Below are 133,583 nucleotides of genomic sequence, written 5' to 3'. Positions count from 1 at the left end.
TTATAAAATGGTGGTGCTAATAAAATCCATGCGTCTTATTGCTTGCTGGGGATGTTGGATGCGGTGAAGCGGGGTCCTGGACTTTCACAAAATGTCGGCGAGCCCTTGCACCACCAAACACCCGCAGTGTCGCACCTGTCACACCCCCTCTTCCCAGCCTGCAGCAATTCGACACTCGTGCCTCCTCCAGCAGCATCCCTGGGACCCTTCTCCACCGGGGCCGGTAAGGAATATTCAAATTATAAGACGCACCCCTATTTTCCCCCCAGATTTTGGGGAAAAAAACGCGTCTTATGAGGAGTATATTATACTATATGGGGGAGTGTATTGTAGTATATGAAGGACTATGAGGAGTATATTATACTATATGGAGGACTATAGGGAGTGTATTGTACTATATGGAGGACTATGGAGAGGGAATTATACTATATGGAGGACTATGGGGCACATACTATATGAAGGACTATGAGGAGTATATTATACTATATGGAGGACTATGGGGCACATACTATATGAAGGACTATGAGGAGTATATTATACTATATGGAGGACTATGGGGAGTGTATTGTACTATATGGAGGACTGGGGAGGGCATTATACTACATGGAGGACTATGGGGTGCATTATGCTGTATGGAGGACTATGGGGTGTATTATACTATATGAAGGACTATGTGGCACATTATACTATATTGAGGACTATGGGGCGCCTTATACTGAACGAGTGAACTGCTGCCTATTCATTGGGTGATAGGATTGTTTATGCAGGAACAGAAATCCTTGTTCTCAGCAGCACATCGCCCGGTGCAAACTGCAGGTATGGTGCTGATAACATGATACTGTATGGGGACAGATTGATCTATTAGTGATTGTTCTGTTCCCATCAAGTGTCGAATGACTTCACTATTGTCGATGTCGCTCGCTTAGAGGCCTGAGATCAGCGCATGTAAGTACAATGGAATTGTTTCTGTATGATGGAGCAATATATCAGAATTTGGGGCCATAATTTAAACTTTTGCCCAGGGCCCCACGTTGTCTAAAACCGGCCCTGAGTACAGCGCAGCATAAACACATTATCACAATCAGTAGATGTGTGCAGATGGTAAATCCGGAGCTCACATCCCTGACGCACGTTTCACTGGGGCACAATAAATCCATAGGAGCCAAGAGTCTAGAATTCGGTGTAAACATGGCTCTACATGTAGTCTAGTGGCGGTTCACAGCTTGTACACTGTGCAGACCTGCAGCCATCAGACACGATACGGGAATACGGAGATATCCGGGTCCGTGCGTTTCATACGTGTGGCGACCGTGTACCGAATCAGTATCACATGTACCGGCGCCTGAGAGTTCGCGCTGTTCTCATACTCCCGCCGCTGAAGACCGCTCACCTCATTGTCTGCTGTCCCTGCGATCAGCGAGAGCAATGATGGGAGTTGTAGTCATCACCCACAGCGTACTTTGTAAGTAAAATCAAGAATTTATAAAAAAAAAATGGTGTGGTCTCCCAACAGTTATTCATAACCAGCGGAGGGAAATCCTGGGGGCTGATATTACTAGCCAGGGAAGGTGCCATGGATAGTGGCTCCTCCGAGGCTAATAAGATCAGCCCCAAGGGCCCCACAGATGGCGCATCAATTAGATGCACCAATTCTGCTGCTTAGCCTCGCTCATCCCATTTGCTCTGGTTTGGTGGCAAGTGGTATAATTGTAATGGGGTTGATTTTGGCTTTGTATTGCCATCTGACATCAAGCCCACGGGTTAGTAATGGAGAGGAGTCCATAAGACCCCCCATTGCTAACCCCATAGTCAAAAGGTAATAAAGACACAGTGTCACGATAATGTAGAATACCATGGTCTGAGGGATTTTTGCAGATGTGACCATGGTCCTAGACACACACTGCAGCTTCGACTCCCCCCTTCTCTCTCCCCCCTCTGCACTCGCACATACCACATAACAGCCCTATGGCAGATACACTGGGCAACTTGATACTAATGTGTGAGCAGGGTGTGGCTTTTAAACTGCAGATGACCAATCCCCTCTAGCCACTCATTCCCCCTCCCTTCTCACTCATGAATGCCTTTATTAGATGGACTCCAAAATGTAAATTCTGAGGACAGGGTGCATATCATTACTCAGCCCATGTCACGACCAGAGGGCATATCTTTTTCGCCTGCTGAGTAGTGGTTTAGTCTTGGCCCAGGAAGCGAGCTAACACCAGCTAGGCAAAGCTGTTCTATGCATCTGGATGTATTTATCCTCCTAAATCACAGACCAGCCGAGATGATCCATGACATAACGACCTGTAAGTGTTCTCTTTTCAACATTAATCCTATTTTATTTTGTAATCTGTAATGTATGTACAAATTGTCACCTTTATATTATACTTTGTAAACACTGCCTAACTGTTTATGGAGTAAAATATATAATTTACTAGCTGTCTCTTCCTGCTCTATGAATGGACTGTGCGTCCTCTGAAGTGAATTACGCTACTGATTTGGGTTGGCTCTGGACCTGTTAACTTTTGGTGGAATCGGAGCTGGTGGCAGCATACTTTGTTCTGTGAGATTGGGAAGCTTTGTAGTGACAGCGGCGTTAATTATTGTTCCCGCCTGAGTGAAAGTAGTTAATCGCCCTCGCTGCAGTGAGCCCAATAGCCAGTACATAGCAGGCAGCCTTTCTGGCGACTAATTACCCTAGGTGCAGTACCTAATCTGACCTGAGGGTAAGGGGGGCGCCAGAGAGCTGCAGGTTCCAAACTGGAACTGGGAAGTGGGATATAGATAATTCCCCTTCAGAAAGAACCAGGGGCAACCAAACCACCCCGGTTCGTGACACATTGGTATGAGTAGTGGGGACGATAAAGGTATCCTCCCCGGGATCCCTGACCTATACTCTGGGATCCAGGGCTTCCCCTCACACCCCGTTCTTATTGCATGCCTACTCTTCCAGGCATCCGCATGACTCCTCCAGCCTGGTAATCTTGCGGCTCCAGCCTGCTCCACTCTTGACTTGGTTTGGTATCGTCGGCTTCATGCCGTCCTCCTGCACATTTGGGAGCTTGGTGTAGCCATCCTTTGATTCTTCTTACCTAGGCGCCGTCCCCCCTCTCCCAATAGGTAGCAGAGGGATTTACTACACACTGCCTCACCATCTCTCTTCCAGCTTATGGTTTGGTTTACCTTACAGGTTTCTTAGAGTTTTGGTTTATACATAGGTGGTGCCGTGCACAATGGTTGGTCTGGTTGAGCATGCTTTCTGCAAATTATACCTTTATATATATGCATACATGGTGCAATTATATTTTGCATAGGGGTGTTGTGTTTACACTTGTATTTTAAGGGTATGTTCACACGATCCTGATTTCAATCCTTTTTTTTTCAGGACAAAAACCGCAGCTCTTGGCAGAAAACGCAGGTGCGTTTTTGATGCGGTTTTTAGTGCGGTTTTTTATGCAGTTTTCTCTGCAGATTGTCTGTGTTTGACACAAATAAAGCTTTAACTGCAGTGGGGGAAAAAAAAAAAAGAAATGATGTCATTTCCTTGTCCAACCCTTTTCTTCTTCCATCCTCCATTTTGGGACTAAACACCAAAATGAGTGGACGTGTTTTGAATGACAGCGCTCCGCAGAGTGCGGAGCGTAGGCCAGATCACAGCCCGCGGATCCAGCTCTATCCAGCTATGCGTCATGCGCCCCTATATTTAACATGGGGGCGCATGGACATGCGTCGCATTTGCGTTTTGCGCCGCATGCATCACTGCAGCGCACGCATCCGGGCGCAGAGGACGCAGCAAGTTGCATTTTTGCTGCGTCCAAAATCAATCAAAAAAAGGATGCATGCGGCTCAAAACGCAGCGTTGTGCATGCGTTTTGCTGCGTTTTTGTTTGCGTTGTGTGTTGCGGCGCCGACGCTGCGGTGCACAACGCAAATGTGAACATAGCCTAAGTGCCACGTATTTAAGTGCCACGTATCACGTATTTCAGTGCCACGTATTTCAGTGCCACGTATCACGTATTTCAGTGCCACGTATTTCAGTGCCACGTATTTCAGTGCCACGTATTTCAGTGCCATGTATTTCAGTGCCACGTATTTCAGTGCCACGTATTTAAGTGCCACGTGCCACGTATTTAAGTGCCACGTGCCACGTATCACGTATTTCAGTGCCACGTATCACGTATTTCAGTGCCACGTGCCACGTATTTAAGTGCCACGTGCCACGTATCACGTATTTCAGTGCCACGTATTTAAGTGCCACGTGCCACGTATTTAAGTGCCACGTATTTCAGTGCCACGTATCACGTATTTCAGTGCCACGTGCCACATATTTAAGTGCCATGTATTTAAGTGCCACGTATTTCAGTGCCACGTATCACGTATTTCAGTGCCACGTGCCACATATTTAAGTGACACGTATCACGTATTTAAGTGACACGTATCACGTATAAGTGCCACGTGTCACGTATTTAATTGCCACGTATTTAAGTGCCACGTATCCCACGAAGATTTTCCATGGAGAACAGACATCCAGAGACATGTCTGCTCTCCACGGCTGCAGCAACACACTGACAGGAGCCATAGTTCCTGTCGGTGTGTCACTGCGCATGCGCGAGCGAGTTTACCGGCGGTCATTGACCCCGGCACTCTCGCTTAACGGCAGTGCTGCGTGGGAAAGTTCAACGCAGCTGTACTGCTGTTAACCGAGACGCCGGCGCCATTGAACTCCGGAACAGTACGCGATACACTGCTAGGAGCTTCGCTCCTGGCAGTGTATCGCCGGAGAGCAGGGGATCGGCGTGGGACACTCGTTTTATGGATTCTGCGGACAGGGAGTATGAATTTGATTTTTTATTTTGTGATTTTTTTCTAGGGGATCGAGGGCTTCACCTACAAGTGTGCTGTTGGTGAGTATATACTCTGTGTTATGTGTTGTATGTACTGTGTGTCATGTATGTGTATTGTGTGTAGGTGTTTGGTGTAACTTTACAACTGTGCTAAGTCGCCGGACACAGGGACAACTCTCCCATCCTAATACCGGATGGGAGTAGTAGTCCCATACGGCGACTTAGCACAATGGTGGCACTAGCGTCGCATGGGGACACACACACACACACACACACACACACACAGACACACACACATACCAAATCAAACGGCCGACACGATCCCCATGCGACGGTATGCCTCCATGTCTCTCCGCCCACGCACTTCCGCCGACGCACTTCCGGCCGCTTCCCCGCACTTCCGGCTGCAGCGGTTCTGCACCACAAACCGCAATAAAACCCGCAGATATATTTTTGATCTGCGGGTTTTACTGCGGGTTTGACCTCACAATGGAGGTCTATGGGTGCAGAACCGCTGCAGTTTCGGGGAAAGAAGTGACATGCTCCTTCTTTTTTCCCGCACCGATTCATCGCGGCTTTTTAAGGGAAATTCAGGACCGTGTGCACAGTGGTTCCTGTTTTCCATAGGGGTACATTGTAATGTACCCTGCATGGAAAACAGCTGCGGAACCGCAGCGGCAAAACCGCTGCGGTTCTGCAGTAAAAAACGCACTGTGTGAACATGGCCTAAATGTTTTTATGCTTGTTGTGGTGTTGAATAAAACGTTTCTATTTCTCATACTACATGGTTGTGCGAGCCTGTTGTGGTCCAATACTTTCTTCTCCGGTTTGCTATACTCTGGGATCCGTGACATATTGTTGGCAGCACGGTGTGAACCGTGACAGAGGTGAATCGGGCAATGCGAGTATAGGTGCAGTATGTTTTGTAGAGCTTAGAAGCTACATGCAGTAAAGGGCTGTGTCGGCATATAAGCCCCTGTGAGGGCACGTCACTCTCCTCTTAGTTATATATGTATACCTGTGTTTGGCCTTCTATGCGCAGATAGATAAGTTCTGACTCCACAGCATTTCTTCTTGATTATGCCAGATATAAATTCAGTAGGCCCAGAGACATGAGCTATTGACTGAGATTATGTGTTTCTCTTTCCGGTTAGTCAAGAAACATGGACTAATGTCATATTGTCTGAATGTTGATGCTTGAGCGGATGTTTGCTGTAACTTATTGTCTGTTATTTCTGGAGAACAGAGAAGCAGGGTCATGGAACAATCAATGTTTACTAATATGTTGATTATCCATTATATAAGTCCATGTAGCTTGTTGACCTACAGTGGGCAAAAAAGTATTTATTCAGCCACCAATTGTGCAAGTTCTCCCACTTATAAAGATGAGAGCGGCCTGTAATTGACATCATAGGTAGACCAAAACTATGAGAGTCAAAATGAGAAAACAAATCCTGAAAATCACCTCGTTTGATTTGACAAGATTTATTTTGCAAATTATGGTGGAAAATAAGTATTTGGTCACCTAAAAACAAGTAAGATTTCTTGCTCTCACAGACCTGTAACTTCTTCTTTGAGAGGCTCCTCTGTCCTCCACTCATTACCTGTAGTAATGGCTCCTGTGAGACCTTGTTACCAGTATAAAAGACACCTGTCCACAACCTCAGTCACACTCCAAACTCCACTATGGTGAAGACCAAACAGCTGTCGAAGGACACCAGAAACAAAATTGTAGCCCTGCACCAGGCTGGGAAGACTGAATCTGCAATAGGCAAGCAGCTTGGAGTGATGAAATCAACTGTGGGAGCAATAATAAGAAAATGGAAGACATACAAGACCACTAATAATCTTCCTCAATCTGGGGCTCCACGCAAGATCTCACCCCGTGGGAGTCAAAATTATCACAAGAACGGTGAGCAAAAATCCCAGAACCACATGGGGGACCTAGTGAACGACCTGCATAGAGCTGGGACCACCGTAACAAAGGCTACCATAAGTAACACACTACGCCGCCAGGGACTCACATCCTACAGTGCCAGACGTGTCCCCCTGCTTAAGCCAGTACATGTCCGGGCCCGTCTGAAGTTTGCTAGAGAGCATTTGGATTATCCAGAAGAGTATTGGGAGAATGTCATATGGTCTGATGAAACCAAAGTAGAACTGTTTGGTAGAAACAAAACTCGTCGTGTTAGGAGACAGAATGCTGAGTTGCACCCGAAGAACACCATACCTACTGTGAAGCATGGGAGTAGCAACATCATGTTTTGGGGCTCTTTCTCTGCAAAGGGATGAGGACGACTGATCCATGTACATGAAAGAATGAATGGAGCCACGTATCCCGAGATTTTGAGTGCAAACCTCCTTCCATCAGCAAGGGCATTGAAGATGAAACGTAGATGGGTCTTTCAGCATGATAATGATCCCAAGCACACCGCCAGGGCAACGAAGGAGTGGCTTCGTATGAAGCATATGAAGGTCCTGGAGTGGCCTAGCCAGTCTCCAGATCTCAACCCCATAGAAAACCTTTGGAGGGAGTTGAAAGTCCATGTTGCCCAGCGACAGGCCCAAAACATCACTGCTCTAGAGGAGATCTGCATGGAGGAATGGGCCAACATACCAACAACAGTGTGTGGCAACCTTGTGAAGACTTACAGAAAACGTGTGACCTCTGTCATTGCCAACACAGGAGATATAACAAAATATTGAGATGAACTTTTGTAATGACCAAATACTTATTTTCCTCCATAATTTGCAAAATAAATCTTCCCAAATCGGACAAGGTGATTTTCTGGATTTGTTTTCTCATTGTGACTCTCCTAGTTGTGGTCACCTATGATGCCAGTTACAGGCCGCTCATCTTTATAAGGGGGAGAACTTGCACAATTGGGGGCTGAATAAATACTTTTTTCCCCACTGTACAAATCAGAGGAGTAAAAACTAGGCAGATTGATTAAATACTTAAGCATTGCAAGTTAATCTCATCACACCTTCCCCATGACCTGTGGATGATGGCTTGAAGGACAGTTGTGAACTATATAAAGAGGGATCTGCCTCTGGTCCAAGTGACTGTAATCCCGGCGAGTCAGCGGAAAGGTGAGACTCTGTAGTTTGCACCATCTTGGGTATTTGCTGGGACTGTTCTATGTGTTATTTGCCTGTTTTGTGGTTGAGTAAAGTATTGCCACTCTGTTTTACCCTCACCCTGTGTTGTCTGAGAAGTATTACGCCCATGGGAAGAGAGAGCGGGCATGCGGTGGGATGAACCTGGTCCATGCAGTCTTTCTAAAGAGAGTAAAGGAACAAAGTCCAGCTCACCATACCGACATTCCCCAGGTCTCGGAGCACGGAACCGCTGTGTCAGGGCGTGAACAAACAGGAAAAAAGGAGAAGATCCAGCTCAACGATATAGTGAAAAGTCCATAGTTTTATTTCACCTCGAAAATAGCATGGTGTAAGGACAAAACATCAGCATACAAAAGGGTTAAAAACCAAGATCAACGCGTTTCCGGTGACTAAGCACCCTTAATCATGATACCTGGCACATGTCATGTCTCGTACTTTTATACTGGTATCCGGTCGGCACACCGGCATGACAATTAATCAATCCAATAGAATGGACACACATGAAAAATAAGCACAAAACAAGCATGGTAATAGAACTAAGGCAAATGTTCTAGTTGGATGGAATTACGGAAAAAGGAATACAGAAAAAGCATAGAAAAACTACATACAAAATTTAACACTGAAATAATTAATTAAATAAATAGATCTATACAAAGTTTAATTATAATTGTAATTAAATAACCTAAAATATATAGAAAAAATTATTTATATGATATATAATAAAATATATTCTAATGACAATATGAAAAAAATACTATTTTTAAATATAAATTAAATTTGTGGAAGCAACCTAATCCACTTGAGTTGATGACAATTTTACATGGGAGGGAGAGAAATTTACAAGGGAAAACAAAATCGCCTGAAGTGGGACACGAACTCATATGAGTTCTTTATTCGGAGGTGAGACATGCATGTAAATCTCGTAATGAACGGAGCTACAAGCTTCTTTGACTCGAGAGTCGGCCTTGGAATGTTACGGACTTATAGATGGCCAAGGCTGAAAGAGCAAAGTAAACAAATTAGAGGCAATCAAAGTCGAAGTGAATTAGTGCACAGCAGGAGACGCCGTTACAATGTAGAAGCAGCCGACAGGAAGGAATCATTTTAAATGGATAGTAAATAATAGATAAATAAAAAAATATTATACATAACAGGAAAACAGGGAAACATACAGAAAATGTAACCTATACTATATATGATATTTTGTATGTAGTTTTTCTATGCTTTTTCTGTATTCCTTTTTCCGTAATTCCATCCAACTAGAACATTTGCCTTAGTTCTATTACCATGCTTGTTTTGTGCTTATTTTTCATGTGTGTCCATTCTATTGGATTGATTAATTGTCATGCCGGTGTGCCGACCAGATACCAGTATAAAAGTACGAGACATGACATGTGCCAGGTATCATGATTAAGGGTGCTTAGTCACCGGAAACGCGTTGATCTTGGTTTTTAACCCTTTTGTATGCTGATGTTTTGTCCTTACACCATGCTATTTTCGAGGTGAAATAAAACTATGGACTTTTCACTATATCGTTGAGCTGGATCTTCTCCTTTTTTCCAGTCTTTCTAAAGACATGAAGTGGTCAATGACAGGCCGAACTTTGAAAAGTCGGTCAAAGTTGGGGTCATCTTGGGGAGAACATTGTGCATTATCATTGAAATGCAAAAATTTGTGGATGGCCTCAAAGCGTGTCCAGGTCATAGCCAGGCGGAACAGTGGAGTGCTATACGATTCGTCAACACTTCAATATTGCCGAATTTCTGGCTTCTTCACTATCACCATGTGAAGGACCAGGCCCCAAAACTTCATCATTTCAATGGCGCCTACAGGAAATCCGATTTTTGGATTAAAAAAATGCTGGGTGTACAAATTTGGCTGATTTACAAAACCCTCAGAGAAAAATACTTTGAAAGAGTCGATTTCTGTGAGGCCGATGATGTCAAATTGGATTCTTGGTTGGCCACAAAATCAGAAATCTGCGGCTCATAATTTTCGGGAGGCGAGTTCCATACGGGTTCCGTAACGGTAGGTGCTGGTTCAGTTTGTGTCCTGGGGCGTCTGCGTGGCGGTTCGGTATCACTGAGGAGTCAGAAAAATAAAGGAAAGTTGGATCTTCTCCCTCACTGTCAGTGTCGGAGGCAAGGAAAGCGTATGCCCCTTCTGCTGAATATTGGGCTTGGGACGAGCGGGACAACATTTTTCCATGTATTTTCATGTTTTTCCATGTATTCCATGTTTGTGCGAGTACCACATTTTATTCAGGTGTGTTTGTCAGTGCTTGGTGTATACTTTTTTTTTTATTTAGAAGAGAAAAAAAGAAAAGAATATTGTAAGAAAAATATAAAAATTTGGTAAAAAAAAAATTTTACTAAACAGCCGTCAGTAAAACAAATTACTGAGCTCCTGCAACCAACACTAAACCTGACTCAATTCAGTAAAAAATACTGTAGAAGACGCCGATTACTTTGGTATATTTTTACTGTCCCTAATCTAAATTTTGTTTTCTTTTTTTTACTCAAAAAAGCAACAACCGTAGGCTGATCAATGATGTGCGTCACTGACCATCGCTGGACGGCTGTAGGACGCATGAATGGATGTCCTTTTCTTCTGTGCTGACACTAACTCAATTCAGTACAAAATACTGTAGAAGACGCCGATTACTATGGAATATTTCTACTGTCCCTAATTCAGGGACAACTAATCTAAATTACTTTTTTTGCTTACGTTTTTTGTTTTCACAACGGACACCGGTCAGTGATGCGAGTCAATGATCAGCGCTCAATGTCTGTAGGACGCACACATGTATGTGGTGCAAAGGAGAGGAGAGAAAAAAAAAGACAGGAAAAAAGTCCTGGAAAACAGCGAGCACGAGTGTGGATCAGTGATTTGCACCACGACTGTAGGATGCACTCATGGATGTGGTGCAAAAAGGAGATAAAAAAAGAAAATATAAAGAGTCCTTGCCAAAAACGATAGGGATCAGGTGCTAATCAGTGATGTGAGTCTAATCAGCAGCTCGGCAGCTGTAGGATGCACACACACAGTGGTGCAAAGGGTGAGGGTGAGAACATTTTATTTAAAAAAATAGACGGGAAAAAAAAGCCCCGAAAAACAGCGAGCATGAGTTTGGATCAGTGATTTGTGTCACTGATCAACGCTTGACGGCTGTAGGACGCACGCACGGAGGTGGTGCAAAAGGATGGGGGGGGAATAGACAGGGACAAAAATAGTAGAAAACAGTAAGAACGGGCGTTGAACAGTGATCTGCGTCACGGATCAGCACTAGGCGGCTGCAGGATGAACAAAAAATAAAAACTGCCTCCCCCCAAAAAAAAAATAAAAAAAATTGAGTAATGAAGTACTGATCAGCGCTCGGCGGCAGAACTGGGAGAGGAGGATTGGGAAAGATCAGGAACTCTCCATTCTTTGAGCAGCAGCAATAACAGTGATGGTACAGGATTTTGTGGCACCACAAGGCCCAGCATGGTGCACAGAATGACACAGTGACTGCCCTGTACAAATCTGCAGCTAGACTGAGGAAGTGCAGGGCGATCATCAACGTGGGGTGAGAGCGCATGTGTGCGGTCTGATTGGGGCGACTTACGTCCATACTGTTATATGGAAGCCAAGGCTGTGGGTAATCGGGGATATTCACACAAAGCCTCAGCCGTTCAATAACATTCTCGTATTAGACAAAATCCAGTCTTGTAGAGATCAGAGAATAAAGAGGCACCAGCTGTAGTAACTATTGATGCAGAAAAAGCCTTTGACAATATTGTGATGGGCCATACACGGCACTATGTACACGGTACTATCTAACATGACTTTGGTAGGACCCTTCCTCAATTATTTACGCAACTTATATTCTTCCCCAAAGGCGGAAAGTTTACACCCCAGGCTTCTTGTCAAAGGAACGAGACGAGGCTGTCCGTTACCTCCCCATAGAACCACCACTAGATACACGTTTCAGGTACCAAGACAAGTAAGAAGACGACACAAGCATCTTTCTTTGGAGATGAGACTACTCTGTTCCTAGCGAACCCTAAACCCATCTACCAGTAGTGATCACCCTTCTCAAGGACTTCGGCTCATAGTCGGGATTTTAAATCATTAAGTGTAAAGGTAAGGCGATAAGTGTGAACTACTCCCCTTACCGAAAGAGGGAAAACTTGTCCTCCAAAATACTCCTCTCGGGGGCGCAGCCCTTGCCCCGTCACAACCTAGCCGGGGCTGTAGAAATGGACGACTGCCATCATCGTTATATTCTCCCAATTACCCTCCCCTACTAAAGAAAATTATTGCTCAACTAAAATCCGGGCAAGACCTTCCGCTGTCATCCATCCCATTACTGTCTGTAAGGACAAGCTAGAGGTTCAATTATGCCCAATGTTCGCGATGCTAAACAAAACGCCCCTGATAACATCCTTCTTTACCCAATGGGTGCCCCATCACTATCACTACTCCATTCCATGATGAAACCTAATCTACTGGGCGTTCATCCCGACACCCACTATAAATACTGGAGGCTACAACAGAGCCATGTGGCTATCCCACCTAAAGTTAGAACGGGGTGGTCTACATTCTGAAGGAACGTCAATGAAGCTTGAACGGTGTCAGGAGGAGCAAATTATCGCAGCTACTATAGAACGGTATCAGAAGCAGCAGAGCATCGCAGCTACTATAGTAGGGGGTCGGGGCGTGCAGAGCATCACAGCTACTATAGCGAGGGGTCAGGGTGCGCAGAGCATCACAGCTACTATAGCGAGGGGTCTGGGCGTGCAGAGCATCACAGCTACTATAGCGAGGGGTCTGGGCGTGCAGAGCATCACAGCTACTATAGAACGGTGTCAGAAGCAGCAGAGCATCACAGCTACTATAGCGAGGGGTCAGGGTGCGCAGAGCATCACAGCTACTATAGAACGGTGTCAGAAGCAGCAGAGCATCGCAGCTACTATAGCGAGGGGTCGGGGCGTGCAGAGCATCGCAGCTACTATAGCGAGGGGTCTGGGCGTGCAGAGCATCACAGCTACTATAGCGAGGGGTCGGGGTGCACGGAGCATCACAGCTACTATAGTGAGGGGTCGGGGCGTGCAGAGCATCGCAGCTACTATAGAGAGGGGTCGGGGCATGCAGAGCATCACAGCTACTATAGAACGGTGTCAGAAGCAGCAGAGCATCGCAGCTACTATAGCGAGGGGTCGGGGCGTGCAGAGCATCACAGCTACTATAGAGAGGGGTCGGGGTGCACGGAGCATCACAGCTACTATAGTGAGGGGTCGGGGCGTGCAGAGCATCGCAGCTACTATAGAGAGGGGTCAGGGCATGCAGAGCATCACAGCTACTACAGCGAGGGGTCGGGGCCTGCAGAGCATCGCAGCTACTACAGCGAGGGGTCGGGGTGTGTAGAGTATCACAGCTACTATAGCGAGTGGCCAGGGCGAGCAGAGCATCACAGCTACTATAGCGAGTGGCCAGGGCGAGCAGAGCATCACAGCTACTATAGTGAGGGGTCGGGGCGAGCAGAGCATCACAGCTACTATAGCGAGGGGTCTGGGCGTGCAGAGCATCACAGCTACTATAGAACGGTGTCAGAAGCAGCAGAGCATCGCAGCTACTATAGCGAGGGGTCGGGGCCTGCAGAGCATCGCAGCTACTACAGCGAGGGGTCGGGGTGTGTAGAGTATCACAGCTACTATAGCGAGTGGCCAGGGCGAGCAGAGCATCACAGCTACTATAGTGAGGGGTCGGGGCGAGCAGAGCATCACAGCTACTATAGCGAGGGGTCAGGGTGCGCAGAGCATCACAGCTACTATAGAACGGTGTCAGAAGCAGCAGAGCATCGCAGCTACTATAGCGAGGGGTCGGGGCATGCAGAGCATCACAGCTACTACAGCGAGGGGTCGGGGCCTGTAGAGCATCGCAGCTACTACAGCGAGGGGTCGGGGTGTGTAGAGTATCACAGCTACTATAGCGAGTGGCCAGGGCGAGCAGAGCATCACAGCTACTATAGCGAGTGGCCAGGGCGAGCAGAGCATCACAGCTACTATAGTGAGGGGTCGGGGCGAGCAGAGCATCACAGCTACTATAGCGAGGGGTCGGGGCGTGCAGAGCATCACAGCTACTATAGCGAGGGGTCGGGGCGTGCAGAGCATCACAGCTACTATAGCGAGGGGTCGGGGTGCACGGAGCATCACAGCTACTATAGTGAGGGGTCAGGGCGTGCAGAGCATCGCAGCTACTACAGCGAGGGGTCGGGGCCTGCAGAGCATCGCAGCTACTACAGCGAGGGGTCGAGGTGTGTAGAGTATCACAGCTACTATAGCGAGGGGTCGGGGCGTGCAGAGCATTGCAGCTACTATAGCGAGGGGTCAGGGCATGCAGAGCATTGCCACTTGCTGTGCAGTTGCGCTGTACATTCATTATGGCAGCTACTTTTAACCCTTCGGCTGATCTCATTTCAGAGTAAATCTGCCTGTGGCTGCTGGGGCATGCTGGGAGTTGTAGTTCCACAGCACAGCTCTGCAGGTTAATCAGGCAGAGGGGTTGTGTCGGTGCTGCATGAGGAGGACTCTGAATCCGACCCTATGACAACTCTGCAGGTTCACACACCACACGGATGATTTCACATCATTTTAATAAGAATCAAAAATAAACTTTGTGACAATTTTCGATTTGCAGGAAGATCAGAGAACGTCACCGTCACCTCCATCCTCCGGCTCCAGCGACTCTCACACTCAGAAATAAGTTACCCCAAGCAGCAGCACACAGGACACCCCCTGAAAGAAGAAGGCACGTCATCAGCGGGGTCCAGGAGCGATGCCTCCGCTGGTCACTGACTAGTGACGATTCCTCACCTCCCCGCCATGGTCAGACTTTGAAGCCGAGGGCCCTCATACACTCCTTGTGCGCCTCGATCAGGTCCCGGCAGTGCTCCTCGCCCTTCTCGATGATACTGGAGGGAAAATGGAGAAATCATTGGTCCCAGGGACAACTCCTCATAGAACAGACAAGGGGGAGGGGCGATGGCTTGCTGTGGGCGGGGCAGTGGATGACGGACAGGCCGTTCACTGCAGCCGTTAGCGGGGGACGTATGATAATAATGGCGGCAGATGCGGAGCTCCATGCTCGTGTTTGGCAGTGGAGGGACTTGTGAGCGTCTGTTAATCAGGGGGCGACTGCCCAAGAACTATTTTTGTAGCCCCCTACACAAACACTGCCCCCAGAACATAACTGAAGCTTCCATTTAATGGGGTCACCTCTACTAACAATTCTGACATATGAAGGGTCGGGGTCCGACTGCTGGGACCCCACTGATGCCAGAGCCAAGTAGCAGCCTGGCCACTCGTTGCCCACAGAATAGGAGACCACCAAGGGAGACTGTAGCAGTCGGACCACCACTGACATGTGGGGTGGGACCCTGGGGGTCTGCGGGGGGCTCTCTGCACTCACCAGGCATCCCGCACTTTCTTGGTCTCTGGGCAGGCACAGCACGGCTTCAGGGGCTTCTTCTCCGGGGTCTCTGCGCTCGCAGGGCTCGTCTCACAGCTCGCAGCCGCAAGAGTGGACATGATGGGGCTCGAAGGTGGACTGCGGAAAACGACACAAAGTCAGCGCCGGCCATGAGCGCCCCCCGCAGGGCGGTAAACACCCCTTAGATATGATACAGCAGACCTGGTGGTGTGAGGGGGGTAACTGCACCAACATCAGCGACGCAGGATCTACGGATTACACAGGACGCCCCTCAGCGAGAGCGAGGACCGCCGGATACGACGTCCCCACAGACCGCTCCCTGTGCCCCCTCCGCTCCCTGTGCCGGTGTCCCCTCGCCTCCTCCGCTCCCTGTGCCGGTGTCCCCGAGCCTCCTCCGCTCCCTGTGCCGGTGTCCCCGAGCCTCCTCCGCTCCCTGTGCCGGTGTCCCCGAGCCTCCTCCGCTCCCCGTGTCCCCGAGCCTCCTCCGCTCCCTGTGCCGGTGTCCCCGAGCCTCCTCCGCTCCCTGTGCCGGTGTCCCCGAGCCTCCTCCGCTCCCCGTGTCCCCGAGCCTCCTCCTCTCCCAGTGTCTCCGAGCCTCCTCCGCTCCCCATATCCCCGAGCCTCCTCCGCTCCCCGTGCCTCCTCCGCTCCCCGTGTCCCCGAGCCTCCTCCGCTCCCCGTGTCCCCGAGCCTCCTCCGCTCCCCGTGTCCCCGAGCCTCCTCCGCTCCCCGTGTCCCCTCGCCTCCTCCGCTCCCCGTGTCCCCTCGCCTCCTCCGCTCCCCGTGTCCCCTCGCCTGCTCCGCTCCCCGTGTCCCCTCGCCTCCTCCGCTCCCCGTGTCCCCTCGCCTCCTCCGCTCCCCGTGTCCCCGAGCCTCCTCCGCTCCCCGTGTCCCCGAGCCTCCTCCGCTCCCCGTGTCCCCGAGCCTCCTCCGCTCCCCGTGCCTCCTCCGCTCCCCGTGTCCCCGAGCCTCCTCCGCTCCCCGAGCCTCCTCCGCTCCCCGTGTCCCCTCGCCTCCTCCGCTCCCCGTGTCCCCTCGCCTCCTCCGCTCCCCGTGTCCCCTCGCCTCCTCCGCTCCCCGTGTCCCCTCGCCTCCTCCGCTCCCCGTGTCCCCTCGCCTCCTCCGCTCCCCGAGCCTCCTCCGCTCCCCGTGTCCCCGAGCCTCCTCCGCTCCCCGTGTCCCCGAGCCTCCTCCGCTCCCCCGAGCCTCCTCCGCTCCCCGTGTCCCCTCGCCTCCTCCGCTCCCCGTGTCCCCTCGCCTCCTCCGCTCCCCGTGTCCCCTCGCCTCCTCCGCTCCCCGTGTCCCCTCGCCTCCTCCGCTCCCCGTGTCCCCTCGCCTCCTCCGCTCCCCGTGTCCCCTCGCCTCCTCCGCTCCCCGTGTCCCCTCGCCTCCTCCGCTCCCCGTGTCCCCTCGCCTCCTCCGCTCCCCGTGTCCCCTCGCCTCCTCCGCTCCCCGTGTCCCCTCGCCTCCTCCGCTCCCCGTGTCCCCTCGCCTCCTCCGCTCCCCGTGTCCCCTCGCCTCCTCCGCTCCCCGTGTCCCCTCGCCTCCTCCGCTCCCCGTGTCCCCTCGCCTCCTCCGCTCCCCATGTCCCCTCGCCTCCTCCGCTCCCCGTGTCCCCTCGCCTCCTCCGCTCCCCGTGTCCCCTCGCCTCCTCCGCTCCCCATGTCCCCTCGCCTACTCCGCTCCCCATGTCCCCTCGCCTCCTCCGCTCCCCATGTCCCCTCGCCTCCTCCGCTCCCCATGTCCCCTCGCCTCCTCCGCTCCCCGTGTCCCCTCGCCTCCTCCGCTCCCCATGTCCCCTCGCCTCCTCCGCTCCCCGTGTCCCCTCGCCTCCTCCGCTCCCCATGTCCCCTCGCCTACTCCGCTCCCCATGTCCCCTCGCCTCCTCCGCTCCCTGTGCCCATGTCCCCTCGCCTCCTCCGCTCCCAGTGCCCCCGAGCCTCCTCCGCTCCCCGTGTCCCCTCGCCTCCTCCGCTCCCCGTGTCCCCTCGCCTCCTCCGCTCCCCGTGTCCCCTCGCCTCCTCCGCTCCCCGTGTCCCCTCGCCTCCTCCGCTCCCCGTGTCCCCTCGCCTCCTCCGCTCCCCGTGTCCCCTCGCCTCCTCCGCTCCCCGTGTCCCCTCGCCTCCTCCGCTCCCCGTGTCCCCTCGCCTCCTCCGCTCCCCATGTCCCCTCGCCTCCTCCGCTCCCCGTGTCCCCTCGCCTCCTCCGCTCCCCATGTCCCCTCGCCTCCTCCGCTCCCTGTGCCCATGTCCCCTCGCCTCCTCCGCTCCCAGTGCCCCCTCGCCTCCTCCGCTCCCCGTGTCCCCTCGCCTCCTCCGCTCCCCATGTCCCCTCGCCTCCTCCGCTCCCCGTGTCCCCTCGCCTCCTCCGCTCCCCGTGTCCCCTCGCCTCCTCCGCTCCCCGTGTCCCCTCGCCTCCTCCGCTCCCCGTGTCCCCTCGCCTCCTCCGCTCCCCGTGTCCCCTCGCCTCCTCCGCTCCCCATGTCCCCTCGCCTCCTCCGCTCCCCGTGTCCCCTCGCCTCCTCCGCTCCCCGTGTCCCCTCGCCTCCTCCGCTCCCCATGTCCCCTCGCCTCCTCCGCTCCCCGTGTCCCCTCGCCTCCTCCGCTCCCCATGTCCCCTCGCCTCCTCCGCTCCCCGTGCCTCCTCCGCTCCCCGTGTCCCCTCGCCTCCTCCGCTCCCCATGTCCCCTCGCCTACTCCGCTCCCCATGTCCCCTCGCCTCCTCCGCTCCCTGTGCCCATGTCCCCTCGCCTCCTCCGCTCCCAGTGCCCCCGAGCCTCCTCCGCTCCCCGTGTCCCCTCGCCTCCTCCGCTCCCCGTGTCCCCTCGCCTCCTCCGCTCCCCGTGTCCCCTCGCCTCCTCCGCTCCCTGTGCCCATGTCCCCTCGCCTCCTCCGCTCCCAGTGCCCCCGAGCCTCCTCCGCTCCCCGTGTCCCCTCGCCTCCTCCGCTCCCCGTGTCCCCTCGCCTCCTCCGCTCCCCGTGTCCCCTCGCCTCCTCCGCTCCCCGTGTCCCCTCGCCTCCTCCGCTCCCCGTGTCCCCTCGCCTCCTCCGCTCCCCGTGTCCCCTCGCCTCCTCCGCTCCCCGTGTCCCCTCGCCTCCTCCGCTCCCCGTGCCCCCTCGCCTCCTCCGCTCCCCGTGTCCCCTCGCCTCCTCCCCTCCCCGTGTCCCCGAGCCTCCTCCGCTCCCCATGTCCCCGAGCCTCCTCCGCTCCCCGTGTCCCCTCGCCTCCTCCGCTCCCCGTGTCCCCTCGCCTCCTCCGCTCCCCGTGTCCCCTCGCCTCCTCCGCTCCCCGTGTCCCCTCGCCTCCTCCGCTCCCCGTGTCCCCTCGCCTCCTCCGCTCCCCGTGTCCCCTCGCCTCCTCCGCTCCCCGTGTCCCCTCGCCTCCTCCGCTCCCCGTGTCCCCTCGCCTCCTCCGCTCCCCGTGTCCCCTCGCCTCCTCCGCTCCCCGTGTCCCCTCGCCTCCTCCGCTCCCCGTGTCCCCTCACCTCCTCCGCTCCCCGTGTCCCCTCGCCTCCTCCGCTCCCCGTGTCCCCTCGCCTCCTCCGCTCCCCGTGTCCCCTCGCCTCCTCCGCTCCCCGTGTCCCCTCACCTCCTCCGCTCCCCGTGTCCCCTCGCCTCCTCCGCTCCCTGTCAGTCACATCTCACACAGGACGTGCTGCCATACACAGGTGCTGAGCCGTCCGGCCCCGCGCGCCACGTGATCTCCTGTCACCACTGATCCGTCCCCATAAACCGGGACCGAAACAAGTGTCGTCCTCCTTCAAGGTCACTGCTGGGGGCGGCACAGAGCGGCGAGCACACGTCTCCCTGATGCCTCCCCACGCCGCACAGCCCCCCAGTGTCCCCCCATATCCCCCCCACAGCCTCTGACTACAGCCCACACTGCTCCACTATCTGACAGCACACGTGTAGAGGCAGTGGGGCGCAGACCTCCAGTACAGGGTCTCGGGTACGGACCGCACAGGCTGCTGACAACACGTCCGATCGCAATCTAGAAGGTCGGCCACGATAACTCGTTAGTACAGAGCCCCCCGGTGAGCACTCAGCCCCCCACGTCCCATGGGCCACAATCCACAACAGACCCCCGACCTCCGCCACTCACGTACTCCAGGAAACAACTAGGACAAGACTGGACTGCGCAGGCGCGCGCCGTGAGTGCTGGGAGGAGCGTGCGGGGCACTCGCTAAGAATGCCGGGAAGTGTAGTTTTTTTTTTTTTACCATCATGTCTGTGCATTGCTTCCATAGCGACATCTATACTTCGGTTCCGGCAAGTGCAATACTAACGCCAGAAGAAGTACCGCCCCCTGATTAATCACCCGTCCAATACTGGCGAGCGGAGGGCGTGGTTAAGTTATGTGTACCGCTCTGGTCACGTGATACCGTTGTCGTGGTGATTGCAAGACGCCGGGTACCTGGTTACCTAGCAACCGCAGGAACAAAGATGGCGGACATGAAGGAAGCCGAGGGGCCAGGTAAAGAGGGCGAGTACAGCTGCCTGTATATATGTATATATGTGTGTGTACAGCTGCCTGTATATATGTATATATGTGTGTGTACAGCTGCCTGTATATGTATATATGTGTGTGTACAGCTGCCTGTATATGTATATATGTGTGTGTACAGCTGCCTGTATATGTATATATGTGTGTGTACAGCTGCCTGTATATGTATATATGTGTGTGTACAGCTGCCTGTATATATGTATATATGTGTGTGTACAGCTGCCTGTATATATGTATATATATGTGTGTACAGCTGCCTGTATATGTATATATGTGTGTGTACAGCTGCCTGTATATGTATATATGTGTGTGTACAGCTGCCTGTATATGTGTATATATGTGTGTGTACAGCTGCCTGTATATATGTATATATATGTGTGTGTACAGCTGCCTGTATATATGTATATATGTGTGTGTACAGCTGCCTGTATATGTATATATATGTGTGTACAGCTGCCTGTATATATGTATATATGTGTGTGTACAGCTGCCTGTATATATGTATATATGTGTGTGTACAGCTGCCTGTATATATGTATATATATGTGTGTACAGCTGCCTGTATATGTATATATGTGTGTGTACAGCTGCCTGTATATGTGTATATATGTGTGTGTACAGCTGCCTGTATATATGTATATATATGTGTGTACAGCTGCCTGTATATATGTATATATGTGTGTGTACAGCTGCCTGTATATATGTATATATGTGTGTGTACAGCTGCCTGTATATATGTATATATGTGTGTGTACAGCTGCCTGTATATATGTATATATGTGTGTGTACAGCTGCCTGTATATATGTATATATGTGTGTGTACAGCTGCCTGTATATGTATATATGTGTGTGTACAGCTGCCTGTATATATGTATATATGTGTGTGTACAGCTGCCTGTATATGTATATATGTGTGTGTACAGCTGCCTGTATATATGTATATATGTGTGTGTACAGCTGCCTGTATATGTATATATGTGTGTGTACAGCTGCCTGTATATGTATATATGTGTGTGTACAGCTGCCTGTATATATGTATGTGTACAGCTGCCTGTATATATGTATATATGTGTGTGTACAGCTGCCTGTATATATGTATATATGTGTGTGTACAGCTGCCTGTATATGTATATATGTGTGTGTACGGGTCTGTATATATGTATATATGTGTGTGTACGGCTGCCTGTATATATGTATATATGTGTGTGTACAGCTGTCTGTATATGTATATATGTGTGTGTACGGCTGCCTGTATATGTATATATGTGTGTGTACAGCTGCCTGTATATATGTATATATGTGTGTGTACAGCTGCCTGTATATATATATATGTGTGTGTACAGCTGCCTGTATATGTATATATGTGTGTGTACGGGTCTGTATATATGTATATATGTGTGTGTACAGCTGCCTGTATATATGTATATATGTGTGTGTACGGCTGCCTGTATATGTATATATGTATGTGTACAGCTGCCTGTATATATGCATATATGTGTGTGTACAGCTGCCTGTATATATGTATATATGTGTGTGTACGGCTGCCTGTATATATGTATATATGTGTGTGTACAGCTGCCTGTATATGTATATATGTATGTGTACAGCTGCCTGTATATATGTATATATGTGTGTGTACAGCTGCCTGTATATATGTATATATGTGTGTGTACAGCTGCCTGTATATATGTATATATGTGTGTGTACAGCTGCCTGTATATATGTATATATGTGTGTGTACAGCTGCCTGTATATATGTATATATGTGTGTGTACAGCTGCCTGTATATGTATATATGTGTGTGTACAGCTGCCTGTATATATGTATATATGTGTGTGTACAGCTGCCTGTATATATGTATATATGTGTGTGTACAGCTGCCTGTATATATGTATATATGTGTGTGTACAGCTGCCTGTATATATGTATATATGTGTGTGTACAGCTGCCTGTATATGTATATATGTGTGTGTACAGCTGCCTGTATATATGTATATATGTGTGTGTACAGCTGCCTGTATATGTATATATATGTGTGTGTACAGCTGCCTGTATATATGTATATATGTGTGTGTACAGCGGCCTGTATATATGTATATATGTGTGTGTACAGCTGCCTGTATATATGTATATATGTGTGTGTACGGCTGCCTGTATATGTATATATGTGTGTGTACAGCGGCCTGTATATATGTATATATGTGTGTACAGCTGCCTGTATATATGTATATATGTGTGTGTACAGCTGCCTGTATATATGTATATATGTGTGTGTACAGCTGCCTGTATATATGTATATATGTGTGTGTACAGCTGCCTGTATATATGTATATATGTGTGTGTACAGCGGCCTGTATATATGTATATATGTGTGTGTACAGCTGCCTGTATATATGTATATATGTGTGTGTACAGCTGCCTGTATATATGTATATATGTGTGTGTACAGCTGCCTGTATATATGTATATATATGTGTGTACGGCTGCCTGTATATATGTATATATGTGTGTGTACAGCTGCCTGTATATATGTATATATGTGTGTGTACAGCTGCCTGTATATATGTATATATGTGTGTGTACAGCTGCCTGTATATATGTATATATGTGTGTGTACAGCTGCCTGTATATATGTATATATGTGTGTGTACAGCGGCCTGTATATATGTATATATGTGTGTGTACAGCGGCCTGTATATATGTATATATGTGTGTGTACAGCTGCCTGTATATATGTATATATGTGTGTGTACAGCTGCCTGTATATATGTATATATGTGTGTGTACAGCGGCCTGTATATATGTATATATGTGTGTGTACAGCTGCCTGTATATATGTATATATGTGTGTGTACGGCTGCCTGTATATGTATATATGTGTGTGTACAGCGGCCTGTATATATGTATATATGTGTGTACAGCTGCCTGTATATATGTATATATGTGTGTGTACAGCTGCCTGTATATATGTATATATGTGTGTGTACAGCTGCCTGTATATATGTATATATGTGTGTGTACAGCTGCCTGTATATATGTATATATGTGTGTGTACAGCGGCCTGTATATATGTATATATGTGTGTGTACAGCTGCCTGTATATATGTATATATGTGTGTGTACGGCTGCCTGTATATGTATATATGTGTGTGTACAGCTGCCTGTATATATGTATATATATGTGTGTACGGCTGCCTGTATATATGTATATATGTGTGTGTACAGCTGCCTGTATATATGTATATATGTGTGTGTACAGCTGCCTGTATATGTATATATGTGTGTGTACAGCTGCCTGTATATATGTATATATGTGTGTGTACAGCTGCCTGTATATATGTATATATGTGTGTGTACAGCTGCCTGTATATATGTATATATGTGTGTGTACAGCTGCCTGTATATATGTATATATATGTGTGTACGGCTGCCTGTATATATGTATATATGTGTGTGTACAGCTGCCTGTATATATGTATATATGTGTGTGTACAGCTGCCTGTATATGTATATATGTGTGTGTACAGCTGCCTGTATATATGTATATATGTGTGTGTACAGCTGCCTGTATATATGTATATATGTGTGTGTACAGCTGCCTGTATATATGTATATATGTGTGTGTACAGCTGCCTGTATATATGTATATATGTGTGTGTACAGCGGCCTGTATATATGTATATATGTGTGTGTACAGCGGCCTGTATATATGTATATATGTGTGTGTACAGCTGCCTGTATATATGTATATATGTGTGTGTACAGCTGCCTGTATATATGTATATATGTGTGTGTACAGCTGCCTGTATATATGTATATATGTGTGTGTACAGCTGCCTGTATATATGTATATATGTGTGTGTACAGCTGCCTGTATATATGTATATATGTGTGTGTACAGCTGCCTGTATATATGTATATATGTGTGTGTACAGCTGTCTGTATATATGTATATATGTGTGTGTACGGCTGCCTGTATATATGTATATATGTGTGTGTACAGCGGCCTGTATATATGTATATATGTGTGTGTACAGCGGCCTGTATATATGTATATATGTGTGTGTACAGCGGCCTGTATATATGTATATATGTGTGTGTACAGCGGCCTGTATATATGTATATATGTGTGTGTACAGCTGCCTGTATATATGTATATATGTGTGTGTACAGCTGCCTGTATATGTATATATGTGTGTGTACAGCTGCCTGTATATATGTATATATGTGTGTGTACGGCTGCCTGTATATATGTATATATGTGTGTGTACAGCTGCCTGTATATATGTATATATGTGTGTGTACAGCGGCCTGTATATATGTATATATGTGTGTGTACAGCTGCCTGTATATATGTGTGTGTACAGCTGCCTGTATATATGTATATATGTGTGTGTACGGCTGCCTGTATATGTATATATGTGTGTGTACAGCTGCCTGTATATATCTATATATGTGTGTGTACAGCTGCCTGTATATATGTATATATGTGTGTACAGCTGCCTGTATATGTATATATGTGTGTACAGCTGCCTGTATATATGTATATATGTGTGTGTACAGCTGCCTGTATATATGTATATATGTGTGTGTACAGCTGCCTGTATATATGTATATATGTGTGTGTACAGCTGCCTGTATATGTATATATGTGTGTGTACAGCTGCCTGTATATATGTATATATGTGTGTACAGCTGCCTGTATATATGTATATATGTGTGTGTACAGCTGCCTGTATATATGTATATATGTGTGTGCAGCTGCCTGTATATATGTATATATGTGTGTGTACGGCTGCCTGTATATGTATATATGTGTGTAAAGCGGCCTGTATATATGTATATATGTGTGTGTACGGCTGCCTGTATATGTATATATGTGTGTACAGCTGCCTGTATATATGTATATATGTGTGTGTACAGCTGCCTGTATATGTATATATGTGTGTGTACGGCTGCCTGTATATATGTATATATGTGTGTGTACAGCTGCCTGTATATATGTATATATGTGTGTGTACAGCTGCCTGTATATGTATATATGTGTGTGTACAGCTGCCTGTATATGTATATATGTGTGTGTACAGCTGCCTGTATATATGTATATATGTGTGTGTACAGCTGCCTGTATATATGTATATATGTGTGTGTACAGCTGCCTGTATATATGTATATATGTGTGTGTACAGCTGCCTGTATATGTATATATGTGTGTACAGCTGCCTGTATATGTATATATGTGTCTGTACAGCTGCCTGTATATATGTATATATGTGTGTGTACAGCTGCCTGTATATATGTATATATGTGTGTACAGCTGCCTGTATATATGTATATATGTGTGTGTACAGCTGCCTGTATATATGTATATATGTGTGTGTACAGCTGCCTGTATATGTATATATGTGTGTGTACAGCTGCCTGTATATGTATATATGTGTGTGTACAGCTGCCTGTATATATGTATATATGTGTGTGTACAGCTGCCTGTATATATGTGTGTGTACAGCTGCCTGTATATGTATATATGTGTGTGTACAGCTGCCTGTATATATGTATATATGTGTGTGTACAGCTGCCTGTATATATGTATATATATGTGTGTACAGCTGCCTGTATATGTATATATGTGTGTGTACAGCTGCCTGTATATATGTGTGTACAGCTGCCTGTATATATGTATATATGTGTGTGTACAGCTGCCTGTATATATGTATATATGTGTGTGTACAGCTGCCTGTATATATGTGTGTGTACAGCTGCCTGTATATATGTATATATGTGTGTGTACAGCTGCCTGTATATGTATATATGTGTGTGTACAGCTGCCTGTATATATGTATATATGTGTGTGTACAGCTGCCTGTATATATGTATATATGTGTGTGTACAGCTGCCTGTATATATGTATATATGTGTGTGTACAGCTGCCTGTATATATGTATATATGTGTGTGTACAGCTGCCTGTATATATGTATATATGTGTGTGTACAGCTGCCTGTATATGTATATATGTGTGTGTACAGCTGCCTGTATATATGTATATATGTGTGTGTACAGCTGCCTGTATATGTATATATATGTGTGTGTACAGCTGCCTGTATATATGTATATATGTGTGTACAGCTGCCTGTATATATGTATATATGTGTGTGTACAGCTGCCTGTATATGTATATATGTGTGTGTACAGCTGCCTGTATATATGTATATATGTGTGTGTACAGCTGCCTGTATATATGTGTGTACAGCTGCCTGTATATATGTATATATATGTGTGTACAGCTGCCTGTATATATGTGTGTACAGCTGCCTGTATATATGTATATATGTGTGTGTACAGCTGCCTGTATATATGTATATATGTGTGTGTACAGCTGCCTGTATATATGTATATATGTGTGTACAGCTGCCTGTATATATGTATATATGTGTGTGTACAGCTGCCTGTATATGTATATATATGTGTGTACAGCTGCCTGTATATATGTATATATGTGTGTGTACAGCTGCCTGTATATATGTATATATGTGTGTGTACAGCTGCCTGTATATATGTATATATATGTGTGTACAGCTGCCTGTATATGTATATATGTGTGTGTACAGCTGCCTGTATATGTATATATGTGTGTGTACAGCTGCCTGTATATGTGTATATATGTGTGTGTACAGCTGCCTGTATATATGTATATATATGTGTGTACAGCTGCCTGTATATATGTATATATGTGTGTGTACAGCTGCCTGTATATATGTATATATGTGTGTGTACAGCTGCCTGTATATATGTATATATGTGTGTGTACAGCTGCCTGTATATATGTATATATGTGTGTGTACAGCTGCCTGTATATATGTATATATGTGTGTGTACAGCTGCCTGTATATGTATATATGTGTGTGTACAGCTGCCTGTATATATGTATATATGTGTGTGTACAGCTGCCTGTATATGTATATATGTGTGTGTACAGCTGCCTGTATATATGTATATATGTGTGTGTACAGCTGCCTGTATATGTATATATGTGTGTGTACAGCTGCCTGTATATGTATATATGTGTGTGTACAGCTGCCTGTATATATGTATGTGTACAGCTGCCTGTATATATGTATATATGTGTGTGTACAGCTGCCTGTATATATGTATATATGTGTGTGTACAGCTGCCTGTATATGTATATATGTGTGTGTACGGGTCTGTATATATGTATATATGTGTGTGTACGGCTGCCTGTATATATGTATATATGTGTGTGTACAGCTGTCTGTATATGTATATATGTGTGTGTACGGCTGCCTGTATATGTATATATGTGTGTGTACAGCTGCCTGTATATATGTATATATGTGTGTGTACAGCTGCCTGTATATATATATATGTGTGTGTACAGCTGCCTGTATATGTATATATGTGTGTGTACGGGTCTGTATATATGTATATATGTGTGTGTACAGCTGCCTGTATATATGTATATATGTGTGTGTACGGCTGCCTGTATATGTATATATGTATGTGTACAGCTGCCTGTATATATGCATATATGTGTGTGTACAGCTGCCTGTATATATGTATATATGTGTGTGTACGGCTGCCTGTATATATGTATATATGTGTGTGTACAGCTGCCTGTATATGTATATATGTATGTGTACAGCTGCCTGTATATATGTATATATGTGTGTGTACAGCTGCCTGTATATATGTATATATGTGTGTGTACAGCTGCCTGTATATATGTATATATGTGTGTGTACAGCTGCCTGTATATATGTATATATGTGTGTGTACAGCTGCCTGTATATATGTATATATGTGTGTGTACAGCTGCCTGTATATGTATATATGTGTGTGTACAGCTGCCTGTATATATGTATATATGTGTGTGTACAGCTGCCTGTATATATGTATATATGTGTGTGTACAGCTGCCTGTATATATGTATATATGTGTGTGTACAGCTGCCTGTATATATGTATATATGTGTGTGTACAGCTGCCTGTATATGTATATATGTGTGTGTACAGCTGCCTGTATATATGTATATATGTGTGTGTACAGCTGCCTGTATATGTATATATATGTGTGTGTACAGCTGCCTGTATATATGTATATATGTGTGTGTACAGCGGCCTGTATATATGTATATATGTGTGTGTACAGCTGCCTGTATATATGTATATATGTGTGTGTACGGCTGCCTGTATATGTATATATGTGTGTGTACAGCGGCCTGTATATATGTATATATGTGTGTACAGCTGCCTGTATATATGTATATATGTGTGTGTACAGCTGCCTGTATATATGTATATATGTGTGTGTACAGCTGCCTGTATATATGTATATATGTGTGTGTACAGCTGCCTGTATATATGTATATATGTGTGTGTACAGCGGCCTGTATATATGTATATATGTGTGTGTACAGCTGCCTGTATATATGTATATATGTGTGTGTACAGCTGCCTGTATATATGTATATATGTGTGTGTACAGCTGCCTGTATATATGTATATATATATGTGTGTACGGCTGCCTGTATATATGTATATATGTGTGTGTACAGCTGCCTGTATATATGTATATATGTGTGTGTACAGCTGCCTGTATATATGTATATATGTGTGTGTACAGCTGCCTGTATATATGTATATATGTGTGTGTACAGCTGCCTGTATATATGTATATATGTGTGTGTACAGCGGCCTGTATATATGTATATATGTGTGTGTACAGCGGCCTGTATATATGTATATATGTGTGTGTACAGCTGCCTGTATATATGTATATATGTGTGTGTACAGCTGCCTGTATATATGTATATATGTGTGTGTACAGCGGCCTGTATATATGTATATATGTGTGTGTACAGCTGCCTGTATATATGTATATATGTGTGTGTACGGCTGCCTGTATATGTATATATGTGTGTGTACAGCGGCCTGTATATATGTATATATGTGTGTACAGCTGCCTGTATATATGTATATATGTGTGTGTACAGCTGCCTGTATATATGTATATATGTGTGTGTACAGCTGCCTGTATATATGTATATATGTGTGTGTACAGCTGCCTGTATATATGTATATATGTGTGTGTACAGCGGCCTGTATATATGTATATATGTGTGTGTACAGCTGCCTGTATATATGTATATATGTGTGTGTACGGCTGCCTGTATATGTATATATGTGTGTGTACAGCTGCCTGTATATATGTATATATATGTGTGTACGGCTGCCTGTATATATGTATATATGTGTGTGTACAGCTGCCTGTATATATGTATATATGTGTGTGTACAGCTGCCTGTATATGTATATATGTGTGTGTACAGCTGCCTGTATATATGTATATATGTGTGTGTACAGCTGCCTGTATATATGTATATATGTGTGTGTACAGCTGCCTGTATATATGTATATATGTGTGTGTACAGCTGCCTGTATATATGTATATATATGTGTGTACGGCTGCCTGTATATATGTATATATGTGTGTGTACAGCTGCCTGTATATATGTATATATGTGTGTGTACAGCTGCCTGTATATGTATATATGTGTGTGTACAGCTGCCTGTATATATGTATATATGTGTGTGTACAGCTGCCTGTATATATGTATATATGTGTGTGTACAGCTGCCTGTATATATGTATATATGTGTGTGTACAGCTGCCTGTATATATGTATATATGTGTGTGTACAGCGGCCTGTATATATGTATATATGTGTGTGTACAGCGGCCTGTATATATGTATATATGTGTGTGTACAGCTGTCTGTATATATGTATATATGTGTGTGTACAGCTGCCTGTATATATGTATATATGTGTGTGTACAGCTGCCTGTATATATGTATATATGTGTGTGTACAGCTGCCTGTATATATGTATATATGTGTGTGTACAGCTGCCTGTATATATGTATATATGTGTGTGTACAGCTGCCTGTATATATGTATATATGTGTGTGTACAGCTGTCTGTATATATGTATATATGTGTGTGTACGGCTGCCTGTATATATGTATATATGTGTGTGTACAGCGGCCTGTATATATGTATATATGTGTGTGTACAGCGGCCTGTATATATGTATATATGTGTGTGTACAGCGGCCTGTATATATGTATATATGTGTGTGTACAGCGGCCTGTATATATGTATATATGTGTGTGTACAGCTGCCTGTATATATGTATATATGTGTGTGTACAGCTGCCTGTATATGTATATATGTGTGTGTACAGCTGCCTGTATATATGTATATATGTGTGTGTACGGCTGCCTGTATATATGTATATATGTGTGTGTACAGCTGCCTGTATATATGTATATATGTGTGTGTACAGCGGCCTGTATATATGTATATATGTGTGTGTACAGCTGCCTGTATATATGTGTGTGTACAGCTGCCTGTATATATGTATATATGTGTGTGTACGGCTGCCTGTATATGTATATATGTGTGTGTACAGCTGCCTGTATATATCTATATATGTGTGTGTACAGCTGCCTGTATATATGTATATATGTGTGTACAGCTGCCTGTATATGTATATATGTGTGTACAGCTGCCTGTATATATGTATATATGTGTGTGTACAGCTGCCTGTATATATGTATATATGTGTGTGTACAGCTGCCTGTATATATGTATATATGTGTGTGTACAGCTGCCTGTATATGTATATATGTGTGTGTACAGCTGCCTGTATATATGTATATATGTGTGTACAGCTGCCTGTATATATGTATATATGTGTGTGTACAGCTGCCTGTATATATGTATATATGTGTGTGCAGCTGCCTGTATATATGTATATATGTGTGTGTACGGCTGCCTGTATATGTATATATGTGTGTAAAGCGGCCTGTATATATGTATATATGTGTGTGTACGGCTGCCTGTATATGTATATATGTGTGTACAGCTGCCTGTATATATGTATATATGTGTGTGTACAGCTGCCTGTATATGTATATATGTGTGTGTACGGCTGCCTGTATATATGTATATATGTGTGTGTACAGCTGCCTGTATATATGTATATATGTGTGTGTACAGCTGCCTGTATATGTATATATGTGTGTGTACAGCTGCCTGTATATGTATATATGTGTGTGTACAGCTGCCTGTATATATGTATATATGTGTGTGTACAGCTGCCTGTATATATGTATATATGTGTGTGTACAGCTGCCTGTATATATGTATATATGTGTGTGTACAGCTGCCTGTATATGTATATATGTGTGTACAGCTGCCTGTATATGTATATATGTGTCTGTACAGCTGCCTGTATATATGTATATATGTGTGTGTACAGCTGCCTGTATATATGTATATATGTGTGTACAGCTGCCTGTATATATGTATATATGTGTGTGTACAGCTGCCTGTATATATGTATATATGTGTGTGTACAGCTGCCTGTATATGTATATATGTGTGTGTACAGCTGCCTGTATATGTATATATGTGTGTGTACAGCTGCCTGTATATATGTATATATGTGTGTGTACAGCTGCCTGTATATATGTGTGTGTACAGCTGCCTGTATATGTATATATGTGTGTGTACAGCTGCCTGTATATATGTATATATGTGTGTGTACAGCTGCCTGTATATATGTATATATATGTGTGTACAGCTGCCTGTATATGTATATATGTGTGTGTACAGCTGCCTGTATATATGTGTGTACAGCTGCCTGTATATATGTATATATGTGTGTGTACAGCTGCCTGTATATATGTATATATGTGTGTGTACAGCTGCCTGTATATATGTGTGTGTACAGCTGCCTGTATATATGTATATATGTGTGTGTACAGCTGCCTGTATATGTATATATGTGTGTGTACAGCTGCCTGTATATATGTATATATGTGTGTGTACAGCTGCCTGTATATATGTATATATGTGTGTGTACAGCTGCCTGTATATATGTATATATGTGTGTGTACAGCTGCCTGTATATATGTATATATGTGTGTGTACAGCTGCCTGTATATATGTATATATGTGTGTGTACAGCTGCCTGTATATGTATATATGTGTGTGTACAGCTGCCTGTATATATGTATATATGTGTGTGTACAGCTGCCTGTATATGTATATATATGTGTGTGTACAGCTGCCTGTATATATGTATATATGTGTGTACAGCTGCCTGTATATATGTATATATGTGTGTGTACAGCTGCCTGTATATGTATATATGTGTGTGTACAGCTGCCTGTATATATGTATATATGTGTGTGTACAGCTGCCTGTATATATGTGTGTACAGCTGCCTGTATATATGTATATATATGTGTGTACAGCTGCCTGTATATATGTGTGTACAGCTGCCTGTATATATGTATATATGTGTGTGTACAGCTGCCTGTATATATGTATATATGTGTGTGTACAGCTGCCTGTATATATGTGTGTGTACAGCTGCCTGTATATATGTATATATGTGTGTGTACAGCTGCCTGTATATGTATATATGTGTGTGTACAGCTGCCTGTATATATGTATATATGTGTGTGTACAGCTGCCTGTATATATGTATATATGTGTGTGTACAGCTGCCTGTATATATGTATATATGTGTGTGTACAGCTGCCTGTATATATGTATATATGTGTGTGTACAGCTGCCTGTATATATGTATATATGTGTGTGTACAGCTGCCTGTATATATGTATATATGTGTGTGTACGGCTGCCTGTATATGCATATAATGTGTGTGTACGGCTGCCTGTATATATGTATATATGTGTGTGTACAGCGGCCTGTATATATGTATATATGTGTGTGTACGGCTGCCTGTATATGTATATATGTGTGTGTACGGCTGCCTGTATATATGTATATATGTGTGTGTACAGCTGCCTGTATATGTATATATGTGTGTGTACAGCTGCCTGTATATGTATATATGTGTGTGTACAGCTGCCTGTATATATGTATATATGTGTGTACAGCTGCCTGTATATATGTATATATGTGTGTGTACAGCTGCCTGTATATATGTATATATGTGTGTGTACAGCTGCCTGTATATATGTATATATGTGTGTACAGCTGCCTGTATATATGTATATATGTGTGTGTACAGCTGCCTGTATATATGTATATATGTGTGTGTACAGCTGCCTGTATATGTATATATGTGTGTGTACGGCTGCCTGTATATATTTATATATGTGTGTGTACAGCTGCCTGTATATGTATATATGTGTGTGTACGGCTGCCTGTATATATGTATATATGTGTGTGTACAGCTGCCTGTATATATGTATATATGTGTGTGTACGGCTGCCTGTATATATGTATATATGTGTGTGTACAGCTGCCTGTATATGTATATATGTGTGTGTACAGCTGCCTGTATATGTATATATGTGTGTGTACAGCTGCCTGTATATGTATATATGTGTGTGTACGGCTGCCTGTATATATGTATATATGTGTGTGTACAGCTGCCTGTATATATGTATATATGTGTGTGTACGGCTGCCTGTATATATGTATATATGTGTGTGTACAGCTGCCTGTATATGTATATATGTGTGTATACAGCTGCCTGTATATATGTATATATGTGTGTGTACAGCTGCCTGTATATGTATATATGTGTGTATACAGCTGCCTGTATATGTATATATGTGTGTGTACAGCTGCCTGTATATGTATATATGTGTGTGTACGGCTGCCTGTATATATGTATATATGTGTGTGTACAGCTGCCTGTATATATGTATATATGTGTGTGTACGGCTGCCTGTATATATGTATATATGTGTGTGTACAGCTGCCTGTATATGTATATATGTGTGTGTACAGCTGCCTGTATATATGTATATATGTGTGTGTACAGCTGTCTGTATATGTATATATGTGTGTGTACAGCTGCCTGTATATGTATATATGTGTGTGTACAGCTGCCTGTATATGTATATATGTGTGTGTACAGCTGCCTGTATATATGTATATATGTGTGTGTACAGCTGTCTGTATATGTATATATGTGTGTGTACAGCTGCCTGTATATGTATATATGTGTGTGTACGGCTGCCTGTATATGTATATATGTGTGTGTACAGCTGCCTGTATATGTATATATGTGTGTGTACGGCTGCCTGTATATATGTATATATGTGTGTGTACAGCTGCCTGTATATGTATATATGTGTGTGTACAGCTGCCTGTATATGTATATATGTGTGTGTACAGCTGCCTGTATATATGTATATATGTGTGTACAGCTGCCTGTATATGTATATATGTGTGTGTACAGCTGCCTGTATATGTATATATGTGTGTGTACAGCTGCCTGTATATATGTATATATGTGTGTGTACAGCTGCCTGTATATATGTATATATGTGTGTGTACAGCTGCCTGTATATGTATATATGTGTGTGTACAGCTGCCTGTATATATGTATATATGTGTGTGTGCGGCTGCCTGTATATGTATATATGTGTGTGTACAGCTGCCTGTATATGTATATATGTGTGTGTACAGCTGCCTGTATATATGTATATATGTGTGTGTACAGCTGCCTGTATATGTATATATGTGTGTGTACAGCTGCCTGTATATGTATATATGTGTGTGTACAGCTGCCTGTATATATGTATATATGTGTGTGTACAGCTGCCTGTATATGTATATATGTGTGTGTACGGGTCTGTATATATGTATATATGTGTGTGTACAGCTGCCTGTATATATGTATATATGTGTGTGTACAGCTGTCTGTATATGTATATATGTGTGTGTACGGCTGCCTGTATATGTATATATGTGTGTGTACAGCTGCCTGTATATATGTATATATGTGTGTGTACAGCTGCCTGTATATATGTATATATGTGTGTGTACAGCTGCCTGTATATATGTATATATGTGTGTGTACAGCTGCCTGTATATATGTATATATGTGTGTGTACAGCTGCCTGTATATATGTATATATGTGTGTGTACAGCTGCCTGTATATATGTATATATGTGTGTGTACAGCTGCCTGTATATATGTATATATGTGTGTGTACAGCTGCCTGTATATATGTATATATGTGTGTGTACAGCTGCCTGTATATGTATATATGTGTGTGTACAGCTGCCTGTATATGTATATATGTGTGTGTACAGCTGCCTGTATATGTATATATATGTGTGTACAGCTGCCTGTATATATGTATATATGTGTGTACAGCTGCCTGTATATATGTATATATGTGTGTGTACAGCTGCCTGTATATATGTATATATGTGTGTGTACAGCTGCCTGTATATATGTATATATGTGTGTGTACAGCTGCCTGTATATATGTATATATGTGTGTGTACAGCTGCCTGTATATGTATATATATGTGTGTACAGCTGCCTGTATATGTATATATTTAAACACAACCAGAGCACATGTTAAGAAGAACAAGGGACTTATAAACACTAAATAGTGAGAAAAGGCCCAGGGCCTACACAAAAGGCCACCCACTCCATACAGATAATAAAAATAAGGAGAACTACGGAGTATAAAGGGTATCAACATTTATTAAATATCCAAAAAAAGTGAATGCACATAAACTCTATAAATATAGAACATATATCAAATACATACAAAAATGCATAAGGACAGAGGATGGAAACAAAGTCCACCCCGGTGGACGGCGCCCAAATGGTGATTTAGTGAACAATCACTGACAGATTGTATAACATACAACCGCGGGACGCACTCTGAAACATGTAATGTGATGGAGCGACCTAAAGTCGCTAGTAATAAACCATACAGAGTGTGCTTACCGCGATATAGGGTGGGCGAACCAGGACACCGGGCTGGAACCAGGATAAAAAAGCCCCCGACGCGCGTTTTGCTTGGAAAGTAACCTGCTTTATCAAGGGGATGAGTGTGTAGGCCGAGAAGGACCTTAATATGGGCCGGACTCGGAGCACGTGACATCTCACATGCTGCGAGGCGGCGAATGAAAGGCGGCAATGCCGGCGCATGCGCAGATCAAACCGCAGGTCCTGAAGCCAAGAACGGCGTCCAGCGTCACAGCACGTGGGCGGGGGGGACCCCGATCACGTGTGGGAGGCCGGGCTGATGCCGTCCTGGAGCAGGAACCGGCAAGCCGGACCGGCGCACGCGCACTGCCACCAATGTAAAAGGAATGGTAAAAATAGATAAAGAGGGAAAGCAAACCGGGAGGACAAAAAATGTATATGGCCACTAATACATAGGACAGGCGATATATAAGATAACAGCTTGGCACCCCACATAAATAGACAATAGATAATAACATAATGTCAGATCATAAATCCGATGCAGTCATGTATGGCAAGTACAGCATGTCGATATGATGTCATAGGGTGCCTTCAGTATTTCCTTGAGGGCATTAGTGCCGGGTCCTCCACAGAAGAAGAAGAATGAAAACAATGTAAAATGTAGATCTCGGCACCAGAAATATATGAAAACTAAAGAACAAAAATAAAGAAAATACCAAATTAATAACATAAATAGAAACACAAACAAATTAAAAACAGAATAAAAATACGGCCCAGCAAGAGGACCCTGTTCCAATAGAATGGGGATGAGGACGGAGCAAAAAAATCAAAGCATAAGGGAGAGGAGGAACAGGAAAAATTCCAAACAGGAGTTGACCCTGACCTAAACAAAATAAGGAATAGTGAACTCCTAGGCGTACATCTAAGAAACTAAAGAAAAGAGGCAAAGCTTAGCGATTCATTTAGACCGCTAGGTGCGACCGTATTCAATCTAACAATCCAGGCCGCCTCACGTTGTGCCAATATCTTCTTATAGTTTCCCCCACGGGTGCCCAAGTGGACGCAGTCGATGCCCCTGACCCGAAGTGACCCCGCGTCACACCCATGGCACATCTTAAAGTGACGCGGTATCGTCTTCAGGAGAGAGGCATCGACCACGCCCCTGGCCGCTTGGATGTCACGTACGTGCTCTCTGGTGCGTATGCGAAGTTCCCTCGACGTTAAGCCCACATAAATTAAGGGGCAACTGCACGTTGCGTAATATACCACATTCTTCGTGCTACACGATATATGATGTCTGATGGAATATGTCCTAGTGCCGTCAGATGATGCAAAGGTAGTCGTCCGGACAATATTGGCACAGGCCATACAGTGACCGCACTGGAAGCAGCCCAGAGTGGGGCCCCTGGAGCCAAATAGATTGGTAGCAGGGGGAACGTAGTGGCTCCGCACAAGCATGTTGTTAAGATTCGGAGATCTCCTTGCTGTCATCGAGGGAAAGTCACCCAGGGCGGGGCCCAGGGATGGTTCGGTGCCTAAAATGGGCCAATGCCGGGTCAGGATCTCCCTTATATTGTGCCATTCGTGATTGAATGTCGTTATAAATCTTATTTTGGTGTCCCCTGGGCCGGCATTGGTTTTACGGCCTATGTTATAAAGAAGATCCCTACGTGGTGTCCTCCTAGCTCTGTCATAGCCACGCCTGACGCATCTGTGGCTGTAGCCGCGTGCCTCAAAGCGAGCTTTAAGAGCCACAGCCTGGGCCTGAAACTTGTCCTCTGTGGAACAAATCCGCCTCATCCTTAAGAACTGTCCGACCGGGACGGCCCTCACTGTTGCTGGATTATGTGCCGAATCGGCGTGCAACAGAGCATTGACGGCCGTCGGCTTTCTAAAGACGTCAGTCTGGACGCGACGGGTATGGTCAATCTCCAGGCTGACGTCAAGGAAGTCGACATGCTTAGCATCATATTGATAAGTTAATGTGATGTTATAAGGATTGTCATTAAGTTGACACATAAAATCCTCGAGCTGCTGCGCCGAGCCCCCCCACAGTATATGTATATATGTGTGTGTACAGCTGCCTGTATATATATATATGTGTGTGTACAGCTGCCTGTATATGTATATATGTGTGTGTACAGCGGCCTGTATATGTATATATGTGTGTGTACAGCTGCCTGTATATGTATATATGTGTGTGTACAGCTGCCTGTATATATGTATATATGTGTGTGTACAGCTGTCTGTATATGTATATATGTGTGTGTACAGCGGCCTGTATATGTATATATGTGTGTGTACGGGTCTGTATATATGTATATATGTGTGTGTACGGCTGCCTGTATATATGTATATATGTATATATATGTGTGTGTGCGGCTGCCTGTATATATATGTATATATGTGTGTGTACAGCTGCCTGTATATGTATATATGTGTGTGTACAGCGGCCTGTATATGTCTGGTGTGTACGGGTGCGTGTACAGTGGGGGAAGAAGTATTTGATCCCTCTGGCAAACCAGACTTAATACTTGGTGGTAAAACCCTTGTTGGCAAGCTCAGCAGTCAGACGGTTTTTGTAGTTGATGATGAGGTTTGGCACATGTCAGGAGGAAATTTGGTCCACTCCTCTTTGCAGATCATCTCTAAATCATGAAGATTTTGAGGCTGTCACTTGGCAACTCGGAGATTCAACTCCCTCCATAAGTTTTCTATGGGATGAAGGTCTGGAGACTGGCTAGGCCACTCCATGACCTTAATGTGCTCCTTTTTGAGCCAGTCCTTTGTTGTCTTGGCTGTATGTTTTGGTTTGTATTGTCTTATTGGAAGACCCAGCCACGACCCATTTTTAACCCCTTCCCGACCTGTGACGCCTATGTGGAATCATGGCAGGATCGCGTTCCTGCAGATCGGGTGAAAGGGTTAACTGAAATTTCACCCGACCTGCAGGGTAGCTACGATCGCTCTGATTGGCTGTTGAAAGTGAAACAGTCAATCAGAGCAATCGTAATATTTCACCAATATAAATTGGTGAAATATTACAATCCAGCCATGGCCAATGCTACAATATCATCGGCCACAGCTGCAGACCCCGATCTGACCCCTCCACCAACTGACAGCAGCGATTTGCAGCCGCTGCCAGTGTTTCCTACCCTCTGTTTTATCCTCTGCTGCCCTCCTCTCTCCTCTGCCCTTTCCAGCGCCCCCCTCCCACTGTCCGATCCCACCCCCCCATACCTCCGGAGGCCCAGGGTCCCTCCCGGTGTCCGTCCGTCTTCTAGGATGGGCGCCGCCATCTTCCAAAATGGCTGGCACATACTCAGTGCGCCCGCCAAATCTGCCGGCCGGCAGATTCCTTCATTCATTTTGATCACTGTGATGGATCATATCACAATGATCAAACTAAAAAAAATAGTTAATAACACCCCCCTCCTTTATCACCCCCATAGGTAGGGAACATAATAAAATAAAGAACATATATTTATTTTTATTTTTCCACTAGGGTTAGGGTTGCAATAAGGGTTACGGTTAGAATTAGGGTTAGAAGTAGGCTATGTGCACACAGTGCGGATATGGCTGCGGATTGTCCACTGCGGATTCGTACCAATTTTCCATCACGTTTACAGTACCATGTAAACCTATGGAAAACCAAACCCGCTGTGCCCATGGTGCGGAAAATACCGCTCTGTATTTTCTTTGTGCGGATTCCGCAGCGTTTTACACCTGTTCCTGTATAGGAATCCGCTGCTGAAATCCTCACAAAAAATATTGGAAATCCAGTGCATTTTACCTGCGGATTTTTCAAAAACGGTGCGGAAAAATCTGCACACAAATCCGCAATGTGGGCATATAGCCTTAGGGTTAGGGTTGGAATTAGGGTTAAGATTAGGGTTAGGGGTGTGTTGGGGTTAGGTTTGTGGTTAGGGTTATGGTTGGGATTAGGGTTAGGGGTGTGTTGGGGTTAGGAGTGTGGTTAGGGGTGTCTTGGGGTTAGGATTGTGATTAGGGTCATGGTTAGAGTTGGGATTAGGCTTAGGGGTGTGTTGGGGTTAGTGTTGGAGGTAGAATTGGGTTTTTTTGTAAATTTGCTGTAAAAATGAGAAATCGCTGGTCAAATTTTAACCCTTATAACTTCCTAGAAAAAAAAAATGTGTTTCTCAAATTGTGCTGATGTAAAGTAGACATGTGGGAAATGTTATTTATTTACTATTTTGTGTCACATAACTCTCTGGTTTAACAGAATAAAAATTCAAAATTTGAAAATTGCAAAATTTTCGCCAAATTTCCGTTTTTTTCACAAATAAATGCAAGAATTATCGACCTAAATTTACCACTAACATGATGCCCAATATGTCAAGAAAAAACAATCTCAGAATCGCTACAATACGTTGAGGCGTTCCTGAGTTATAACCTCATAAAAGGGACACTGGTCAGAATTGCAAAAAATGGCCAGGTCATTAAGGTCAAAATAGGCTGGGTCATGAAGGAGTTAATGTCCTGGCGGAGGGAAGGAGGTTGTCACTCAGGATTTTATGGTACATGGCTCCATCCATTCTCCCGTTGATGCGGTGAAGTAGTCCTGTGCCCTTAGCAGAGAAACACCCCCAAAACATAATGTTCCCACCTCCATGCTTGACAGTGGGGATGGTGTTCTTTGGGTCATAGGCAGCATTTCTCTTCCTCCAAACACGGCGAGTTCAGTTAATGCCAAAGAGCTCAATTTTTGTCTCATCTGACCACAGCACCTTCTCCCCATCACTCACAGAATCCTCCAATCCTCCAGTTCATTGGCAAACTCCAGACGGGCCCGCACATGTGCCTTCTTGAGCAGGAGAACCTTGCGGTCACTGCAGGATTTTACACCTTTACAGCGTAATGTGTTACCAATGGTTTTCTTGGTGTCTGTGGTCCCAGCTGCCTTGACATCATTAACAAGTTCCCCCCGTGTAGTTTTAGGCTGATCTCTCACCTTCCTCATGGTCAAGGAGACCCCACGAGGTGAGACTTTGCATGGTGCCCCAGATCGATGTCCATTGACAGTCATGTTGTATTTCTTCCATGTTCTTTCTATTGCACCAACAGTTGTCTCCTTCTCACCCAGCGTCTTACTTATGGTTTTGTAGCCCATTCCAGCTTTGTGCAGGTCTATGATCTTGTCCCTGACATCCTTATATAGCTCTTTGGTCTTGCCCATGTTGTAGAGGTTAGAGTCTGGCTGATTAATTGAGTCTGTGGACAGGAGTCTTTATAAAGGTGACTATGTAAGACAGCTGTCTATAATGCAGGTGACGAGGTGATTAGGAGTCTAACTGGTCTATAGGAGCCAGAACTCTTAATGGTTGGTAGGGGATCAAATACTTATTTCTCACTGCAAAATGCTCGGGATAATGACACTGACACTCGGGGTACAGGATGATGACACTGACACTCGGGGTACAGGATAATGATACTGACACTCGGGGTACAGGATAATGACACTGACACTGGGGGTACAGGATAATGACACTGACACTGGGGGTACAGGATGATGACACTGACACTGGGGGTACAGGATAATGACACTGACACTGGGGTACAGGATAATGACACTGACACTGGGGGTACAGGATAATGACACTGACACTGGGGTACAGGATAATGACACTGACACTGTGGGTACAGGATAATGACACTGACACTGGGGGTACAGGATAATGACACTGACACTGGGGGTACAGGATAATGACACTGACACTGGGGTACAGGATAATGACACTGACACTCGGGGTACAGGATAATGACACTGACACTCGGGTACAGGATAATGACACTGACACTGGGGGTACAGGATAATGACACTGACACTGGGGGTACAGGATAATGACACTGACACTCGGGTACAGGATAATGACACTGACACTGGGGGTACAGGATAATGACACTGACACTGGGGGTACAGGATAATGACACTGACACTGGGGGTACAGGATAATGACACTGACACTCGGGGTACAGGATAATGACACTGACACTGGGGGTACAGGATAATGACACTGACACTGGGGGTACAGGATAATGACACTGACACTGGGGGTACAGGATAATGACACTGACACTGGGGGTACAGGATAATGACACTGACACTGGGGGTACAGGATAATGACACTGACACTCGGGGTACAGGATAATGACACTGACACTGGGGGTACAGGATGATGACACTGACACTGGGGGTACAGGATAATGACACTGACACTGGGGGTACAGGATAATGACACTGACACTGGGGGTACAGGATAATGACACTGGGGGTACAGGATAATGACACTGACACTGGGGGTACAGGATAATGACACTGACACTGGGGGTACAGGATAATGACACTGACACTGGGGGTACAGAATAATGACGCTGACACTGGGGGTACAGGATAATGACACTGACACTGGGGGTACAGGATAATGACACTGACACTGGGGGTACAGGATAATGGCACTGACACTGGGGGTACAGGATAATGACACTGACACTGGGGGTACAGGATAATGGCACTGACACTGGGGGTACAGGATAATGACACTGACACTGGGGGTACAGGATAATGGCACTGACACTGGGGGTACAGGATAATGACACTGACACTCAGGGTACAGGATAATGACACTGAAACTGGGGGTACAGGATAATGACACTGACACTCGGGGTACAGGATAATGACACTGACACTGGGGGTACAGGATAATGACACTGACACTCGGGGTACAGGATAATGACACTGACACTGGGGGTACAGGATAATGACACTGACACTGGGGGTACAGGATAATGACACTGACACTGGGGGTACAGGATAATGACACTGACACTCGGGGTACAGGATAATGACACTGACACTGGGGGTACAGGATAATGACACTGACACTGGGGTACAGGATAATGACACTGACACTGGGGGTACAGGATAATGACACTGACACTGGGGGTACAGGATAATGACACTGACACTCGGGGTACAGGATAATGACACTGACACTGGGGGTACAGGATGATGACACTGACACTGGGGGTACAGGATAATGACACTGACACTGGGGGTACAGGATAATGACACTGACACTCGGGGTACAGGATAATGACACTGACACTGGGGGTACAGGATGATGACACTGACACTCGGGGTACAGGATAATGACACTGACACTCGGGGTACAGGATAATGACACTGACACTCGGGGTACAGGATAATGACACTGACACTGGGGGTACAGGATAATGGCACTGACACTGGGGGTACAGGATAATGGCACTGACACTGGGGGTACAGGATAATGACACTGACACTGGGGGTACAGGATAATGGCACTGACACTGGGGGTACAGGATAATGACACTGACACTCAGGGTACAGGATAATGACACTGACACTGGGGGTACAGGATAATGACACTGACACTGGGGGTACAGGATAATGACACTGACACTGGGGGTACAGGATAATGACACTGACACTGGGGGTACAGGATAATGACACTGACACTGGGGGTACAGGATAATGGCACTGACACTCGGGGTACAGGATAATGACACTGACACTCGGGGTACAGGATAATGACACTGACACTGGGGGTACAGGATAATGACACTGACACTGGGGGTACAGGATAATGACACTGGGGGTACAGGATAATGACACTGACACTGGGGGTACAGGATAATGACACTGACACTCGGGGTACAGGATAATGACACTGACACTGGGGGTACAGGATAATGACACTGACACTCGGGGTACAGGATAATGACACTGACACTGGGGGTACAGGATAATGGCACTGACACTGGGGGTACAGGATAATGGCACTGACACTGGGGGTACAGGATAATGACACTGACACTGGGGGTACAGGATAATGGCACTGACACTGGGGGTACAGGATAATGACACTGACACTCAGGGTACAGGATAATGACACTGACACTGGGGGTACAGGATAATGACACTGACACTGGGGGTACAGGATAATGACACTGACACTGGGGGTACAGGATAATGACACTGACACTGGGGGTACAGGATAATGACACTGACACTGGGGGTACAGGATAATGGCACTGACACTCGGGGTACAGGATAATGACACTGACACTCGGGGTACAGGATAATGACACTGACACTGGGGGTACAGGATAATGACACTGACACTGGGGGTACAGGATAATGACATTGACACTGGGGGTACAGGATAATGACACCGACACTCGGGGTACAGGATAATGACACTGACACTCGGGGTACAGGATAATGACACTGACACTGGGGGTACAGGATAATGACACTGACACTGGGGGTACAGGATAATGACACTGACACTGGGGTACAGGATAATGACACTGACACTGGGGGTACAGGATAATGACACTGACACTCGGGGTACAGGATAATGACACTGACACTCGGGGTACAGGATAATGACACTGACACTGGGGGTACAGGATAATGACACTGACACTGGGGGTACAGGATAATGACACTGACACTGGGGGTACAGGATAATGACACTGACACTGGGGGTACAGGATAATGACACTGACACTGGGGGTACAGGATAATGACACTGACACTGGGGGTACAGGATAATGGCACTGACACTCGGGGTACAGGATAATGACACTGACACTCGGGGTACAGGATAATGACACTGACACTGGGGGTACAGGATAATGACACTGACACTGGGGGTACAGGATAATGACATTGACACTGGGGGTACAGGATAATGACACCGACACTCGGGGTACAGGATAATGACACTGACACTCGGGGTACAGGATAATGACACTGACACTGGGGGTACAGGATAATGACGCTGACACTGGGGGTACAGGATAATGACACTGACACTGGGGGTACAGGATAATGACACTGACACTGGGGGTACAGGATAATGACACTGACACTGGGGTACAGGATAATGACACTGACACTGGGGGTACAGGATAATGACACTGACACTCGGGGTACAGGATAATGACACTGACACTGGGGGTACAGGATAATGACACTGACACTGGGGGTACAGGATAATGACACTGACACTGGGGGTACAGGATAATGACACTGACACTGGGGGTACAGGATAATGACACTGACACTGGGGGTACAGGATAATGACACTGACACTGGGGGTACAGGATAATGACGCTGACACTGGGGGTACAGGATAATGACACTGACACTGGGGGTACAGGATAATGACACTGACACTGGGGGTACAGGATAATGACACCGACACTGGGGGTACAGGATAATGACACTGACACTCGGGGTACAGGATAATGACACTGACACTGGGGGTACAGGATAATGACACCGACACTGGGGTACAGGATAATGACACTGACACTCGGGGTACAGGATAATGACACTTACACTGGGGGTACAGGATAATGACACTGACACTGGGGGTACAGGATAATGACACTGACACTGGGGGTACAGGATAATGACACTGACACTGGGGGTACAGGATAATGACACTGACACTCGGGGTACAGGATAATGACACTTACACTGGGGGTACAGGATAATGACACTGACACTGGGGGTACAGGATAATGACACTGACACTGGGGGTACAGGATAATGACACTGACACTGGGGGTACAGGATAATGACGCTGACACTGGGGGTACAGGATAATGACACTTACACTGGGGGTACAGGATAATGACACTGACACTGGGGTACAGGATAATGACACTGACACTCGGGGTACAGGATAATGACACTGACACTGGGGGTACAGGATAATGACACTGACACTCGGGGTACAGGATAATGACACTGACACTCGGGGGGGAAAGGATAATGACACTGACACTCGGGGTACAGGATAATGACACTGACACTTGGGGTACAGGATAATGACACTGACACTCGGGGTACAGGATAATGACACTGACACTCGGGGTACAGAATAATGACACTGACACTGGGGGTACAGGATAATGACACTGACACTGGGGGTACAGGATAATGACTCTGACACTGGGGGTACAGGATAATGACACTGACACTGGGGGTACAGGATAATGACACTGACACTGGGGGTACAGGATAATGGCACTGACACTCGGGGTACAGGATAATGACACTGACACTCGGGGTACAGGATAATGACACTGACACTGGGGGTACAGGATAATGACACTGACACTGGGGGTACAGGATAATGACACTGACACTCGGGGTACAGGATAATGACACTGACACTCGGGGTACAGGATAATGACACTGACACTGGGGGTACAGGATAATGACACTGACACTGGGGGTACAGGATAATGACACTGACACTGGGGGTACAGGATAATGACACTGACACTGGGGGTACAGGATAATGACACTGACACTGGGGGTACAGGATAATGACACTGACACTGGGGGTACAGGATAATGACGCTGACACTGGGGGTACAGGATAATGACACTGACACTGGGGGTACAGGATAATGACACTGACACTGGGGGTACAGGATAATGACACCGACACTGGGGGTACAGGATAATGACACTGACACTCGGGGTACAGGATAATGACACTGACACTGGGGGTACAGGATAATGACACTGACACTGGGGGTACAGGATAATGACACCGACACTGGGGTACAGGATAATGACACTGACACTCGGGGTACAGGATAATGACACTTACACTGGGGGTACAGGATAATGACACTGACACTGGGGGTACAGGATAATGACACTGACACTCGGGTACAGGATAATGACACTGACACTCGGGGTACAGGATAATGACACTGACACTGGGGGTACAGGATAATGACACTGACACTGGGGGTACAGGATAATGACACTGACACTGGGGGTACAGGATAATGACACTGACACTCGGGGTACAGGATAATGACACTGACACTCGGGTACAGGATAATGACACTGACACTCGGGGTACAGGATAATGACACTGACACTGGGGGTACAGGATAATGACACTGACACTGGGGGTACAGGATAATGACACTGACACTCGGGGTACAGGATAATGACACTGACACTGGGGGTACAGGGTAATGACACTGACACTCGGGGTACAGGATAATGACACTGACACTCGGGGGGGAAAGGATAATGACACTGACACTCGGGGTACAGGATAATGACACTGACACTTGGGGTACAGGATAATGACACTGACACTCGGGGTACAGGATAATGACACTGACACTCGGGGTACAGAATAATGACACTGACACTGGGGGTACAGGATAATGACACTGACACTCGGGGTACAGGATAATGACACTGACACTCGGGGTACAGAATAATGGCACTGACACTGGGGGTACAGGATAATGACACTTACACTGGGGGTACAGGATAATGACACTGACACTGGGGTACAGGATAATGACACTGACACTGGGGGTACAGGATAATGACACTGACACTCGGGGTACAGGATAATGACACTTACACTGGGGGTACAGGATAATGACACTGACACTGGGGTACAGGATAATGACACTGACACTCGGGGTACAGGATAATGACACTGACACTGGGGGTACAGGATAATGACACTGACACTCGGGGTACAGGATAATGACACTGACACTCGGGGGGGAAAGGATAATGACACTGACACTCGGGGTACAGGATAATGACACTGACACTTGGGGTACAGGATAATGACACTGACACTCGGGGTACAGGATAATGACACTGACACTCGGGGTACAGAATAATGACACTGACACTGGGGGTACAGGATAATGACACTGACACTCGGGGTACAGGATAATGACACTGACACTGGGGGTACAGGATAATGACACTGACACTCGGGGTACAGGATAATGACACTGACACTGGGGGTACAGGATAATGACTCTGACACTGGGGGTACAGGATAATGACACTGACACTGGGGGTACAGGATAATGACACTGACACTGGGGGTACAGGATAATGACTCTGACACTGGGGGTACAGGATAATGACACTGACACTGGGGGTACAGGATAATGACACTGACACTGGGGTACAGGATAATGACACTGACACTCGGGGTACAGGATAATGACCTCGGGGCGCCCCCTGTAGTACTGTAGGTGAGTCGGGGGATGTAGGACATTAATGGTGTCTGTACATTTCCTAGGTGGGGGTGGGTCGGACGCTTCAGTACCGGATTCTGTCCTGGAAGAAGATGCAGATGATGTCTCTGCCCCCGGATTACCTGAACCCCCCGGATTACCTGAGCCCCCCAGTGATCAGGTCTCCAGTCCAGGAGCTGATGGGACGATCCTTACCACACCCCGTCCTAATGGTGATGAAGAAGTTGGGGGCCCCGGTGATGGCACAGTGTCTGCACAGGACTGTCCTGGTGTCGGTGACGAGCCGTTGTCAGGAGCTGACACTGTGATGGGGGCGTCCGTGGAGGAGGATGGAGCCAGCGCTGCAGTGGAAACCTCACAAGAAGCCGACACCGTGGACACCTCCGATGGCCGCAGCCATCCTCCTCCAGAAGGTGAGAGTCTATGGCCGAGTCACAATATTCTCAGATTTCTGGATTGATATAATTTATATACAGTCATATAATCTGCAGGTGAGGAGGGAGCAGAAGCTGCACAACCTGGGAACACTGTGGACACTGGCCATAAGACAGAGGATGGAGGAGGGGAAGAGGAGACCACCGAGCCAACGGGTATGTAACCTCTATACCCTGTACTCATCCTTCTGACACAAAGCTCCAAATCCTCTGCGCAGACATGGAGGTAAGTAATAATGTTCTGTGCCCGCAGCCACCACTAGAGGGAGCCGACAACATGATAACCTTCAGAGCTCCACCTAGTGGTGGCTGGAGGTAAGCAATATTTTATCATATAATTCTATGTCTCTTTAGTAGTTTTGGAGCTTTGTATCACAGCTCTGGGTATTCTCCATGTAAGCAGTTGTCCAGACCTTTGATATCGAAAACCTTTCCTTATAAAAGGTCAGCAATATCCGATTGCTGGGGGCCCAACACTCAGCCAGCACCTCCTCCAATCAACGGTTGGCATTTCACACGGTGCCTAGATGTAAATAGTGAATGGAGCCAGAACAGCGCAGCTCCATACACTGCATAGTGGCCGCTCTCTGGTACTGCAGCTCAGCTCCTACTGAAGTGAATGCGATCTGAGCTGCAGTACCTTAGAATGGCCACTACACTTTGTAGGGCGCTGTGCTGGCCGCAGAGCAGACAATGCGGCTGCTGAAGTCCCGCATCTTAGGCTACGTTCACATTTGCGTTGTTGGGCGCAGCGTCATCGACACAACGCATGTCAAACGCAAACACAACGCAGCGTTTTTTGACGCATGCGTTGTCCTATACAATTGAAGATCCAAAACGCCCCCCAAAAAATACATTTAGTCAAAAGGCGCATGCGTCAAAAAACGCGGCTCAACGCAGGCAACTGCGCCCTATGCGTTTTTCATAGACACTAATGTGTTTTTTTGGCGCATTTACGACGCAGGTGCGTTGCATGCGTTTTTCTTCAGAAATGTGATGCATCAAAACTGCAACCTGTAGCGTCCTCCGCGCCCTGTCTGGTGCGCCAAAAAAACGCATGCGTCATACAAGTCATGACAACGCATACCGGTGCATGTCCATGCGCCCCCCATGTTAAAGATAGGGGCGCATGACGCATTCGTCGGTATGCGTCGACGACGCTGCGCCCAACAACGCAAATGTGAACGTAGCCTTACAGAGGAAGAGCAAATCAACTGCAGTAGAGTTGTCCAAACAATCAGCGGATTGCAATTATACCAATCTTTAATTTTACATCTGATTTTGGGGAGTGTTGAAGATTCCTTGCAAAAAGCCATTTTTAAACTCTCTTTATATCTACAAGTCATTAAGTTGAATCTTTTTTTGTAGAACATCAAACATATGAAGGTGATGAAGAAGAATTGGAAGAAACTGAGAAGATCCCTGATGACTTTTTCTATGACTATGACAGTATCTGTTCCCAGCCATACATCTCCCCAGACTCAGGGATCCCTGGAGGAGTCCTCCATCTTCTGTATCCTTCTCCCAGGAGCTAAAATCTTCCAAATATGCTTATAGATGACAATAGAGAGAATCGCTTTGTAGGTACCGCAATGGGTACATACACAACGCCAACAATGAAAGATGGTCTGATAACTAATATATTAAATGTAGAATTGAAAAATAATTTTAGTATTTCCATGTAGTATAGTAAAATGTTGGAAAATGTAGGAACCTCCCAACCCAACATCCAGTGCACTAGAGGAGACCCACCATGATAGAAATATAACACTTTAACCCATTCACGAGGATGTACTAGAGCAGTTAAATACACTTGGTTTTCAAATGTTGATGTTTTCTTAATTTGTCTCAGACATTCTTTTGGCTATGACTGTACAAAAAGGGCAAATTTGCACTTGCTGAATGACCAGACCTTGCTTTATGTAGCTGGCACAATGGCCATTATCCTAGGACTTAAAACTCATGAACAGCAATATCTGAGGAGCAGCAGCGGTCAGGGTATTGGAGCTGTTGCAGTGAGTTTATCAGTCCATTTTCTATAACTCACCCTTAGAATAGAAACTTACAAAATTTACCTGCAAAATAATTAACCCCTCTTCTTTTCCAGGTTCATCCCAGCAAGAGCTATTTTGCAGTAGCAGAAAAGGGACACAAACCCAATATTATCATGTATGAATTCCCATCTCTGAAACCATATCGGATCCTCAGAGGTGAGACCCGAGCTAAGGTTTAACTATAACAATGTAGAAATCAGACCCATTAGAGTCTGTCACGATCCCTTAGCCGCGGCCAGCAGTTTGTCACAAAATCCACAGGGATTCCTGACCACTGTCACCAATATGTCACGGATTGGGGTGACTTTAGACCAACAGACGGCTATCACATGTGCAGGGGGGCTTATCTTAGTTATCCCTCCACTGCCACAATGTGATAAAAAAAAAACCACACACAAGGCTATTGACCTCTTAGTTTACAGCAGGGGCTTATTCTGGGTATCCCACTGCTCTTCAATACACCATGAACTGCAGGGATTTATGTATCCCGCTTACAGTTCCACTTAACACTTGCAGCTCTCTGGCGCCCCCTTTACCCGCAGGTCAGATTAGGTTCTGCACCTAGGGTAATTAGTCGCCAGAAAGGCTGCCTGCTATGTACGGGCTATTGGGCACGCTGCAGCGACGCGATAAACTACTCCCACTCAGGCAGGAACAATAATTATCAACGCCGCAGTCGCTACAACATCACCCAAAGGCCTGCACAGTACACGGTAGTGCCGCCACCAGCTTCGATTAAACGGGTCCGAAGCTAACCCAACACAGTAGCGTAAATTCCCTTCAGAAGACTTAGGGTACGTTTTTAGAGCATGGAGAAAGAACTGGCATGAAATAATATACCCCACAAAATGTAGGCAGTGCTTTATCAAAATATTTTACAAAGATGTTACAAATGAGACAATTGCAGATATGTACAAGGTAATTATAACATAAAGGGGATTAAAGGAGAAAAGATAACACTCACATATTCTCAGTTCATTGCATTGCAGGCAACCATACGTCCCAGCTCATTGGACGTGCTCAGGGCTCTCCAGGAAAAAGACAAGAAGACTGAGCTGGGGATCTGGGCAGACAGTTATAGCTGGAGCCTGTAACATCCCAGAAAAGGGTTGGATCACCTCGTCCCTCCTCCCTCTTCATTTAACTAATTTTTCCCTAACCTATATCTAATTTCTATAACTCCACTACAAAACGTGTCGTCGTCATATCACACCCAGCATTCATCTTGGATTATCGTGGGCATTCCAATGAGATCAAATATGCCCTGTCTGGGATACATATTTACAGAGAAATCCCTACTTCTTCACCAGATGGAGTTAGACGCCCGTGTTTAGGGTGATGGGTAGGTCCACCGAGTGGAAGTAGGAATATGTATTTTCGTGCTCTTAACTTAGATGGTTTGCTTAATATCTTACAAAAACCAAACAAAGAACTTTCATGGATTCTAGAAGTTTCTCATCCAGTTAAAGCTGGTCACTTTCCACTACAGGAAATGCCGGTCGTAAATACCTTGGTGAGGGGGATGAAAGCTTGTGAGCTGAAAGTCAGGAATTTGCAGCTACAAGCTGTTGCAGAGACACCCCAAGAAGGGGGGCTTAGCCCACAGCATGCTAGCAAGAGAACTAAACTTATATGATATTTCATACCATATCGTGACAGAGTCACTTTTTTTCGCTCAGGGGGCACAGAAGAAGCCTATGCTTTCATAGACTTCAATACGTCAGGGTCACTTCTTGCCAGTGTGGGCAGCAGCCCTGATTATATGTTGACTATCTGGGACTGGAAGCAAGAAAAGATCATGCTGAGATCCAAGGCATTTTCCCAAGATGTGTTTCAAGTTACCTTCTCTCCAGAAAATGAAGAGCAGCTTACTACTTGTGGGACAGGGCACATTAGGTAAGTTTTTGCGTCTGTCTGTCACATAATATGACCTTGCTTCTCTCGCACCCCTACAAGTCATACAGAATGCATGTTATATTGACCAGTATATATCTTGTTCTTTGTGTAGGTTTTGGAAGATGGCACGCACATTCACTGGCTTAAAACTGCAAGGGGAACTTGGAAGGTTTGGAAAAACGGCCCTAACAGACATAGAAGGATATGTCGCATTACCGGATGGAAAGGTATGTAAACTTTTTATACAATGGAGATCACATTCTGAAATTTTATTGGCATTTTACTGTAATAGAAAACACTGAAAAAATATATAAATAATAGCACAATTAAATAATGGGCACCGCCATGGGCACGTGCTAAGAGGCCACATTTTCTCTGCAGGTGATATCTGGGTCAGAATGGGGCAACATGCTCCTCTGGGAAGGTGGTCTCATCAAGGTGGAGATATGTAGAAGAGGCCGAAGACCATGTCATAGCGGGCCTATTAACCAGTTTGTCTTAGATGAAGGAGAACTTATCACCATTGGCGCTGATGGCTCTGTCAGGGTAAGCTTCTTTTCATATATATATGTGACTGAAATGAGAAACATAAAGGTTTCTAATTATATTTTTGTTTTATGTCTGTTTCCTTCAGGTTTGGGATTTTGAGACAGTGGATACGGCAGACTCTGTGGATGACACCGGTCTCTTGGAGATGGAGCCCATGAATGAGCTTCTTGTTGGAAAAAACGTAAACCTGCAGTACATGGTGAAGTCTGTGGGTGGTGGCCCCCCGGTGTGGTTTGCGCAGGTAGGCTATGCTTTGTTTCTTTTTAGTATGAACAGGGATGCTGCCGTGGGGATAGGACATGAAGGATTTTGCTTGGGGCAGTGTTATACTGGTGTAACAGCCTGAGATCATGACCGCCCTGTGTTATAGAGGCAGCCATGGTTCTCTGCCTTCACTAGTCCTGTTAGCACATATCATATATGAGGACTGTGCAGCTGCGCAGAGGTCCTGCCGCCTTAACAACACGTCAGCACTATGCGAGGGACTGTGCTATAGACCCCCACGAGGGAGGCGCACTATGGAAATCTCCCCCTCGTGCAGTTGGGGAGCGAGGACCCCACATATCTTCAGACCGGTCTTCTCCTGTTAGTATTTGCTGCCTCATTTTCTGCTCTCGCCTTTGATTTGCAGGACGCCAGTGGGGGAATATGGAAGCTGGATCTCTCCTTTTCCAATATAGTAAGTTTCATACTTTTACTTCTTGACATTTGTAACGATAATTAGGTAAAACTACAGAAACCATCCGGGGTCCGGTCAATCACAAACCCTGTTGTTTATGGATGAAGACCGCAAGAATCTTCCGTGCCGGGGCTGGTGCCAGGACGGCGATGTGGTCACTTGTTGTATGCCTTGTGCGCCGGGTCATTTGCTTTATGATCTATTCACCTGTCGGTTGTGTAACCACAATGGCCGCCATGTTTGTCTCCGCAGACACAAGACCCAGAATGCCTCTTCTCTTTTCACGCCGGCAAAATAAATGCCATGGATGCATCTCCATCAACGTATCTCATGGCCACTACATCCACAGACCGTAAGTCCCTGGTAGCACAGACATCGGTCCCCATTCATCAACTTTTTTATGCCATAAAAATGACTTTAAATACTTTGAAAACTCGTCATTTTCGAGCAGTTCTGCCAAAATGGAGGCGGGGCAGGACGTGGCTTTGCTGCTCCAGCCCGTCAAGTCCATCAATAATGGTGGTGTTTCATGCGCCAGAGATGTAACTTCAGTCCCTGACTGGAGTAATATTTCTGGTGAGACGTAATCGCCAAATTCATAAAGCCCTGTCTGTAAATGGACGTGTTATTGGGGTCCTGGGAAGGGGTCCTCACGTGTGGATTGGGCTCAGGAGGTACTGTCTATATTAAATAGCACGCACCGATCTGTAGCAGAAGCGGCTGACGCCGAGTTACGCCCATAGCCATTAACCATTTAATTGCAGCTGTCAATCTGCGACTGCGGCATTTAAATAGAACACGCAGCGGCTCCCAGCAGCCCCCCACAATGTGATTGTGGGAGGCCGATGGGTTACAATGATAGCGGGGGGTCTGCTGAAGACCCCCAGTCACTGTCATCACTCTCACTCTCACCGCAATATTGTGGCTTGATCACAGGTTCAACTTCCATAAGGGGACTAAGAAATAATGTAAAAAATAATTTCTAAAATCTTTTTTCTTTATCACCGTATCCGGATACAGTGATAATTGTGTTTCTAGGGGATTTTTACTGCACAATGAACAAAAACAAAACCCCAAAACCTTTTTATTGATACCATCTTGGGTACATACAATGTTTTGAACGCTTCTTATTGAATTGTTTTGTGGAGTTGCAAAGACCAAACAAACAATTCTGGAGTTTCATTTTTTATTTTTATTTTTACAATTTTTGCCATAAAGGGGAATTATTATGCGGCGATGCCAAATGTGTTTATTTTTAATAAAGTGAGGGAGATTAGAACTTTGATGTATTTTTATTTTTTAAATTTATTATATACTTTAACCTGCAATGGTCTGACCGCTTGTTCCATCTACTGTAATACCGTAGTATTACCATCTGCAGGGTGGTCTTCACAGGAGCATTGTCGTGGCAGGCAGAGGGGCCTTCGGCAAGTCCCCCGCTGCTATGGGAACTCATCGGCTCTCCACGATCATGCGATGGGGTGGCGGATCGCCTCGCTCTCAGACCGTGCGCCATAAATACTGCCGTCAGAGATTTACAGTGGCGTTTAGGCTCGCTCAGAGATTTACAGTGGTGTTTAGGCTCGCTCAGAGACTTACAGTGGCGTTTACGCTCGCTCAGAGATTTACAGTGGCGTTTAGGCTCGCTCAGAGATTTACAGTGGCGTTTAGGCTCGCTCAGAGATTTACAGTGGCGTATAGGCTCGCTCAGAGATTTACAGTGGTGTTTAGGCTCGCTCAGAGATTTACAGTGGCGTATAGGCTTGCTCAGAGATTTACAGTGGTGTTTAGGCTCGCTCAGAGATTTACAGTGGCGTATAGGCTCGCTCAGAGATTTACAGTAGCGTTTAGGCTCGCTCAGAGATTTACAGTGGCGTTTAGGCTCGCTCAGAGATTTACAGTGGCGTTTAGGCTCGCTCAGAGATTTACAGTAGCGTTTAGGCTCGCTCAGAGATTTACAGTGGCGTTTAGGCTCGCTCAGAGATTTACAGTGGCGTTTAGGCTCGCTCAGAGATTTACAGTGGCGTTTAGGCTCGCTCAGAGATTTACAGTGGCGTTTAGGCTCGCTCAGAGATTTACAGTGGCGTTTAGGCTCGCTCAGAGATTTACAGTGGCGTTTAGGCTCGCTCAGAGATTTACAGTGGCGTTTAGGCTCGCTCAGAGATTTACAGTGGCGTTTAGGCTCGCTCAGAGATTTACAGTGGCGTTTAGGCTCGCTCAGAGATTTACAGTGGCGTTTAGGCTCGCTCAGAGATTTACAGTGGCGTTTAGGCTCGCTCAGAGATTTACAGTGGCGTTTAGGCTCGCTCAGAGATTTACAGTGGCGTTTAGGCTCGCTCAGAGATTTACAGTGGCGTTTAGGCTCGCTCAGAGATTTACAGTGGCGTTTAGGCTCGCTCAGAGATTTACAGTGGCGTTTAGGCTCGCTCAGAGATTTACAGTGGCGTTTAGGCTCGCTCAGAGATTTACAGTGGCGTTTAGGCTCGCTCAGAGATTTACAGTGGCGTTTAGGCTCGCTCAGAGATTTACAGTGGCGTTTAGGCTCGCTCAGAGATTTACAGTGGCGTTTAGGCTCGCTCAGAGATTTACAGTGGCGTTTAGGCTCGCTCAGAGATTTACAGTGGCGTTTACGCTCGCTCAGAGATTTACAGTGGCGTTTAGGCTCGCTCAGAGATTTACAGTGGCGTTTACGCTCGCTCAGAGATTTACAGTGGCGTTTAGGCTCGCTCAGAGATTTACAGTGGCGTTTAGGCTCGCTCAGAGATTTACAGTGGCGTATAGGCTCGCTCAGAGATTTACAGTGGTGTTTAGGCTCGCTCAGAGATTTACAGTGGCGTATAGGCTCGCTCAGAGATTTACAGTGGTGTTTAGGCTCGCTCAGAGATTTACAGTGGCGTATAGGCTCGCTCAGAGATTTACAGTAGCGTTTAGGCTCGCTCAGAGATTTACAGTGGCGTTTAGGCTCGCTCAGAGATTTACAGTGGCGTTTAGGCTCGCTCAGAGATTTACAGTAGCGTTTAGGCTCGCTCAGAGATTTACAGTGGCGTTTAGGCTCGCTCAGAGATTTACAGTGGCGTTTAGGCTCGCTCAGAGATTTACAGTAGCGTTTAGGCTCGCTCAGAGATTTACAGTGGCGTTTAGGCTCGCTCAGAGATTTACAGTGGCGTTTAGGCTCGCTCAGAGATTTACAGTGGCGTTTAGGCTCGCTCAGAGATTTACAGTGGCGTTTAGGCTCGCTCAGAGATTTACAGTGGCGTTTAGGCTCGCTCAGAGATTTACAGTGGCGTTTAGGCTCGCTCAGAGATTTACAGTGGCGTTTAGGCTCGCTCAGAGATTTACAGTGGCGTTTAGGCTCGCTCAGAGATTTACAGTGGCGTTTAGGCTCGCTCAGAGATTTACAGTGGCGTTTACGCTCGCTCAGAGATTTACAGTGGCGTTTAGGCTCGCTCAGAGATTTACAGTGGCGTTTAGGCTCGCTCAGAGATTTACAGTGGCGTTTAGGCTCGCTCAGAGATTTACAGTGGTGTTTAGGCTCGCTCAGAGATTTACAGTGGCGTATAGGCTCGCTCAGAGATTTACAGTGGTGTTTAGGCTCGCTCAGAGATTTACAGTGGCGTATAGGCTCGCTCAGAGATTTACAGTAGCGTTTAGGCTCGCTCAGAGATTTACAGTGGCGTTTAGGCTCGCTCAGAGATTTACAGTGGCGTTTAGGCTCGCTCAGAGATTTACAGTAGCGTTTAGGCTCGCTCAGAGATTTACAGTGGCGTTTAGGCTCGCTCAGAGATTTACAGTGGCGTTTAGGCTCGCTCAGAGATTTACAGTAGCGTTTGGGCTCGCTCAGAGATTTACAGTGGCGTTTAGGCTCGCTCAGAGATTTACAGTGGCGTTTAGGCTCGCTCAGAGATTTACAGTGGCGTTTAGGCTCGCTCAGAGATTTACAGTGGCGTTTAGGCTCGCTCAGAGATTTACAGTGGCGTTTAGGCTCGCTCAGAGATTTACAGTGGCGTTTAGGCTCGCTCAGAGATTTACAGTGGCGTTTAGGCTCGCTCAGAGATTTACAGTGGCGTTTAGGCTCGCTCAGAGATTTACAGTGGCGTTTAGGCTCGCTCAGAGATTTACAGTGGCGTTTACGCTCGCTCAGAGATTTACAGTGGCGTTTAAGCTCGCTCAGAGATTTACAGTGGCGTTTAGGCTCGCTCAGAGATTTACAGTGGCGTTTAGGCTCGCTCAGAGATTTACAGTGGCGTTTAGGCTCGGTCAGAGATTTACAGTGGCGTTTAGGCTCGCTCAGAGATTTACAGTGGCGTATAGGCTCATTCAGAGATTTACAGTAGCGTTTAGGCTCGCTCAGAGATTTACAGTAGCGTTTAGGCTCGCTCAGAGATTTACAGTAGCGTTTAGGCTCGCTCAGAGATTTACAGTGGCGTATAGGCTCATTCAGAGATTTACAGTAGCGTTTAGGCTCGCTCAGAGATTTACAGTAGCGTTTAGGCTCGCTCAGAGATTTACAGTGGCGTTTAGGCTCGCTCAGAGATTTACAGTGGCGTTTAGGCTCGGTCAGAGATTTACAGTGGCGTTTAGGCTCGCTCAGAGATTTACAGCGGCGTTTTGGCTCGCTCAGAGATTTACAGTGGCGTTTAGGCTCGCTCAGAGATTTACAGTGGCGTTTAGGCTCGCCCAGAGATTTACAGTGGCGTTTAGGGTCGCTCAGAGTTTTACAGTAGCGTTTAGGCTCGCTCAGAGATTTACAGTGGCGTTTAGGCTCGCTCAGAGATTTACAGTGGCGTTTAGGGTCGCTCAGAGTTTTACAGTGGCGTTTAGGCTCGCTCAGAGATTTACAGTGGAGTTTAGGGTCGCTCAGAGATTTACAGTAGCGTTTAGGCTCGCTTAGAGATTTACAGCGGCGTTTAGGCTCGCTCAGAGATTTACAGTGGCGTATAGGCTCATTCAGAGATTTACAGTGGCGTTTAGGCTCGCTCAGAGATTTACAGCGGCGTTTAGGCTCGCTCAGAGATTTACAGTGGCATATAGGCTCATTCAGAGATTTACAGTAGCGTTTAGGCTCGCTCAGAGATTTACAGTAGCGTTTAGGCTCGCTCAGAGATTTACAGTGGCGTTTAGGCTCGCTTAGAGATTTACAGTGGCGTTTAGGCTCGCTCAGAGATTTAGAGTGGCATTTAGGCTCGCTCAGAGATTTACAGTAGCGTTTAGGCTCGCTCAGAGATTTACAGTGGCGTTTAGGCTCGCTTAGAGATTTACAGTGGCGTTTAGGCTCGCTCAGAGATTTAGAGTGGCATTTAGGCTCGCTCAGAGATTTACAGTGGCGTTTAGGCTCGCTCAGAGATTTACAGTGGCGTTTAGGCTCGCTCAGAGTTTTACAGTAGCGTTTAGGCTCGCTCAGAGATTTACAGTGGCGTTTAGGCTCGCTCAGAGATTTACAGTGGCGTTTAGGCTCGCTCAGAGATTTACAGTGGCGTTTAGGCTCGCTCAGAGATTTACAGTGGCGTTTAGGCTCGCTCAGAGATTTACAGTGGCGTTTAGGCTCGCTCAGAGATTTACAGTGGCGTTTAGGCTCGCTCAGAGATTTACAGTAGCGTTTAGGCTCGCTCAGAGATTTACAGTGGCGTTTAGGCTCGCTCAGAGATTTACAGTGGCGTTTAGGCTCGCTCAGAGATTTACAGTGGCGTTTAGGCTCGCTCAGAGATTTACAGTGGCGTTTAGGCTCGCTCAGAGATTTACAGTAGCGTTTAGGCTCGCTCAGAGATTTACAGTGGCGTTTAGGCTCGCTCAGAGATTTACAGTGGCGTTTAGGCTCGCTCAGAGATTTACAGTAGCGTTTAGGCTCGCTCAGAGATTTACAGTGGCATTTAGGCTCGCTCAGAGATTTACAGTGGCGTTTAGGCTCGCTCAGAGATTTACAGTGGCGTTTAGGCTCGCTCAGAGATTTACAGTGGCATTTAGGCTCGCTCAGAGATTTACAGTGGCGTTTAGGCTCGCTCAGAGATTTACAGTAGCGTTTAGGCTCGCTCAGAGATTTACAGTGGCGTTTAGGCTCGCTCAGAGATTTACAGTGGCGTTTAGGCTCGCTCAGAGATTTACAGTGGTGTTTAGGCTCGCTCAGAGATTTACAGTGGCGTTTAGGCTCGCTCAGAGATTTACAGTGGCGTTTAGGCTCGCTCGCTGCTGTTAGAGGCAGACTTCGGCTCCTGAGCTCACATCTTACCAAGGGAGCCGACATGGGACATACCAGCACGCCCAATGTCCGGAAGGGGTAAAGGGGTTGACCAATACCTATACTCGCCTAGTGGGCCCGCACCGCTCCCCCATACTCCATTCTTCTCCTTCACCCTCCATGCTGACTTTTCCATGTGTCGCCCCCTGACACTTTGGTAGTGGAGGATAACCCCCTTCATCCGCTCGGCTCCTTATCTGCTGGCAGTTGTAGTGCGGGGCCCTGGAGACTTGTGTTGTAGACCGTAGGAGACTTTAATCTCTGCAGTCAGTTTATTGCATTCCCCGCATGTAAAGTTCATCCGTCTCTTTCTGTTTCAGGATCTCTGAGGATCTACGACTTTGCAGGGAAGGTTCCTCTCGTGGACATGAAGTTTAAGCAAGGCGGCACGGCCCTGACGTGGGCTCCTCGCATGGTCAGCTCTTCGAACATAGTCAGACGGCCATATACATCGGAGCGAGACCGGACTGGCCGGCGGCTCTCCTGACCCGAGCGTGACAGCTGCATGCACATATATGAAGCTTTTGGGCCGGTCCGAGCATTGCCTTCTGATTTATATGGCCGTCAGACTGCGCCTTTACATTCACTGCACCCCTAAACTGAAAATGTGGTTTTGGTGTTCCTTCAGTCACTCATGAAGCCCCCCTAGAATTACTGTGCGGGGTATGACGCCATGATTGCAGCAGTAATTCTCTGTGTCTTCCTGGCCTCCTTCTTCCATCCGTTCACCATCTTCTCTTCTGCAGGTTAATCCCAAAGGCGGCTTGTTTGCCATGGGGTTCGAAGACGGGGTGGTCCGTGTCCTGGAGGTTCACAATGCCTTCGGCAGGGGCGCCATGGCGGGACGGAGGGGCACCCAGGATGCAGCAGTAAACCTGAGACAAGCCTTCAAGCCGCACAACGCTCCAGTCACGGCCCTGGCCTATGAGCGCAACGGAGAGATCCTTTCCACGGGGGTAAAAGAGTTAGCGCCGATCGCTGCCGCTAACCAGCAGTTAAGGGGTTTGTGAAGGAGTCAGAGTCTGGTTTGTGCCCATCGTCCCCCTCTGCTGTAGTCACATGGTGTGATGGGATATCACAGCTGCCGGGGGCTACTGTAGACCCCTGCTGCCGCCATCTTGGTGCCCCATAAAGCCTGGGCAGGAGAACATTAGATGTACTATATGTTACAAGGCTAAAGTATCGCAGTATATAGCGCAAACATCACAGGATGAAGTCCACTTGGGGGACTAAAAAAATAAGGAAAATGTAGTTAAAATGTTTTTTTTTTTAATATTAAAAAATCAAAATGTTAAAGAACCCTTTCACCAATCCGAGACGACAAAAAATAGATCTGGGATCATTGCTTATAAACGCCTGATCTACTAAAGTATGAAATAAGTTATCCCATAGTGTAAAGAAAATCAGAAATGATCCCCTAAAATGTTACCAATAACACTACACAAAGGCTTGGTCCGCGCCATCAACGGGAAAAGGTCAAAGTTACGGGAAGAAGAAAACCGATTTTTATTTCTTTAACAGCAGTAATATATAATCTCTAAATGCCTCACTGTCATCAATGGGAGCAGACTCCCGGCACCAGCTCATTTGTACCAAATGGGTTTTTTTTTCTGCCATTTCCTTTTATTTTTTCCTTCCATTTTTCAGTAGACTGTTTGGTAAAATGAATGGCATCATACAGCAAACAAAAACAACCCATCATATGGCGATGTGTGTCTCCTGGAAAAAGGGGAGGAAAAACAGAAAAGAGCAAAAAATGGAAAGTGGCCACTTCCTCCAGTTGCTTTGTAGATGTCCTTTTTTTACTACAAGCGGCAACGGGAAGTTGTGCAACCTATAAAACTATGGATGCAGCTCCGTCTGTGACTAGAGGGTAAGACATGACGTATGTGGAATAAAAGTGCTGCTTCTTCATTATCTACACATCCTTTTCTATGCTCTAGTCACAGACGGAGCTGCACCCATATTGTATAGGTCGTACTGTATAACTGGAGCAGTGGTAATAATCCTCTCTCCTTCCCCGCGGCAGAGTGCGGACAGAACCGTCTTCTTCTTTGCTGTCGGCGATGTCTATGAACCTCTTGGATTCGTGCGTCTTCCAGGACCCGTGCGGGAGTTACACTGGTCTCCGTCCTCACACGTGAGTAGCCGCACAGTCGGTGGTGACCCCAGCAGGTGGGGAGGATGGCAGTGCTCTGGTCCGGCGGCCATGGACTGACGACGTGGGCCTACAAATCTGTTTTCTCACCTCTGCTGGTTCCTGTAGTAATATTGTCCTTAAATCCCTTTTAGGCCGGGGTCACATAACAGTATTTTCTCTCATCCAAGAGAATTGGGCCGATTTCTGCTGATCACTGTGAGCTCTGATTTTCTCTTATGAAGAGAAGATGGAGGAAAAAAAATGTCTCCATTCTGTCAGTCAGTGAATATCGGACTGCACTCAGATGTCATCCCAGCGCAGTCTGATTTTTCCCACGAACTCTTTGACTTGTATGGATGAGTGCGATACGAATATCCAATCCTTCTTGGACATTTTCAGACATGTGCACGGTCCCATAGAATAACAATGGTCGCACTCAGGCTGACGATCCCCTCGTCTGCACGGGGAAATTCACGCTGAATTCACGGTGGTGGACACCGGTCAGGCTGGGATTGTCACATCCAATCTCTGTGGGCCTCGGTGAACCTTTCTGCATTTTCTCCTCTCGGTTGCAGGAGTTGAGCGCGCTGCTGGTTCTCTGTGACAATGGATTCGCCGTTCAGATCCCGGCCCCGACAGCCGACAAGACGGACCCGGTTTCCACCTATGAAATCCTCAACCTTCCCATAAGTTACTTCAGATTCAGTAGCATCAAGTCAAAGATTGAGGTAAGAACTGGGCGCAGACCCTCCAGCCACGTAAGTGACATCCGGCCTGGGGGTTCCTTCCTGTGGCCACGACAGGGGGCAGTATGGCGGTATGGAGACATATAGGCGTCGTCTTTGGGGCCCTTTGGATTTTTGAATGTACCATGGATAGAAATGTAAAAAGAAGAAAGCTGGACTGTAGAAGGCACAACTGCGGTCATCTCCTGTGAGATCATCAGATCATGGCAACGGACGCGTCCTGAGAGCGCGGGGGTCTCGGTGCTGCTTTAGCTTTGCAGCCCCTTCCATGTTTTCCTGCACATCTAAAAACGTGCTGACTCAGTGCCGTGGCCCCCTCATAGTCAGAGTCTTTGGGGTCCCAGTGATGGGACCCCGCTATGGTTTATCACTTATATTTGTCCCCACTGTTCCTCCTGTCTGGTCTAAAGAGGGAGGAGCGGCTGGATCACATACGGAAGATCCGGGAGCAGAAGATAAAGGAGCGGGACGCCTGGATACAGGAACAGAAGGAGCGCGGAGCGGAGCTGTCAGAAGACGACCTGCCGCCAGTCACCGATGATGAAGAGGAGAAGCTGCCGGAGCTCTACGTCCCTGAAGAGCCCAGTCCCATCCTGTGTGGTTTCTACGCCAGTCCTGGGAAGTTCTGGTTATCCCTGGTAAGTGTCATGTGGCCCGGCACCACCACCACCATCATCATCATCATCCGTCTGCTGGTTCTGTTTTATGCCCTAACGTGTCATTCTTCTCCTCTTCATCAGGACGGGTACGACTCCGGGTTCCTCTACCTCTGCCAGTTTTCTGATGCCGGTGGACAAGTTGAGGATCCGACTATGAGAAGAGACGAACCGGTGCAAGCTCTGCCGATCGATAACACCAGCAGCAATCCCATCCACAAAATGCACTTCAGGTAGAGAACCTGTCAGGGACTAGGGTCGGGCAGGATCAGAAATATAGCCAGTCTGATTGGTCAGGCCACATGTAATCTGAGGCTGGCTATCCCCTGACCGTCACCCTTCACCCCCACAAGTGGGTACGGACTTTGCTGCCTGGAGATCCATCATTTGTGGTCGTGGATGTGCGGCAGAACCAGGAGCGGTCAGTGGATGAGACAGGAGTGTAGTTAGAAAACTAGCCAAACATCAGGGCCAAAAGAAGACTGACAGGTGCCAAGCAACAATATGAAGGGCAATAAAAAACTGTTTCCTCGGCTGTCCGGAATGAAGTTGCATATCCATACCTGTCACCGAGTCAGAATTGTCCCGTTCTTCCTTTTATTTTATTCTCGCTACTCCTCAGAGTATTTAGTGTTTTTTTTATTTCCCCCGTACAGTTCGAGATTTGGCCCTTTATATTTAATGCTTATTTTTAATGATCTGTACCGAGGGGGCGGTGCTTGCATGGCAGAGCAGCTTAAAGACACGCCCCTGAGGAATGCTGGGAGCCACAACCCCTAGGTAAAGGCCATAAAAATTTGCACTAAATGAAAATGCCCATATCTTTGGAACCGTATGGACAAATAAAAATAATAATAATAATAAAAAACTGAAAAAACTGAAAAGGAGCAGCAGGAATAAAATAAGAGCAAACACTGCCCACTTCTGACCTGGTGACAGGTCCTCTTTAAAGAGGCAGTTTTCCTTGAATACTAGGTGACCCTCTCCAGGACTCCGATCAATCAGATGCTTATACTTACGGAGCTTGACATTTTGTATTTTTTCTTTCCATCTCGTCCTTAGCTCCAACAAGCAGCTGCTGTTCTGTGGGATGCGGGACGGAGCGATCAGGGTCTACCCCCTGCAGCCCAACGACCCTGGGCTCCATTCCATGGTCAGTTACTGGTCTCTCGGGGTCCATGATAACCAGTACGGAGCCATCCAGGCCATCAGCTCCAGCTTCGATAACCAGTACCTCATCAGCTGCGGAGCCGACGGGAACATCTTCACCTTCAGCATCCTCTCCATGGAGGACATTGAGCGAGAGCTGAAAGTGAAGAAAGCTAAAGTGCCTTCTCCTAGGGTGGGCTCCATCGTCACAGCATCAGCAGATACTGTCCCACATCGGTGGGATCCCGCTGTGACTGATATCTTTGTATCTTGCAGCTCCGCCTTGATGAAGAGAGGCCTGCGGAGGATATCGATGATCCGGACGCTTACAGGTGAAGTCCCATGTATTGTATTGTTGTACCGCAGACTTGCTGTATGTCATCACACCATTGGATCGTTACTCCTTTACCATCTTGCTGCATCTAATCAATAGTCAGACCAGGTCGTGTGATGGTAGCATGATGTCTCATGGGTGGTCTGGAGACCCCTCCATTGTTGTCTCTGTCTTTTATGTGTGAATGGAGCAGTACTGAGCATGTGTGACCACCTCTTCTACAGACAGTGAATGTAGCAGTGGCCGCACATGCTCACTGCTGCTTCCTCTCAGGACCCTCATTGGGGGATACAGAAACTAGGGGTAATATGCTGCCACCTGGAGGCTGACAGTAAGAATACACCTTAGAAAAAAAATGGTCTCCTCTCCAACAGGCTACACTCGTCCTGCTGACACCCTGCTCTTCAGTTTAGGTTAGGTTGAGCCTCAGACCTGTTTTTTTTTTTTTCCAGCAGAAAATGACCTCTGTCTCTTGTCATCCCGGTATACCTGAGGTCTGACCACCTGTAGGGCTACCATTGTACAATGGCTTCCATCTACCATGGCCAAAAAATCAGGCTAAGCCCGGGCGCCCGCTGCCAGCGGTAGGAACCTCCTGGGTCCAGTTTCTTGGTCTTCAGTCCCCATCTTTGCAGAGATCCCACCTTCACGTCTGTCTTGGCTGAAGGGGTAGTGGAGGCGGCAGATGTTTGGTGGCATCCGGAGAGATTCTTCCTTCTGTAACACGGTTATTAGTTTTCCCACTCCAGTGTCTGCTTTAGGACCTCCCATGATTTCTCTATCCCCCCCCAATTAAGTGACCGAGAAAAAGAAGTTTTTTGGTACTCGCTGTAAAACCTCATTCTCGTAGACTTCATTGGGGGACACAGCACCCCTCTTCATTTGGGTGTTTTTTGTTTTGCTTCTCCTACTGTGTGATTATCTGAGTGTCGGCAGGCCAGCTGTAGTCTTTCAGGGACTCGATTACGGTACTTTTGTTCTAAGTTGTATTCTTAGTGTCAGACACCAGGTGGCAGCATATTACCCCAATAAAAGCTACGAGAGAGATTGTACGGCGATCAGGTCTCTTCGGCCCCCCATTCTTATGGTTAGTGGAGGTCCCAGCAATCACACATTTATCACCGATCCTGTGGAACATGTTGTTTTTGTTACAACCCTTTTAATGGAAATTGACCACTAGGTGTCCCAGTGTCATAGGAACCTGATTCAGTTCTCTTCTCGGCAGTGGCTGCATGGGTCGGGCCAAGGCAGTGATATTGTGGAGCTCATTAGTGGCATGTTTTATGCTCTCGGATGGGCCGGAATTGACCCCAATCTGATTCCTTTCAGCATAGAAAATGCCAAGCAGAAGCGACAGCACGACCGGCTGATGAAGGAGGCAGAAAGTAAGAAGGTCAGCAGGAGGCGAGCGCTTGAGACGCTGAGGACGGACTTCAGACAACTGCTGGAAAAGAATATGGCGCTACCGCATCACCTGCAGCTTGGCCGAGCGGTACGTACCGACCCCGGAGAGGAGCCCTCTGCTTGTCGGACAATCATAGGCTTCTTTTTAGTGATTCTCTTTTACGGAAAAAGCAAGCAGAGATTTCTAAATTAAGTGTTAATTTATACACAACGCACATCGGAAAGTGTATGATAAGTACAACTCATTCCCACAAAACCGGAAATGACTGTCTATGGGCCGATATCAACGGTGGTGAGAGATGGTCACACCAGATCTTAAAATGTCAGAGACAAACATGGCCTCCAAAGAGACTCCCGCAATCTGCGCTTCCTCCTTCTAGGAGTTCGAGATGGACCCTAGGATCCGCGAAGAGATGGAACGTCAGACGTCAGAGAGGGTCCGCACCCTGCTGAAGGAGCTGGCCTGGGAGCAGGAGAAGCACAGCCTAGGACTGAAGAAGCTGCAGGCCCGGTAGGTGGAGATAATCAAACCCTCACAGTACATGGTGGGTGTACACTGTATTATACTGCCGGCGTCGGGCTTTAGATGTTGCGGTCAGTCTCTGATCGGAGTATTTAAGTGTTAGTCTATAGTGGGGGTCTGTCCTGATGCGCATTGACCCCCAGAGCGATGTGATTGCGGCTGCTGATGGATTGGCAGTCTGAGCCCCTCTGATGACCCCATCGCTGTCCCCTTCACAATCCTCTATGTGCCCGGGCTTCTGGGCAGCTTGTTGATGCTGAAGTATTATAGTAGAAGTGATAGAGCGATTGCAGGGTCAATTCTCTACGGGGACTGGAAAAGACAAAAAAAGTAATAACAAAATGTTACAAAATAAATACAAAAACATTCAAAATCTCCCCCTTCTCCCAATAAAGAAATAAAGAAACTTAAAAAATTAAGAAAAGAATATTGAGAATCGCCTGATAAGACAAAAGATAAATTGTTTCACTGGTACAATAAACATCAGAAACAAAAAACAATCAAAACGCCAACATTTGCACTTTTTTGAGTGCCGCACCTCCCAAAAAATGCAATAAAAAGTAATGACTATGTTGTATGTACCGCAATGTGATACCAATGACAACTACAGGCTGACGGGAAAAGCCAAACACCTTCCTCCAGATCCATCGGCGTAAAAACAAGACAGTCCCGTCCGAGAGACACCAGGAAAGAGGTTCTTCTTTTGCAAAGTTCTGGACTTTGTTTCAAACTTTAAAATCTAAAAAAAAAAATGATGTCCCCAGCTGGGCACTGGTCAGCACTTCAGGTGTGACACCACAACTTCCAGCCTGCCCTGATGTTTCTGACCCCTGTCCCTTCTGCAGTGCCTGTTGCAGTGTATTGCTGCCCAGTTTATGGTCCCTGTAGAATCTATACAATGACTTGTAATGGGGCCGGTAGATTCCTCAGAGGGGTGATCCATAGTATAGCTCTAGGATGGAGACGTGGCAGCGGAGGTCTGCGTGGACGGGGACTACAGTCAGGTCACAGTGTCGGACCCCTGCAGATCTGACATACGACCATGGTATATACCGTATCCCCGATATTGGACTTTTACCCACCAGATTCCGGGATCAGGTGGAATGTGACACTGTGATCGTCCGCGCAATCAACACCGAGCACGAAGTGTCCACGTACCGGCTGCTGACGCTCTCCGAGAAGTACAGCAGGGTGAAGGGGCTGATCGGAAAGAGAAGGATGACCCGATACGACCTGTACCAGACCGATGCCCCCAAAGAAAGCCGCGACTCAGGTGAGACTCCACCGAACTATGCGAAATAAGGAGAAGATCTGACGTCAGACAGGGCGAGATCAAAGGCAGGGAGCAATGATGGGTGATCTGCAAGAAGAGCGACAGGTAAGTGACCATAGAGGAGATTACTGGGGTGATCTGATGTTGGGTAAGTGACCATAGAGGAGAATACTGGGGTGATCTGATGTTAGGTAAGTGACCATAGAGGAGAATACTGGGGTGATCTGATGTTGGGTAAGTGACCATAGAGGAGAATACTGGGGTTATCTGATGTTGGGTAAGTGATCATAGAGGAGATTACTGGGGTGATCTGCAAGAAGAGCGACAGGTAAGTGACCATAGAGGAGATTACTGGGGTGATCTGATGTTGAGTAAGTGACCATAGAGGAGAATACTGGGGTGATCTGATGTTGGGTAAGTGACCATAGAGGAGAATACTGGGGTTATCTGATGTTGGGTAAGTGACCATAGAGGAGAATACTGGGGTGATCTGATGTTGGGTAAGTGACCATAGAGGAGATTACTGGGGTGATCTGATGTTGGGTAAGTGACCATAGAGGAGAATACTGGGGTTATCTGATGTTGGGTAAGTGACCATAGAGGAGATTACTGGGGTTATCTGATGTTGGGTAAGTGACCATAGAGGAGAATACTGGGGTTATCTGATGTTGGGTAAGTGACCATAGAGGAGATTACTGGGGTTATCTGATGTTGGGTAAGTGACCATAGAGGAGAATACTGGGGTGATCTGATGTTGGGTAAGTGACCATAGAGGAGAATACTGGGGTTATCTGATGTTGGGTAAGTGATCATAGAGGAGATTACTGGGGTGATCTGCAAGAAGAGCGACAGGTAAGTGACCATAGAGGAGATTACTGGGGTGATCTGATGTTGAGTAAGTGACCATAGAGGAGAATACTGGGGTGATCTGATGTTGGGTAAGTGACCATAGAGGAGAATACTGGGGTTATCTGATGTTGGGTAAGTGACCATAGAGGAGAATACTGGGGTGATCTGATGTTGGGTAAGTGACCATAGAGGAGAATACTGGGGTTATCTGATGTTGGGTAAGTGATCATAGAGGAGATTACTGGGGTGATCTGCAAGAAGAGCGACAGGTAAGTGACCATAGAGGAGATTACTGGGGTGATCTGATGTTGAGTAAGTGACCATAGAGGAGAATACTGGGGTGATCTGATGTTAGGTATGTGATCATAGAGGAGATTACTGGGGTGATCTGCAAGAAGAGCGACAGGTATGTGATCATAGAGGAGATTACTGGGGTGATCTGATGTTGGGTAAGTGGCCATAGAGGAGAATACTGGGGTGATCTGATGTTAGGTATGTGATCATAGAGGAGATTACTGGGGTGATCTGCAAGAAGAGCGACAGGTAAGTGACCATAGAGGAGAATACTGGGGTGATCTGATGTTAGGTATGTGATCATAGAGGAGATTACTGGGGTGATCTGATGTTGGGTAAGTGACCATAGAGGAGAATACTGGGGTGATCTGATGTTGGGTAAGTGGCCATAGAGATTACTGGGGTGATCTGATGTTGGGTAAGTGGCCATAGAGGAGATTACTGGGGTGATCTGATGTTGGGTAAGTGACCATAGAGGAGAATACTGGGGTGATCTGATGTTGGGTAAGTGGCCATAGAGATTACTGGGGTGATCTGATGTTAGGTAAGTGATCATAGAGGAGATTACTGGGGTGATCTGCAAGAAGAGCGACAGGTAAGTGATCATAGCGGAGATTACTGGGGTGATCTGATGTTAGGTAAGTGGCCATAGAGGAGATTACTGGGGTGATCTGATGTTAGGTAAGTGGCCATAGAGGAGATTACTGGGGTGATCTGATGTTAGGTAAGTGATCATAGAGGAGATTACTGGGGTGATCTGCAAGAAGAGCGACAGGTAAGTGATCATAGCGGAGATTACTGGGGTGATCTGATGTTGGGTAAGTGACCATAGAGGAGAATACTGGGGTGATCTGATGTTAGGTATGTGATGATAGAGGAGATTACTGGGGTGATCTGATGTTAGATAAGTGACCATAGAGGAGATTACTGGGGTGATCTGATGTTGGGTAAGTGATCATAGAGGAGATTACTGGGGTGATCTGATGTTAGGTAAGTGATCATAGAGGAGATTACTGGGGTGATCTGATGTTGGGTAAGAGATCATAGAGGAGATTACTGGGGTGATTTGCAAGAAAAGCGACAGGTAAGTGATCATAGCGGAGATTACTGGGGTGATCTGATGTTAGGTAAGTGGCCATAGAGGAGATTACTGGGGTGATCTGATGTTGGGTAAGTGGCCATAGAGGAGATTACTGGGGTGATCTGATGTTAGGTAAGTGGCCATAGAGGAGATTACTGGGGTGACCGGATGTTAGGTAAGTGATCATAGAGGAGATTACTAGGGTGATCTGCAAGAAGAGCGACAGGTAAGTGACCATAGAGGAGATTACTGGGGTGGTCTGATGTTAGGTAAGTGACCATAGAGGAGATTACTGGGGTGATCTGCAAGAAGAGCGACAGGTAAGTGATCATAGCGGAGATTACTGGGGTGATCTGACGTTAGGTATGTGATCATAGCGGAGATTACTGGGGTAATCTGATGTTAGGTAAGTGACCATAGAGGAGATTACTGGGGTGGTCTGATGTTAGGTAAGTGATCATAGCAGAGATTATTGGGGTGATCTGATGTTAGGTAAGTGATCATAGCGGAGATAACTGGGGTGATCTGGTGTTAGGTAAGTGACCATAGAGGAGATTACTGGGGAGATCTGATGTTAGGTAACTGATCATAGAGGAGATTACTGGGGTGATCTGGTGTTAGGTAAGTGATCATAGAGGAGATTACTGGGGTGATCTGGTGTTAGGTAAGTGATCATAGCGGAGATTACCGGGGTGATCTGATGTTAGGTAAGTGATCATAGAGGAGATTACTGGGGTGATCTGGTGTTAGGTAAGTGATCATAGCGGAGATTACTGGGGTGATCTGGTGTTAGGTAAGTGATCATAGAGGAGATTACTGGGGTGATCTGGTGTTAGGTAAGTGATCATAGAGGAGATTACTGGGGTGATCTGGTGTTAGGTAAGTGATCATAGAGGAGATTACTGGGGAGATCTGGTGTTAGGTAAGTGATCATAGAGGAGATTACTGGGGTGATCTGGTGTTAGGTAAGTGATCATAGAGGAGATTACTGGGGTGATCTGGTGTTAGGTAAGTGATCATAGAGGAGAATACTGGGGTGATCTGATGTTAGGTATGTGATCATAGAGGAGATTACTGGGGTGATCTGGAGTTAGGTATGTGACCATAGAGGAGATTACTGGGGTGATCTGGTGTTAGGTAAGTGATCATAGAGGAGATTACTGGGGTGATCTGGAGTTAGGTAAGTGATCATAGAGGAGATTACTGGGGTGATCTGGAGTTAGGTAAGTGATCATAGAGGAGATTACTGGGGTGATCTGGAGTTAGGTAAGTGATCATAGAGTAGAATACTGGGGTGATCTGATGTTGGGTAAGTGACCATAGAGGAGATTACTGGGGAGATCTGATGTTAGGTAAGTGATCATAGAGGAGATTACTGGGGTGATCTGGTGTTAGGTAAGTGATCATAGAGGAGATTACTTGCAGTAATTGGACACTTTGATGATCTAGAGTAATCTGTGTCTTGTTTGGGACAGCAGCGCATTCTGCATCTTTCACTAGTGCTGCTCTCAGAAGGGACTTCTTGGCATCTTTCTATGGTGGTCCGTCTGATGAAGACCCCGCTGTGTGGGCCCAAACGTCTACGTAGATTGATTGCATCAGAATTTCCGTGCCGAGCCCATTCTTCTCGCGGTACATATGGTGTAGGACGCTCCTCGAGCACGGATCACATCTTTCCATGTGTTGCATCTTTTTGCAGCCACTACAGGAGGAGTTGACCTTAGTGCGGTGATTCAGAAGCAAACACAGCAATGGGTGGGAAGACGTCAGGAGCGAGACGTGGAAAGAGTCCGGAAAATCATCGAGAAAGCCGAGAAGGCCAAATCCAAAATCTCACAGAGAAAACAGGAATGGGATGACCTGTAAGTTATAAAGCTAAAATACAAGATCACCGCACACACTACTGAGTACAATGTATCCAGGATCACCGCACACACCGCTGAGTACAATGTATCCAGGATCACCGCACACACCGCTGAGTACAATGTATCCAGGATCACCGCACACACCGCTGAGTACAATGTATCCAGGATCACCGCACACACCGCTGAGTACAATGTATCCAGGATCACCACACACACCGCTGAGTACAATGTATCCAGGATCACCGCACACACCGCTGAGTACAATGTATCCAGGATCACCGCACACACCGCTGAGTACAATGTATGCGGGATCACCGCACACACCGCTGAGTACAATGTATCCGGGATCACCGCACACACCGCTGAGTACAATGTATCCAGGATCACCGCACACACCGCTGAGTACAATGTATCCGGGATCACCGCACACACCGCTGAGTACAATGTATCCAGGATCACCGCACACACCGCTGAGTACAATGTATCCGGGATCACCGCACATACCGCTGAGTACAGTATATCCAGGATCACCGCACACACCGCTGAGTACAATATATCCAGGATCACCGCACACACCGCTGAGTACAATATATCCAGGATCACCGCACACACCGCTGAGTACAATATATCCAGGATCACCGCACACACCGCTGAGTACAGTATATCCAGGATCACCGCACACACCGCTGAGTACAATGTATCCAGGATCACCGCACACACCGCTGAGTACAATGTATCCAGGATCACCTCACACACCGCTGAGTACAGTATATCCAGGATCACCGCACACACCGCTGAGTACAATGTATCCAGGATCACCGCACACACCGCTGAGTACAGTATATCCAGGATCACCGCACACACCGCTGAGTACAATATATCCAGGATCACCGCACACACCGCTGAGTACAGTATATCCAGGATCACCGCACACACCGCTGAGTACAATGTATCCAGGATCACCTCACACACCGCTGAGTACAATGTATCCAGGATCACCGCACACACCGCTGAGTACAATGTATCCAGGATCACCGCACACACCGCTGAGTACAGTATATCCAGGATCACCGCACACACCGCTGAGTACAATGTATCCAGGATCACCGCACACACCGCTGAGTACAATGTATCCAGGATCACCGCACACACCGCTGAGTACAATGTATCCAGGATCACCGCACACACCGCTGAGTACAATGTATCCAGGATCACCGCACACACCGCTGAGTACAATGTATCCAGGATCACCGCACACACCGCTGAGTACAATATATCCAGGATCACCGCACACACCGCTGAGTACAATGTATCCAGGATCACCGCACACACTGCTGAGTACAGTATATCCAGGATCACCGCACACACCGCTGAGTACAGTATATCCAGGATCACCGCACACACCGCTGAGTACAATGTATCCAGGATCACCTCACACACCGCTGAGTACAATATATCCAGGATCACCGCACACACCGCTGAGTACAATATATCCAGGATCACCGCACACACCGCTGAGTACAGTATATCCAGGATCACCGCACACACCGCTGAGTACAGTATGTCCAGGATCACCGCACACACCGCTGAGTACAATGTATCCAGGATCACCGCACACACCGCTGAGTACAATGTATCCAGGATCACCGCACACACCGCTGAGTACAGTATATCCAGGATCACCGCACACACCGCTGAGTACAGTATATCCAGGATCACCGCACACACCGCTGAGTACAATGTATCCAGGATCACCGCACACACCGCTGAGTACAATGTATCCAGGATCACCGCACACACCGCTGAGTACAATATATCCAGGATCACCGCACACACCGCTGAGTACAATGTATCCAGGATCACCGCACACACCGCTGAGTACAGTATATCCAGGATCACCGCACACACCGCTGAGTACAATATATCCAGGATCACCGCACACACCGCTGAGTACAATGTATCCAGGATCACCGCACACACCGCTGAGTACAATGTATCCAGGATCACCGCACACACCGCTGAGTACAATGTATGCGGGATCACCGCACACACCGCTGAGTACAATGTATCCGGGATCACCGCACACACCGCTGAGTACAATGTATCCAGGATCACCGCACACACCGCTGAGTACAATGTATCCAGGATCACCGCACACACCGCTGAGTACAATGTATCCAGGATCACCGCACACACCGCTGAGTACAATATATCCAGGATCACCGCACACACCGCTGAGTACAATGTATCCGGGATCACCGCACACACCGCTGAGTACAATGTATCCAGGATCACCGCACACACCGCTGAGTACAATGTATGCGGGATCACCGCACACCGCTGAGTACAATATATCCAGGATCACCGCACACACCGCTGAGTACAATGTATGCGGGATCACCGCACACACCGCTGAGTACAATGTATCCAGGATCACCGCACACACCGCTGAGTACAATGTATCCGGGATCACCGCACACACCGCTGAGTACAATGTATCCAGGATCACCGCACACACCGCTGAGTACAGTATATCCAGGATCACCGCACACACCGCTGAGTACAATGTATGCGGGATCACCGCACACACCGCTGAGTACAATGTATGCGGGATCACCGCACACACCGCTGAGTACAATGTATGCGGGATCACCGCACACACCGCTGAGTACAATGTATGCGGGATCACCGCACACACCGCTGATTTATTCCCAGGTACAAGACTAAGCCCAGCGAGGACTATGAGGACCCCGCTGATGTTGCGGCCATTAAATATGCCAAAGAGAACATGGGAGACTTCAAGCTGAAAACAGCGAAGGATTACAGTGTCCCTGAACACCTGCGAATAAATGCTGAGCGGAAGAGGAGCGAGCTGGCGCTGCTGGAGAGCATGGTACGCCGGATACTGCGCAGGCAGATAACGCGGGGTGGGTACAGTATAGAGGACGAGCGTCTCCTGATAACCATAGCCTGTAATGCAGGCCGAGGAGCGCTGTGGTATAGATTAATCACTGGTCAGTATGCGGTTATCGGTCCTTGTACAGGAGATGCTGGATCACTCTGTCGGCTCCATATAACACTGACTTGTGTCTCCTTATATAGATACATGAGCATAAATCATCCATGAACCGCTCCATCATGAAGCTCCGTGATCTCAAGGTAGAAACCATAGAGAACATGAGGAGCTTGGTCCAAGAAGTGAGATTCATCCAGCAATCACTGGACCCCTCCAAACACCTCCCCATCCCCCGGGTCCCAGCACTGCGACCCGATGAGACCCCCGAGAAGAGGTTCCAGTACGACGGTGAGACACTCCGCGGATTCCAGCTGGAGCAAGAGGCCCGGGTCCAGGCCCGGCCGGCACTGGAGGGAGGAGGCTTTGGCGGATTTGGCAGTTTTGGAGAAAAACCGCCAATGGCAGCGAAACAATCAGAGATACATTCCAGACCATCCACCACAAGCTCCGTGAGATCGCACCGCGCGGCATCTTCCCAGAGAGGCCACGGACCAAGTACGGAGCTGTCTGACCTGGAGAAAGAGGCCGCGCAGCGAGCGGAAATCAAGAATGTATACGTACAGGAAAACCTCATCAAACAGGTACGAGACCGGTGGGGGGATGCAGGAAACCTCAGGCATAGCACGGGCCAACTGTCGAAATATGGGGCCGCAGCAATCATCAAAACCACAAAAAGAAGACGCAAAAATCCTCCAAAAATCTATAAAAAACACCAAAAAAAGGCAGAGACGCTTACCTGCCCAGGCCTCAAACAAATGCACTAACGGCGCAGTGGCCTCTGTTCACACAGGATGCATTTCAGCACTGGGCAGCCCGCTGGATCTGAGAGTATGGGCGTCATTAATGGGCTGTGAGCCTGATCTGCATCTCCTGTGTGTGAACATTGCGACATACAGACTGGATCTTCTTTTGTGCACTGGTGTGCCTAGCGGCCAACCCCTGATTGTGGCTGTCTCATCAGTATTTCTGCACCTGTGTAGCCGCCATCTTTAAATGGGTCCACTGCGCCCTGTTAGTGCATTTGTTTTGAGGCCTGGGCAGGTAAGCGTCTCTGCCGCAGCAATCATCAGTATTTGGAGCAGCACATCTGTTCTAATGCACAGAAAATGGTGTAGGAAGCTGCATCGCTTACATTAAGAGCTGCTACATTTGTAGGATTTAGTACAACGGGTGCCATCTGCATAAAGGATTGAGTCGCTTGGGGTTTTACATTGTATATCTTACCTGTATTATACTCCAGAGCTGCAATCACAGTTGTTCTGCTTGTTACTTCTTAAATAGTTTGGACACTTTGTAAATATTTTACTCAGCAATATTATACTCCAGATCTGAAATCACAGTTCTGCCTATTGCTATATACAGTGGGGAAAAAAGTATTTAAGGTACCTTCACACGAAACGACTTTGTAACGATATCGCTAGCGATCCGTGACGTTGCAGCGTCCTCGCTAGCGATATCGTTTAGTTTGACACGCAGCAGCGATCAGGATCCTGCTGTGATGTCGCTGGTCGCTGAATAAAGTCCAGAACTTTATTTGGTCGTCCGATCGCCGTGTATCGTTGTGTTTGAAAGCAAAAGCAACGATACCAGCGATATATTACACTGGTAACCAGGGTAAACATCGGGTTACCAAGCGCAGGGCCGCGCTTAGTAACCCGATGTTTACCCGGGTTACCAGTGTAAAATGTAAAAAAAACAAACAGTACATACTCACCTTCGCGTCCCCCGGCGTCCGCTTCCCACACTGACTGAGCGCCGTAAAGTGAAAGTGAAAGTACAGCACAGCGGTGACGTCACCGCTGTGCCCTGCTACTGCCGGTGCTCAGTCAGTGCAGGAAGCGGACGCCGGGGGACGCGAATGTAAGTATGTAGTGTTTTTTTTTTTTACATTTTACGCTGGTAACCAGGGTAAACATCGGGTTACTAAGCGCGGCCCTGCGCTTAGTAACCCGATGTTTACCCTGGTTACCCAGGGACCTCGGCATCGTTGGTCGCTGGAGAGCGGTCTGTGTGACAGCTCTCCAGCGATCAAACAGCGACGCTGCAGCGATCGGCATCATTGTCGCTATCGCTGCAGCGTCGTTTCGTGTGAAGGTACCTTTAGTCGGCCACCAATTGTGCAAGTTCTCCCCCTTATAAAGATGAGCGGCCTGTAATTGACATCATAGGTGACCACAACTAGGAGAGTCACAATGAGAAAACAAATCCAGAAAATCACCTTGTCTGATTTGGGAAGATTTATTTTGCAAATTATGGTGGAAAATAAGTATTTGGTCATTAACAAAAGTTCATCTCAATACTTTGTTCTATATCCTTTGTTGGCAATGACAGAGGTCACACGTTTTCTGTAAGTCTTCACAAGGTTGCCACACACTGTTGTTGGTATGTTGGCCCATTCCTCCATGCAGATCTCCTCTAGAGCAGTGATGTTTTGGGCCTGTCACTGGAAAACACGGACTTTCAACTCCCACCAAAGGTTTTCTATGGGGTTGAGATCTGGAGACTGGCTAGGCCACTCCAGGACCTTCATATGCTTCATACGAAGCCACTCCTTCGTTGCCCTGGCGGTGTGCTTGGGATCATTATCATGCTGAAAGACCCAGCCACGTTTCATCTTCAATGCCCTTGCTGATGGAAGGAGGTTTGCACTCAAAATCTCACGATACATGGCCCCATTCATTCTACATGTACACGGATCAGTCGTCCTGGTCCTTTACAAAGAAACAGCCCCAAAGCATGATGTTGCCACCCCCATGCTTCACAGTAGGTATGGTGTCCAAACATGATGAGTTTTGTTTGTACCAAACAGTTCTACTTTGGTTTCATCAGACCATAGGACATTCTCCCAATACTCTTCTGGATAATCCAAATGCTCTCTAGCAAACGTCAGACGGGCCTGGACATGTACTGGCTTAAGCAGGGGGACACGTCTGGCACTGCAGGATCTGAGTCCCTGGTGGAGTAGTATGTTACTGATGGTGTAGTATGTTACTGATGGTAGCCTTTGTTATGGTGGTCCCAGCTCTATGCAGGGCATTCACTAGGTCCCCCGTGTGGTTCTGGGATTTTTGCTCACTGTTCTTGTGATCATTTTGACCCCACGGGGTGAGATCTTGCGTGGATCCCCAGATCGAGGGAGATTATCAGTGGTCTTGTATCTCTTCCATTTTCTTATTATTGCTCCCACAGTTGATTTCCAAGCTGGTTGGCTATTGCAGATTCAGTCTTCCCAGCCTGGTGCAGGGCTATAATTTTGTTTCTGGTGTCCTTCGACAGCTCTTTGGTCATCTCCATAGTGGAGTTTGGAGTGTGACTGTTTGAGGTTGTGGACAGGAGTCTTTTATACCGGTAACAAGTTCAAACAGGTGCCATTACTACAGGTAATGAGTGGAGGACAGAAGAGCCTCTTAAAGAAGAAGTTACAGGTCTGTGAGAACCAGAGATCTTGCATGTTTTTAGGTGACCAAATACTTATTTTCCACCATAATTTGCAAAATAAATCTTCCAAATCAGACAAGGTGATTTTCTGGATTTGTTTTCTACTTTTTGACTGTCATAGTCCTGGTCACCTATGATGTCAATTACAGGCCTCTCTCTTCGTTGTAAGTGGGAGAACTTGCACAATTGATGGCTGACTGAATACTTTTTTCCCCACTGTAAATAGTTGGTATTTTACTTAGCAATATTAAATCACAGTTCTGCTTATTACTATATAAGTAGTTGGTCACTTTCTAAACAATTTGCATTACTTTTCTTACTGGTATTATGCTCCAGAGCTGCAATCAGAGTTCTGCTGCTTGTTACTGGAAGCAGCAAGTTTGTCGACAACATCATTTTTCACCTTTCCTGGTCTCCAATAATAGAAGAAGTCATTTGTTTCCGTAAATCAGATGACTGTACCTGGTGTAAATATTAGAATTTCTGGCATAAAAATTGCAAGCGCAAGATCTGCGCAGACACTGAACAAGCAGGGATTGCTGGTAGGCTTTAGCAGTGAAGCTACAGAATTGTGATTGCAGCTCTGGAGTGCAAAAAGCAGGGTATATGTTTCTGTACTCTCACTGCACCTTTGTTCCAGGTGACCAAACTGGCCGTTGATTTTGACGCCGAGCTCCGCATTGTACGACACAAGAAGATGCAGCTGGACGTGCAGATGAAGATGGCCGACCTGCGGCACATCACACTTTTCGAAGAACTTCTCTTGCTGAAGGATTTTGAGAAGCGGGAGGACATCCTGCAGGAGAAAGTCAGTGACCGAATCGCTGAGCTGGATGAAATGAAGGTACATCGGTGGACGTCGGGCCCAGAGGGACGTCCATCCAGGGAGCATCTTAACATCGGATAATTATTTTATGTTTTTTCTTGCAGAGGAAGTCGGAGGATTTTATGCAGCAGTTAGAGGCCAAGAGGAAGGAAGTGGTGAAGCTCCAGGAGAAGGAGAAGGCTCTACACGCTGCCTTCCAGACCGCCCTGGGAGAGGGCAACAAATTTGCCACATTTCTCACCAAAGTCTTCAAGAAAAAGATCAAGCGGGTAAAGAAGAAGGAGGCGCGCGGAGATGAAGGTTGGTCGCCCGCTTGTGTCTCCTGCCCTTCTTACTAGTATCAGAACTAGTGGAAAGAATAATGGCTGAACATAGCTTTTATCAGATTTATAGATGAATGCACTAAATACACCCAGCTTCACTACACGGTAAAGAATGGCATCATACTGTCTACATACAGTATGCTGCACTCTGTGTACAACCTATACTAAGCAAACAGTACTGCTATCATAATGTACACTAATAATGCTGCTATACTCTACACATTACTAGTGCCACCATACAGTACTCATAAATAATGCTGTTATACTGTAGACATAACTAATGTCACTATAAGTTACTAATACATAATGCTGTTATACTGTATAAATAACTAATGCCACCATACAGTACTGATAAATAATACTGTTATACTGTATACATAACTAGTACCACCATACAGTACTCATAAATAATACTGTTATACTGTATACATAACTAGTGCCACCATACAGTACTCATAAATAATACTGTTATACTGTATACATAACTAGTGTCACCATACAGTACTCATAAATAATGCCATTATACTGTATACATAATTAGTGTCACCATACAGTACTCATAAATAATACTGTTATACTGTATACATAACTAGTGTCACCATACAGTACTCATAAATAATGCCATTATACTGTATACATAATTAGTGTCACCATACAGTACTCATAAATAATACTGTTATACTGTATACATAACTAGTGCCACCATACAGTACTCATAAATAATACTGTTATACTGTATACATAACTAGTGTCACCATACAGTACTCATAAATAATACTGTTATACTGTATACATAACTAGTGTCACCATACAGTACTCATAAATAATGCCATTATACTGTATACATAATTAGTGTCACCATACAGTACTCATAAATAATACTGTTATACTGTATACATAACTAGTGTCACCATACAGTACTCATAAATAATGCCATTATACTGTATACATAATTAGTGTCACCATACAGTACTCATAAATAATACTGTTATACTGTATACATAACTAGTGCCACCATACAGTACTCATAAATAATACTGTTATACTGTATACATAACTAGTGCCACCATACAGTACTCATAAATAATGCCATTATACTGTATACATAATTAGTGTCACCATACAGTACTCATAAATAATGCTGTTATACTGTACAAATAACTAATGGCACCATACAGTGCACAAATATTTCTGTAATAATATTTACACATTGAATGGCACTAGACAGTACTATCGTATGCATATATCAACTGATGATTCCTTTGTGCTTATAGAAGAGGAAGATGAGGGCAGCGATGAAGATTCGGACGAGGAGTCCATGTATGAAAGTGACGAGGACGCATCCCAGTCTGAAGAAGGCGTGTTCGATGATTCTGTGTGCCCGGACAGTGAGTGTGGTGTGGCGGGTTTTTACATGTATCTTGTGAAGGGGCTCATTACCTGGGAACGGTCTCCCATGTGGACTGTGTCCATCACCCGCCGGCCGACCACACTACCCTGGGTACAGGAGATCCGTGCTGCCGATGGGTGTATCTCACAGAGGATTGCCCAGACGGGTACATTGTAACAAAACCTCATCTGTGAGATGCCTTAGGCTCCTCTCACACATCAGTTTTTTGCCGTCAGTCACAATCCGTTGTCTCAACGGATCATCGCAGATTGTGAAAAACTGATGCTGCGGATCCATTTTTTGGACGGATCAGACTAGTGGATCTGGCTAATTGGATCGGAGAATGCTCAGTTAAAAAAAAAACTATCCTGCGCCATAGGCTTCCATTCTAGCAAACGACGGATGGCGTCGGATCCGTCGCTGTCCGTTTTTTCGACGTACACAAAAAACGTTACTATGTCCGTTGTCTCCGGCCGCCGGACAAACAATTTCCGACGGATCCGGTGAATGACGGATGAAACTTGAGGTCATCCGGCACAATCCGTCGCTAATACAAGTCTATGAGAAAAAAACGGATCCGGTGGCATCAGTTGCTGGATCCATTTTTTGTCAAAATTCGATGGAGTGCGACTGATGGCAAAAAACTGATGTGTGAAAGGGGCCTTAGGCCGGTGCCCACAATCCGGAAGTGGCAGCGCTGTGGACGCAGGGTATGTCCGCTGCCGTCTATTGATCGCAGGTGACTCCTCTGTGATCACTGAACCGCGCGGATTCACCTCCTCCAGTACATATTGTATTAATCTACATATAGACAATTGTGTATCAGCCACGCCCACTCCACATAGCCCCAACCAATTACTAAGCATGTGTGTGTGTGTGTGTATCAGCCACGCCCACTCCACATAGCCCCAACCAATCACTAAGCATGTGTGTTTCAGCCACACCCACTCCACATAGCCCCAACCAATCACTAAGCATGTGTGTGTGTGTGTATCAGCCACACCCACTCCACATAGCCCCAACCAATCACTAAGCATGCGTGTATCAGCCACGCCCACTCCACATAGCCCCAACCAATCACTAAGCATGTGTGTATCAGCCACGCCCACTCCACATAGCCCCAACCAATCACTAAGCATGTGTGTGTGTGTATCAGCCACGCCCACTCCACATAGCCCCAACCAATCACTAAGCATGTGTGTTTCAGCCACACACACTCCACATAGCCCCAACCAATCACTAAGCATGTGTGTGGGTATCAGCCACGCCCACGCCACATAGCCCCAACCAATCACTAAGCATGCGTGTATCAACCACGCCCACTCCACATAGCCCCAACCAATCACTAAGCATGTGTGTGTGTGTATCAGCCACGCCCACTCCACATAGCCCCAACCAATCACTAAGCATGTGTGTGTGTGTATCAGCCACGCCCACTCCACATAGCCCCAACCAATCACTAAGCATGTGTGTGTGTGTGTATCCGCCACGCCCACTCCACATAGCCCCAACCAATCACTAAGCATGTGTGTTTCAGCCACACACACTCCACATAGCCCCAACCAATCACTAAGCATGCGTGTATCAGCCACGCCCACACCACATAGCCCCAACCAATCACTAAGCATGTGTGTGTGTATCAGCCACGCCCACTCCACATAGCCCCAACCAATCACTAAGCATGCGTGTATCAGCCACGCCCACTCCACATAGCCCCAACCAATCACTAAGCATGCGTGTATCAACCACGCCCACTCCACATAGCCCCAACCAATCACTAAGCATGTGTGTGTGTATCAGCCACGCCCACTCCACATAGCCCCAACCAATCACTAAGCATGTGTGTGTGTATCAGCCACGCCCACTCCACATAGCCCCAACCAATCACTAAGCATGCGTGTATCAAATAAATTACAAAACCTCAGAGACATTTAAAATGTCAAAAAAATGGGGATAAGAAAAACCTCCCCACATGAAAGAGCAAATACCCACTCCAAAAATCATAAGAGAAGGAGACACCGGAGCAACTAGGTACTCGTATATAAAATGATTATTTTTATTAATAATATTACCTAATATATAAACCAAAAAGTGACACAAAAGTATTAGGTAAAATACAATTACAGGATAGAAGCAGAGATGCCCGGAAAGTCCATCACTGCACATGGCCACATAAATAAATACAGAAGTCAATAGGTAAAGTGTCAGTGCATAGAATTTCATTACCGTGGTAAGATCGCCATTGCAAGCAAGTCTTTATGTTAATAGTAGCAAAAGAGAGACATCAAAGAGGCAAAGCTTACCAAGGGCAGAGCTAGAGGACTCTGGCCAGGTGTAGGCAGACCCCGACGCGCGTTTCACGTGGCAGAAGCACCGCTTTATCAAGGGGAATAGGATTACTGGGAAGAGCAGGACCTTTCACCAGAGCTGTTTGTAAGAAGCTGAGCTGTGATTGGTTGCTATGAGCCACAGTTTTCCTTGTAGCCAGTTGTGGTACCTGAGGCCTACTATTATTCTTCTCATTTCTATGTTGTTATCGTCCTTCTGTAAAGCTGGAAATAACACAATGTATTACCGTGGCGACACCGACCCCCTCTGCCACAGACTGCAGGGGCCCAGAATCAGGAACGTCTCTTTGTCCGGCATGACGCATCTCATTAACTTAAAAATTAAAACACAGAATAAAAAAAGAAACGCAAGACGTATTTCTCCAACCCAAGTGTCATTGTAATCGGTGTAACAGCGCCAACCTGACAATGTTGGCTCTGACGGGATGATGTGGGATATTAGGGGTAGTAGTCTGGTGGCTCTGACGGGATGATGTGGGATATTAGGGGTAGTAGTCCGGTGGCTCTGACGGGATGATGTGGGATATTAGGGGTAGTAGTCTGGTGGCTCTGACGGGATGATGTGGGATATTAGGGGTAGTAGTCTGGTGGCTCTGACGGGATGATGTGGGATATTAGGGGTAGTAGTCCAATGGCTCTGACGGGATGATGTGGGATATTAGGGGTAGTAGTCTGGTGGCTCTGACGGGATGATGTGGGATATTAGGGGTAGTAGTCTGGTGGCTCTGACGGGATGATGTGGGATATTAGGGGTAGTAGTCTGGTGGCTCTGACGGGATGATGTGGGATATTAGGGGTAGTAGTCCAATGGCTCTGACGGGGTGATGTGGGATATTAGGGGTAGTAGTCTTGTGGCTCTGACGGGATGATGTGGGATATTAGGGGTAGTAGTCCGGTGGCTCTGACGGGATGATGTGGGATATTAGGGGTAGTAGTCCAATGGCTCTGACGGGGTGATGTGGGATATTAGGGGTAGTAGTCTGGTGGCTCTGACGGGATGATGTGGGATATTAGGGGTAGTAGTCTGGTGGCTCTGACGGGATGATGTGGGATATTAGGGGTAGTAGTCTGGTGGCTCTGACGGGATGATGTGGGATATTAGGGGTAGTAGTCCGGTGGCTCTGACGGGATGATGTGGGATATTAGGGGTAGTAGTCTGGTGGCTCTGACGGGATGATGTGGGATATTAGGGGTAGTAGTCTGGTGGCTCTGACGGGATGATGTGGGATATTAGGGGTAGTAGTCCAATGGCTCTGACGGGATGATGTGGGATATTAGGGGTAGTAGTCTGGTGGCTCTGACGGGATGATGTGGGATATTAGGGGTAGTAGTCTGGTGGCTCTGACGGGATGATGTGGGATATTAGGGGTAGTAGTCTGGTGGCTCTGACGGGATGATGTGGGATATTAGGGGTAGTAGTCTGGTGGCTCTGACGGGATGATGTGGGATATTAGGGGTAGTAGTCTGGTGGCTCTGACGGGATGATGTGGGATATTAGGGGTAGTAGTCTGGTGGCTCTGACGGGATGATGTGGGATATTAGGGGTAGTAGTCTGGTGGCTCTGACGGGATGATGTGGGATATTAGGGGTAGTAGTCCAATGGCTCTGACGGGATGATGTGGGATATTAGGGGTAGTAGTCTGGTGGCTCTGACGGGATGATGTGGGATATTAGGGGTAGTAGTCTGGTGGCTCTGACGGGATGATGTGGGATATTAGGGGTAGTAGTCTGGTGGCTCTGACGGGATGATGTGGGATATTAGGGGTAGTAGTCCAATGGCTCTGACGGGGTGATGTGGGATATTAGGGGTAGTAGTCTTGTGGCTCTGACGGGATGATGTGGGATATTAGGGGTAGTAGTCTGGTGGCTCTGACGGGATGATGTGGGATATTAGGGGTAGTAGTCCAATGGCTCTGACGGGGTGATGTGGGATATTAGGGGTAGTAGTCTGGTGGCTCTGACGGGATGATGTGGGATATTAGGGGTAGTAGTCTGGTGGCTCTGACGGGATGATGTGGGATATTAGGGGTAGTAGTCTGGTGGCTCTGACGGGATGATGTGGGATATTAGGGGTAGTAGTCTGGTGGCTCTGGCTGACAGGATGATGTGGGATATTAGGGGTAGTAGTCTGGTGGCTCTGACGGGATGATGTGGGATATTAGGGGTAGTAGTCTGGTGGCTCTGACGGGATGATGTGGGATATTAGGGGTAGTAGTCCAGTGGCTCTGGCTGATGGGATGATTAGGATATTAGGGGTAGAAGTCCTGTGGCTCTGGCTGATGGGATGAGGTGGGATATTAGGGGTAGTAGTCCGGTGGCTCTGGCTGATGGGATCATTGGGATATTAGGGGTAGTAGTCCGGTGGCTCTCGCTGATGGGATGATGTGGGATATTAGGGGTAGTAGTCCAGTGGCTCTGGCTGATGGGATGATTAGGATATTAGAGGTAGTAGTCCGGTGGCTCTGGCTGATGGGATGAGGTGGGATATTAGGGGTAGTAGTCCGGTGGCTCTGGCTGATGGGATCATTGGGATATTAGGGGTAGTAGTCCGGTGGCTCTCGCTGATGGGATGATGTGGGCTATTAGGGGTAGTAGTCCGGTGGCTCTGGCTAATGGGATGATGTGGGATATTAGGGGTAGTAGTCCGGTGGCTCTGGCTGATGGGATGATGTGGGATATTAGGGGTAGTAGTCCAGTGGCTCTGGCTGATGGGATGATGTGGGATATTAGGCGTAGTAGTCTGGTGGCTCTGACGGGATGATGTGGGATATTAGGGGTAGTAGTCCGGTGGCTCTGGCTGATGGGATGAGGTGGGATATTAGGGGTAGTAGTCCGGTGGCTCTGGCTGATGGGATCATTGGGATATTAGGGGTAGTAGTCCGGTGGCTCTCACTGATGGGATGATGTGGGCTATTAGGGGTAGTAGTCCGGTGGCTCTGGCTAATGGGATGATGTGGGATATTAGGGGTAGTAGTCTGGTGGCTCTGACGGGATGATGTGGGATATTAGGGGTAGTAGTCTGGTGGCTCTGACGGGATGATGTGGGATATTAGGGGTGGTAGTCCGGTGGCTCTGACGGGATGATGTGGGATATTAGGGGTAGTAGTCTGGTGGCTCTGACGGGATGATGTGGGATATTAGGGGTGGTAGTCCGGTGGCTCTGACGGGATGATGTGGGATATTAGGGGTAGTAGTCTGGTGGCTCTGACGGGATGATGTGGGATATTAGGGGTAGTAGTCTGGTGGCTCTGACGGGATGATGTGGGATATTAGGGGTAGTAGTCTGGTGGCTCTGACGGGATGATGTGGGATATTAGGGGTAGTAGTCCGGTGGCTCTGGCTGATGGGATGATGTTGGATATTAGGGGTAGTAGTCCGGTGGCTCTGGCTGACGGGATGATGTGGGATATTAGGGGTAGTAGTCTGGTGGCTCTGACGGGATGATGTGGGATATTAGGGGTAGTAGTCTGGTGGCTCTGACGGGATGATGTGGGATATTAGGGGTAGTAGTCTGGTGGCTCTGACGGGATGATGTGGGATATTAGGGGTAGTAGTCCAGTGGCTCTGGCTGATGGGATGATTAGGATATTAGGGGTAGTAGTCCGGTGGCTCTGGCTGATGGGATCATTGGGATATTAGGGGTAGTAGTCCGGTGGCTCTCGCTGATGGGATGATGTGGGATATTAGGGGTAGTAGTCCGGTGGCTCTGGCTGATGGGATGATGTGGGATATTAGGGGTAGTAGTCCGGTGGCTCTGGCTGACGGGATGATGTGGGATATTAGGGGTAGTAGTCTGGTGGCTCTGACGGGATGATGTGGGATATTAGGGGTAGTAGTCTGGTGGCTCTGACGGGATGATGTGGGATATTAGGGGTAGTAGTCTGGTGGCTCTGACGGGATGATGTGGGATATTAGGGGTAGTAGTCCAGTGGCTCTGGCTGATGGGATGATTAGGATATTAGGGGTAGTAGTCCGGTGGCTCTGGCTGATGGGATCATTGGGATATTAGGGGTAGTAGTCCGGTGGCTCTGGCTAATGGGATGATGTGGGATATTAGGGGTAGTAGTCCGGTGGCTCTGGCTGATGGGATGATGTGGGATATTGGGGGTAGTAGTCCGGTGGCTCTGGCTGATGGGATGATGTGGGATATTAGGGGTAGTAGTCCAGTGGCTCTGGCTGACGGGATGATGTGGGATATTAGGGGTAGTAGTCCGGTGGCTCTAGCTGATGGCATGATGTGGGATATTAGGGGTAGTAGTCCGGTGGCTCTGGCTGATGGGATGATGTGGGATATTAGGGATAGTAATCTGGTGTCTCTGGCTGACGGGATGATGTGGGATATTAGGGGTAGTAGTCCGGTGGCTCTGGCTGATGGGATGATGTTGGATATTAGGGGTAGTAGTCCGGTGGCTCTGGCTGATGGGATGAATGGGATATTAGGGGTAGTAGTCCAGTGGCTCTGGCTGACGGGATGATGTGGGATATTAGGGGTAGTAGTCTGGTGGCTCTGACGGGATGATGTGGGATATTAGGGGTAGTAGTCTGGTGGCTCTGGCTGATGGGATGATTAGGATATTAGGGGTAGTAGTCCGGTGGCTCTGGCTGATGGGATGAGGTGGGATATTAGGGGTAGTAGTCCGGTGGCTCTAGCTGATGGGATGAGGTGGGATATTAGGGGTAGTAGTCTGGTGGCTCTGACGGGATGATATGGGATATTAGGGGTAGTAGTCTGGTGGCTCTGGCTGATGGGATGATGTGGGATATTAGGGATAGTAATCTGGTGTCTCTGGCTGACAGGATGATGTGGGATATTAGGGGTAGTAGTCCAATGGCTCTGACTGACGGGATGATGTGGGATATTTGGGGTAGTAGTCCAATGGCTCTGACTGACGGGATGATGTGGGATATTAGGGGTAGTAGTCCAGTGGCTCTGACGGGATGATGTGGGATATTAGGGGTAGTAGTCTGGTGGCTCTGGCTGATGGGATGAATGGGATATTAGGGGTAGTAGTCCAGTGGCTCTGGCTGATGGGATGAATGGGATATTAGGGGTAGTAGTCCAGTGGCTCTGGCTGATGGGATGAATGGGATATTAGGGGTAGTAGTCCAGTGGCTCTGGCTGATGGGATGAATGGGATATTAGGGGTAGTAGTCCGGTGGCTCTGACAGGATGATGTGGGATATTAGGGGTAGTAGTCCGGTGGCTTGGCTCTGACAGGATGATGTGGGATATTAGGGGTAGTAGTCCGGTGGATCTGGCTAATGGAATGATGTGGGATATTAGGGGTAGTAGTCCGGTGGCTCTGGCTGACGGGATGATGTGGGATATTAGGGGTAGTAGTCCGGTGGCTCTGACAGGATGATGTGGGATATTAGGGGTAGTAGTCCGGTGGCTCTGACAGGATGATGTGGGATATTAGGGGTAGTAGTCCGGTGGCTCTGACAGGATGATGTGGGATATTAGGGGTAGTAGTCCGGTGGCTCTGACAGGATGATGTGGGATATTAGGGGTAGTAGTCCGGTGGCTCTGACAGGATGATGTGGGATATTAGGGGTAGTAGTCCGGTGGCTCTGGCTAACGGAATGATGTGGGATATTAGGGGTAGTAGTCCAGTGGCTCTGGTAACGGAATGATGTGGGATATTAGGGGTAGTAGTCCAGTGGCTCTGGTAACGGAATGATGTGGGATATTAGGGGTAGTAGTCTGGTGGCTCTGGCTAACGGAATGATGTGGGATATTAGGGGTAGTAGTCCGGTGGCTCTGGCTGACGGGATGATGTGGGATATTAGGGGTAGTAGTCCGGTGGCTCTGGCTGATGGGATGATGTGGGATATTAGGGGTGGTTGTCCGGTGGCTCTGACGGGATGATGTGGGATATTAGGGGTAGTAGTCTGGTGGCTCTGACGGGATGATGTGGGATATTAGGGGTGGTTGTCCGGTGGCTCTGACGGGATGATGTGGGATATTAGGGGTAGTAGTCTGGTGGCTCTGACGGGATGATGTGGGATATTAGGGGTAGTAGTCTGGTGGCTCTGACGGGATGATGTGGGATATTAGGGGTAGTAGTCCGGTGGCTCTGGCTGATGGGATGATGTGGGATATTAGGGGTAGTAGTCCAGTGGCTCTGACAGGATGATGTGGGATATTAGGGGTAGTAGTCTGGTGGCTCTGGCTGATGGGATGAATGGGATATTAGGGGTAGTAGTCCAGTGGCTCTGGCTGATGGGATGAATGGGATATTAGGGGTAGTAGTCCAGTGGCTCTGGCTGATGGGATGAATGGGATATTAGGGGTAGTAGTCCAGTGGCTCTGGCTGATGGGATGAATGGGATATTAGGGGTAGTAGTCCGGTGGCTCTGACAGGATGATGTGGGATATTAGGGGTAGTAGTCCGGTGGCTCTGAAAGGATGATGTGGGATATTAGGGGTAGTAGTCCGGTGGATCTGGCTAATGGAATGATGTGGGATATTAGGGGTAGTAGTCCGGTGGCTCTGACAGGATGATGTGGGATATTAGGGGTAGTAGTCCGGTGGCTCTGACAGGATGATGTGGGATATTAGGGGTAGTAGTCCGGTGGCTCTGACAGGATGATGTGGGATATTAGGGGTAGTAGTCCGGTGGCTCTGACAGGATGATGTGGGATATTAGGGGTAGTAGTCCGGTGGCTCTGACAGGATGATGTGGGATATTAGGGGTAGTAGTCCGGTGGCTCTGACAGGATGATGTGGGATATTAGGGGTAGTAGTCCGGTGGCTCTGGCTAACGGAATGATGTGGGATATTAGGGGTAGTAGTCCGGTGGCTCTGACAGGATGATGTGGGATATTAGGGGTAGTAGTCCAGTGGCTCTGGTAACGGAATGATGTGGGATATTAGGGGTAGTAGTCCAGTGGCTCTGGTAACGGAATGATGTGGGATATTAGGGGTAGTAGTCTGGTGGCTCTGGCTAACGGAATGATGTGGGATATTAGGGGTAGTAGTCCGGTGGCTCTGGCTGACGGGATGATGTGCGATATTAGGGGTGGTTGTCCGGTGGCTCTGACGGGATGATGTGGGATATTAGGGGTAGTAGTCTGGTGGCTCTGACGGGATGATGTGGGATATTAGGGGTGGTTGTCCGGTGGCTCTGACGGGATGATGTGGGATATTAGGGGTAGTAGTCCGGTGGCTCTGACGGGATGATGTGGGATATTAGGGGTAGTAGTCTGGTGGCTCTGACGGGATGATGTGGGATATTAGGGGTAGTAGTCTGGTGGCTCTGACGGGATGATGTGGGATATTAGGGGTAGTAGTCCGGTGGCTCTGGCTGATGGGATGATGTGGGATATTAGGGGTAGTAGTCCAGTGGCTCTGACAGGATGATGTGGGATATTAGGGGTAGTAGTCTGGTGGCTCTGGCTGATGGGATGAATGGGATATTAGGGGTAGTAGTCCAGTGGCTCTGGCTGATGGGATGAATGGGATATTAGGGGTAGTAGTCCAGTGGCTCTGGCTGATGGGATGAATGGGATATTAGGGGTAGTAGTCCAGTGGCTCTGGCTGATGGGATGAATGGGATATTAGGGGTAGTAGTCCGGTGGCTCTGACAGGATGATGTGGGATATTAGGGGTAGTAGTCCGGTGGCTCTGAAAGGATGATGTGGGATATTAGGGGTAGTAGTCCGGTGGATCTGGCTAATGGAATGATGTGGGATATTAGGGGTAGTAGTCTGGTGGCTCTGACAGGATGATGTGGGATATTAGGGGTAGTAGTCCGGTGGCTCTGACAGGATGATGTGGGATATTAGGGGTAGTAGTCCGGTGGCTCTGACAGGATGATGTGGGATATTAGGGGTAGTAGTCCGGTGGCTCTGGCTAACGGAATGATGTGGGATATTAGGGGTAGTAGTCCGGTGGCTCTGGCTGACGGGATGATGTGGGATATTAGGGGTAGTAGTCCGGTGGCTCTGGCTGACGGGATGATGTGGGATATTAGGGGTAGTAGTCCGGTGGCTCTGGCTAACGGAATGATGTGGGATATTAGGGGTAGTAGTCCGGTGGCTCTGGCTGACGGGATGATGTGGGATATTAGGGGTAGTAGTCTGGTGGCTCTGGCTAACGGGATGATGTGGGAAATCTGTTCATCTTTGCACTGGAAGGAAAACCCAAAATTGTTGTTTACCAAAAGTCTCTTGAATTAGTTGAAAATAAAATACTATCAATATTTGGGTAATCATTTAGTTAATTTGTGTTGTAAATCTGTAGTGTTGAATATATGTTGTGAAATGTTTTTATGTGCAATATCTAATATATAATTGCCTAGAATACTACTTCCTGCAATTTGTGCCAACTTCCGTGGCTTTGTCCGGAGCTAATGTCCGGAGCTAATGTCCGGAGATAATGTCCGGAGCTAATGTCCGGAGCTAATGTCCGGAGCTAATGTCCGGAGCTAAGTGACGTCACCAGTGTCCTACACCCAGGCAGAGCACAGGGGCCCCAGGCAGCATATGGGGCCCCAGGCAGAGCACAGTGGTCCCAGGCAGAGCACAGGGGCCCCAGGCAGCCTATGGGGCCCCAGGCAGAGCACAGTGGCCCCAGGCAGAGCACAGGGGCCCCAGGCAGCATATGGGGCCCCAGGCAGAGCACAGGGGCCCCAGGCAGCATATGGGGCCCCAGGCAGAGCACAGTGGCCCCAGGCAGAACATGGGGCCCCAGGCAGAGCACAGGGGCCCCAGGCAGAGCACAGGGGCCCCAGGCAGCATATGGGGCCCCAGGCAGAGCACAGGGGCCCCAGGCAGAGCACAGGGGCCCCAGGCAGCATATGGGGCCCCAGGCAGAGCACAGGGGCCCCAGGCAGCATATGGGGCCCCAGGCAGAGCACAGGGGCCCCAGGCAGAACATGGGGCCCCAGGCAGAGCACAGGGGCCCCAGGCAGAGCACAGGGGCCCCAGGCAGCATATGGGGCCCCAGGCAGAGCACAGGGGCCCCAGGCAGCTTATTGGGCCCCAGGCAGAGCACAGTGGCCCCAGGCAGCATATGGGGCCCCAGGCAGAGCACAGTGGCCCCAGGCAGAGCACAGGGGCCCCAGGCAGCATATGGGGCCCCAGGCAGAGCACAGTGGTCCCAGGCAGAGCACAGGGGCCCCAGGCAGCTTATGGGGCCCCAGGCAGAGCACAGTGGCCCCAGGCAGAACATGGGGCCCCAGGCAGAGCACAGTGGCCCCAGGCAGAGCACAGGGGCCCCAGGCAGAACATGGGGCCCCAGGCAGAGCACAGGGGCCCCAGGCAGAGCACAGAGGCCCCAGGCAGCATATGGGGCCCCAGGCAGAGCACAGGGGCCCCAGGCAGCATATGGGGCCCCAGGCAGAGCACAGTGGCCCCAGGCAGAGCACACACCAAATCGAAGGCCGAGGGGCCCCGCCAACCAAATCGGAGGCCGAGGGGCCCCGCCAACCAAATCGGAGGCCGAGGAGCCCTGCCCACCAAATCGAAGGCCGAGCGGCCCCGCCCACCAAAGCGGAGGCCGAGGGGCCCGGCCCCGCCCACCACATCGGAGGCCGAGGGGCCCCGACCACCACATCGGAGGCCGAGGGGCCCCGACCACCACATCGGAGGCCGAGGGGCCCCGCCCACCAAATCGGAGGCCGAGGGTCCCCGCCCACCAAATCGGAGGCCGAGGGTCCCCACCCACCAAATCAGAGGCCGAGGGTCCCCGCCCACCAAATTGGAGGCCGAGGGGCCCCACCAACCAAATCGGAGGCCGAGGAGCCCCGCCCACCAAATCGAAGGCCGAGCGGCCCCGCCCACCAAAGCGGAGGCAGAGGGACCCCGCCCACCAAATCGGAGGCCGTGGGGCCCCGCCAACCAAATCGGAGGCTGAGGGTCCCCGCCCACCAAATTATTCTTACATTTGAATAAATAAAGTATATATGGATTCTAGACTCCCGATTCTTTAGAATCGGGCTGCCATCTAGTAATCATTATAATTCGTTATAACTAACCACCGTTAGTGGCAACGCCGGGCTCTTCAGCTAGTACAAAATATTTTGAGATTTTATTAGTTCGGGAAATTACGCAGCGAAACTAAATATGTTCATGGTTTTTAGATTTCACAATTTGGGAAAAGGCAGATGATTTAAATGTTTATATATAATTTTATTTAACATATTTTTTTTTCTTAAATAAAAATCAATAATCACCCGATTTCATTTCTAAATGTGGATGTAAAAATATGCGCCAAAATACCTCTCCCCAGCGCGATCCACGCAGATCAGGTTGTTCTTGGCCCGTGACAATAAAAACGCTGGATATTATTGATTGTGCACATGATCCGGTGAGAATCTCCTAGTCTTCCCGATCCCAGACTCTACATCACAGCGGATTCATCCCCGTCCTTTACTCCTAGGATACATCCCGATACATTTACCTTCCTCATTTGGGATCAAAATCAAGGGCAATTGTAACCGATTTGTTTGGGTCACCAGACGCCCGAGGATGTTTTGTCCAAAAGAGGCAAGTGGTTAAGATTTACCTGATTGCCGCTGTTACTGTTTAGCTGCCACTCTCGCGAGGATACTCGACCTCCTACATTATCATAAATCAAAAATTTGGGTTTGCATTCCCCAAGACATTTGTTCAATTTCAGTGACTACCCTGCCCTGGATGTGGCCCTCTCGTCTACAGGACAGGATCCCCAAATCCTATAGTGTCAATCAAATGTTAACCCCTTTATGACCTATGACGTACCAATGCGTCATAGGTCGCCTCGCTCCCTTTGTCGTGGGCTTGCATCAGCTGACGCGTGCCCCTAACAGCCGCGGGTGGAATCGCGATCCAGCCACCGCTGTTCACATGGTAAATGCTGCTGTCAACCTCTCTTTAACATGCCCATGCTGGAAGCGCGTCACAAACCACACCCATCGGCGCCACTATCTCATGATCGCGGGGTGCCGATGAGTTGGCATGACAACCAGCGGTCTGCAGGAGACCCCTGTGCTTATCATTGCTGATTTGCTAAGAGCACCACCCCATGGCTGGCATTCATGGCAGCTGAATTCTGCTGCACACAACAGAGCTGAGGCCCCTCTATAGCACAAGCGATCAGAAGATCCCAGCGTTAAGTCTTCTAAGGAGACAATTTGCGCAAGTAAAAAAATGTTGTTTTTTTGTTTTTTTTTTAATATAAAAGTTCAAATCTCCCCCCCCCCTTTTTTGCTCAACTGAAATAAAACAATAAAAAAAAATACATACTTGTGCTTCTCACAAAATTAGAATATCATCAAAAGTGAATGAAGTTCTTCACTACATAAAGTGAATCTCATAGATTCTAAAGAGTCATTACACACAGAGTGATCTATTTCATGTGTTTATTGCTGTTAATGTTGATGATTATGGCTTACAGCCAATGAAAAAACAAAAGTCATTATCTCAGTAAATTAGAGTAATTAACAAAAAACACCTGTAAAGGCTTCCTAAGTGTTTATAAAGGTCCTAAAGGCCCCGTCACACATAGCGAGATCGCTAGCGAGATCGCTGCTGAGTCACAAGTTTTGTGACGCAACAGCGACCTCAGTAGCGATCTCACTATGTGTGACACCGATCCAGCGATGTCTTCACTGGTAACCAGGGTAAACATCGGGTTACTAAGCGCAGGGCCGCGCTTAGTAACCCGATGTTTACCCTGGTTATCAGCGTAAATGTAAAAAAAAAAAAACAGTACATACTCACCATCTGATGTCCGTCAGGTCCCTTGCCGTCTGCTTCCTGCTCTGACTGAGTGCCGCCGTACAGTGAGAGCAGATCACAGCAGTGACGTCACCGCTGCGCTCTGCTCTCACTGTACGGCGGCACTCAGTCAGAGCAGGAAGCAGACGGCAAGGGACCTGACGGACATCAGATGGTGAGTATGTAGTGTTTGTTTTTTTTGGTAACCAGGGTAAACATCGGGTTACTAAGCGCGGCCCTGCGCTTAGTAACCCGATGTTTACCCTGGTTACCCGAGTGCTGCAGGGGGACTTCGGCATCGTTGAAGACAGTTTCAACGATGCCGAAGTCGTTCCCCTGATCGTTGGTCGCTGGAGAGAGCGGTCTGTGTGACAGCTCCCCAGCCACCACACAACGACTTACCAACGATCACGGCCAGGTCGTATCGCTGGTCGTGATCGTTGGTAAATCGCTATGTGTGACGGGGCCTTTAGTCTATTTCAGTAGCTCCACAATCATGGGGAAGACTGCTGACCTGACAGATGTCCAGAAGGCGTCACTGACACACTCCACAAGGAGGGGAAGCCACAAAAGGTCATTGGTAAAGAAGCCGGCTGTTCACAGAGTGCTGTATCCAAGCATATTAATGGAAAGTGGAGTGGAAGGAACAAGTGTGGTAGAAAAAGGAGCACAAGTAACCGGAATAACCGCAGCCTTGAAAGGATTGTTAAGAAAAGGTCATTCAATAATGTGGTGGAGATTCACAAGGAGACAAGGAGTGGACTGCTGCTGGAGTCATTGCTTCAAGAGCCACCACACAGACGTCTCCAAGACATGGACTACAAGTGTCTTACCTGGGCCAAGGAGAAGAAGAATCGGACTGTTGTCAGTGGCCCAAGGTGTTGTGTTCAGATGAAAGTAAATTTTGCATTTCATTTGGAAATCCAGGTCCCAGAGTCTGGAGGAAGAGTGGAGAGGCCACAATCCAAGCTGCTGGAGGTCTCATGTGAAGGCTCCCCACAGTCAGTGATGGTTTGGGGAGCCATGTCATCTGCTGGTGTAGGTCCACTGTGTTTTATCAAGACCAAAGTCAGCGCAGCCGTCTACCAGGACATTGTAGAGCACTTCATGCTTCCCTCTGCCGACAAGCTTTATGGAGATGGAAATGTCATTCTCCAGCAGGACTTGTCCCCTGTCCACACTGCCAAAAGTACCAATACCTGGTGTAAAAACAACAGTATCACTGGGCTTGATTGGCAGCAAACTCGCCTGAGCTTAACCCTATAGAGAATCTATGGAATATTGTCAAGAGGAAGATGAGAGATACCAGACCCAACAATGCAGACGAGCTGAAGGCTGATATCAAAGCAACCTGGGCTTCCATAACCCCTCAGCAGCGCCACAGGCTGATCACCTCCAGGCCACACTGCACTGATGCAGGAAATTATGCAAAAGGACCAAGTATTGAGGGTATTTACTGATCATACATTTCAGTAGGGAACATTTCAGATTTTCAAGTCATTTTTCAAGCTGGTGTTATAAAGTATTCTAATTTACTGAGATAATGACTTTTGGGTTTTTCATTGGCTGTAAGCCATAATCATCAACATTAACAGAAATAAACACGTGAAATAGATCACTCTGTGTGTAATGGCTCTATAGAATATAGGAGATTCACTTTTTGTATTGAAGAACTGAAATAAATTAACTTTTTGATGATATTCTCATTTTGTAAGAAGCTCCTGTATTTGGTATCGCCACGTTCAGAATCTCCTGATCTGTCAAAATATAAAAATAATGAATCCAATCAGTAAACGGCGTAATGAGAAAAGAAAATCAAAACATCAGAATTTTTTTTTGTCACCGCAACATTGCAATAGAATGCAATAACAGGTGATCAAAACATCGTATCTACCCCTAAATGGTATCAGTAAAAATGTCAGCTTGGCACACAAAGCAGAAGTCTTTACCGAACTTTGGATTTCGAAAAATGGAGAAGCCTCAGGTCTTGGAAAATGGCTCTTTTTTAAACATTTTTTTTTTTTTTTACAAACTTTGGATTTTTTTTAACCACTTAAATAAAAAGGGACCTAGACATGTTTGGTGTCTACGAACTCGTAATGATGTGGAGAATCACAATGGCAGGTCAGTTTTTGGCATTTAGTGAACATGGTAAAAAACAAACCCAAAAAGCAATTGTTGAATTGCACTTTTTTTGCAATTTCACTGCACTTGTAATTTTTTTTTCTCGTTTTCAGCACACGATATGGTAAAACCAATGGTGTGGTTCAAAAGTATAACTCGTCATGCAAAAAAGCAAGCTCTCACATGGCCATATTGAAAAAAAAGTTATGCCTCTGGGAAGAAGGGGAGCAAAAAACTCAAAAACGGAAAATGGCCAGAGGGTGAAGGAGTTAATAACAACGTATCTCCCATCAGTGAAGGCTAGTTTACCCTGCCCATAGCTGATGATGCCGGCTTCCCTCCAGGGTTCTCGGCACACGCCTACTAGGAGGCCCCAGGAGGTCATCCCTACGTCTACACCACAGCTCCAGATGATGAACTCCATCCTCTCCTCACTATCCTGGGAAACTATTGACTCGTCATAGACTCCAATATATCCAACTCAAACATTTGTATTCCTCTCTGAGTGAAAGGACCGAACATGACCGCCCCTTGTCTCCTCTGCTGATCTGCAGCCATTACCACCATCTATAAAGGATTACTAGAACCAGACACGTCTCTACTCCCTTCCTTCTGCAATGCCTGGGAAAGAGAACTACACCAAATGGTTACACAGGATCAGTGGCCTAAATGTTTTTACTTTTTCCATGTATCAGTAATTGTATCTAAGTCAAAAGAAACAAGTTGTAAGTAGTGATGAGTGAACGTGCTTGGATAAGATCTGTTAGGCAATCCCTGCAGAACTAGAAATGTCCCACCGTATGGAAACTTTTATCGCCCAGACTCAACTTGAAATGATGACTACCGCTACTATATGGTTCTACTGGCAGGGCTTGACATAGCGCACGCACCGTCCCTTGCATTTTTCCCAGGTCCGTCTTTTCTATTTCATTACTCTTTTTATTTTTAGTTACGGTATTCATGATCCAGACCATTCATTCCATACTTTTTCTGGCTCCTCAAGTCCAAACCTTCTCGCTAGGACTCTCCCTTACGTACCTCTTTCCTCGTTCTTTCCCACTTCTCTTCCTCCACATTTATCTCCCTCCTATGTGTCTATCGTCATCTATTCAGGTATGTACATTTTGCATCTTTTCATTTTACTCATTGAGGCACCTATTGTTACATTCATCGGACATGTGTAATTTCATGTTGTTTGTAGTTTATATCTTTAAATTTCAATTAAAATTTTAATATAAAAAAAGAGATAATAATGGCAGCAGTGGTATGATTGACCGACATGACTGCATCCTCTGTTGCCCTTGTGCTGATGGAGACAGCGGATCTCCTGGATCTGCGCATGCACTGAGCACCTTCAGTCAGAGAAGTAGTCAAGGATAAAATTGCCAGAACGGCCGCCATCTGTCATGGACCGGAGAGCAGTAGTAGGGTTTCTTATGCCGGAAACCACCAATGAGATATTAGTTATTGTAGTGAAATATGTCTAGGTATATATGTGTGTAGTGAAATATGTATAGGTTTATTGTGTGACTAGCAGTAATTTAACATCTGTCCTGAAGGCTGCAGGTCTCACAGTGGGTCACAACATATGGTATCCTGAGCAACCAGTCTACTGTCTCCAATCTCGCCAGGGGGTCTTGCTGGGAACCAGGAAGAAGGGGAAACATTTCACACCTTCTAGCTCTTTTGAAGAGAGATGTCAATTACAGCCTGACACTATCTATCTGTGAGAAGCTTAAGAGTGTTCAGAGGAAAGCAATATATTCATTGGGGGTGCAGCCGTGGTCCAATCAAAAACAAGCAATTATAATATTAACCTGAGAGGCTGTACTAGAAATCTGACCTCCACGTTAACTCTATAAATTAGGCTTGTAAGCATACAAAGCTGTCCACAGATTGAGGGGCAGCCAAGCTGATGTGTTCCAGTTTATATATTCATCCCTCCCTAATGGAGCAGAAAGCAGACCAGAAAGTTAGCTATTTCTGTAAGTTTTCTCCTGTTTATTTTTGTAACTGTTTTGCATACCTGTATGTCTTTTTATTACCATATTTTTATTCCTTTCTTATTTTAAGCACTGTATTTTTTGTATTCAAGCATGAAACTTTAACTAGTTGAACCTCGTATGTTCTAAATAATCCATAGCCTTAAACAGTGTGTGAGACTTATGAGTGGTAGACAGTAGTAGTAATATTTCCGGGACTCATCGCCCATGTATTCGGTGAGTGGTGGCAGCATGTATTAGGGGGTGTGTGGCCTGGGTTGGTGTGTGATTTATGCTCCCATGACAGCATAGGACAGAGGTTGAATGCTGGACTGAGAGAGGGGAGATAGATTAACCCTTGCAGGCGCAACCCCAAGTCGCATGCTGAGAGCGGGTACGTGACAAATTGGTGGCAGCACGGTGGGATCCATGACAGTTATATCATCAGAAACCTGATGATCCCTTTAAGCTATATGTAAACAAAATTGGACCATCCCTTTAAGTTTTCCCATGTGAGGAGTTATGTGTAATATACTTTACGATTGTGTCTCCTTCAGACTGTGACCCAGAATTGTTTGACAACGTCCTACAACTTAGAGAGAAGAGACTGGATATAGAGGAGGCCCTGGTGGAGGAGAAGAAGGTGACGGATAATCTGAAGAAGGAATGTGACTCCCTGGCCAAGAAGGTAACTTTCGGGAGGTAGACTTAGCCTTTTCTGGGGGGAGAAGGTGACTTCCGGGAAGGAGACTGAGACGAATGTGGCTGAAAAAAAAGACTCCGGGGAAGTAGACTGAGACTAATGTGGGGGAAGAAGGTGACTCCAGGGGAGTAGACTGAGACCAACGTGGGGAGAGGTGAGTCTCAGGAAGTAGACTGAGACCCATGTGGGGGAAGAAGGTGACTTCCGGGAAGGAGACTGAGCCTTAAGTTGGGGGAATTGGATGACAGCTTGGAAGTAGACTGAGACCAATGTGGAGGAAGAAGGTGACTTCCAGGAAGTAGACTGAGACCAATGTGGGGGAAGAAGGTGACTTCCGGGAAGGAGACTGAGCCTTAAGTTGTGGAAATTGGGTAACTCCCGGGAAGTAGACTGAGACCATTGTGGAGGAAGAAGGTCACTCCGAGGAAGTAGACTAAGCCTAATGTGGAGGAAGACGGTGACTCCTGGGAAGAAGACTAAGACCAATGTGGGGGAAGTAAGTGACTTCCGGGAAGGAGACTGAGCCTTAAGTTGGGGGAATTGGATGAATCCCTGGAAGTAGACTGAGACCAATGTGGAGGAGGAAGGTGACTCCCAGGAAGTAGACTAAGCCTAATGTGGGGGAAGACAGTGACTCCTGGGAAGGAGACGAAGACCAATGTGAGGGAAGAAACAGACTCCCGGGAAGTAGACTGAGCATGATCTGGGGGGAGAAGGTGACTCCCGGGAAGTAGACTGAGATCAGTGTGGGGAAAGAAGGGGACTCCCAGGAAGTAGACTGAGCCTAATGTGGGGTGAGAGGGAGACTTCCAGGAGGTAAACGAAGACCAATGTGGAGGAAGAAGGTGACTCCCCAGAAGTAGACTGAGCCCCATGTGGTTGGAGAAAGTGACTCCCGGGAAGTAGACTGAGCCTACTGTGGGAGGAGATGGAGACTTCCGGGAAGTAAACTGAGACCAATGTGGGGGAAGAAGGTGACTCCCCAGAAGTAGACTGAGCCCCATGTGGGGGAATAAAGTGACTCCCAGAAAGTAGACTGAGCCTAATGAAGGTGAAGAAAGTGACTTCCGGTAAGTAGACTGAGACTAATATAGTGGAAGAAGGTGACTCCCGGAAAGTAATGGGAACCAAATATATGGGAAAATGTTAGGGATCAGAGAACGTGCTCTTTGATAGTGTCACGAGTGTGTCACGTCCTCCTTGGAAATCTGGTGTTAGGAAATCATTACATATTGGGAATTGCAGGTCTTCCATGTAGCCTGTGTATTTAATTTCTCATATTAAATGGATTTTGTTTTCTTTGGTGCTGAAGAAGTTAACAACCCTTTCTATGCTGGTTAGAAACATGCAGCTCCATCTCACAGCTGCTCCTGACCTGCTCATTTCCTATCTCTATAAAATCTGGCCAGACCGTCTTTTCTTCGACAGTTAAAGTTTACTTTCTGGTTCCCTGGAGTTGCTGTGCTGTAGTTAGAGTTCATAGTTGCTGCTGGAAACTGTTGTCTGGTATTTTTGGATATCTGCTTTCATCATTGTCCTATTTCCGTTTAGTGTGTACATTTCTATGCTTCCCTTTATTCCTCTGTACCTTTGGTGAGTGTTTTGTATGTTAGTTGCTTTTTTTTATCCATGTTTGTCTTGCGTGTTTATACACTAGAATTTCTGTCTCAGGCCTCCTGGGGCAGGGGGAGAGAACAGCTTAGGATACAACAGGAGGACAGTAAGGCACATGGCCAATACCTCCTCACGATCAGAGGTACCGTTGGGAGCAGGGATAGTTAGGACCCCAGTTATAGGGATATTGCAGGGCCCCTTTCTCTCATCTTTTACAGTCACAACGTAACAGATACTTGGATTTCACTCGAGTATCTGGGTGTTCGGAAGTGACTCGGGGAACATTGGCTGGTGCTCAAATTTGAGACACGAATCCCGGCCCCGCATGTTTTGCGCCTGTTACACTGCCAATACGTATGTAGGGATTGCCTGCCTGTCACTGTAATGCCATAGCCACCTTGGTAGTGGTATTACTGTGATAGTCTGGCTACATTACCTCATCAGAGGTTATAAAAGGACAGGTGCCTCCGCGCTCAGCTCACTGACGCTATTGCACAGTTCAAGAACAGTTCTTATTGGAGGGAGAGAATGCTTGCCTAGGTCTGTGTGTGCACAGGATAACGAATCAGAGGCCTGTAGTTCTGATACTGGTACTGATTCTGAACCATCATGCTAACAGCCCTTGTAAGGGCTAATCTTGTGCTTTGCTGTTTGTATCAGATACATTCTGCATTTAGCCTTGGGACAGCTGCAGGAGAAGGGATAGTGGCTGAATACAGTCTCTAGGCAGGACTTTGCAGTCCGTTGCAAAATATTTAGCTTTCATTGGGGTGAAAAAAATTGGCTGTATTGTCATCCATAGAGTATTACATGCTTTGTGGTACATTTCGGTATTATATAACACTCCAAAAAAGCGTTGAAAAATGTTTCTGTATTCAATTTCTCATCCATAGAGTATTACATGCTTTTTGTTACATTTCGGTGGTATATAACATTCCAAAAAGCATTGAAATATATTTCTGTATTCAATTCGTCATCCATAGAGTATTAGGTGCTTTCTGTTACATTTTGGTGGTATATAACACTCCAAAAAATGGTTCCAAAATGTTTTCTGGATTCAACTAGTCATCCATACAGTTTAACATCCTTTGTGTAAAATTACGGTGGTTTAAAATTTTTACAAACCTCTTGGGCTGGTACAGTTCACAAAATATTTTTGTTCCAAAAATTGACTATTGTCATATGCACTGGAGAACTTGGTTTGTGTGAAATTTATTTTGTTTGAAATAGCAAAAATTGGCCTGCTACACGTAGTTGGAGCGGCCCCCAGACGCGGGACGGTGGGGTACTCGGTACCGGGTCTCTCGGTTCTGAGGATGTCATGGTGGCCTGACCTGGTCCGTGGTCCTGCTAAGGGGCGCCCAATAAAAGGTGTAGGTGATGGTGTATGTCGCAGTAAATAACGAGGACACAGGGTTGCAGTCTCTTTACCTCTTTACTGAAGGCTTCGGCATCCACAATCCAGAGCACTGCTAACAGGGCTGGCTGAGACCGGCCGGTCCGAAGGCACATCCAGAGTTCCCTTTGCAGGTGGAAATCAGTGCCTAACTTCTAGCGCTTGTGTGTTGTAGTACTTCCCTGCTGAGCACCACGGGATAGTCCTCACAACTGTCGTGTATGTTTCTGTTCTTTCTCTCCGTCCCCCAGATGATATGGATAGGACGCACCCGTATGACGGGGTAGGCCTGGAGTTATTTTATAGGGACCCTAGAGACGCCCCTCTCCCACAATTGCCTCCGTTGTCTTCATTAGGTGATTTAGGTGAGACAGCCAACCTAAAGTTAACTGCTCTGCCGTAGTTCAAAGTAATGCTTGGAGCCCAATACTTCCTCGGCGTTCCGGCCACCGGCTACGCGCCTCAGAAGGATGTTGCCGATTTCGGGGCACGACTCCTACTGGTTCTATCGCCTTTGTGCTGTGATCTCGTTTCTCACTTCTCCACAATATACTTTGCTTCGTGTCCTTTCTTAAGATGCCGCCGCAATGAGGTGCAGGCGCGGCTCCGTAATGATCTGTCCTTTGCTAGGCCTCTGCCAGGATCCCACCGCTGACAGGGACCCCCCTGGATCTTCCGAAGCAACGCTCTTCTCTCACTAGCTGTTACCTGGGCAAAACCCAGTCAGCTTCTCTCTAACTTCCTATCCAACCCCCAGTTTTACCAGAGTGTGAGGAGTGGCCTAATACATAGAACCCTTTGCTCCCCCTGGTGGCCGGAGTGTGAAGTGTAGTGTGTGACTGATACCTGGTCAGGTGAACTCCTTTAGTGGCATCAGACGCACCATCACTCCCCTTAGTGGCGGAGCGTCAGTACTGCATCGACCAGGAATCTGGGGCACTGCATGTACAAATTTGGTCCCTTCGTACTCTGTCCCCAACCACCAATATTTTTCATGTTTTGGAGTTCCTGCCTTGTACCAGCATGTGTCCAGAAACATCATCATGCCCTTACCAATGCGGTTACTGGGATTGTCCACTTTACGACCGACATGTGAACAAGCGCTTTTGGCCAGGGGCGCTACATTTCCCTGATGGCACACTGGGTGAATATTTTGGAGGCTGGGGCCGAGTCCCACCCTGGCACGGCACATGTTCTACCGATGCTGAGGATTGCTGGCCCTAATTCTATCAGGGTTTCCTCCACCTGCTACATCAGTTCTTGCACCCCTCCTGCTCCTCCTCATCCTCCATCTCCGATGTGCTATCTCAGAGCACGTCGTCCACATCAGCTGGAAGCTCTGCAGCACTGCCTCAGCGAAGCGGCAACAGACTCTGCTGAAGATAATTTGTCTAGGATGGAAACCGCACACCGCGGCTGAGTTATTGAAAGGAATAACAGACCAGACAGATCTGAGGCTCTCGCCACATAATGGCCGTAACCTGGTGGCGGCTGTGAAGCTTGGCAAACTCACACACATACCATGCCTCGCCCACATGCTCAACTTGGTAGTTCAGCGGTTTCTGAAAACCTGCCCAGATTTGCCAGAGCTTCTGATCAAGGTACGCCATGTCAGCACCCATTTCTGCAAGTCGGCTACATCTGCCGCCAATCTCTGGCAGTGCTGCCGCAGTGCATGCAAGCGCCAGCTCACCGACTGGTGTGCAACATAACCACACTCTGGAACTCCACACTGCACATGCTGGCAAGGATTTGTGAGCAGTAGAGGCCAGTGGTTGAGTACCAGCTGCAACACGCCCATCGGTATTCTGGTCAGCCTCCGCACATAACAACTGAAGAGTGGGTATTGATGTCTGTTCTCCAAGAGTTTGAGGACTCCACAAAGATGGTGAGCGGCAATGACGCCATAGTCAGTGCAGCTATCCCGCTTCTGTGCCTACTTGAACAGTCGCTGCTCCCAATTAAACATGAAGCTTTGTATGCGGACCAGGTGGAGAAGGAGGAAGACATAACAGAGAGCTTGTAGCCAACCCAGCCTCATCTCATCTGCTCAGCAAGGATTGGGTAACAATGAGGAGGTGGAGGCTGAGGAGGAGGAACAGGAGCTAGCGCAACTGAGGCTAGTAGCTGCACAAGCTTTGTCCTGTCTCTCCTACATGGATGGGGTGAGGAGGGGAATGAGGAGGAAGACAGGGAGGAGGAGCAGATGGTGCTTTCTGCCTATGCACAGAGTACACAGAAAGTTGCCAATCAGTTTTCTGAAAACTGATAGATCTACAGCAGAGAAAAAAACAGTGTATGATATGATGTATGAGGCTATGTGCACACTTTGCGGTGTGCTCTGCGGGTTCTCCCGCAGCGGATTTGATAAATCTGCAGGGCAAACCCGCTGTGGTTATCCCTGCAGATTTATCGCGGTTTGTCTTCCAGTTTCCGCTGCGGGTTTTACTCCTATACTATTGATGCTGCATATGCAGCAATATGCAGCATCAATAGTAATGTTAAAAATAATAAAAAATGGTTATACTCACCCCCTCTGACGTCCCAATCTCCTCGGCGCTGCACGCGGCGATCCGGTTCCAAAGATGCTGTGCGAGATGGACCTTCGTGACGTCACGGTCATGTGACCGTGGCATCATCACGGTCATGTGACCGCGACGTCACCGCAGGTCCTGCTCGCACAGCAACTGAGACTGGACAGCCGCGTGCAGCTCTGAGAGGTGAGTATATCATTATTTTTTATTTTAATTATTTTTTTTTTTACACTAATATGGTTCCCAGGGCCTGGAGGAGAGTCTCCTCTCCTCCTCCCCGGGTACCATCTGGACATTATCCGCTTACTTCCCGTATCGTGGGCACAGCCCCATGCGGGAAGTTAGCAGATCAATGCATTCCTATGTGTGCAGAATCGCAGCGATTCTGCACAAAGAAATGACATGCTGCGGAATGTAAATTGCTGCGTTTCTGCGTGTTTTTTCCCGCAGCATGTGCACAGTGGATTGCTGTTTCCATAGGTTTACATGTAACTGTAAACGCAGTGGAAATTGCTGCGGACCCGCAGCTGCAAAAACGCTGCGGATCCGCGGTAAAACCCGCAAAGTGTGAACATGGCCTGATATGTCTCTAGGATTGTGTCACAATGCTATATAATGTGTTGTGTGGTGAAATATACACTGTCAGACATCATGTGTAAGGATATGAGAAGTCCTGCGGTCAGGGACCTCTGCTGCCTGGTATTATAGAACATCTGTCCAATCACTGATCGCCTGCAGGGGACGCGGACATAGCCCCCATAGGGACGATGTGTACCTGTGATGGATTTTATATCTGCTTACTTCTGACGCTGACAGGTTAAGTTTGTGGAAGTGACCCTGAAGACGGCGGAGGCCGAGCTGGAAGTGTTCCAGCGCGAGAAGCAGCAGAAGCTCAACGAGTTGTACGTGGTGGTCCCGCTAAAGCTTCACCAGGTACGGACGGCACTACACATCCCTACTGGACACTGCACTACACATCCCTACTGGACACTACACTACACATCCCTACTGGACACTACACTACACTACACATCCCTACTGGACACTGCACTACACATCCCTACTGGACACTACACTACACATCCCTACTGGACACTACACTACACTACACATCCCTGCTGGACACTACACTACACATCCGTACTCTACACTACACTACCCATCCCTACTGGACACTACACTACACATCCCTGCTGGACACTACACTACACATCCCTACTGGACACTACACTACACATCCCTACTAGACACGACACTACACTACACATCCCTACTGGACACTACACTACACATCCCTACTCTACACTGCACTACACATCCCTGCTGGACACTACACTACACATCCCTACTGGACACTACACTACACATCCGTACTCTACACTACACTACACATCCCTACTGGACACTACACTACACATCCCTGCTGGACACTACACTACACATCCCTACTGGACACTACACTACACATCCCTACTGGACACTACACTACACATCCCTGCTGGACACTACACTACACATCCCTACTGGACACTACACTACACATCCCTACTGGACACTACACTACACATCCCTGCTGGACACTACACTACACATCCCTACTGGACACTACACTACACATCCCTACTGGCTACTGCACTACACGTCCCTGCTGGACACTACACTACACATCCCTACTGGACACTACACTACACATCCGTACTCTACACTACACTACACATCCCTACTGGACACTACACTACACATCCGTACTCTACACTACACTACACATCCCTACTGGACACTACACTACACATACCTGCTGGACACTACACTACACATCCCTACTGGACACTACACATCCCTACTGGATACTGCACTACACATACCTGCTGGACACTACACTACACATCCCTACTCTACACTACACATCCCTACTGGACACTGCACTACACATCCCTACTGGACACTACACTACACATCCCTACTGGATACTGCACTACACGTCCCTGCTGGACACTACACTACACATCCCTACTGGACACTACACTACACATCCCTACTGGACACTACACTACACATCCCTACTGGACACTACACTACACATCCCTACTGGCTACTGCACTACACGTCCCTGCTGGACACTACACTACACATCCCTACTGGATACTGCACTACACGTCCCTGCTGGACACTACACTACACATCCCTACTGGACACTACACTACACATCCCTGCTGGACACTGCACTACACATCCCTGCTGGACACTACACTACACTACACATTCCTACTGGATACTGCACTACACGTCCCTGCTGGACACTACACTACACATCCCTACTGGACACTACACTACACATCCCTGCTGGACACTGCACTACACATCCCTACTGGACACTACACTACACATCCCTGCTGGACACTGCACTACACATCCCTACTGGACACTACACTACACATCCCTACTGGACACTGCACTACACATCCCTGCTGGACACTGCACTACACATCCCTACTGGACACTACACTACACATCCCTACTGGACACTGCACTACACATCCCTGCTGGACACTGCACTACACATCCCTACTGGACACTGCACTACACATCCCTACTGGACACTACACTACACATCCCTACTGGACACTGCACTACACATCCCTGCTGGACACTGCACTACACATCCCTACTGGACACTACACTACACATCCCTACTGGACACTGCACTACACATCCCTGCTGGACACTGCACTACACATCCCTACTGGACACTACACTACACATCCCTACTGGACACTGCACTACACATCCCTACTGGACACTGCACTACACATCCCTACTGGACACTACACTACACATCCCTACTGGACACTGCACTACACATCCCTACTGGACACTACACTACACATCCCTGCTGGACACTACACTACACATCCCTGCTGGACACTACACTACACGTACCTGATGGACACTACACCATGTTCCAAATTATTATGCAAATGACATTTTTCTCGGATTTGTCTAAATGGTCGGTGCAAATGACAGTCAGTCTAATAAAAGTCATCACCCGTTAGATTATACATCGAATTTTATTAGGATTTATTAGGAGGTCACATTCACTGAACAAAAAAAGCTACTGTATTTATCTCCAGAACCTCCTAACAGGCCAAGTTACATGTAACATAGGACCCTTCTTTGATGTCACCTTCACAATTCTTGCCTCCATTGAACTTGTGAGTTTTTCGAGAGTTTCTGCTTGTATTTCTTCCCTCCCAGAGCTGCTGCTTTGATGTGAACGGCCTCCCACCCTCATAGATCTTTTGCTTGATGATCCTCCAAAGGTTCTCTATAGGGTTGAGGTCAGGGGAAGATGGTGGCCGCACCATGAGTTTATCTCCTTTTATGCCCATAGCAGCCAATGAGGTATTCTTTGCAGCATGAGATGGGGCATTGTCAGCATGAAGATGATTTTGTTCCTGAAGGCATGTTTCTGCTTTTTATACCATGGAGGAAAGTTGTCAGTCAGAAACTCTATATACTTTGCAGAGGTCCTTTTCACACCTTCAGGAACCTTAAAGGGCCCCACCAGCTGTTTCCCCGTGATTCTGGCCCCAAACATGACTTCTCCACCCCCTTGCTGACGTTGCAGCCTTGTTGGGACATGGTGGCCATCCACCAACCATCCACTACTCCATCCATTTGGACCATCCAGGGTTGCTCGACACTCATCAGTAAACAAGACTGTTAGAAAATTAGTCTTCATGTATGTCTGGGCCCACTGCAACTGCTTCTGCTTGTGAACACTGTTTAAGGGTGGCTGATTAGTAGGTTTATGCTCCACAGAAAGCCTTTGTAAGGAGCCTACACCTTGAGGTTCGAGGGACTCCAGAAGCACCAGCAGCTTCAAATATCTGTTTGCTGCTTTGTAATGGCTTTTTAGCATCCGATGAACTTGTCTGGCAGAAACCTTCCTCATTATGCCTTTATCAGCACGAACACGTCTGTGCTTGGATTCAGCCACAAATCTCTTCACAGTATGATGATCACTCTTAAGTTTTCGGGAAATATCTAATGTTTTCATCCCTTGACCAAGGCATTGCACTATTTGATGCTTTTCAGCAGCAGAGAGATCCTTTTTCTTTCCCATGTTACTTGAAACCTGTGGCCTGCTTAATAATGTGGAACATCATTTTTAAGTAGTTTTCCTTTAATTAGAATCACCTGGAAAACTAATTATCACATGTGTTTAAGATTGATTTCAGTGATTCATTGAGCCCTGAGACCCAATACCATCCACGAGTTTATTTGAAAAAAAACCAATTAAATCTTTATGACACTTAAATCCAATTTGCATAATAATTTGGAACACCGTGTACACTACACGTCCCTGTTGGACCCTACACTATATTATTATTCTTTAGTGTTGGGCAGTGGGGAGCACAGTTTGCTGTCCGTTCTCCTCTTATCTAGCGATGCTCAGGATACCATGTGCTTTACCTTCTGCAGGTGGATTACATCACAAATGGAGAGATTCCCTGTGACTTGTCGCAGGTCCTGGTCTTCACCAACCATTACTTAGAGGCTCTGCAGCTCCGGATCCGGGAGCTCCAGATGGAGAAGGTGGAGCAGCGAGAACTGTACAAAAAGGCCAAGGAGCAACACAAGCAGCTGATCCGAGAGAAGAAGGAGATGGAGACCAAGATTGAGAGTGAGTGACCTGGCGTCCATCATCCATAGCCTCCGCCAAGTGGGGGACCCGGGTGACCCGGGAGCCCACCGCTGAGCCATCACACTTATGTGTACTGTATCCAGGTCTGGAGGAGCAGTGCCGCCAGCAGATGATGATGAAGTTCGGCCGTCTGGTGGACCTGGAGGCTCTGCAGACCCTGTCTGTGAACACCGGCCTGGAGGAGCTGAAGATGAAGTCAGCCCAGAGGCAGGAGGAGATGGACCGTGAGATCGCTCTCTGGAAGGTGAGGACGGGTGACGCCACACACCTGACCTGAACTACCAGAGACACGAGGCTGTAGACGAACCCACCCAGTGCTAGTGCCGATAAGTCATTTATCTCCATGCTGAAATGCTGAATATTTCTCAAAGTTACTGAAAGCCTGAGGCGGCACTACTGAGAGCCAGCAGCGTGGAGGTAAATGGCCGTCCGGTCAGTATCTGTGGTCTGTTCAGGTGGAACAGTGGCAGTATTGTGTGTATATATCAATTATATGGAGAAAGTATGTGCCCCCCACATCCACCTCCGGAGGCTTCTCTGTCCTCATCTACATCTATAGACATTAATATGGAGAGAGTATGTGCCCCCCACATCCACCTCCGGGGGCTTCTCTGTCCTCATCTACATCCATAGACATTAATATGGACAAAGTATGTGCCCCCCACATCCTCCTCCGGAGGCTTCTCTGTCCTCATCTACATCTATAGACATTAATATGGAGAAAGTATGTGCCCCCCACATCCACCTCCGGGGGCTTCTCTGTCCTCATCTACATCCATAGACATTAATATGGAGAGAGTATGTGCCCCCCACATCCTCCTCCGGGGGCTTCTCTGTCCTCATCTACATCCATATACATTAATATGGAGAAAGTATGTTCCCCCCCACATCCACCTCCGGGGGCTTCTCTGTCCTCATCTACATCCATAGACATTAATATGGAGAAAGTATGTGCCCCCCACATCCTCCTCCGGGGGCTTCTCTGTCCTCATCTACATCCATAGACATTAATATGGAGACAGTATGTGCCCCCCACATCCTCCTCCGGGGGCTTCACTGTCCTCATCTACATCCATAGACATTAATATGGAGAAAGTATGTGCCCCCCACATCCACCTCCGGGGGCTTCTCTGTCCTCATCTACATCTATAGACATTAATATGGAGAAAGTATGTGCCCCCCACATCCACCTCCGGGGGCTTCTCTGTCCTCCTCTACATCCATAGACATTAATATGGGGAAAGTATGTGCCCCCCACATCCACCTCCGGGGGCTTCACTGTCCTCATCTACATCCATAGACACTAATATGGAGAAAGTATGTGCCCCCCACATCCACCTCCGGGGGCTTCTCTGTCCTCATCTACATCCATACACATTAATATGGAGAAAGTATGTGCCCCCACATCCTCCTCCGGGGGCTTCTCTGTCCTCATCTACATCCATAGACATTAATATGGAGAAAGTATGTGCCCCCCACATCCTCCTCCGGGGGCTTCTCTGTCCTCATCTACATCCATACACATTAATATGGAGAAAGTATGTGCCCCCACATCCTCCTCCGGGGGCTTCTCTGTCCTCATCTACATCCATACACATTAATATGGAGAAAGTATGTGCCCCCCACATCCACCTCGGGGGCTTCTCTGTCCTCATCTACATCCATAGACATTAATATGGAGAAAGTATGTGCCCCCCACATCCTCCTCCGGGGGCTTCTCTGTCCTCATCTACATCCATAGACATTAATATGGAGAAAGTATGTGCCCCCCACATCCACCTCCGGGGGCTTCTCTGTCCTCATCTACATCTATAGACATTAATATGGAGAAAGTATGTGCCCCCCACATCCACCTCGGGGGCTTCTCTGTCCTCATCTACATCCATAGACATTAATATGGAGAAAGTATGTGCCCCCCACATCCTCCTCCGGGGGCTTCTCTGTCCTCATCTACATCCATAGATATTAATATGGAGAAAGTATGTGCCCCCCACATCCACCTCCGGGGGCTTCTCTGTCCTCATCTACATCCATACACATTAATATGGAGAAAGTATGTGCCCCCACATCCTCCTCCGGGGGCTTCTCTGTCCTCATCTACATCCATACACATTAATATGGAGAAAGTATGTGCCCCCCACATCCTCCTCCGGGGGCTTCTCTGTCCTCATCTACATCCATACACATTAATATGGAGAAAGTATGTGCCCCCCACATCCTCCTCCGGGGGCTTCTCTGTCCTCATCTACATCTATAGACATTAATATGGAGAAAGTATGTGCCCCCCACATCCTCCTCCGGGGGGCTTCTCTGTCCTCATCTACATCCATAGACATTAATATGGAGAAAGTATGTGCCCCCCACATCCACCTCCGGGGGCTTCTCTGTCCTCATCTACATCCATACACATTAATATGGAGAAAGTATGTGCCCCCCACATCCTCCTCCGGGGGCTTCTCTGTCCTCATCTACATCCATACACATTAATATGGAGAAAGTATGTGCCCCCCACATCCTCCTCCGGGGGCTTCTCTGTCCTCATCTACATCTATAGACATTAATATGGAGAAAGTATGTGCCCCCCACATCCACCTCCGGGGGCTTCTCTGTCCTCATCTACATCCATACACATTAATATGGAGAAAGTATGTGCCCCCCACATCCTCCTCCGGGGGCTTCTCTGTCCTCATCTACATCCATACACATTAATATGGAGAAAGTATGTGCCCCCCACATCCTCCTCCGGGGGCTTCTCTGTCCTCATCTACATCCATACACATTAATATGGAGAAAGTATGTGCCCCCCACATCCACCTCCGGGGGCTTCTCTGTCCTCATCTACATCCATAGACATTAATATGGAGAAAGTATGTGCCCCCCACATCCTCCTCCGGGGGCTTCTCTGTCCTCATCTACATCCATACACATTAATATGGAGAAAGTATGTGCCCCCCACATCCTCCTCCGGGGGCTTCTCTGTCCTCCTCTACATCTATAGACATTAATATGGAGAAAGTATGTGCCCCCACATCCTCCTCCGGGGGCTTCTCTGTCCTCATCTACATCCATAGACATTAATATGGAGAAAGTATGTGCCCCCCACATCCTCCTCCGGGGGCTTCTCTGTCCTCATCTACATCCATAGACATTAATATGGAGAAAGTATGTGCCCCCCACATCCACCTCCGGGGGCTTCTCTGTCCTCATCTACATCCATAGACATTAATATGGAGAAAGTATGTTCCCCCCCACATCCACCTCCGGGGGCTTCTCTGTCCTCATCTACATCTATAGACATTAATATGGAGAAAGTATGTGCCCCCCACATCCACCTCCGGGGGCTTCTCTGTCCTCATCTACATCCATATACATTAATATGGAGAAAGTATGTTCCCCCCCACATCCACCTCCGGGGGCTTCTCTGTCCTCATCTACATCCATAGACATTAATATGGAGAAAGTATGTGCCCCCCACATCCTCCTCCGGGGGCTTCTCTGTCCTCATCTACATCCATAGACATTAATATGGAGACAGTATGTGCCCCCCACATCCACCTCCGGGGGCTTCTCTGTCCTCATCTACATCCATAGACATTAATATGGAGAAAGTATGTGCCCCCCACATCCACCTCCGGGGGCTTCTCTGTCCTCATCTACATCCATAGACATTAATATGGAGAAAGTATGTGCCCCCCACATCCTCCTCCGGGGGCTTCTCTGTCCTCATCTACATCCATAGACATTAATATGGAGACAGTATGTGCCCCCCACATCCACCTCCGGGGGCTTCTCTGTCCTCATCTACATCCATAGACATTAATATGGAGACAGTATGTGCCCCCCACATCCACCTCCGGGGGCTTCTCTGTCCTCATCTACATCCATAGACATTAATATGGAGAAAGTATGTGCCCCCCACATCCTCCTCCGGGGGCTTCTCTGTCCTCATCTACATCCATAGACATTAATATGGAGACAGTATGTGCCCCCCACATCCACCTCCGGGGGGCTTCTCTGTCCTCATCTACATCTATAGACATTAATATGGAGAAAGTATGTGCCCCCCACATCCACCTCCGGGGGCTTCTGTGTCCTTCTCTACATCCATAGACATTAATATGGGGAAAGTATGTGCCCCCCACATCCACCTCCGGGGGCTTCTGTGTCCTCATCTACATCCATATACATTAATATGGAGAAAGTATGTTCCCCCCCACATCCACCTCCGGGGGCTTCTCTGTCCTCATCCACATCCATAGACATTAATATGGAGAAAGTATGTGCCCCCCACGTCCACCTCCGGGGGCTTCTCTGTCCTCATCTACATCCATAGACATTAATATGGAGACAGTATGTGCCCCCCACATCCACCTCCGGGGGGCTTCTCTGTCCTCATCTACATCCATAGACATTAATATGGAGAAAGTATGTGCCCCCCACATCCTCCTCCGGGGGCTTCTCTGTCCTCATCTACATCCATAGACATTAATATGGAGACAGTATGTGCCCCCCACATCCACCTCCGGGGGGCTTCTCTGTCCTCATCTACATCTATAGACATTAATATGGAGAAAGTATGTGCCCCCCACATCCACCTCCGGGGGCTTCTGTGTCCTTCTCTACATCCATAGACATTAATATGGGGAAAGTATGTGCCCCCCACATCCACCTCCGGGGGCTTCTGTGTCCTCATCTACATCCATATACATTAATATGGAGAAAGTATGTTCCCCCCCACATCCACCTCCGGGGGCTTCTCTGTCCTCATCTACATCCATAGACATTAATATGGAGAAAGTATGTGCCCCCCACATCCTCCTCCGGGGGCTTCTCTGTCCTCATCTACATCCATAGACATTAATATGGAGACAGTATGTGCCCCCCACATCCACCTCCGGGGGCTTCTCTGTCCTCATCTACATCCATAGACATTAATATGGAGAAAGTATGTGCCCCCCACATCCACCTCCGGGGGCTTCTCTGTCCTCATCTACATCCATAGACATTAATATGGAGAAAGTATGTGCCCCCCACATCCTCCTCCGGGGGCTTCTCTGTCCTCATCTACATCCATAGACATTAATATGGAGACAGTATGTGCCCCCCACATCCACCTCCGGGGGCTTCTCTGTCCTCATCTACATCTATAGACATTAATATGGAGAAAGTATGTGCCCCCCACATCCACCTCCGGGGGCTTCTCTGTCCTCCTCTACATCCATAGACATTAATATGGGGAAAGTATGTGCCCCCCACATCCACCTCCGGGGGCTTCTGTGTCCTTCTCTACATCCATAGACATTAATATGGAGAAAGTATGTGCCCCCCACATCCACCTCCGGGGGCTTCTGTGTCCTCATCTACATCCATACACATTAATATGGAGAAAGTATGTTCCCCCCCACATCCACCTCCGGGGGCTTCTCTGTCCTCATCTACATCCATAGACATTAATATGGAGAAAGTATGTGCCCCCCACATCCTCCTCCGGGGGCTTCTCTGTCCTCATCTACATCCATAGACATTAATATGGAGACAGTATGTGCCCCCCACATCCACCTCCGGGGGGCTTCTCTGTCCTCATCTACATCTATAGACATTAATATGGAGAAAGTATGTGCCCCCCACATCCACCTCCGGGGGCTTCTGTGTCCTTCTCTACATCCATAGACATTAATATGGGGAAAGTATGTGCCCCCCACATCCACCTCCGGGGGCTTCTGTGTCCTCATCTACATCCATATACATTAATATGGAGAAAGTATGTTCCCCCCCACATCCACCTCCGGGGGCTTCTCTGTCCTCATCTACATCCATAGACATTAATATGGAGAAAGTATGTGCCCCCCACGTCCACCTCCGGGGGCTTCTCTGTCCTCATCTACATCCATAGACATTAATATGGAGACAGTATGTGCCCCCCACATCCACCTCCGGGGGGCTTCTCTGTCCTCATCTACATCCATAGACATTAATATGGAGAAAGTATGTGCCCCCCACATCCTCCTCCGGGGGCTTCTCTGTCCTCATCTACATCCATAGACATTAATATGGAGACAGTATGTGCCCCCCACATCCACCTCCGGGGGGCTTCTCTGTCCTCATCTACATCTATAGACATTAATATGGAGAAAGTATGTGCCCCCCACATCCACCTCCGGGGGCTTCTGTGTCCTTCTCTACATCCATAGACATTAATATGGGGAAAGTATGTGCCCCCCACATCCACCTCCGGGGGCTTCTGTGTCCTCATCTACATCCATATACATTAATATGGAGAAAGTATGTTCCCCCCCACATCCACCTCCGGGGGCTTCTCTGTCCTCATCTACATCCATAGACATTAATATGGAGACAGTATGTGCCCCCCACATCCACCTCCGGGGGCTTCTCTGTCCTCCTCTACATCCATAGACATTAATATGGGGAAAGTATGTGCCCCCCACATCCACCTCCGGGGGCTTCTGTGTCCTTCTCTACATCCATAGACATTAATATGGAGAAAGTATGTGCCCCCCACATCCACCTCCGGGGGCTTCACTGTCCTCATCTACATCCATAGACATTAATATGGAGAAAGTATGTGCCCCCCACATCCACCTCCGGGGGCTTCTGTGTCCTCATCTACATCCATAGACATTAATATGGAGAAAGTATGTGCCCCCCACATCCACCTCCGGGGGCTTCTGTGTCCTCATCTACATCCATAGACATTAATATGGGGAAAGTATGTGCCCCCCACATCCACCTCCGGGGGCTTCTGTGTCCTCATCTACATCCATACACATTAATATGGAGAAAGTATGTGCCCCCCACATCCACCTCCGGGGGCTTCTCTGTCCGGAGGTTATACACAAAGAGTGAGGGGCCAGAGGTTATATACCAGGGGTGAGAGGACTGAGGTTTTGTACCTTGGGAAATGGGTCCAGAAGCTAAACACCAGGAGCCAGAGATTATATAGCAGGAGCAGGGGACAGAGGGTATATGCCGGGGGCGAGGGGACAGAGGATATACCTAGGGAAATGGGGCCGGAAGTTATACGCTGGGGGAAATGGAGCTGAAGATTATACATCGGGGGCGAGGGGCCGCATGGTAAAGACCAAGAGGCAATGGCACCAGATCTTCTACACCGTGGGGCCAGATGTTATATATCGGGGGTGATGGGGCTGAAGGATAAAATAGTATTCAGTAAGACCTGTGTCTTCTGTCCATATAATGTATGTGAGGATTGATGCGGATGATAGATGAGACTTGGAGGCATCATGGTCTCGGTAGTGCAGCCTCAGGGGGTCTCAGTAGTGCAGCCTCAGGGGGTCTCAGTAGTGCAGCCTCAGGGGGTCTCAGTAGTGCAGCCTCAGAGGGTCTCAGTAGTGCAGCCTCAGGGGGTCTCAGTAGTGCAGCCTCAGGGGGTCTCAGTAGTGCAGCCTCAGGGGGTCTCAGTAGTGTAGCCTCAGGGGGTCTCAGTAGTGCAGCCTCAGGGGGTCTCAGTAGTACAGCCTCAGGGGGTCTCAGTAGTGCAGCCTCAGGGGGTCTCAGTAGTGCAGCCTCAAGGGGTCTCAGTAGTGCAGCCTCAGGGGGTCTCAGTAGTGCAGCCTCAGGGGGTCTCAGTAGTGCAGCCTCAGGGGGTCTCAGTAGTGTAGCCTCAGGGGGTCTCAGTAGTGCAGCCTCAGGGGGTCTCAGTAGTACAGCCTCAGGGGGTCTCAGTAGTGCAGCCTCAGGGGGTCTCAGTAGTGCAGCCTCAGGGGGTCTCAGTAGTGCAGCCTCAGGGGGTCTCAGTAGTGCAGCCTCAGGGGGTCTCAGTAGTGCAGCCTCAGGGGGTCTCAGTAGTGCAGCCTCAGAGGGTCTCAGTAGTGCAGCCTCAGGGGGTCTCAGTAGTACAGCCTCAGGGGGTCTCAGTAGTGCAGCCTCAGGGGGTCTCAGTAGTGCAGCCTCAGGGGGTCTCAGTAGTGCAGCCTCAGGGGGTCTCAGTAGTGCAGCCTCAGGGGGTCTCAGTAGTGCAGCCTCAGGGGGTCTCAGTAGTGCAGCCTCAGAGGGTCTCAGTAGTGCAGCCTCAGGGGGTCTCAGTAGTGCAGCCTCAGGGGGTCTAAGTAGTGCAGCCTCAGGGGGTCTCAGTAGTGCAGCCTCAGGGGGTCTCAGTAGTGCAGCCTCAGGGGGTCTCAGTAGTGCAGCCTCAGGGGGTCTCAGTAGTGCAGCCTCAGGGGGTCTCAGTAGTGCAGCCTCAGGGGGTCTCAGTAGTGCAGCCTCAGGGGGTCTCAGTAGTGCAGCCTCAGGGGGTCTCAGTAGTGCAGCCTCAGGGGGTCTCAGTAGTGCAGCCTCAGGGGGTCTCAGTAGTGTAGCAGGCTGTGAGTCAAGGACACAGATCTCGGATTAGGATGGAGGTTCTCACTTCTTCTGTGATGTTGATGATTCTCACCATATTCTTCTCCTGTCTTCAAAAGATAAAGGTGATGGAAACGAAGAGGAGCCTGATGGAAATCACACAGGTGCAGACAAGGAAGATGGAGAGGCTGAACGAGCTGCTGACCGAGAAGAAGACCATAGAGGCCAAACTGGATGCCCAGCAAACGGCTGTGGTGGGTCTGGAAGGAGAAACAAAGGTCCACACCGTGTGTATGTGTATATGTATACAGCCATGGCCGAAAGTGTTAGCACCTTTGAAATTGTTCCAGAAAATGAAATCTTTCTCCCAGAAACGTATTGCAGTTCCACAGGTTGTGTTATACACACGCTTATTTCCTTTGTGTGCATTGGAACAACACAGAAAATAGAGAAACAAAGGCAAATTGGACTCTCACACAAAACACCAAAAATGGGTCGAATAACTTTGTTGGCACCTTTCCAATATTGTGGGTAAACGATTTTTGTTTCAAGCATGTGATGCTCGTTCAGACTCACCTGTTGCAAGTAACATGTGTGGGCAATATGAAAATCACACCTGAAACCAGTTAAAAAGGGGAGAAGTTGCCTCGATCTTTGCATTGTGTGTCTCACACTAAGGGTCCCTTTCCACTTGCGAGGAAAACGGACGCGTGCAATCCGATAAAAAATCGGATTGCACTCGGACCAATGTTAGTTAATAGGTGTCTTTTGATTTGCGATTTTTTTCTCAGCCGAAATCGGACTGAGAAAAATCTGGATCGGCTGAGAAAAAAATCGCAGCATGCTGCGTATTGCTGCGATTCTCGGACGAGACTCGCCAATGCAAGTCAATGGGTGCGAGAAAAAAATCGCACAGCACTCGCACCATGCGAGTTCTGTCCGATTTTTACGCACCGGTGTCCTTTGAAAAGCCGGTAATTCAGCGCGGTGTACAGTAAAATCACACTGACAGGTTAGAATAGACTAGATATATACACATAGAATGTGTCTATATACATATATATATGTCAGTGAGACACCTATATATGTATATTTATATTTAATGCAGCACTAGATAGCATTAAAGCCGCTAATTCAATTGCCGGCTTCTCATTTCTCCTGCACAAACCCGACAGGATATGAGACATGATTACATACAGTAAACCATCTCATATCCCCTTTTTTTTGCATATTCCACACTACTAATGTTAGTAGTGTGTATGTGCAAAATTTCAGCGCTGTAGCTGCTGAAATAAAGGGTTAAATGGCGGAAAAAATTGGCGTGGGCTCCCGCGCAATTTTCTCCGCCAGAGCGGTAAAGCCAGTGACTGAGGGCAGATATTAATAGCCAGGAGAGGGTCCATGGTTATTGGCCCCCCCGTGGCTAAAAACATCTGCCCCCAGTCACCCCAGAAAAGGCACATCTGGAAGATGCGCCTATTCTGGCACTTGGCCACTCTCTTCCCACTCCCTGTAGGGGTGGGATATGGGGTAATGAAGGGTTAATGCCACCTTGCTATTGGAAGGTGACATTAAGCCAGATTAATAATGGAGAGGCGTCAATTATGACACCTATCCATTATTAATCCAATTGTAGGAAAGGGTTAAAAAACACACACACACATGATTACAAAGTATTTTAATGAAATAAACACAGCGGTTGTTGTAATAATTTATTGCTCTCTCAATCCATCAGCAACACCCTCGCTTGGCAAAATAATAACCGCACAAGATACATACCTTCTGGTGTCCGATCATGTCCCACGAGGTAATCCATCTGAAGGGGTTAACTAATATTACAGGCACGAGCTGCGATAAACCACTCACTGGTGCCTGTAATCCCCCGGGTGCTGAAAGGAAAGCTGGATCTATATTACATTGAGTCGCGGTGAGGCGCCCTCTGGTGGATGTTCTCATGAACTGCAGCCTGGGAACTTTTTCCCACGCTCCAGGTCATATGAGGACATCCACCAGGGGGCGCATCACCGCGACTGAGGGAAATGTAGGTCAATGACCTACATTTCATTCATTCGCAGGGGAATTACAAGCACGGAGCACCGCTGCATTTGCAGGGCTCCTGCCTGTAATATTAGTTAACCCCTTCAGATGGATTACATCGTGGGACATGATCGGACATCAGAAGGTATGTATCTTGTGCGTTTATTATGTTGCCAAGCGAGGGTGTTCCTGATGGATTGAGAGAGCAATAAATTATTACAACAACCGCTGTCTTTATTTCATTAAACTACTTTGTAATCATGTGTGTGTGTTTTTTAACCCTTTCAGACAATTGGATTAATAATGGATAGGTAACATAATTGACGCCTCTCCATTATTAATCTGGCTTAATGTCACCTTCCAATAGCAAGGTGGCATTAACCCTTCATTACCCCATATCCCACCGCTACACGGGAGTGGGAAGAGAGTGGCCAAGTGCCAGAATAGGCGCATCTTCCAGATGTGCCTTTTCTGGGGTGGCTGGGGGCAGATGTTTTTAGCCACGGGGGGGGGCCAATAACCATGGACCCTCTCCTGGCTATTAATATCTGCCCTCAGTCACTGGCTTTACCGCTCTGGCGGAGAAAATTGCGCGGGAGCCCACGCCAATTTTTTCCGCGAGTTAACCCTTAAATTTAATAGCTACAGCGCTGAAATTTTGCACATACACACTACTAACATTAGTAGTGTGGAATATGCAAAAAAAAAGGGGATATGAGATGGTTTACTGTATGTAATCATGTCTCATATCCTGTCGGGTTTGGGAAGGAGAAATTAAAAGCCGGCAATTGAATTAGCGGCTTTTATGCTATCTTGCGCTGCATTAAATATAAATATACATATATAGGTGTCTCACTGACATATATATATGTATATATACCTATTCTATGTGTATATATCTAGTCTATTCTAACCTGTCAGTGTGATTTTACTGTACACTGCGCTGAATTGCCGGCTTTTCAAAGGACACCGGTGCGTACAAATCGGACAGTAATACGGATGTCATACGGATGATGCGATTAAAAATCGCATTGTACTCGCATGACACTCGCATGAAAATCGCATACGTTCCATCCGTTTTTTCGGTCCAGATTACGGACCGTTTTTTATCTCGCAAGTGGAAAGGGACCCTTAGCATGGAGAACAGAAGGAGGAGAAGAGAACGGTCTGAGGACTTGAAATCAAAATCGTTCAACAATATCAACAATCTCCAGGTAACAAGTCCATCTCCAGAAATAGTGATGTTCCTTTGTCCACAGTGCGCAACATAATCAAGAGGTTTACAACCCTTGGCGCTGCAGCTAATCTCCCTGGATGTGGACGGCAGAGAAATAATGATGAAAGGTTGCAATGCAGGATAGTCTGTGGATTTCCACAGAAATTCCAGCTATCCTGCAGGCTCAGGTGTATGCGTGTCAGCGCGAACTATCTATCCACATGTGAATGAAATGAAGCACTATGGCAGGAGACCCAGAAGGACCCCACTGCTACATGAGTAACCAAAATCCTTCTGAGAAAACATCTTGTGGCCAGATGAGACCAAGATAGTAAAGCACATTATTGTATAGTTTACCGAAAACAGAATAAGGCCTACAAAGAAAAGAACACCGTCCCTACAGTCAGATATGGTGGAGGTTCCGAGATATTTTGGGGTTGTTTTTACTGCCTCTGGCACTGGGGGCCATGAGTGTGTGCAAGGCATCATGAAATGTGAAGAGCACCAAGAGATTTTGGGTGGCAATGTAGTGCCCAGTGTCAGACAGCTGGTTTGTGTCCTAGGTCATCGGTCTTCCAGCAGGACAATTACCCCAAACATACTTCAAGAATCCCCCAGAAATTGATGGAAACAAAGTGCTGGAGAGTTCTGAAGTGGCAGCAATGAGAGACCGGAGGCAGTTTGCAAAAGAAGAGTCGACCAAAATTCCAGCTGAGAGGTGAAAGAAGCTTGTGGATGATTATAGGAAGCGACTGATAGCAGTTATTTCTTCCAAAGGGCGTGACCAAATATTAAGTTGAAGGTGCCAACAATTTCTGTCCGGCCCATTTTAAGGATTTTGTGTGAAATTATGTCTAACTTCTCTTTTTTTACTTTGTTCCAATACACAAAGTAAATAAACGGGTATAACAAAACGTGTGTGAATGCAACAATTTTCTGGGAGAAATACTTTAAAAATGTCAAGGGTGCCAATGCTTTCAGCCATGACTGTGTGTGTGTATATATATATATATATATATATATATATATACAGTATATACACACACGCGCACACACACACACTTGTCTTATTCCCCTGTTTCCATTGCTGTGTGCAGTCTTATTCTCTTGTGCAGTCACAGTACAGTCTTATTCTCCTGTGCAGGCGCTGTGTGCAGTCTTATTCTCCTGTGCAGGCACTGTGTGCAGTCTTATTCTCCTGTGCAGGCACTGTGTGCAGTCTTATTCTCCTGTGCAGACTCTGTGTGCAGTCTTATTCTCCTGTGCAGGTGCTGTGTGCAGTCTTATTCTCCTATGCAGGCGCTGTGTGCAGTCTTATTCTCCTGTGCAGGCGCTGTGTGCAGTCTTATTCTCCTGTGCAGGCGCTGTGTGCAGTCTTATTCTCCTGTGCAGGCGCTGTGTGCAGTCTTATTCTCCTGTGCAGGCGTTGTGTGCAGTCTTATTCTCTTGTGCAGTCACAGTACAGTCTTATTCTTCTGTGCAGGCGCTGTGTGCAGTCTTATTCTCCTGTGCAGGCGCTGTGTGCAGTCTTATTCTCCTGTGCAGGCGCTGTGTGCAGTCTTATTCTCCTGTGCAGGCGTTGTGTGCAGTCTTATTCTCTTGTGCAGTCACAGTACAGTCTTATTCTTCTGTGCAGGCGCTGTGTGCAGTCTTATTCTTCTGTGCAGGCGCTGTGTGCAGTCTTATTCTCCTGTGCAGGCGCTGTGTGCAGTCTTATTCTCCTGTGCAGGCGCTGTGTGCAGTCTTATTCTCTTGTGCAGTCACAGTACAGTCTTATTCTCCTGTGCAGGCGCTGTGTGCAGTCTTAGTCTCCTGTGCAGGCGCTGTGTGCAGTCTTATTCTCCTGTGCAGGCGCTGTGTGCAGTCTTATTCTCCTGTGCAGGCGCTGTGTGCAGTCTTATTCTCCTGTGCAGGCGCTGTGTGCAGTCTTATTCTCCTGTGCAGGCGCTGTGTGCAGTCTTATTCTCCTGTGCAGGAGCTGTGTGCAGTCTTATTCTCCTGTGCAGACGCTGTGTGCAGTCTTAGTCTCCTGTGCAGGCGCTGTGTGCAGTCTTAGTCTCCTGTGCAGGCGCTGTGTGCCATCTTATTCTCCTGTGCAGGCGCTGTGTGCAGTCTTATTCTCCTGTGCAGGCGCTGTGTGCAGTCTTAGTCTCCTGTGCAGGCGCTGTGTGCCGTCTTATTCTCCTGTGCAGGCGCTGTGTGCAGTCTTAGTCTCCTGTGCAGGCGCTGTGTGCAGTCTTAGTCTCCTGTGCAGGCGCTGTGTGCAGTCTTTTTCTCCTGTGCAGACGCTGCGTGCAGTCTTATTCTCCTGTGCAGACGCTGCGTGCAGTCTTATTCTCCTGCGCAGGCGCTGTGTGCAGTCTTATTCTCCTGCGCAGGCGCTGTGTGCAGTCTTATTCTTCTGTGCAGGCGCTGCGTGCAGTCTTTTTCTCCTGTGCAGGCGCTGCGTGCAGTCTTATTCTCCTGTGCAGGCGCTGTGTGCAGTCTTATTCTCCTGCGCAGGCGCTGTGTGCAGTCTTATTCTCCTGCGCAGGCGCTGTGTGCAGTCTTATTCTCCTGTGCAGACGCTGCGTGCAGTCTTATTCTCCTGCACAGGCGCTGTGTGCAGTCTTATTCTCCTGCGCAGGCGCTGTGTGCAGTCTTATTCTCCTGCGCAGGCGCTGTGTGCAGTCTTATTCTCCTGCGCAGGCGCTGCGTGCAGTCTTATTCTCCTGCGCAGGCGCTGTGTGCAGTCTTATTCTTCTGTGCAGGCGCTGTGTGCAGTCTTATTCTCCTGCGCAGGCGCTGTGTGCAGTCTTATTCTTCTGTGCAGGCGCTGTGTGCAGTCTTATTCTCCTGCGCAGGCGCTGTGTGCAGTCTTATTCTCCTGCGCAGGCGCTGTGTGCAGTCTTATTCTTCTGTGCAGGCGCTGTGTGCAGTCTTATTCTCTTGTGCAGTCACCGTACAGTCTTATTCTCCTGTGCAGGCGCTGTGTGCAGTCTTATTCTCCTGCGCAGGCGCTGTGTGCAGTCTTATTCTCCTGCGCAGGCGCTGTGTGCAGTCTTATTCTCCTGTGCAGGCGCTGTGTGCAGTCTTATTCTCCTGTGCAGGCGCTGTGTGCAGTCTTATTCTCCTGTGCAGGCGCTGTGTGCAGTCTTATTCTCCTGCGCAGGCGCTGTGTGCAGTCTTATTCTCCTGCGCAGGCGCTGTGTGCAGTCTTATTCTCCTTCTAGAGAAGACCTTTATAAGACCTGTTGTGACGGAATCTTCAGTCCATTGTTATATGTAAAGTGTCCCCGCTAAATGCTGCAATTATTATTTTAGCGGACACGGGTGTTGGTGATGGAAGCTGCAGGGCTCAGGGGGGTCATCTTCTAAAATCTGCTGTCTGCGCAGGGTGAAGAATTCCAGGGGCCGCGGAAAGCCGATGTCCAGGACAGGCAGAAGCTCCTGCAGCTGGTGGAGATGCAGGCCGAAGAGATCGCGGCTCTGAAGGAGGAGATTGTGCTGCTTGGGAAGAAAGGAGGGAACCTCCTGCCCCCGGCGCCCGCACCCACTGCCCACAGCGCCCTGGTCTGATCGGGTCCCTGCCGTCTCTGAACCTCACGTCTTACAGTCTGAATTTACCACAAAAGCTCAGGTCGTGTCCAATGTGTCCCCTAATAAGTAACAGAGCAAACTCCAGATCTTCGCTCACAAGCCGCCATTGCAAGAGTTTAATCCTGGATTTGATTTTAAAAAATTAAGGCTATGTGCACACGTTGTGGATTTTTCGTGTTTTTTTTCACGTGTTTTTGGCGGTTTTCTGCTGCAAAATGCTTAAAAAACGCTTACAGTAAGCATCCTATCATTTGTAATGCATTCCGCAATTTTTGTGCACATGTTGCGTTTTTTTTTTTCCACTATAAAAACGCATCGCTGCAAAAAACGCAGCATGTTCATTAATTTTGTGGATTTGTCACGGATTTCCCGCTATATTATTGCATTGGGAAGCTCCGGAACCAAACGCAAAGAATCCGCAAAAAAAAACCCCGCTAGAAATACGCGTGTGGATTTCCTGCTAAAGTAGCTGGATTTGCTCAGGAAAATTCTGCACACTTTCCTGAACGTGGGCACATAGCCTAAAAGTGAAGGTTTGGGAGCTGGTTTAACCCTTTCACTGTTGTGCATCATGGCAGAAAGGGGGTTAAATGAGACCTTTCTGACATATTCCCTAAGATCTGGTTCTGATAGCGCTGTTTACGTGAAATCGCCTCTAGACACTAGATGGCGCTCCAACCACACACTGCAAATATAAGACCTAGAAGCGGCGATGTCAAACTGAAAGGAGGTCAACATGAAAAGCTCGGACAAGGTCGAGGCCAAACTTCACATTTATTACAAAAATGGCTGCAATTCAGGAAGCCTTTTCCGATCATCAAATATAATGGTGAACGTTGTCATATGGAAACAAACTTAAAGCGGTTGCGCCCCTAACAAAGTGCATTTTAATTAATAAATACTAGAATAATATGTGTTATGTAAGAGCAGTAAAAAGCAAATGGCCCAATGGCCTAATTTAAATATGTAATAGCAAAGGATAAAAAAAATCCTTGGATAATAAAGTATGATCCAAACAAAACTGCCCCCCAAACACAGGACGGTATGATGACTCTACTGTACTCCCTCCCATAATCCACCCATCAAAGAATGGAGAACTCATCACAGTATTAATTTTCCAACTGTAATACCCTCATAGTGCTCCATACAGTATAATGGGCCCCACATAGTGCTCCATACAGTATAATAGGCCCCACATAGTGCTCCATACGGTATAATGGGCCCCACATAGTGCTCCATACGGTATAATGGCCCCACATAGTGCTCCATACAGTATAATGGGCCCCACATAGTGCTCCATACAGTATAATAGGCCCCACATAGTGCTCCATACAGTATAATGGGCCCCACATAGTGCTCCATACAGTATAATGGGCCCCACATAGTGCTCCATACAGTATAATGGGCCCCACATAGTGCTCCATACAGTATAATAGCCACAAAAAATGCTCCATATAATACAATGGGCCCCCATAGTGCTCTATACAGTATAATGGACCGTATATACTGCTCCATGCAGAATGGCCGCACATAGTGCTCCATGCAGAATAATGGCCCCACGTTGTGCTCCATACAGTATAATGGCCCCACATAGTGCTCCATACAGTACAATGGCCCCACGTTGTGCTCCATACAGTATAATGGCCCCACGTTGTGCTCCATACAGTATAATGGCCCCAACGTTGTGCTCCATACAGTATAATGGCACCACATAGTGCTTCATACAGTTTAATGGCACCACATAGTGCTCCATACAGTATAGTGGCCCCACACGTTGTGCTCCATACAGTATAATGGACTTCTCCCACCCAACGCTGGGCTTTATATCTCTGGTTGGGGGTGGGAGCAAATCCTCATCAGTGCTCCACAATCTCATCAGTGCTCCGCGATCTCATCAGTGCTCTACAATCTCATCAGTGCTCCGCGATCTCATCAGTGCTCCGCGATCTCATCAGTGCTCCACCATCTCATCAGTGCTCAGCAATCTCATCAGTGCTCCACCATCTCATCAGTGCTCAGCAATCTCATCAGTGCTCCACCATCTCATCAGTGCTCCACCATCTCATCAGTGCTCCGCGATCTCATCAGTTCTCCACCAGCTCATCAGTGCTCCACCATCTCATCAGTGCTCCACCATCTCATCACTGCTCCGCGATCTCATCAGTGCTCCGCGATCTCATCAGTGCTCCGCGATCTCATCAGTGCTCCGCGATCTCATCAGTGCTCAGCGATCTCATCAGTGCTCCGCGATCTCATCAGTGTTCCGCCATCTCATCAGTTCTCCACCAGCTCATCAGTGCTCCACCATCTCATCAGTGCTCCACCATCTCATCAGTGCTCCGCGATCTCCTCAGTGCTCCGCCATCTCATCAGTTCTCCACCATCTCATCAGTGCTCCACCATCTCATCAGTGCTCCACCATCTCATCAGTGCTCCTCGATCTTATCAGTGCTCCGCGATCTCATCTGTGCTCCGCAATCTCAGTGCTCAGCGATCTCATCAGTGCTCCACCATCTCATCAGTGCTCCACCATCTCATCAGTGCTCCACCATCTCATCAGTGCTCAGCAATCTCATCAGTGCTCCACCATCTCATCAGTGCTCAGCAATCTCATCAGTGCTCCACCATCTCATCAGTGCTCCACCATCTCATCAGTGCTCCACCATCTCATCAGTGCTCCACCATCTCATCAGTGCTCCGCAATCTTAGTGCTCAGCGATCTCATCAGTGCTCAGCGATCTCATCAGTGCGCCGCGATCTTATCAGTGCTCCGACATCTCATCAGTGCTCCGCGATCTCATCAGTGCTCCACCATCTCATCAGTGCTCAGCAATCTCATCAGTGCTCAGCAATCTCATCAGTGCTCCACCATCTCATCAGTGCTCCACCATCTCATCAGTGCTCCACCATCTCATCAGTGCTCCGCGATCTCATCAGTGCTCCGCGATCTTATCAGTGCTCAGCGATCTCATCAGTGCGCCGCGATCTTATCAGTGCTCAGCCATCTCATCAGTGCTCCACCATCTCATCAGTGCACCGCGATCTCATCAGTGCTCAGCAATCTCATCAGTGCTCCACCATCTCATCAGTGCTCAGCAATCTCATCAGTGCTCAGCAATCTCATCAGTGCTCCACCATCTTATCAGTGCTCCACCATCTCATCAGTGCTCCACCATCTCATCAGTGCTCCGCGATCTCATCAGTGCTCCGCGATCTTATCAGTGCTCAGCGATCTCATCAGTGCGCCACGATCTTATCAGTGCTCAGCCATCTCATCAGTGCTCCACCATCTCATCAGTGCACCGCGATCTCATCAGTGCTCAGCAATCTCATCAGTGCTCCACCATCTCATCAGTGCTCAGCAATCTCATCAGTGCTCCACCATCTCATCAGTGCTCCACCATCTCATCAGTGCTCCGCGATCTTATCAGTGCTCAGCCATCTCATCAGTGCGCCGCGATCTTATCAGTGCTCAGCCATCTCATCAGTGCTCCACCATCTCATCAGTGCACCGCGATCTCATCAGTGCTCAGCAATCTCATCAGTGCTCCACCATCTCATCAGTGCTCCACCATCTCATCAGTGCTCCACCATCTCATCAGTGCGCCGCGATCTTATCAGTGCTCAGCCATCTCAGCAGTGCTCCACCTTCTCATCAGTGCTCCGCGATCTTCAGTGCTCAGCCATCTCATCAGTGCTCCACCATCTCATCAGTGCTCCGCGATCTCATCAGTGCTCCACCATCTCATCAGTGCTCAGCAATCTCATCAGTGCTCAGCAATCTCATCAGTGCGCCATGATCTCATCAGTGCTCCGCGATCTCATCAGTGCTCCACCATCTCAGTGCTCCACCATCTCATCAATGCTCCACCATCTCATCAGTGCTCCGCAATCTCATCAGTGCTCCACCATCTCATCAGTGCTCCGCAATCTCATCAGTGCTCTGCGATCTCATCAGTGCTCTGCGATCTCATCAGTGCTCCGCGATCTCATCAGTGCTCTGCGATCTCATCAGTGCTCCACCATCTCATCAGTGCTCCGTGATCTCATCAGTGCTCCGCGATCTCATCAGTGCTCCACAATCTCATCAGTGCTCCGCGATCTCATCAGTGCTCTGTGATCTCATCAGTGCTCCGCGATCTCATCAGTGCTCCACCATCTCATCAGTGCTCCGCAATCTCATCCGTGCTCCATCATCTCATCAGTGCTCCACCATCTCATCAGTGCTCTGCGATCTCATCAGTGCTCTGCGATCTCATCAGTGCTCCGTGATCTCATCAGTGCTCCGCGATCTCATCAGTGCTCTGCGATCTCATCAGTGCTCTGCGATCTCATCTGTGCTCCACCATCTCATCAGTGCTCCGCGATCTCATCAGTGCTCTGCGATCTCATCAGTGCTCCACCATCTCATCAGTGCTCCGCGATCTCATCAGTGCTCCGCAATCTCATCAGTGCTCCGCGATCTCATCAGTGCTCTGTGATCTCATCAGTGCTCCGCAATCTCATCAGTGCTCCACCATCTCATCAGTGCTCCGCAATCTCATCAGTGCTCCATCATCTCATCAGTGCTCCACCATCTCATCAGTGCTCTGCGATCTCATCAGTGCTCTGCGATCTCATCAGTGCTCCGCGATCTCATCAGTGCTCTGCGATCTCATCAGTGCTCTGCGATCTCATCAGTGCTCTGCGATCTCATCTGTGCTCCACCATCTCATCAGTGCTCCACCATCTCATCAGTGCTCCACCATCTCATCAGTGCTCTACGATCTCATCAGTGCTCCGCGATCTCATCAGTGCTCCGCGATCTCATCAGTGCTCTGCGATCTCATCAGTGCTCTGCGATCTCATCTGTGCTCCACCATCTCATCAGTGCTCCACGATCTCATCAGTGCTCTGCGATCTCATCAGTGCTCCACCATCTCATCAGTGCTCCGCGATCTCATCAGTGCTCTGCGATCTTATCATGCGGGTGTGAGAGGTGCCAGAATGGTCGCATGACGCCATTGCTATGTAAATGCTGCTGTTACGCGGTTAGACAGTGGCGATCAGTGCGATACGATATGTACTGTTCTGATGTTTTTGTTACAATGCGTCAGTCCAGATTCCAACTCGTTTCTCCTCACTGTAGCAAACCCTCAGCTTTGAGAAATATTACGTCTGTATGGGTTTTCTCCAGATGAGGACCCTAAACTCAAACCGTATGAGAAAGTTTTCACAATTTTTCTTGTACTGTGTCTACGATTTATATCTACAGCGGCATGTAAATGTTTGTGCACCCCTGGTCAAAATTACTGTTATTGTGAACAGTTAAAGTTGAAGATGAAATGATCTAAAAGGTCTAAAGTTACAGGAAACATTTCCTTTGTATTTTAGGCAAAAAATATCATATTTTACATTTTAAAATGTACAAAAATGAAAGTGAGGCAATGCAAAACTTTTGGCACCCTGCATAGTTAGTACCTAGTAGCGCCCCGTTTTTGCAAGTATCACAGCTTGTAAACGCTTTTTGCAGCCAGACAAGACTCTTTCAGTTCTTCTCTGAGGGGTTTTCCTCCATTCTTCCTTGGAGAATTCCTCCTGTTCTGTGAGATTCCTGGGGCGTCTTGCTTCCTCTGCTATTTTGAGGACTAGACACAGATTTTCAATGATGTTCAGATCAGGGGACTGTGAGGGCCATTGTAAAACCTTCAGCTTGTGCCTTTTGAGGTCATCTATTGTGGATTGTGACTTGTGTTTAGGATCATTATCCATTTGTAGCAGCCATCCTCTTCCTCTTCTCACCTTCAGCTTTTTTACAGATGATGTGATGCTTCCATCAAGAATTTGTTGTTGAAATGTCATTGAATCCATTCTTCCCTCTACCTTTGAAATGTTCCCCGTGCCATTAGCTGCAACACAACCCCTAACCATGATTGATCCTCCCCCATGCTTAACCCCTTTACCCCCAAGGGTGGTTTGCACGTTAGGGACCGGGCCAATTTTTTCAATTCTGACCACTGTCCCTTTATGAGGTTATAACTCTGGAACGCTTCAACGGATCCCAGTGATTCTGACATTGTTTTCTCGTGACATATTGTACTTCATGATAGTGGTAAAATTTCTTTGATATTACCTGCGTTTATTTGTGAAAAAAACGGAAATTTGGCGAAAATTTTGAAAATTTCGCAATTTTCCAACTTTGAATTTTTATGCAATTAAATCACAGAGATATGTCACACAAAATACTTAATAACTAACATTTCCCAGATGTCTACTTTACATCAGCACAATTTTGGAACCAAAATTTTTTTTTGTTAGGGAGTTATAAGGGTTAAAAGTTGACCAGCAATTTCTCATTTTTACAACACCATTTTTTTTTAGGGACCACATCTCATTTGAAGTCATTTTGAGGGGTCTATATGATAGAAAATACCCAAGTATGACACCATTCTAAAAACTTAGAATTTTTTATTTTCCCAAGGGTAAGAGAAGAAATTGGACCCCAAAAGTTGTTGTACAATTTGTCCTGAGTACGCTGATACCCCAAATGTGGGGGTAAACCACTGTTTGGGCGCATGGGAGAGCTCAGAAGGGAAGGAGCGCCGTTTGACTTTTCAATGCAAAATTGACAGGAATTGAGATGGGACGCCATGTTGCGTTTGGAGAGCCACTGATGTGCCTAAACATTGAAACCCCCCACAAGTGACACCATTTTGGAAAGTAGACCCCCTAAGGAACTTATCTAGATGTGTGGTGAGCACTTTGACCCACCAAGGGCTTCACAGAAGTTTATAATGCAGAGCCGTAAAAATAAAAAAAAAAATTTCCACAAAAATTATTTTTTAGCCCCCAGTTTTGTATTTTTCCGAGGGTAACAGGAGAAATTGGACCCCCAAAGATGTTGTCCAATTTGTCCTGAGTGCGCTGATACCCCATATGTGGGGGGGAACCACCGTTTGGGCGCATGGGAGGGCTCGGAAGGGAAGGAGCGCCATTTGGAATGCAGACTTAGATGGAATGGTCTGCAGGCGTCACATTGCGTTTGCAGAGCCCCTAATGTACCTAAACAGTAGAAACCCCCCACAAGTGACACCATTTTGGAAAGTAGACCCCCTAAGGAACTCATCTAGATGTGTTGTGAGAGCTTTGAACCCCCAAGTGTTTCACTACAGTTTATAACGCAGAGCCATGCAAATAAAAAATCCTTTTTTTTCCCACAAAAATTATTTTTTAGCCCCCAGTTTTGTATTTTTCCAAGGGTAACAGGAGAAATTGTACCCTAAATATTGTTGTCCAATTTGTCCTGAGTACGCTGATACCTGATATGTGGGGGGGAACCACCGTTTGAGCGCATGGCAGAGCTCGGAAGAGAAGGAGCATCATTTGGAATGCAGACTTAGATGGATTGGTCTGCAGGCGTCACATTGCGTTTGCAGAGCCCCTAATGTACCTAAACAGTAGAAACCCCCCACAAGTGACCCCATATTGGAAACTAGACCCCCCAAGGAACTTATCTGTTTTACTACAGTTTATAACGCAGAGCCGTGAAAATAAAAAATCATTTTTATTCCCACAAAAATTATTTTTTAGCCCCCAGTTTTGTATTTTCCCAAGGGTAACAGGAGAACTTGGACCCCAAAAGTTGTTGTCCAATTTGTCCTGAGTACGCTGATACCCCATATGTTGAGGTAAACCCCTGTGTGGGCACACGGGAGGGCTCAGAAGGGAAGGAGCACTGTTTTACTTTTTCAACGCAGAATTGGCTGGAATTGAGATAGGACGCCATGTCGTGTTTGGAGAGCCCCTGATGTGCGCAAACAGTGGAAACCCCCAATTATAACTGAAACCCTAACCCAGACACACCCCTAACCCTAATCCCAACCCTATTCCCAACCGTAAATGTAATCCAAACCCTAACTTAAGCCCCAACCCTAACTTTAGCCCCAACCCTAACTGTAGCCTTAACCCTAGCCCCAACCCTAACCCTAACCCTAACCCTAGCCCTAACCCTAACCCTAGCCCTAACCCTAACCCTAACCCTAGCCCTAATGGGAAAATGGAAATAAATAAGTTTTTTTAATTTTTTAATTTTTCCCTAACTAAGGGGGTGATGAAGGGGGGTTTGATTTACTTTTATAGCGGGTTTTTTAGCGGATTTTTATGATTGGCAGCCATCACACACTGAAAGACGCTTTTATTGCAAAAAATATTTTTTGTGTTACCACATTTTGAGAGCTGTAATTTTTCCATATTTGAGACCAGAGTCATGTGAGGTCTTGTTTTTTGTGGGACGAGTTGACGTTTTTATTGGTAACATTTTCG

General features: G+C 47.5%; 2 protein-coding genes across 2 annotated transcripts; one reads left to right on the top strand and one right to left on the bottom strand.

Moving 5' to 3' along the window:
* Window positions 1-14,585: 14,585 nt before the first annotated feature.
* Window positions 14,586-15,557, bottom strand: COX17 (cytochrome c oxidase copper chaperone COX17). The gene is made up of 3 exons (XM_077299357.1): window positions 15,420-15,557; window positions 14,825-14,922; window positions 14,586-14,746 (listed from the first exon to the last, which is right to left on the bottom strand). Exons 1-2 carry the CDS (start codon window positions 15,536-15,538, stop codon window positions 14,838-14,840), a joined length of 204 nt encoding a protein of 67 aa, XP_077155472.1. The 5' UTR covers window positions 15,539-15,557; the 3' UTR covers window positions 14,586-14,746; window positions 14,825-14,837.
* A 4,271-nt stretch (window positions 15,558-19,828) lies between these two features.
* On the top strand, window positions 19,829-126,194 carry CFAP44 (cilia and flagella associated protein 44). Its single transcript, XM_077293670.1, has 35 exons — window positions 19,829-19,913; window positions 47,913-48,281; window positions 48,360-48,458; window positions 49,671-49,815; window positions 50,155-50,317; window positions 50,410-50,512; window positions 52,036-52,252; window positions 52,365-52,479; window positions 52,634-52,798; window positions 52,887-53,042; window positions 53,433-53,480; window positions 53,733-53,832; window positions 60,033-60,127; window positions 60,459-60,668; window positions 61,742-61,852; window positions 62,428-62,580; window positions 63,009-63,236; window positions 63,339-63,487; window positions 64,317-64,596; window positions 64,680-64,735; window positions 66,067-66,229; window positions 66,522-66,652; window positions 67,750-67,937; window positions 71,861-72,023; window positions 74,742-74,919; window positions 75,129-75,623; window positions 79,121-79,324; window positions 79,411-79,606; window positions 80,904-81,017; window positions 99,734-99,864; window positions 106,240-106,356; window positions 109,909-110,110; window positions 110,215-110,375; window positions 118,570-118,704; window positions 125,079-126,194. Exons 1-35 carry the CDS (start codon window positions 19,883-19,885, stop codon window positions 125,259-125,261), a joined length of 5,754 nt encoding a protein of 1,917 aa, XP_077149785.1. The 5' UTR covers window positions 19,829-19,882; the 3' UTR covers window positions 125,262-126,194.
* The last annotated feature ends 7,389 nt before the right edge of the window (window positions 126,195-133,583 follow it).

This window comes from Ranitomeya variabilis, chromosome 3 (genome assembly GCF_051348905.1).
Source record: "Ranitomeya variabilis isolate aRanVar5 chromosome 3, aRanVar5.hap1, whole genome shotgun sequence".
Taxonomy (NCBI): Eukaryota; Metazoa; Chordata; class Amphibia; order Anura; family Dendrobatidae; genus Ranitomeya; species Ranitomeya variabilis.
Note: the sequence above shows the minus strand (reverse complement) of the source record. Positions and strands in the feature narration are given on the sequence as shown.

Excerpts from the sequence above, each read along its gene's own strand:
- COX17 (XM_077299357.1), bottom strand. The coding sequence starts at position 15,538 with ATGTCCACTCTTGCGGCTGCGAGCTGTGAGACGAGCCCTGCGAGCGCA. Across the intron at positions 14,923-15,419 it reads AAGAAAGTGCGGGATGCCTG|TATCATCGAGAAGGGCGAGG; the intron begins GTGAGTGCAGAG and ends TTTTCCCTCCAG.
- CFAP44 (XM_077293670.1), top strand. The coding sequence starts at position 19,883 with ATGGCGGACATGAAGGAAGCCGAGGGGCCAG. Across the intron at positions 52,480-52,633 it reads TCGCATTACCGGATGGAAAG|GTGATATCTGGGTCAGAATG; the intron begins GTATGTAAACTT and ends TTTTCTCTGCAG. Across the intron at positions 52,799-52,886 it reads GCGCTGATGGCTCTGTCAGG|GTTTGGGATTTTGAGACAGT; the intron begins GTAAGCTTCTTT and ends TGTTTCCTTCAG.